The 144,179-nt window shown below is 39.7% G+C and overlaps 1 pseudogene; it reads right to left on the reverse strand.

Annotated features, from left to right (window-relative positions):
* Window positions 1-136,450: 136,450 nt before the first annotated feature.
* On the reverse strand, window positions 136,451-137,757 carry LOC138393184 (keratin, type I cytoskeletal 18 pseudogene; annotated as a pseudogene).
* Between the last annotated feature and the right edge of the window lie 6,422 nt (window positions 137,758-144,179).

Below are 144,179 nucleotides of genomic sequence, written 5' to 3' on the forward strand. Positions count from 1 at the left end.
ATTGATCACCAAATCACCTCTATGTATTAAAGACAAGACCTTTGCTTCCAACATTGCCTGTCTGCTAGGTTGAAGACACAAACTCAAAGAAAACAAAAAAATGTAGTATTAATAGCACTTCTAAGGGATTCTATGAGAAAACTGTTTCTCAAAAGATGAGGACTTTGATTAAAGCTTGACCTTTCAAAGAGCAGTGCTAAGAAATGCATAAAGGAGCACTGGCCCCTAAACATGACCCGGGGACTAGAAAACTCAACTGATGTTGCCTATTCTCACAGCCATGGTGCTTAGACATTCGGGTGTTGCAACGCAATAACTGCTCAAATAACGACAACATTCCTTCAGTTAGAAGTTAGAAGATCCCGCTAACTGAAATCAATGCATGTCACAATTTTGTGACTGTAATTCTACATTTTAAAATATAGTTCAGGGAAGGGAAAGGCTAACACTGTTTTGATCAGTTATAATTATACATGATCGCGACATTCCTGAGCAAAATGTTGAGGTTGCAAGAGTGTCATTGGCACAACTTACCTTCCCTTCCAAAACCCTTCTACTCATTTCCCGTGGAGACTGAGAGCTTCGTGTTTTCTATGGACATAATCCAGTTCTACAGAAACTTCTCTCCCCAGAACCTTGAGAAAAAGTGTGTGGTGGTGAAACACATGGATGCTCAGTCTTCCTGGGTTCAAATTCTGGCTCTGCCACTGATGAGCTATGTCCCCTTAAAGAAGTAATTATGTCTCTGTGCCTCAGCATCCTCATCTGTGAAGTGGGGATTATAATATAGCAGTACCAACTTCCTAAGGTCATCATAAGAATTACGTAATTTAATACATGTGAAAGTACATGGCAAGTGTAGTGTGTTTGTAGTATTATTATTATTATTCTCTGCTGTCCATAGTCACTTTTCACATGACACATTCCTACTCCTCCAGCTATAAAGTGAGACAGAGGTTGATATAATTAAATCTTGCTGAACTCACCACAGCCCAGTGATTTGGCATATTACCCTTGGGTTATTTTCATTTGGGAAGAGAACTACTGATGATTTAAAAGCTGAAGGAAAAAAAGAAATGAATTTCTCGAGATAGAATTTCAGGCTCATGAGGAAGTTGTATATATTTTAAGAAAACGGATCTTTAATGTATCTCAAAATACATGTGGGATTTTAGCATGTTCAAACCGGAAGACACTTTGAAAATACCCAGTCCATTCGTCTCAGTTGACATGCGGGGAAGCTGAGCCCCAGAGAGATGGATTTGCTCACCCCAAATATAACCCGATATGCTGTGACGACAGTCCACTTGCGTGACTCTCGGTCTAGTTCTCTTTCCACTAAAACACGTTTTCCTTTCTCATGTCTACACACAATTTACAGAACATTCTTGAAAAAACATTGCGTGAGGATGGACGATGTAAAAAAAAAAAAAGGAAAAAAGAAAAATTCACTACCTCTAAGTTCACGTCAAAACAAAACATCGAAAGTGTAGTAAAGTTAGCTTTAATTTTGTCGTTCTTCTTCTTAAATATCTCCAATCCCAAAGCAAGGAGTCTGAAATTCCCAAGCTACACTGCTCAGGCCTGCCTCTCTCTGCCCTCCTACAACTGTTTCAGCCTCGCCCCTCTCGCCTGAGGAGCCTACAGCTGAATCTGAACTCTGTCCATTCCTTCCACCTCCCCTCCTCACACCTGTTGCTATGACCTGCCCCTTGCTGTCCTTTCTCATTGGAATAGCCTCTTCCCACTCCCGGATTCTGCCTACTGGAATCCTGTCAATATTTTGAGATGAGCCCTGCTTGCCCCTCAAACCAACAAAGTAATTCTCTTTCTCTTCTGTATGTAAATAAAATGTACTTATTCTCTAGTTAGAGAATTTTCTCACAGTGTCATTATCGTGTTGCTATTTGTACACGTAGCATATCTCACGTCCTGTATTGAAAGCTTGCTAAATAATCTAGTTCATTTAGTATTCCTCCCAGCAATCAATATGTTGTTTTTATAAAGTGTTTACTGAACTGAATATGGAATAAATATATTCTGCATGTTGATTCTTTAAAAAAAATCCACAGTGAAATTTTCTTTATAGTGTCTATATTCTAGAACAGTTTTGCTTTATTGCAATTTATGATTTGAACATCAGCTATAGACTATTTTTCCGAGCATGCTTTCCTCCTGCTGCAAAACAATGTTAATGTTCGTTCTGCCGAGGTGCTTCAGCATCCAGGAGAGTGAGGAGTCCAGGTAAGTGGACCCCCTACCTGCCATGTCAACCAGACACAGCAGCAGCACATTTACTTACTTTTATGTATTAAGATGTGCTTAGTCTTCATATGGGAAGAACAAAAAAGTTCTCCCCGTTTGTTCCTGAGCAAGTACTTCCCTTTGGTCCAATATATAATCTCATGTCCCTTAAATAATTCTTATTATTTGGAAAAGAAAGGCGTTTTCATTACTTAAAAAAGCTAAATGCGAGTAACATAAATTTACATGAGTGGAAATACCAACAATAAGGAAATTAAGAAAACAATCATCTGTACAAGAAAGAGACAAATGCTAATTAAATCAATATTACAGTAGCACTTTAAGCTTCTAATATCAACAAAAACATTTCTGATGATTACACCTATTGTTGGCACACATACAAGAAAAATAGCTCCCATATACATCGCTGGTGGCAGAGTAAAATTGGCAGCATCCTAAAATCAGAATGGCAAAACAGCAAGAACTATAAAAACGTTCTAATCCTTAGATCCAATAAATCCACTTTTGTGACAATGTACTCTAAAAATAACTGGATGGAAGGTAAAAAATAGTGTATGTACAGCAGTATCGATTGCAGTATTACCAAGAATAAAATAAAACCAGGATGTAATCTAAAGAAGCAACAATAAGGCAATGATTTAGTAAATTGGACTAGATCAGCATGATGGAATTTTATATTGCTAAAGTTATTGTAACTGTAGAGAAATGCGAAAAATGTTTATGATGTACACAGTTAAATGAAAAATGCAAACTACAAAATGGTACACACACTATGACTGCAGCAATGTAGAATATACATATGTAGTGAAGTCTTGGAGAGCCATATAAAAATGAAAACAGTTGTACAGTAGTTGTGTTTAGGCATCAGGCCAATAAGGGACTTACTTTTTAAATGTGTAATATCCTCAAAACATCTTGAAAATTAGTAATTTTTATTCTCCAAGCTATTTTATAGCAGCTATTTATTCACCAGCCCACATAATTTCTAATTGTTTCTCCACTATGACTTTATCGGCTTAGCTAATATGCTTACTGGGACCTGTACAGGACTTACTTATTCCATTCAGAGTAAGTTCAAGCCCACTGCTCTCACATTTTCAACATTTTTCTTAAAACTCATCTTCTCTAGAAAGCTCTCCTACAGTGACTCTAACAGACTCATTTATTTACTGTCTGCTCCGAAACTCACAGTTGACCCTTGAACGACACGATCTGCACGGCACAGGCCCACTCATATGTGGATGACCTTTCACCTCTGCCACCCCTGAGACAGCAAGACCAGCCCCTCCTCTTCCTCAGCCTACTCAACGTGAAGGCAAGCAGGGTGAAGACCTTTATGATGATCCACTTTCATTTAATGAGCAGTAAATTATATTTTCTCTTCCTTATGATTTCCTTAACATTTTCTTTTCTCTAGATTATTTTTTTGTAAGAATACAGTATATCATACATATAACATAGGAAATATGTGTTAATCAACTTTACCTTATCAGTAAGGCTTCTGGTCAGCAGTAGGCTATTGGTAGTGAAGGTTTTGGAGAGTCAAAAGTTATATACAGATTGTCGACAGGGAGGGGGTCAGTGCCCCTAATCCATGAGTTGTTCCAGGGTCAACCATAATTCATTTATTGCTATTAGTTGATACATCACATCCAAGCATCCTTCAGTTGTTAGATAATGTGTGTTCTGGTCTTTCTGAACAAATTTCAAATTCTCAAAAGACCAAGTTATCTTCTTTGTTTGTTTTTTCACTATTTCCAATTGAGAGCCCAGTACAAAGGTTTTCACGTAGGGTATGCCCAGTAAAATTGCTCAATGGACTGAACCCTAAATGTTCTAACTTCAGAATATCTAGTCAGTTTGCTTATGAATACAACCACCAATAAATGTTTTCCAATGTGCTAAACCTATGTACATTTGGCTTTTTTTTTTTTTTTTTTTTTTTTGCTGTTTGGTCTTTACACTTTCCTACCAATTTTTGTTAACAACTGTGATAACCTAGGGTAAGGATCAAATAAATTTGATTATATTAAGCATCATGAATATGCTTTCATACATTTTCCAACTAGTATTCTAGAGACATCCTTTGGATTCTAACTTCATGTAGAGAGTGGTAATTAGTCCAACTTCAGAGATTTAGATTATAATTTTCCTTAAGGACATATAACAAACTGGCAAATTGGCAAAGAACAAAAATGACTAAGAGGATTATCAATTTAAAGAGTGAGAGAATATGGAAGCCTAAAATGTCTAGTCTGGTTAGAATATGATTTGAGCTGGCATACAGTAAAACATGTTTGAAGTAAATAAAAAAATGAGATAAAACAACTTAAAGCAGGCACACTAATATAAAGCTAAGACTAAATGAAACAAATAATCATGTTAGTCTTTAAGAAATGTGTTGAAGCTATGAAACAGTAATATTAAATAGTAATATTTAGTATAAAAGAATGTTTAGTTGGTATCAGAAAGGATTAGGTTATTAAGTATGAAATGTCCAATTTCCTTTATTACTAAATTTGACAACTGATATCTCTGACGTTTCACTTTGACATTTTTTTTTTATTGTGAAGGTCTATCCTCGTTCTTTCAACCACATGGTTTAGCTTGTGATTATCTTTCAAGTATTTTTAGAGCAATTTTTGTGAAACCATGGATAAGTAAAAAATTTGTGTTATTTTTCAATATGAGTTCTGCCATGAAACCAATGCTGTGTAGAAAGCTGGAAATACTTACAAAGTGTTTGGGAAAGATGTGGCTAAGGAATGCACAGGACACTGATGGTGTGAGAAGTCCCATTCTGGTGATTTTAATGTTGAAAATGAGCCACATGGGCGACCTGAGACCAAGGCAGATAATGATGAGCTGAAAGCTGTAGGGGAAGGGACTCCATCTCAACCTATGCGTGAATTAGCAGCAAGGCTTGACATTACTAATCCAACAATACTGGACCATTGGAAACAAAGAGACAAGGTAAAGAAGCTGGATAGATGGGTTCTGCATGAATTAAACGAGCATTAGAAAAGGAATCCTCCTGAAACTTGCCTTTCTTTTCTTTGCTATCATGACATAAAGGCGAACCACTTCTAAGCTGTATTGTTACATATGATGAAAAATGGATTCTTTTTGACAATCACAAGTGTTCAGCACAATGGTTGGATAAAGATGAAGTACTGAAACACGTCTAAATATTCATCACAAAAAGCTAATGGTGTGTGTTTTGTTTGGTGGTCCAGTGCTGGTCTTATCCACTACAGCTTCATGAAACCTGGTCAGTCGATTACAGCAGATTTCTACTGCAACCAGTTGGACAAAATGATGAGGATGCTTGCGATGAAGTAGCAGAGACTGGTCAATAGAGATAGGCCAACCCTCTTGCAAGAAGACAATCCTAAACCACATGTCATTCAAACTACAGAGGCTGGACTTGGAAACTCTCTGTCATCCACCGTACTCACCAGACTTTGCACCAACTGACTACCACTTCTTCTAGGCTTTGGACCACTTCTTGCAAGGAAAAATATTGAATTCTCAACAAACTGTAGAAAACGCCTTTCAGGATTTCATCACCACTCCCTCCCCAGGCTTCTTTACTGCCGGCATAAACAAACTACCACTAAGATGGCAAAACTGTATCAATAATTTAGGCGCATACTTTAATTAATTGTACTGCTTCTTGTTTGAGATAGATATAATAAACTAAACTTTTGATTCAAAATCAGACATTTCATATGTAATGACCTCATATAGAAACTGACCAAACATGAGACATAACCATTGATTGTTTTGTTGATTCTCTAGAAAAATGACCATTAATTGAAAAACGTGTTGGTTATTTTATTAATTTATAATTAAGATTTACATTCAAAACCATTTTGTTTTGAATTTTGTTGAAACTCTTTCTAAAATAGTAGTAACTTTTACCATCATAATAAATATAGTCAATAGGGTTTAGTTTGTCGTTGATGGTTTAGGATCTTGAAGAGATACAGTACATTGTTTTGTGTACTAAGTAGATGTTAGGTTTAAAGTATTGGTATCAGGCGTTTTCTCTGATCCTTTAAAATTGACTTTGGTGTGCTCCTCCGGTGTCCTCATGCATATTCAATTGTTGCACTTCCACCTTATATTTATTCATGTAAATATCCAGAAAAATGTGCACTAAGTGCCACTTATGGGCTGGGCAGCGTGTTGAGGTTATCACAGTGAATGACTCAGCCACTCTCCCTACTCCCACGAAGCTTAGAGTCTAGAATTGGAAATAGATATGAAGCAACAATTATAAAAATAATCAATTCTTTTGCTGATAAGTGCCACGAAGGGGAAACACAGGGAGCAATGAGAATATATAACAAGAGATGAAAATCTAGTCTTGCAGGACAAAGAAGGCATCCTTGGAGAAGTAACAGTTTAAGGTAAATTCTGAAGGCTGAGTGGAGGCTAGCCAGACAAAGGGGAGGTAGGAGAACATTCCTGAATGCAGAAAAGGCAAAGAAGAAAACTGCAATGGAGAGGACCTTGGTATGTGCAAGGTGCTGTAGAAACAAAAGTGATGTGGCTGGCATGTCTAACATCAAGAGAACAGAACAAAATGTGACTGGAAACTACAGAGGGGCTAGAAGGCATGGCACCCTAAGGCCAGATGAGGATTTGTGATTTTATCCTAAGAGCAATAATAACCAATAATTAGCCATGGAGATGCCTGTCTCTCTGACTTTGACAGTTAAAATTTCTTTTCTTTTCTTTTTTTTTTTAGTTTAGAACAGAGAAAGTATAGTATTTTAATATTGAAGGTATATTTTCCATATAAAGTAAAAAGTAACGCTTATTGTTTATTTTGTAAAGAAGGTATTTGAAAAAGCAATGCATATAAATTCTTTGCCAATTCAATCCTTTTCCCACAAAAGAGGGTAGATATATCTTTTGTATACATATCTCTTTTTTTTTTTATTTCAGCTCATTATGGGGGTACAAAAGTTCAGGTTATATATATTGCCCGTGCCTCCCCATCCCCCCCGAGTCTGAGCTTCAAGTGTGTCCATTCCTTAGACAGTGCACAATCGCACTCATCATGTAGGTATGCACCCATCCCCTCCCCCCACCCCCATCCCCCTCAGTCAGAACTATGCAAGAAAGTTTCTTGTTTCATAATCCCACTGTCCCAGCCTCTCAGAGAGTGGGCATTCATTGTTTGTTGGATGACTGAAAGAATGAATGAATTGTCCATCATCTCTCCACCAAATGACGACATTCTGAGTTACTGAGGTCTCTGATTTAATGATGGTAGGAAAGGGAAGGTTTCAGTCACTATCATTTTATTATCTATCCTTTTATGATGGCACTATATTGTAACCAATGTCCAAAGGGACGCATTAAGAGGCTACCACACAAATAGACTCCTATAATCAAAGCAAAAGTCTGGCCAAGGCAGGATCCCAGCATAGCCTCCTTGAAAAACTATCAAATCCCAAGCAAATGTTCTGAGGTTACAGAGGCAACCAACATAAACCTTCAGAAGAATCTGAAGCAGGATGCAAGCTCAATTCAAAAAGCATCTAGAAGAAAAGTGTGGTGCTCCAGCAGTGATCTGGAAGTGTGATGAGAAGTCGTAACATTCAGGGCTTTGATTAAGGCCTGCTCACAGGGTGTTTTTCTGATCAGCGGGCGTTTTGTTTTTATTCTCTAACTAGCAACTAGCCCTTTGCTCTCCCTTGAATTCAGGCATGCACAGGCCTTTTCTTTTCATGCACGCAAACCAAAATCTCTTGCAGCTTCAAACATATTGCCCTCTCCACTGTAGTCCACTTGATAGTTTGCCTGGCTTTCTTTAGTTTTTGAAGACCAGCTTTTATCTTTTGACTCCCCTACTCTGCCTTCAGTGGCTTACCATTGCCAACAAAATAAAATAAAAACTTCTAAGCTTGCCACATAACAACCTATACCTCCCAATTACCCGATGTGCTTGTCTAACATCCTCACATTCCCCTCCACATACTCACTGTGATCCAGCATTGTTTTGATTATTATAGATGCAATGACAAAGACAACTAGCTTCATGTATTCCTTTCTATTTCCTTCCTTTCTTCTTTTTTTGTTTTCATCCTATCATCAGACAATTAGCACTACAACCAAAAACAAGATGCTTGAAGACAGAGGAAATACAAGAATCTAAAACAAACATTCCAGGTGTCCCATTTAAAGCATTACTTTCCTGCATCAAGCGCAACCGTGACAATGGCTGGTTTGTTTCCAGAATGGCTGCCCAGATAAAACCACAGTAACAGCACTCCCTGGGGGTGGTTACTTAACTTCATGTGGTTGAGGACCTCCTGAAAGAACCAGGTAAAAATGTAGATTTCTAAGCATGCTCCCACATACTGTGTGTAAACAGGCCTAGAAATGTACATTTGCAATTAGCATCCTACATGGCTCTGATTTAAATGGCCCATAAATGATACTTGGAGAAACACTGATCTCCAGTTTTGAGGTGAACTTCTGATGTTCCAAACAGCTTGTCCTTCTAATTTATTATATTTCTCTATTGACAGGTTGAAGGAAGAATTTAGCTGTATAACTGTTTTGGTTTTTTTTGGTTTTTTTTTGTGATCAGAATTTTTTTGAGGAAATTAAGAACTGGCAATAACTTTTGAGTATGAATGTATGGTGGTTTATTAGGTTTTTCATGGTCTAAAGATGCTTGTTCTCAGCTTAATGTCTTTTATATAAAATGAGCACGGTGAGATCAGACTCACATTGGCTTGGAGCACTGCTATGAACAAAAGACTATGTTATTAGTGCTTATTTTTTGGCCAAATTTATTCTGTAAGGAGCATGTCTCTTCCTAAGAATCCAGATTTATTCTACAAACAACCTTTAAAGTGTCTGCCAATTTCCAGGCATGGAAATAGGTGCTAGTTTTAAAACCCCTGCATTTTTTTGGTTTTTGGCTCTGTGGAATAAACATTGTATGCACATATGATTATTATACCCAGCATCAGTAAAGTGATAAACTAAGAAAGAACATTTTTGGAAAACATAATGATTGACCGGTAGTTCCCTGGGACCTGCAATCTAGCACTGAATGGAGTTTATCAGTTAAAAGCAGACACTAAAGGAAGATTACTCAGAGAAAATCTCTCTGCCCCACAAAATCACAATTGATATTTTTGAACCAAGGCTTTTTAATCTACTCTTAACTGTAAAAGTTTTCAAATATCTACTTTTCAGCAAGTGAATGTTTTCTCATAACTGATTTTTGATGGGTTTTATCAATATAGATCTCTTAATTTTATTTTTAATTTAGGAAGGTTAATTGTAACTATGTTAAAGGCAACTAACATAAATGATGTAAACACAAGAAGATATCTATCCAATTATGAAATAAATATATAAATACATAAAAATGGTAATAACTGCAAACTCTTAAAATGTTCTAGAAAATAGATTTGACATTAGCAGCAAGGGTAAAAGCAATACTGAAATAATATACACAACCTTCTAGAAGCAAAATATCTTGTGAACCTTCTGCTTTATTTTAAAAGAGCAGGAAAGAAGCCCAAATTATTTAACGGTATGTTGATTTCTGCATAGAAATAAATGAACATGAGGAAGACCGAATGACAAAGAAAATGAAGAAAAGTACGTAAACACATAGTTTAGTTAAAACAACATTAAAGTTTATAATGGCTTATTTTATTGGAGATTGAACAACCTTGCAATTAATATTAATTGAAATTAAAGATATTATTTTATCTTTAGTGAAAATAAAAATATCAATGCATATGTATCCTTTGCTAATTATACCTAATTAACACAATAACCCTGCATCAATTATTGTCACAGCAATAAATGACCAACCTGTAAATCAATAGGAAGGAAACATACGAGAAGAGAGTTTTAGCATTAATAAAGGACTTTACTGTACCTCAAAAATGAAATAATGATCAGTAAACCAATTTGATGGTGAGTACATGTGGTGCTTATTTTTCCATTCTTGGGATACTTCACTTAGTAGAATGGGTTCCAACTCTTTCCAGGAAAATACAAGAGGTGCTATATCTCCATTGTTTCTCGTAGCTGAGTAGTACTCCATGGTAACATTGATCAGTTGTCGGGCAGATGTGGGTGGGGGAGGGGATGGGGGTATACAGACATAATGAGTGCGATGCGCACTGTCTAGGTGATGGACTACTGGGGGGGGGGATGTAGGGGCAAGGGCAATATACGTAGCCTAAACTTTTGTACCCCCACAATATGCTGAAATAAGAACAAAAAAATAAATTAATTAAAATAAAAATGAAGATTCCTGAGATCCAAAAAAAAAAAAATATGAAATGAGACAACCAAGGCCCAATGACAGCCACTGACTTGCCAGGATCACCCATTCCAGAATGTCTTCCATCAGATGACTATTTATAGAGTTATGTCTTCATTTATTAAGTCTTTATGTATAAAGTCAACACTTTTATGAAGTAACATAAATACCTGTTGCCAGGTTTATGCATACATGATGTTCATCCCGGGCCCAAGATTTTCACTCACTTTGTTAAACATTTTGTTTATTCTCCACAAGACACTTATCTCTTCTATGTGTATTGGGCCCTTTTCTGTACCCTCCTCCCTCCTCTTTTTCTCTTCACTTTTCTTCTCCCTGTCTCCCCTTCTCTATTCCTGCCCACTCCTCATGTATTCTGTTCTTTCTTTCTTTCTCCCTGTTTGTCGGTCTAGAACTCACGATCTCACATTCAGGCATGAGTGTTAGGGTTGATTTCTGAGAGGTGTTTCTGTCCGGTTCTTTGTCTCCTTGCTTGGGAAACTCACGAGCAGGGCCGGTGCAACGGAGAGATGACAGACACTAAGCACTTCCACACAAACAATTTTTATTGCAGGCTTCAGGCATACAAAGCCAAAGTGCCTTTCCGGAGGGGAAATGGGTCTGTCTCTGCGAGTGCAGAAGCCCCTGGGGTCTTACCACACTTCCATTTTTATGTCTACACCTTATGATATGCTAAATGGTGGGCAGAATATTCATTATTTTTCTGGGAAAAGGATAGAGAGTTCTTGGAGCTAAGGGCCCGCCCCAATTTTATCCTTATGGGGTAATTTCCAGGGGTTGCCATGACATTTGTAAACTGTCATGGCACTGGTGGGTGTGATTTTTGCCATGCTTATGTCTTTTAATGAGGGAAAGGTTACCTTTGGTCATGAGCTCCTAGTTTCTGTGCATGTTTCTGGCTGGGAAAAGTCCCTAACCTCAAGTTCTGCTGTTGCAGGTTTAGCTTTAGATGTTCATTGCCTTCCTCACATTCACTCCCCACTCCTCTTTCCCTGTGGTTAGCACTGCCAACCCGCACCTGTCCCTAACATTAGAAAGGTGAGAAAGTCAGTAATATTGTTCACTTATTCCAAGAATCAGTAATATAACACCCTTGTTGAAAAAAGCTGGTGACATTAACTTCAAAGTTCATCCAGCTGTTATCTCCAGACTAGTTTCCTTATTGACCAACCACACTGATCATTTCTTGGTTCATCGCAATGACTTTAAACACACAACCAGGATCGGCCCTTTCCTCACCCTGTTAGAGTTAACAATGATATGGAGAAAAATGCTTCAATGTGTTTTCTCTTTTATTTCCCACTGTGACCACGCAAATCCCAAAATGCATCGTATCCTTTCCTGTGCCAGTCTGCGAGCTTCTTGAGTGGCCAGAAACCATGCACCTTTCACTCCTAACACAGCGCCTGGGGCTTCTCCAGATCAAGCTGGCTCTCAGAAACAGTTCAGAGAGTTGAGCGTAATTGGCCAATTATCAGCTAGTCTCTGTGTCCACAGCTGGGTAGCTGAGTTCTCTTACAATGTACTTAATAGATGTTCACCTCACACAAGGCATCTGATTGGCAGTAGCTAATGCAGGAAAAACATGTAATAACCCAGTATATAAAGAAGTCTAGAAACAGAGGGTTTTGGGATTGGTGAAGGTGGCTTTCTCATGTCATGAAGAACCCAGATCTGTCTCTTGATAACTAGGTAACCAGCACATACACCACTTCTCAGAGTGAACAGTGACAGCCTTGGAAAGCACTCAGTGAATTTTTCGATCATTATCACTATTGTTTTAAGCATTACTATTTTATGAAAGATTTCACTTGCTCAAGAGCTCTACTAAAATCAGAATAACTCATTTGCTAGATAAAGTTTCTTTCCTTTTTAAATAGATGGGTCTGGTTTTTTGTTTGTTTGTTTGTTTGTTTTGATTTTTTGTTTTCGTCTATGTCTCACAGATGAGACAGTTTGCCTCAATGCCATGCAATCTCTACTGGATTTTCCTGAACAGGGAAAAAGTACGGAACAGAGAAGTCACTACAGAGACTACAGATCCTTCACAACAGCAGAGAGTGCTGGTGTCTCTGCCTCTCACTGCGGCTCCTCCTCTCCCCCTCTGCCAACAGGGGTGGGTGCAAAATTTTAATGAGAATAAAATGCAACCAGATTGATTTACTGTCCAGCACCTGCTGACGCTACACAAGCACCTCTTAAAATAGCAGACTGGTGGGTGTTGCTTTTCAATGGTCAGAAATAATAGAATTTGGAAACAAAGATTTTTAAAATGCCAAAAGCAAAGCAAAAAAAAAAAAAGATAAATCACAAAATCAAGATGCCAACTGTTAGTGCTCACTCTGAGTGGAAACAACGAGGCCCATAGGACATAAGGCCTGCCTGTAAACAAGTCAGGGAGACCAAATTATAATGGCAGGAGAACAGGACCCTCAGATCTCCTACAGGGGTCTCCAGTGCCAAAGGCAGGTTCATTTCATCTGAAGCTGATTTTTTCATCAGGTTGCTGACATAGCAATTTCAGTTACTATATATCCAAAGAGCCAACTTACTACTACTATAAGGTAGTAGTTTTGCCTCTAACGATAAATGCAGCTTACTTTCCTAATTATTTATCTTTGGAGCATATCATCCTCCTTCACCATATCCCCAAGAAAAGCTGAAGAGAGAGAAGAGAAAACAATGCTCTCTCCATAAAAAGGGTCTTTCTGGAGTGGCATGTGGTATTCCAAAGGTTCTAAAATACTTCTTCCTCTATAAGCAAACAAACACATAAATAGACATGCACCAATTTCCCATCAGAATACACCAAATGCTTTGTGTCATAAAACAATGAAAATTCTTTTGAACAAAAATATCTGAAATGACCAAGAAATATTTTATGGACTGTACTTGGCAAACTAATCTAAGAAAGCTTCGAGGGAGTGTTTTATGGGATTTATGGACTTAAGCAATGGATCATAGTTCTATCATAAGAAACATAATTCACTGCCAGTTTGCCATTTGGGGTTTGTTTTAATTTTTAAACACACAACCTACTGGCTGGCCCAATACTCAGACATATTAACCACAAGTTGGAGCATCAGAGGAATTAAAATACAAGTGAATACCAATTATTTTTCTAGAAAGTTCACAGAAGAAACCACTGGAGATGGCTCAAGGAGCTTCCTTATTGTAGAAGCAAAAACCAACTAAAGGAAATAATGATCCCAAACACAGTGTCTTATGTGCCATTACACACAGTACATAGTTTACTCTTACAAGGACTTAAATAGACAAGAGAGAATAAAATTAAAAGCTAAACCACCGGGACCAGTGGGCAAGTGATGGAAATTCAGTCAGGGGAAGTTATTCCTCATTCCAATAAGCCTTCGAGTATCAAAAAGAAAAACAAATCCTCAGGGATATTTTTTGTATGCTTAAAGTTAGCTCAGAAAACAAATAATTTGCAATTTTGGGGGGAGACAGGGTCTTGCCGCAGGCTGGTCTTGAACCCTTGGCCTCAAGAGATCCTCCCACCTCAGCCTCTCAAAGTGCTGGGATTACTGGTGCAAGGCACCACACCCAGCTAACAAACCATTTTTATTTGTGTATATAATGCATGCATCTACCTATTATGCACATGTGTTATCTGTCTGTCCATTTGCTCATTCACAGCAATGGTCTCAACGGTGACATAGTCTGTGCCCTAGAGGTCAAACTAGTCCTGAATATTCAGAACCTCAATTTATAAACTCTTCTGTGCTGATTATTTTATGTTCTGAATCCTAGTAGTTTGTTTTAATGAACTAATCACATGATTTACAAGTGAAATTAATATAACAGCAAAATGTTTTCTCAAAGAAGCAATGGCCTAAAAACCATAGAATTTCTATTACTTTATTGCTGTCTTTGCTGATTCAAGGTATTTATAACAAGTAAGTAAAATGATTGCTCCCTAATACTCATACTGTTCATGAAAATAGCCAACATCTTCCTTACTTTTCCTAAATACAATAACATATAAATACAGGTATATTACATATATATTCAATTTCATCATGAGGATCTATGATAAATGAAAATGAAAATCACATTCTCACCTTTTCTGTCCCAGGATAGCATTAAACATTAACTAGGAAAAGAATACTGACACTGTTAATCCAACAAATTAATGCAGGGTTTATAAAAAAGATCACATGAATGACCTCAAAGTCTAGCATTCCAAGAATGTCAGTCTGTACACAGTCAAGACATCAGTGGAAAGACCCAATTTATTTAAATGTTGTTGGCTAGCCATGATGACCGCCTCCCCATCTTGACTGCACTGCCTTTCATCAACCCCTGGCTAGCTGGCACGGTCCAGGGCACCAGCCCCGATATAATCTGCTTCCAGTTGCTCCCCAGCTGGATTTATTTCCCACTTGATGCAACATGCTAGAAAACATCCACTCTAGGCTTGCCTTCCAAAGTAACAAAATGAATCTCGTCCTTGTCCTACTGTAAAAATCTCTACCAACTTTCTGTTGTTCACAGGATCATTTACACACCATAGATGCTTGAAGCTCTTTGGTATCTGGCCCTACGCTTACCTATCTGCTCTTTGCTGGCTCCAACCTCCCTACTGTGCCTCCACCAGAAGTGCTTCACTCTCCCATAAATCACACCTGTGGCTTTCACGTAGCATTTCCTCTACCTTAGAGGTTCTCAACCAGAGGCTCTTATGTTCTGCAGAGACTATTTTGCAACGAGCGGAGATATTTTTGGTTGTCACAAATGGAGGGGGTGATACTATTGGCATCTAGTGGTTAGAGGCCAGGGATGCTGCTGAGCATTCTTCAATGCATAGGACAGATCCCCACCGCAAAGATTTATACAGCCCCAAATACCCATCTCTTATTAAAATATTCTCTAGCCCAAAATAGTCCCCAGATTGAGAAACCTGGCTTACCAGGAATGCTGTCTCTCCACCTAGCCAATTCCTCCTCTTCTCAAGGTCCAAATCAAAAGTCCCCTCTTCCTTGAAACTGTCCCTGGTTTTCCAGGCTGTGGGTCACTACCTCACTTTCTACCTACCACATTCACTTGAGATTATTTATTTGTGGACTCCCTAGACTATGGACTCCAATATGAGAAGTCTTACTCCTCTTTCTGTCCCTCGATTGGCCCACTGCAGACACTCCATAAATGTTAAATAAAAAATTACGATCCTTTACCATAATTTTCTCTTTTTTTCCTCTAGATCCACACTGTCCAATATAGTAGCTACTAATCATGTATGGTATTTAAATTTAAATTAATTAAAATTAAATGACATTTCAAATTCAGTTCTTCAGTTGCTCTAGCCACACTGCCAGAGCTCAAGAGCCCCATGTGGCTATTGGTGACTATATTGGACAGTGCAGAAAGTTCCAGGTAGGTAACACAGCATCTAGAGTTCAGATTCCACCACAGTGGCAGGCCACATCTATGTGCATACACGTATCTGGTACGTAGTTCGTTTTTAATAAATATTTGTGTGGACAAATGAAATTATAGTAATCCTGAGTGTGCCAATTTCCATTTACTCTATTTGTGTGAGGAATAAAAGCCCAACTATATAGATACTTTCTGAAATTCCCATTTTACTGTTGGTCAGCTTAGAGCGCACTTGGTCATGAGTGGGAAGATAAGGTCAGGGTGAGTAGTGAATAAACTAAAGGGTATTAGGAACAATGGAGATTGAAAACCTAGAGACGGAGGGATATAGACACTGGAATAGGGAAGCCTCAGAGCATTCTAACTAAAGCCACAGTTTAAGAGATAATTTGAGTTCAAGTTCTTCCTCTATCATTTTCTAATAGGGTCATTAGGGCAAGTCAGTTTGCCCCTTTCAACTTCCATTTCCTTATCTGCAAAATGTGGCTAACAGTTACAATCCTCTTCACTGCTGTATTGTGGGAAATGAATGAGATAATGTGTATATGCATTGAACACAGAGACTGTTACACAACAGGTACTGAAAAAATAATATTGCTTCATGATTATCAAAAGTATTATTATAAAATCTTTAGAGTGGAAGAAACTGCAGAGGTCAATCCAACTCCAATCTCACAATCCAATCTTCTGTCCACACTACCTGAGTTCTTAATCTTCTCTACAATACCTCTGCCAAAGCTGGTCCAGTCTCTACTGTAAATCCTTAAATGACCACGAACTTACTGGTTTTGGAGGCATCTCAGATGACTGTGTACCATAATATCACCACCATGTTTCTCAATGGGTCACTAGTGGCATTTGGACACAGCAGTTCTTTATTGTGCCAGGCTGCCCTGTGCATTATATTAATAGAACATTAACACGAGGATCCCATCCTCCACAACCCAATATCACACATCACCCCTAGTCACTGATGGAACAAAAAAATATGCTTTTATATAGTTCCCATGTCCACTAGAAACATAGTACCACCACCACAGGTGGTACCACCATTGCTCAAGCCAAAATCTACCTCCGGTATTCAACCTTGAGAAAGTATTATAAGAGCACTCAGAAATAACTGAGATTTCAAGAGTCACATGAAGTATATGGTAGAATTTGCCTGTTTGCTCTCAGATCCATCCCCCACCCTCCCTCTGCTCTGCTTTGCATCTTAGGGAATTACATCTCCCAGGCTCCTTTGGCCATTGCACCTAGGTAGGCTCAGTTATCAAGAGGCACTGAAGTGCAGGAGAAGAGGGAAGTCAGAGTATTTATTCCTCCGAGGCTCTGTCTTGCGTAGTGTCTGTTCTCTAGCAGAAGCAGCATCTCCTTCTTGGTCCGGCTCCATATCAAGAGCCCCCCTCTCTGCAGGCTCAACTCCCACCAGGGCAGCCCTGACCATATCCTCGGCCCTGTCTGATGACTCCAGCATCTTGGCTTTGATGTTGTCTCTCCAAGCTTCCTATTAATTCCTTGGTGGCCTCATGCCTCTGGCTGACTGCTCTTTTGACTTTTCAATCACCTATGTAATAAATTCTCTGTATCATTGAATTCCCTCTGCTGAAATACATATAGTGGTTTATGTTTTCCTGACTGGACAGTGATAGACACAAACTGAGAGATGATGTTTTTTCCCTATCTTTATCGTAAATGAATGCCTGAACAGAGTAGCTAGAGAAAGGGATCATATCTGGATTCTCTTCATTGCTTTTGGGGCCCTGAAGTAGTGACTTTTAAGAAAACATAAATTTTGTGGTGTTTTCTTTCCTAAGGATATAGGTTTAGAAGAAACTGTCAAAGCAACAACTACTCTTCTCCCTATGGACAAGCCTTCCTTTATGGAAAAAGACACCATTCTTCCAAAGGGAACTGATTCCTCAGACAAAAAATATCTATGAGGAGTAGAAGATGGAAGATAAACTTCAAAGGGCCAGCATATTGACTGATTTCATTTCTCCATCTCTCCCCTAACTCTAAAAATACAGGAGAAAGAGAAAGCAGTTTAATTCTAAAATCTGACCAATATCCAATGAACACAATTAGTTGCTAAAAACAAAAAGTTCTCAAACGTCTAAGTGGAATGTCTTAGATATAAGACTAACAGCCTGGTTTAAAGTATAGAAGCTGTTCAAATAAGCACATAGAACACACCCAAATTATAGATACACAAGCGTATGATTTTGCCATCAAAGCAACAAGAAGTGGTATCTGTATGGTTCTATTTTATTTTCTAGGACAGTTTTTCTATTCCCATTTTCTATAACACATTCACTTTGCCAGTTACAAAAATAAGTGTCTTAGGAATCCTCCAATTTCAAACAACAGAAACTCAACTAAAGTAAGTGCAAAGAATATATGCAGAATTTATTACTATCTAGAAGCAAGCTCTTGAATCTCAAGGAGAGAAAATTCAGTCCAGCATCTGGAGAAAGAGTGGAGCCAGGGACAGAAAAAACACCAGGAACCAAGGAAATTCTTTTGCTATGTCACCCTCTCTCAGTCTGGGGTTTACCTGCCCTCATCTCTCTGCCGGTGGGCTCTGTGGCTTCTCTCTGGATATGGCTGAGATGAACAGCGGCTTCACGATAGTATCCTTAGCGTCCATGTTGGCCTGCCCCCAGTTCAGCTGCTGGTTCTCTAAATTCCCCATTTTGGGGAAAACACTTCCACCTGACTCAACTTGGGTTGAGCATCTACTCCTGATCCTATCAGCTGTAGCTGAGGAAATAAGATCATATAGAACAAGCATGACTGAATAGACCACCCTGGTGGCAAAGCAATCCTAAAAGATGAGATTGGGGAAATGGGAAGAGAGTCATTAGTGAGATAGATTCCTCTAAAGTACCAGAACTCCAACAAGGAATTAGCCAATTACCCTGATTTTCCAGACAAGTAACAGGCACAAAGGGGTTAAATCACCTGTCCAATATTGTATAGTTGATTAATGTGACTCACTGCTTGAATCCAGTCTCCAGAATTCTTTCTCCTCAATTCCAAGTCACCACCTATGCAAAGGAATCTGTGACAGGCAGGATGTGGTAACTTACAACCTATCAATTATTATTTGTCCTCCCTCCCTGGCTCAGCCTTCTGCCTCTCTAAGGACAGCAGCTGCTATCAGGTGTCCAATAGGGCTCAGAATCTACTGAAAGTCTCTGAGAGAACTTGAAACAAATTCTGCACAAGGGCCGGAGAGAACATCAGAGCCCTATATAAAGCATGATAATTGCAGATCTATAAAACCCAGCAGAGTAGGGTAAGAGGAGTTCAACATCACCCCTTTTGAAAATGCTGTCTTCTTGAGCTCTAAACAGCCAAGAGGGAGCTAAATAAATGAGATGTCTTCTCTACTCCTGTGGCTTGGAGAGTGGAGGGGGACCAGATTGTAAAGTGACTTCCTACTATTGATGTAGGAGAGGCTTAACAGCCTGTCCCTAAGTCTTATACCCAAAAGGCAAGAAATCTCTCTGTTTTTCCCCAGATATAGGATTTCCACAATTAAAGATATTCCACCAACTAAATGTGACTCAATAGAAAGAAACCCCTGCCCTTCTTGGGAGACTGAGCAGCCAGAGATGTAGACCAGGAAAACCCACACTGTGAAATACTCCAGGAAGAGAGATGAACACCAGAATGACAAGATAATAAAGGCACTTATTATAAAGGTGATTCAAATGCAAAAGACATCCTGGAACTTAAAATTATGATTCTTGAACCATGAAATTCAATGAAAGAACTAAAGACGAGAATGACTTAACTATTGCAATGACAATTTGCAGCCTGGAAGATCAATGCAGGAAATATCTCAAAGCACAAAACAAAAAGAAAAAAAAATAGGGAAATCACAAAGGAAAACATTAAGAGACTAAAAGCTGTCCTTAGATTTAAGATAATACACAAGGAAAAAAGGGAACAGATGGAGAAAGGCAGCAGTAAGAATTATTACCAATACTAGGGAAAGCAAAAACAAAAAGCAAAACAAAAAATCTGTAAACAACAAAGATCTGAACCTAGAAATTGAAGGGGCTGTGAGTTCCAAACAGGATTAATGAAAACAGACACAATACTAGGCACATTCTGGTAAAATCTCTGTCGCCTTAGGATGAAAAATAAAAAATGTCATAAGTATTCAGGCAAAAGAGCAAGGTTATCTTCAAAGAAAACAAAAATCAGGTAGACATCAGGCTTCTCACCTGCAACACTGGTAGCCACAGCACCTTCAAACTAAGTACAGAAAAAGTCTGCAGTTCAAGGCCCTTCTACCAGCCAAGACATAATTCACCAATCAGGATGAGGGAAAGACAATCTAGGGCTTGCTGTAACTGAGAGAGTATATCATACACATGCCTAATTTGAAGAAGATACTTGAAAAAAATACTCCAAATCAAAAACAAATGTGCCCAAACTGGGTGTTGGGTTTTTTGGGTTTTTTTTTTTTGTTTTTTTTTTGTAGGGAGAGATGAATAAAAGGGCATACGGCACTGAGCAAGGAAACAACACAAAGGCTCCCAGAGAATGAATATATAATGTGAGTGGTAAGTGAAGACTTAGGAAGTACAATGGGCGACTGTAAAGGAGATGCATTTTATTAAACTATAACAGAAAAAAATAGGAATAGGAGCTAGAAATAACAAGAAGATAAAAGCATTTGAAAAGGGTTATGTTGTCGGTATGGAAGACAAAAGGAAATGGAGGAATAAAAGTAGCCTAAAGTCATTGTCCTTTGTGAGAAGTAACAGGAGGAAACAGTGTATCTTGGCTGTGGTTCTATTTTACTACCATGTAACAGTAACTGTATTTTATTGAAATAGCAGAAAAAGGATTAGTAGTCACTACTGGGATAAAAGAAATAAAGTAAAACTTCTATATTAACAAGACAATTGTTCATATCTCAATTTTAATCCTCTTTGTTTAAAAATACATATTCAACAGATATGTGAATCATGTGTTGTTTATTTAATATATAAGAAAAACACATAGACCAACAGATATTTGGGCAAAAAGAGAAGCTTTTGGACAATAAGGAAGTATAAACTGCAATGAGGACTTGTCTGCCAAATGAATGTAAGAAATGCCTTAGTTATAACAGGTAAAGAGACAGCATCTAAAAATCACTCAGGAAATTACCTAGAAAAGGAAAGAAAAAAATAAACTAATATTTAAATACTTCTATGAAATTCTTTCCTAAGTTTCCTCTCCAAATAGCTTATGAATAATATGCATCTGAAATGAGCATATATAACATTGCAATAGTTTATAAACCATGGTGAAACACTCTGTTTTTCCCTAGAAATGCCAAGTGAGGGTCACAGGAGGCAGACAGGACACAGCCAGACTGTTTTACCAAAATCCTCTCATTTCTTTTGCTTTAAATGTATTCCTTCAAAAGCAGTTTTACACAGCTGTTTTTTGGTATTCCCATATCTATCACCTCCACAGAGGCTGAGATCACTGATTAAAAACAGTGCTGTTAACACGTGGCATTAGAAAAGAAAATTTGCCTAAGGAGGACACTTAGTAAGGTGTATTCTCATTATGGAAGAGTCCCTAGTGTAACCTGGTAAGAAGAGTTACAATACAAACCATGCAGTTACTACTGTTTCAGAAGACTAACATTAAAATTCATGCAAATTTTTACATAGAAATAGTGTGATGGATGGTGTTCATCAGAAGGTAAATCTATTGTACTGAAGCTGGATATAGTCTCTCAAATCTTTCTGTTTAGAAGTTTCATAAAGGAAAACATATAGCCACACGGTTATGATGTTTGGAAACATTTGGGGTCACTTTATTCAAAACAGAATACCCTAACTCTGTAGAATTGGGTGAACATTAGTCAGGGACATGTGTCTGGCAGCAAGTGACTTGGAGACATCAGCATAATAAAAAGGAAGAGACTCAATAGTTTTGACATTCTTGTGACAAGAAGAAACAAGAAAAAACTCTGTGAAATATGGGAGCTGTATGGGCAGGAAAAAATGACATAGAACATATGGAGAAAGTTTAAGTCAAAAGGAGGTATCTTGAGATTGTGACCTAGACAATGTGTTCTTTTTGATGCCAGCCTGCTTTCCTAGTGGCTTAGGAACAACTGAGTATATCAGGAGTTTGTGAATTCGTATTTTTTCTCCAGGCCACCTGTCAGCATCACTGGCTGGAGGAAGTTATCAGCAATCTCACCTACATCATGGCTTTTTGAGTTCTCTTGGGTTGCTAACTGGTAAAACTCAATACCTGCATTAATCTCTCTAAATCTTGCCACTTGCAAAGGTGGTTTATCCTTTCTCAGGGAGGGAGAATGGAAAGACAACAGAATTTCATCAGATTTATCAGGGTTCTTAAAGATTTTCTAACCCAAACCCCTTATTTCACAGAAGAGGAAACAAATGCTCTGAGATATATAGGTTACACGCCTAAGGTCACAGATAGTTTGAGCCAAAATAGAACCAGGGTCTTCGTAACCTCAAACTAATGCACTTTCCATTAATTACACATTGATCATCAAAGGATCTTTAGTGGAATTCAATTGAAATACAGCTCTCTGTGCTTCTGTTCACTTACATAAAAATTTACTGTAATCCAGTAACAATTCTATTGGCCTTTTTCCCTACAAATCAATCTTGAATACTATGGTATGTATTTAAAATGTGTATAATGAAATATTAATAGTTTTCATTATTCTAATAACTATTGTTGGAAGGATTAAAACTCCTTTTGAATTATTTTATAACACAGCATAATACTTAGATTCCTAACTTTATTAAAGTTATTATGGTCTTTGTGTCTAAGAATCAATAAATAAGGTAGAAATTATTCCCTTTGCCTGTATCTAGAAAAAACTGTGAAGGTTTGTTATTTCTATCTTAAATCTTTGAAAGAAATCATTGGTGAAGTCATCTAGGCCTAGAATTTTCTACATGGGAAAACTTTAAATTAACAGATTCTGATTTTCTATTACTCCTGCTAGTTTTTGTAGGTTCTGTTTTTCAAGGAATTTGCAAATTTCAGTTTTGATTTTCAAATTGATCCAACATCATTTTATCTTTTTCTATTTAGTATATGTAATGTTGTCCTTTTATTACTAATACTGGTAATTTACTTTTTCCTTGATCAGTCTTGCTATTAAAACTATTCATCTTTGTGAAGAACCAACTTTTGGTCTTACTGATATTTTTCTATCATATATTTGTTTTCTCTTCAATTATTTCCAGCTCTTTAGTATGTCCTTCTGTCTACTTTTTGTGGTTTGTTATTCTTTTTCTAGTTTCTTGAGATGGAAACTTGAATCATTGTTTTTTACATGGTTATTCCTTCCTTAGATATGAATTTAAGGCTATAAATTATCCCCTATTCACTGTTTTAGCTGCATCCCACAAGTTTTGATAAGTCATACCTTCATCAAAATTTAGATCAAAGATTTTAAATTATCAGTGTGATATCTTCTTTGACACAAAGGTTATTTAGAGTATAATATTTAATTTTCAAGCAATTTGTGGTTTTTCTAGTTATCTTTTGGTTTTTTATTGTCCTTTAATTCTTTGTAATCAGATAACATAATATGAATAATCTATATCTTTTGGTATTTGATAACGTTGGTTTATAAACTAGCATATGGTCAGTTTTGGTAATGATTTATATGCACTTGGAAAGGTATAATTTGTGTGTATAATTTCTGTCATGATTGGAAGCAGTGCCCCATATCAGTTAATTACGTCAGTTTTCTTAAATATGTTGTTCAGATCATCAATATCCTTATTGATTTGAGGATGTCCGTTCTATCAGTTATAGAGAGTCACTTGTTATGATTATGTTTTTGTCTATACTACAGTTTTTTGCCATTTATTGCTTTAAATGTCTTCATGGCACTGAGTGCTTTCAAATTTAGAACTATGATACCTTCTTTATAATTATGTATTATTCCTCTTTACCTAAGTTTGTTTCTTGCTTTAGATTCTATTTTTCTCATATTAAAAAACTCTAGCACCTGTCTTTTGCTTATTATGAATGACATCTTTTTACTCTTTTAGTTGTGATATTTCTGTGTCTGTATATTTAAAGTGGATTTCTCATAAACAATATACACTTGGTATTATTTTTAATACATTCTGGCAATTTCAGTCTTTTAATTATTCTTTAATTGAAAGAAATGATGCATTTTAAGATCCTTGACCTATAACTGTTTATATATACTATTTTATCATCCATGTTCTATTGTACCCCACTGTTCATATTTCTTCTTCTCTCCTTTAGATTACTAAAGTTTTTTCTAATACTTTTTCTCCTCTAGTAAGTTCCTAATAATAAATTATTTACTAATCCTTTAATGGTTACCCATAAGTATACATCCTTCAATAATTACAGTCAAAAATATTACTTTTACTACTTCCTAATAATGCTAGAACATATAACATTTTGATTTGATTTATACTCCTCCAAGAATATGTCTGCATTATTGTCACTATTGCATTATTGATTTTAGATCTACATACACTCCTAATCTATTTAACTCCAAAAGACATTATTATCATTGATTTGTGTGGTCAATGTTTAATCATGTTGAGCCGCGTATTTCTCATTCTGTTTTTCTTTATTTCTTCCTGCATCTCTATGCTGCCTTCTCCTTGAGGAAGTGCTTATACTCTATTATAGCGCAGGTGTCACTGATACATTTCTTCAGTTTCTGTCTTAAATGTCTTTACTTTACCTCCACTTTCACTGAGTAAAGGATTATTGGGCTTGCAGTTATTTTCCTTCATCACTTTTAAGATGTAATTCTATTATCTTCTGGCTTCCATTGTTCTTGTTAGGGTGTCAGCTGTTGGTATTACTGTTGCTATTTTGAAAATAATAAGTCTTGTTTTTCTCTGGCTGCTTTACCCTACCCCATCTCCTGGCTGCTTTTAAGATTTTCTTGTTTTTAGTTGTCACCAGTTTTACTATGATGTACTAAGTTTCATTTTCTTTGTATTTTTCTACTCAAGATTCACAGAGCTTCAAGAATTTGTGGGTTAATATCTTTTATCATATTTGGAACATACATAGCCATTATTTCTTTGAATACTGATTCTGCCACAAATGCTGTTTTTCTCCCAGTACTCCAGTTACTTGTATGTTAGACATTTACATTATATTTCATATCTCTTTTTACATTCTTTTATTTCCTCTCTGGGCTTCAATTAGATAGGTTCGATTAAACTGTCTACCACTTTTTTTTTTTTTTTACTGTTCCTATCTTCTGCTGTGCCTAATCTTCTGTTGAATCCCATTTACTGAGTAATTAATTTATTATATTGTTTGGTTCTACAACTTTCACTTGATTCTTTTTATAGATTTTACTTCTCTGAAGAAATTATGAATGTTTCTATCCATTGTCACTCAGTTCCTTCATTTTCTTGAATACATAAAATCATAGCCATTTTTAAATCTTTGTCACATAAGGCCAATTTCTAGATCACCTGTGAATACACTGTATTGATAGTTTTTTTTTTTTTTCTCTTGATTTTTTTGTCAGTAGTATTTAATTTAATGTCAGACAGTGTGAAAAGTTGTAAAGGCTTCAGATTATATTATTTTCTACCAGAGAGATTTTTCTGTTTTTCTGCTAAGCATAAAGAATCAGACGTTATCACCTTAATCCAACCAGGGACTAGTCTCTGAGGCTGGACTGCTCACCTCTAGAAGTCTATACCTCTTAAGGTGTAGTCCTGTACAGCTTTCTACTGAACATCTACTATGTTCACCATGCTCATTATCCCAGCATGCCTTGAATACTAATCTCTGTTTCTTTAACACTACCTCCCAAAAGATTTTTAGTTTTCTTTCCTTCCTTCCTCCTTTCCTTCTTTCTTTCCTTCCTTCCTTTCTCCCTCTCTTTCTTTCTTTCTTTCCTTTTTTTCTTTTTGTGTCCCAACTTATTCAATTTCAGAATTCAGCAAATGTATTGAGTGGAAAACAGGCAAACAGGCTGTGTTTTGAGGTTCCTTAAGTCATTTTTTCCCCACTCCACTCCATGATATCACCATAAGGTCTTCAGGCTTTTCTTTCCCTAAACAGTAGCTCTTTGCCTGGGTACAGCCCCTATTCTCAGCTTTCTACATCCAGAAGTAGTAAATGTCCCCAGAGCAAAAGTAGAGACCAATCATGAGCTCAACTTTCCTTGGGTTTCCCATCTCTGAAATTTTAGCCATTCCAATCATCATTATTTCAAAACCTCTCTAATGCATTTAAGCAGATTTTTAATAAATGGTTAGCTATATTTTCTAGTTCATTTCAAGTGAAGCATTATTCTACCATGAGTCACTCTATTCTATCGAGAACCCTCATTATATTTTTGTTTATTGTAGCATGTAACAAATCCCATCAGTTCCTTCAAAGGTTGTCATGAAAGGCAGACAGACTTATATTAAGTACCTGAGAAAAGCTTTGCACAGTGCAAAAGAATTTACAATACTACTTAGAATATTGTAAAATCATTGTATTGCAGCCTAAGATTAATGCTGCACTGAGTATGCATGTCACAGGCTTTTCTATAAAAGACACAGAGGAACAATGAAGCATACCTGTTGTTTCCAGCAATAAATCTTGATGCACAGACCTGAAGGAAGAGGTCTTTTACACCAATTCTATAATATAATGGGGAAATGATACAGTGAAGTTCCATGTTGCTCATATTTTAAGGGTTTAGAGTTGCTTTTGTATCTATATGTTTAGAGGAGAGACACTCATCTTTTTACTAAAACATGTAAAATCATTTCAATATAAATGTCATATTTATAAAATTCATAAAAACAAATCATTTTTAGAGGCCTGTTTGTATACCTTATTACTTAATCTTATAATAATGGATCTGGTCATAGTTTCCATGCTATTATCTAAATGAAAATCCAAAAATTATTATAATCCTCTGAAAGTTTAACTTTTCCTCATTCATTCACACAGGCAGACAAGGAAGAGTAAGAATGTAATGTCTCTTTTTTTCTGGGGTATTTTTTTTTCCAGCATATTACAAGGATACAAATGTTTAGGTTACGTATATTGCCTTTTCCCCACCCAAGTCAGAGCTTCAAGTGTGTCCATCCCCCAGATGGTGCACACTGTACCCATTAGGTGTATATATACCCATCCCCTCCTTCCCCCTCCCACCTGCCCAACACCCGAGAAATGTTATTACTATATGTTCACTTAAGCGTTGGTCAGTTAACTCAGTTAATACCAACTGGATGGTGAGTACATGTGGTGCTTGTTTTTCCATTCTTGTGATACTTCACTTAGTCGAATGGGCTCTAGCTTGGGGTATATTCTTAACAAACATATGCTATCTTGGGTGACTTTCCAACTTCTTTAAACCTATGGTTTTCTTTTTGTAATAAAGTGTTACTTTCTTATCTTCTAAAACTGGAAAATTTCACCTTAATCCTAAAAACATAAGAGTGGAGTTTTGTTTTCAGCATTTGGATTTTATGGCTTTGTTTCACTTTGTTGAGGCAATTATCAGGTAAACATCATATCATACATGTTGTTTTCAGATAATATATCAAGCTTCCTTGACCCTTATTGCTCTTGGAGTTTATGTTAAGTCCAAAACGGGGTGCTAAAGGTCATCTATACTCTAACTAATGAGAAAAAGAAGCAATACTAAGAAAACTAACAGTACAAACAGGGATATAGAACAATATGTTAATAATCAAGGGACCTAAATTCTAGGCCTGGTTTCATCAATTATTAATTTGTGACATGTGGCAAATCATTTAACCCCTGTGTACCTCTGACTTTTTATCTATAAAATGGACCTAAAAACTCCTAACATACTCGTGAGGTCATTGTGAGGACCAAATGGAAAAACACCTTCAAATAAGTAAGAAATCACTATATAAATGCAAGAATCAGTATTTGTATAACTTTAAGAGGCATTTTTATCCTATTTCACAAAACAAACCATCTTCAGGCACTTGAAAAGCTTGTCAACTTTCATTTGCATAAAATTATTATTCTAATTACAAATTATTTTCATGTATTCATTAAAACAGGTTCATCAGGGCATCTATTAGGCAATTCTTTACTAGCTTAATTCAAATTATGTATATGAAAGTAATAAAGCTGTGTTTCTCTTTCAATAATAATTTCAGAGGGTCTCTATTAATCCAACTAACTGAAGTTATACTTTAAATTTTGTGCTATCTGAATGTGAGAGAAAAGAGCCTGAAATTGCAAAGTGGGTTTAATGCAAACAATTAATAACACTCCCTTTGATGACAATATCTAAATATTATGCACGTGGCCAATGTTTGATTCTGCAATTGCCATTTCACACTTGAGAGAGAGAGCCTACATTCAAAAAAGAAACATTTAAAGACATGACCACATATCATTAAGTAACTTGAAGAGATGGACTCATAACTCCCTGGTCTCTGGCTAATTTGTACAATCTTGATAATTGCTAGTTGCCTACCTAAATCATCAACACCAGCAGAAATAGGAAAAATATATTTATCTCTTTATATTTATAAGACAAATAAAAGAAGCATGTCTCCCTGTATAGTCTGTCATCTCTTATTTCTTTTTGTCCTTCCACACTCCCTTTCTCCAACCCCACTAGCATTCCTTGAGCATGCCGGGTATTTTGACTATTTTGTGTCTTTGCTGTTCTCTCGGCCTGGACTATCCTTCTCTCTACCTGTTAAAAACCTTCTTGGTCTTCAGGCTATGGAACATGGACTTCCTATGATCCCACATGTTCTGCCTAGGAATGGGTAAGTTGTTCACTTATCTGCCTTTTCAACTAAAGTATAAATTCCTCGAAGGCAAAGACCATGTCATATTCATCTTTCTATTGTCCGCACACCATGATGCTTGGCATATGCTTAAAAGACCAGAATTTAATTGCACATTGAAATGAAAGGACGGATGAATGAATGGATGGATGGTTGCTACAGAAGACTAGTGAAGGACACAGCATCTTAAAGTGATGCAGACTGACATCCATAAGCTAGCATACATGTCCGAGGAAAGCAAATTCAAATTACAAGAAATCGACTTAACTTACAAATTTATCCTGATGTAAAAATAATATTATCCAACCTTATCCGGTATGAAAAGTGTGGATATTATCACATAAAACTTGATTTAATTGTTCCCATAAAACTACCCTGGACATAAAACATTAGAAAGATTTATATTCCATCAATATTCTGTCATTTTTCATGTCTATCCTAGTCACTTTTTACTTTTAAGAGTCGTCAGTAGCTGGACTCAGGGAAAAAAGGGATTGGCAATAAAACAATACCAGAATAATGAAATTATGAAAAAGCCATATAATTTTGAAGTAGCAAAATTATTAAAAATCATGCTTCTAAGAAAGCGTTTCATCATGTGAACAAATCTTTCCAATAAATGGATTACTGGAATAAAACAGAATGTTCTTTATTTTTCAGGGTAAATAGTTATGTTTCTTCATCTATGTAGATAAACAGCTGGAGGGAAATACAGCATGATGTTAAGAGTGGTTATCTTTAGTTGGTAAGGCTGTGGATGAATTTTTAAAAATGTACTTAAAAATATTTTTGGGATTTTCTAAATGTTGTAAAAGAGATTTTTTTTTTTTTTTTTTTTTTTTTTTTTTTTTTTTTGCTGTTTTTATCCTGGACAAAATACCTCTACAATATTTCAATTTTAACAGGAAAAAATAAAAACTGGGCATGATTATCCCTGAAGGAGAATTCAATGTGCCCCTAAATCACTATGTGCATCTAAGCAACCCACTTACTGCTTACAACCTCAGCTTCTTTGTTTTTAAAAGAGCTGCTGCAGTAGATGAGTATTACAACACCATGGAGCAATAAAACCCTGGGATTCTAAGCAAAAAGCAGAGGGCTTTCAAAGAGCCTGGGAAATCTCTTCCATCCTTTACAACAGACAGGACATAAACATGAACCAAGCAAACAAGGAAACTAACGTCTAACTGCGAGAACCACAGAACTCCCCCAAAAGACCAAATACTATCAGGTCGCAACACTGTCGCCCAAATTCCGTTCATTCGCAGAGTGGCCCAGTGTCTCCTGAGCTGAGTCCCTCGAAGGCTAATTAATCGTATGCTGCGTGGGGTATCCTCTCGGTGCTAAGGAGTCATTTGGAAAGGGAACATAAAAGTTATACCAAACAATAATATGCAATTTATCGTCTGGATGTGGCATATACTGTACTGGCTTACTTTTATTTCACAGTTAATCTCCCAGCTCACAAAAGTTTTATCGGATTGGAGGCATGTGCAGTATTCCCTTTATAAAATTTTATAGTCCCTTGCTATTTTCAGGGGTTTGTTTTATAGGCACAATTTGCTGCTTTAATCTCACCCAATTGTCATGTTCTAAATCATGGTGAATAAAAATGTCCTAAAAGAAGAGATGTGCTGAGGGTAGTACTTAATTACACTTAGTTTCTGATTTAAGTGTGATGTGAGCGTCGCCAAGTGCGGGGCACAGAATAACCAGCAGCGCGAATCTGCATGAACCGACACAAGTCATTACTGAGCTTTTAACAGCAAAGCCCACTCGCACTCGGATCGCACTCTGCTGGCATTCTGATGAAGGTGTGTCCTCCTGTCTTCCATCAGTATCTGTGCAAATTAAGGCAGCTAATGAACTAGCTCGGGACGCTAATGTTCTCCAAGTGGGAAAGCAAGGGTTTTGTCTTTAAGCCCATCATTGAACAAGGCAATTTCTGGGACATCTCTTAGAGGAGCTTCCCTAATTCTCATTCAGCCAAATGCTACTGATGATGAATATTACAGTGGAAAAGCAGAGATTCACCTGGGAAAAGGCCATTCATTTCTAGAAGTCAATTATGCTTTAACGAAATCCAGGAATGTTTAAAATATGCATAGCTGATTTATTACACTCCCTTTACGTGTGTGGAGGAGAAAGATGACAGGAAGAGAAGCAATGGTGGTTCACGATAGCTATAGTTTTTGTGTTGCCGCTGTATTTTCTCTTGACCTGGCTTTAGACAAGCGCACATCAATTCCCTTTTATAAAATGCTCTTCCCTTGTTCATCCTGATCGGAGTCTCAAACCTCCTTTACCTGACCAATTATAAATATCCCAACCAATCTCTATACCACCATGATCGGTTCAGGAATGGGCTTGTGACCCAAGATAAGCTAATCCCAAGTCTCCCCAAGACTTTTCTGCAGAAGAGATGGCCTCTGGCCGCTTGGGTAGCTAAGCTGGGAGTATGTGAGCCACAGATTATTTCTGCCTGGAAGAGGTGCCAAACAGGAAGACAGACCTTACAACAGAGTATAAGCATCTGGATCTACCATGCCTAACATGTTGCCCAAGTTACATGAGTGAATAAATCTTCATTTTGTCTTACACTTGTGGGACTTTGGTTTCCATCACTTGCAACAGAAATGAGTCTTGACTAAAAAAAGACATTATTGCAAATGGAGCACTGCATTTTGTTCTAAAAAGCAACACTTTGCACTCCTTTTTCTTTATTGAACATTTCCTAAGTAGCACAGTTAGAAAATATGATCACATATTCCAAACAGATGTTGTCATCAATGATAAACACTGCTTTCACATACCCCAAGGAAACATTAGCTAAATCCCTAAGGGCCAGTCCAGCACATAAATGGGAAAAGTATACGCTAAGCACCAAATAACTGGAAACTAGCAGCAGTCAATAATAGTAATAATATCAGGACCACACAAGTTATTCATACTGAAAGAGGCTCCATTTACAGCTCTATTGATCTTCTGGTGAAACTTAGCTTGCTATTTATACATAAATATACTAAAGTGCTACCAAGATATTTTTGAAGATACTGGTGACAAAGTTGGCCTGAGTGATTCTCACACGTTTGTACTTTTACCACATGTATGCATGCATATGTAATAAAGTACATTGGTTTGTATGTTTTAAAATTTACCTTCGTCATATATTCTTCTGTGACTTCACTTTTTTGCTTGAATTTATGTTTTTTAAAATTTTTCCATGTGTATAATCTCATCCATTTCATACTGCTCTCCTATTAGTAGCTGGTATTTACACATATCTTTGTAACTTTTGAAACACTTTCAACGTATACCCTTTGTATAGGTGCTTGGAAACAAGGATTCAGGAAAGAGGATACAAAAACATTGTTTTTAAAAGGGTTCTTATTTCTAATTATACAGCCAGAACCAACACAACCTCACAAAAACACTTCCACTTTCCACGTCATGCGCCTCACCTACCCGCCCACAATCACCTTCTAACTGGTCTCTCCCAGCTACAGCCCACGTGATCCTTCCAAAACAGCTTGATAATGACTCTCCCCTGCTAAAACACCTCCCCACTCAAATCCAAAACTGTTTAGCATTGCCAACACTCTCAGCCCACCATGCTTCCCTTCCTAGCTCCAACTCCTGCCTCTCACCCTGAAATCCTCAATGCTCCAACATTATTCACTGGTTTTTAGTTCTGCCCTCTCTGTTTTCTACCCCCGGTCTCAGAAATGACAGGAAATTCATCTTCCTGTTCATTTCCAACCCCTCAATTGCTCCGGGCTAACTCCTTCTTGAGGTAATAGAGTAGATGTGACTCGAGGAAACACTGCAAACCCCAAAGCATGCAGAGCACCCCGGGGCTTTTGGCAGCATGACACCCAGCCCCTGTGTGGCACACAGCCTCATCTTTGTTTGTTTCTCCCTACCAGGCCAGCAGGTTCTTTCAGAGCAGGGATCAGCTTGGTTTGCCTACTACTGTGGCTCATACTCATATCAGCAAACATCCTGATAATCTAAACTGTGTAATGGCACAGTCTGTAGCCACAGGGTGGACATCATGAGCAGCTAAGATCAAAACATGATGCTCAAATCTAGTCTTTAAGTTCCACTTCTCGTTTCCTCTATCCTACATATAGCTGTAGATTATCCCTGTAGCTTTGTTACTACCACACATTGTGTTCAAAATATATACTCTTCATTTCCACACAGGAGAGAGAATGCTTTAGCCTAGCTTCCACTTGCCTGGAACTTGAGGTTTGGAGAGGGAAATGTTTGATATTCCTGCAATGCTGTTTTCAGCATGAATTCATTCTAGAGTGAACAAGTGTTATTATTATTATCCTGGGACAATTAATCTCTCTTCTTCTAGGTTGCATAGTTTCATTATGTTTCACTAGTTCCCATTATAACAAATACAGAATATTTTCAGTGACTATACTTTTAAGATCTGTAAAAAAATAAAAATCCTTTGTAGATCCTAACTTTTAAGGATATAGGAATCCCGTGCTAGGCCAAATCAGTTGCCATCAGCCAGAGCAGCTCCATGGGCCTCAGAATCTCAAAAGTTTAGGAATACGACTCTAGTTGCAATTAATAGCTCAATATCGGGGAGTCACCTCTGAATTCAAGTAAACCGCCCTTCAAATTACTTATACTTTAGGTCTATATCACTCCACATTTTTAAGTCCTTTACATGCTGTTGAAATTTCTTTTATTTGTCCTTCTTTGCCTCTTCCAAGCTTTACTAGGGTCCAGAGTGGAAAGCTGAATTTCCCACCAACAGCACTCACAATGATGGAGTTCTCTGTATATACAGGCACATACGTCCATGATTTACATATCCTGTGTCATTTGATCTTCACAATGCCTCAGAGAAATACTCACTTCCCAGTTTTCAGATGACAGAAATGAAGCTCAGGGGTAACAAGCTCTCCCTTCACCCCATAGCTTACCCACCCCCAGCTCATTCTAGCTCACCGTATGAATCCTTCAATTGTAGACAATTCTTACTTGAATGGAGATGAAATCTATTTCGTTCAACATTATTTTTTCCAAAAAGTAAGACTTAAATTCTTCATTATATCCCTTAGAATGTTAAGGTAAAAGACTTCTCTTCAGTATAAGAGCTCTTTGTGATGAGGCACAGTAATCAGTATAGCTCTGTGAGCCACAGTGAGGCCATCTTGTATACAGGCTAGTGCAGCCATCTTGTGTACGGACTCACTGTTGTGTAAAGTTAAAAAAATTTATACAGTGATTAATTTGTAAGTGATTGTTTAAAATCATTAGGTGTATAGTTACATTGTACTACACTTGGCAGTTCCTTGGGAACATGTTCCTTGGATGTTCCACAAGGAAATGTTCCTTGATTTGATGGATGCTCTTTGCTTCTGTAAGTCTGCTTGCTTATGAATTATTGTAATCAACATGTTTTTTTAGCCATATGTGTATTGTTAGTGTTGTTAATGGTGAAGGTATATAACCCCTGCTCACTTTAAGCTCGGGGCCATTCTCTGTCTCTGGACTTTCCCAGAACAGGGGGTGGTCGCTGGCCAGCTAATAAAGACTCCTAATTTGGCTCAATTCGGTCTTTAGGTGGTCATTTCTCGCATCTTAGGCTACAACACTCTTGCCAGCTAAGAGGTCTGCTCTCACCACCCTGGGACAGTTGCTGAAACCTCTCCTAATAGTGAACTAGTCTGTACTTCTTCAACCTTATCTTCTCCCTAAATGGGCTTCAGAGTGGTATTTCAAACTTTTGTGAGCAGGCAAATTTCTTTTTAAAATGGAATCTTTTATGAATGCCAAATGCACGTTAAGAAAAATACACATGATAAGGCGTGGCTCTGATTGAAATGGATGCGCAGAACCTGCAGTGACTCACTGAGACCCCGACCTCTCCATCCACTCTGCCCTTCCTCTCCACAGGACTCCCACTGCAAGGTGACCCAGAAGGAATCTCCGAGCTTCACGGTATGCAAGGATAAGCCACTAACTGTATTTCCTCTTAGTCCCTCTTTTTCTAGGATGATGTGCTGGACCGACCTTAATGATCAAGTAGTCTGAGTAATACAGAGATTTAGAGCAATTAATTGAAAATTAGATTATAACGGGGTTTGTAACATATCAGGACACAGACTAGGAATCACACCCTAGAGCCCCTTCTTCCCAAATCCCTTCATTTGATGGCTTGCTGGGCTGTGTCAGGGACAGGGACTCACCCAATGACCTGAGGTAAGTCACCCATGTGACTCCATGATCTGTTTACCAGCGATATCGCCAACACAATTAGAGCAAAGAGATGTTTCTCTTGTGAGAGTTTCCTAAGATGTAAGAAAAAATATAACTGATTGTTGACTTTTAGGAATCCGGACTTCTCTAGGCCTCAGTTTATTTATGTCTAATAAGACCAGGCTAGATGTCTAGAGTTATTTCTAAGCCTAAAATTCTATCACTTTAACTGAACTGAAAGTTTCACTTTACTTCTCAAGGAAACTGAATATATAGTCAAAGCTTAAATATATAACAAACAGGAGGACAAGCCAACACAGGGAACCTTAATACGCAAACTAGAGCTCCGTGCTGGAAAATGACCAAGTCAGTAGTGTGATAATTACGTGCTCTTTTACTAAGTCTGAGGGACATTTTGATAATGTCAAACTGATTATATTATATGATGTTACCTTCAGAGTCTTTGGGGGTCTTTTATTCCCTTCAAATGAGAGGTCAAAAAAATTTCTTTCTTCCAAAGTGTGCTGTGAACGCGAAAAGTTTGAGAATCGCTGCTAGAAATCAACGTTAATTGAGTAAAACATTCATACTGAACGGTGAATTTCTAGAAATCATGTCTGTGCCTCTGCACCTAATGAAACCACATTGCACCTCCCATCATTATGGAATGCCACCTCATCTGAGGTGCCAGTGCTTTCATCAATTCAAATGCCACTGCACCTCGTTTCCAAAGAGCAGCAAGACGAGTAATTCTCAGCAACTGTTGCAAAGGCACCAGATGGAAATTTCAAGGGATAAATAAGTAAACGTATACTGCAGTGGGGGATTTCAAAATTTCTTTTCAAATAGAGCCAATTAAGATACAGGAACTCTGACAGGAGTTCCACTACAGAGGAAGAAATAGAATACACCATTCGTGTCACTATTTTAATTGGCTCCAACAAAGAGAGTGTTGTCTAACCACTTGACACCAAATCCTGCTAGAATGCATAAAATTTACTCAGATATGTAGACAACATAATATGGCTCTGAAGACCACAAAGTTTCCCCAGTATCTTTTAAAAAAGCAGCAATGTCAAGTATGTCGTGCGTGAGCTAATCTTCCATGCTGTGATCAGATGGAGAAATAGGGAGTTCAGAACTTGTCTACATTGTACATATAGAAAAAATTAACATAATGATCCAAACCTACTAAGAGATTATCTAGGTTTATTGTAGTGTCTTAATTCCTGCAAGTAAGTCTAAGAGTGGAACTATTTTTCAGCGATTTACCATGTATCCTTTTAGAATTCTTAAAAATTGCCCAAAAGTATATGAACAGGCAAATCACAAAAAGGGAAACCTGAGTGCCCAGTAAATATGAGAAAGTACTCAGATTTAATCAGAAAAGTGCCAATTAAAATAATAATCACATCCCATAACATCCACCAAAAAGCCAAATATGAAAACTTATATTAAACCAAGTGTTGGCAAGAATGCAAGAGGACAAGAGTTGATGAGGGGAGTGTCAATTGGAACAGCTATTCTGAAGGTCAATATAGCCATTTTTGGGTAAATTAGGCATAAACATGTGCTATGAGCCTAGAGTCTCACATTTGATTATCTATCTATGGAGTCTCTCAAGAGGTTTATAAAGGAACACATACAGGATGGTCAACACAGAAAGCATGAAAATGGCAAGATGACAATGGTAAGAGAATGGATAAGCAAAATGTGGGATACTTATTATAGAGTACAATATGGAAACAATATACTAGGTTTACAACCACAACACAGACTGCAAAAACAGTGCTGAATAAAAGACAAGAATGAAAAAATATAAATAGCACTTACTGCTTAAGTAAATTAAAACCCCAGACCCTGAAAGTATCACTACATATTTCACAAAATCCCATGCAAATTTAAGGACACATAGCATGCATTTTAGAGTGAATGTCTTTATGGGGAGTGAAATGAGTCTGGGGTTTCGTGAAATAACACACTAAAGAGAAATAAACTAAAACAAGAGACAAAAGTTGCTGAGACCCATAATGGATATTTGCTATGTGCTGAGGTGTGTAGTAAGATCACATTTCTGTAACTGACATCCAAAACAAAACAAAAAATTTCTCTTATATATAAACCTCTAGAAATACACCTCTAGAGATACATATAGCTGGTGGATCCAGCTAACTGGGTATTTCCAGTATACGTATCTAGAGTGACACTTGCCAAAGACACAAAGTAACAACTTCCATTAGTGTAATTCTGTAAGTTTTATAAAGTATGTTTGCAAACTCTAGCTCTTTTGGTTAAGTGTTTCTGAATTAGGTAGAGTAAGGAGAAAAAAGTAATGATCAAGGAAACTTGTTACAGATATGATAATAAAATAGTGAAAATGATTTTTTAATATGCCACAAAATGGGTCTGAAGGTGAAGGCAAAACCAAAACTGTTCCAAATGCATTTTAAACAATGGTTACAATAGCCTAAAAATAGATGTGTCACTTATAACCTCCCAAGGTAACAAAATTAGATGCTTAGGCTCTGATATTTGTGTAGTTAAGAAGACATTTTATTATACCTTAAACACTGAGCATTCACATAGCTGCTAGCCCTATGAACACTGCTGTGTAGAGGAAAAAGTGACTAGGGCAGAAATCCTGAGTTTTATTCTCTTTTCTTCCAATTACAGTCAATTCTTCTGGATCTCTTCTGTTGAAAAGAAAAATGTGTTGTAATGCAATTGATATATTAGGACATGATTTGAGTACAACACAGAATTTTTCATTTGTACAGCTCAATTTTGTCTGCTAAAATTGCTACAGTAGGGGAACACAATAAACTGCACTTAGCTAAACCAAGGCATGCAGGAAGACACAAAACACATATACCTCAAACATCCACCAGCAACTAGTTCACCATGTGTGTTGTCCTGCAATATTGTGTTTTGCTATTCTTTGACATTTGTGAAGTTGTCTATATGAAAAAATACTTTTTCAACATCCCATTCATGTCTAAGTATCTGGGTTAAAAAAAAAATGCCAAGAAGTGCACACAAAGGTAAAGTTTTAAGTCTTGAGGAGAAACTTGAAATCAGCATTTTGAAAAAACCAAAAGAACACATTGTTCTCTTGAGCAACAGGCATAAAGAAATCTACATTGCAAAGCATCAGAGACAATGTTAGAAAATTAGAGAAATGTCTAAGGCTAGAACAACTCTAAGTGTTGTGAATTCAATAAGAACAAGACCTGTAGAAGAAATGGAAAGATTGTTGAGCATATGGATTGAATAGCAAACAACAACAAAAAAATCAGAAGCAACCTTTCTCACAAAGAGAAAGCACCATCTACATAAGAAGACCATAAGAAGAAATTTCCAAATTCTGCATCAGTGGCTCTTTTCAGTGCGAGAAGCAGTGGGTTTGGTGGTTTCAAAACCTCTAAGAATTTCCAAAGCCTACAACTATTGGGCAAAGCCACAAGTGCTGATGAGAAAGCTATAAAAGAACTTCTAGCAGCAATACAGAAATTAATTGAAGAAGGTTTCCAACTTTGGTGAAATAAGTATCAATTATAAATGCATGTCATGGAAGACCTATTCTCAAAGGCAAAAAAACATGCTCAATAATTTAAGGCTGTAAAAGATCATCAATTTTGATAACCCTCCTTCTATATCATTTCACAACAAATCACAAGCAGGAATCCTTCCCTTGTCCATCTCCAAAAGCACACTTCAGATCTTTTTCAATGTAAATGGCTATATTTATTAAAGTATCTACGGATAAAGCTATGGTACTGTTTTTATTAGGTTCCTGTCTTTTGCTTTATGTTTCACTGATGAAGTTTGATCCAAATCCCATTTTCCCCATAAGCCCTGTGGCTTTTATTACCTGACTTTGCAGAATGCTGATTTTTAACAACACATAGTTTATGTTAGCAAAACTGACTACTACATTATGTGACCCTGTAGGCAATATACGTTAATTTTGTCTCAGAAAATTAACAGATATTTTGCCAGAAAAATCTCAAAAAAGCTTAGAAAATTTGCCTTTCAGAAAACTATTGCTCCCCAATGTCAAGCACGGGGCCCTGCTTCCTCTACAGTGGGGGTGCGTGGGGAAAGCACGGGACCTAGTCTAGCCAAAGGACTCAGAACCCCTGAACCCCACAGTGATATTTGGACATGTGGTTCAAAGAAGTCCCAACTGAGCCCTTCTACAAAACTATGTTTCTTGGAGTTAGCAAGAAAGAATTGTCCTCTCGTTTTCCTGAGTCTCTATCAGTGAGAAAAATCAAAGCATATCACTGCCCAATAGCCATCTTTGAACCAAGGGGGACAAGCTATGAAGACTAAATCCTACACACAGTTGCAATAACATCATATACACTTTTGGATCCAGTCCGAAGCTAGTTAACATCTCAGATTATTTTTCAGCAATGTGAGCCAATGCATACCCAAAAGTTTTAGCTATTTTGAATAGAGTTTCTGCTACTGGAAACCAAAAGTGTATTGATTAATATCCCCTAACCAAGAAATTCTTTTGTGATGCCCCAGATCAGACGGTCCCCTATTGTCTGTTTCTACAAAACACTCTACTTCTTTGCAGCAGACATGGCACAGGTAATGCTGTGCTCCCCTCAGCACCATAAGCTCCTTGAGGGAACAAACTTTTCCTCCTGTCCACCGCTGTTTCCCAAGATGTGCCCCAGGCATGACACCTCATAGACACTCAGTGCATGATGAATGAAGCCCGAATGAGTGAACAAATGGACACACTTGACCATTCAGAGCCTGTTGGCTCATCTCTGAAATAAAGAAGCAAGTGATAGTTGCCTGCCTTTTTTTTAATGGGCATCTAATGAGATAATGTATGTAAAAGTGCTGTGCGAGCTATAAAGCAATAATTATTATTCATTCGGCACATACTGCAGTAGTAAAAAGGAGCATAATAGAGTTGATAAAAGCATGGGCGCAGGAGTCAGAGTGTGTTTGAGTATCAGCACTGTATCTTATTAGCTGTCTCATTTGGGGGAAGTTATATATCCTCTCTGAGCCTTTGTCTTACAGGTTTTTGTAAGCATTTAAAAAGTTAATGCAGGCAAAGCATCTAATTACATTTCAGGTATGTAATGTCCTCTATCCAATAGATGGTTATATCAGAAAAGAGCTCTGTCCCCAAGAAGCTTACAGTCTAACAAGAAGATAAATCACGTATACAAACAACTTGAATATAAGGCAGAGAAGGTAGGCTAAAAGAACAATAAAGACATCACAGGAAATCATAGATCAATCACTCTAGTTCTTCAAAAATAAATGTTTTCTTTTTTTAAAGTTACTACTGCAACTTCATGCTAAGTGTTATGTTCTAAACAAGCAAGTATTGAGAAATTCTTACAAACAAGGATGTTAAATTTAGATCACTGAATCCCTTGTTTGCATTGCTGTGTATGGTAAATTCAAAAGTATTTAGATGCAAATTAGAAAAAAAATGTACACGAAACTTCAACTACAGAAATGCGCACGGCATCAATGTGGTCAAGGAGGTATCAGAACTGCTGCCACCAAAATTTATGGATTTATAAGCTGGTAGGGGGCTGTGGTAGGCTGAATAACAGCCTCCAGGAATGTCCTTGACCTAATCCCTGGACCTTTGAGTCTTACTTCATATGGCAAAAGGGACTCTGCAGATGTGATCAGGACCTTGCAATGGGGCGGGGGACGGTTATCCTGGATTATCACCAGGGTGGGCCCAATGTAATCAGAAGGGTCCTTCTCAGAGGGGCCAGGGGGAGTCTGTGAAGGAAAAGGTGCTGTCGTAACAGAAACAGACTGCAGCCACGTGTCTTAACAACAGAGGAAGGGGCTACGAGCCATGGAATGCAGGCAGCCACTAAACATCCACAAAGACAAGGAAACAGATTTTCCCTAAGAGTGCCCAGAAGGAAGCAGCCCTGCCAACACCGTTGACTTTACCCCAGTGAAATAGATTTTGAACTTCTGACCTCCAGAACCGGTAGAAAGTAAATTGGTGTCATTTAAGTAAGTTTGTAGTGATCTGTTACAATAGCAACAGGAAACTAAAACAGAGACAAAGTAAAAATGGCCCCTATTCTTCAGTTTCTGTTCTGACTTCTAGTTGGAGACAATGTTACCAAAGCAACTCAGTAGACCTCCAATTCAGAGTTCACTGTCAAATGGGTAGAAATTGCCTGAAAATTGTGGGAGAAGATGTCTACAACAGTCCTGAAATTAAGCTAACAGGCTAACCTTCCAAAAGCACAGAACATCTTGAAGTGACTCAAGATTTCAAGCCAAGGTAAAACCCAGCACTGTGGAGTCTAAAGAAAGGTTCCTCACTGTCTCCATTCTTACCTGTTAAATTGGCCTCCAGAAATGTCCTTGACCTAATCTCTGGATCTGTGAACATTATTTTCATATGGCAGAAGGGACTCTGCAGATGTGACCAAGTTAAGGACCTTGAGATAGGAAGATTATTCTGGAAAATGACTTCCAAACAGAAGTCGAGGTCTTGAGAAGTAAAGTATAATTGTAAAGAACTGGGTCTAAGTTTTATTAAGCATTCTAGAACTCAAATATCCACATGCATGTGGTAATTTTTAAAACAGAATTTGGGGTGAGGAGACAGCTACACGCTCACCCCACAACATTGCCGCACCACCATCTCCTCTCCACCCACACCCTGTGCTGGTCACACTGTGGTGTTTGCTTCTGTTTGCCTTTGCACATGCTTGCTAGCAGCATCCTTCTATCTACCAATCCAAAGGCCTAGGAAAGGCATTAAATTTTAAATATTCTTCAAGACTGAATCCAAATGTTGCCTCCTTCAGAAAGTTTCCTTCGACTTACCCCTAGACACTTTCCCTGCCTTTTGTCCATCCTGCCTGCTTGGGACAGAGTTTCCTTAGTAATAACCCCACTGTGATAATCATCTCTTTACACATCTGTCTCTCCAGCTACCCGGAGCTCTCTCCTGGGCAATGACTATGCCTTTTTAATCCTCAAATTCTGCATGCTCAGTAGCAGGCCTGAAACATCATAGGCATAAAAAAAAAATATGTTAAAGAAATCAATACATAAATGCAGCCACTTTAGAAAAACAGTTTTAATAACTTGAGACCTATCTTGGTTATCTACTGCATCTGGAAGACCTGGCTCCAAAACAAACATTAGATTATTTCTAAAAATCCAATACACACTTGAAGTAAAGGAGTTGTTACAACAGAGAACCTATAAAACACTATGTGGCAAAAGCATAGATTCTGGACCCAGGCAGACCTTTGCTCTAATCCACCTCTGCCTCTGCGTGCATCATCCGGCTCTCCCAATGTCCCTCGGACCTGGTTCCTGTGACTTTTTGCCTTATTCACTTGTCTCCACCCAAATGGTTCCTCCTGGGAAGCCAATGGATTTTTGTGATGATGAAAGCACTTTGAAAATATCAAAGTGTTACACAAATATCTGCCGTTATGATTACTATTCTAAATAGCTGGTTTTCCTAAAGTCTGGGCAATACTTGTTGCTTTGTCTGTCAGTTGTCCCTTCCTTCCCCTGGAAGTAGCACCCTCCTCATCATCTATGGCAGTGGATTGCTCCCCCCTTCCCTCTATCCATTGCTCCAAACAGACAGGAACTGCTGCCTTCTCCCAGGAAGAGGCCCCAGCCAGAGGGTGCAGGTTCCTACGTGCTGGTGACCCTGTGGTAGCTGCAGGCAGCCCTGCCTCCCACGGTTTAACTATGGAAGCAAACAACATATTCCCCATTTTGAATTTGGTTTCTGTCACTTGTAACAAAGAGATTCCTGACTACTATATGTTGCTCACCAAATAATAAACAGGAACAAACTTCTCAATTATGTCTTCCTAAAAATCAAAGGAATAGCTTTTATTAAAAGAGGATAATGCAAATATTTATTAGGCAGTCTGTTTATTAACATTATAGTGCATTAGATAACAATCTAGAAAAAGTACAATGAGAGTAGCAACCCAGCAGGGCATGGTGGAGGCCCAAGAAATTTGAGATTTAACTAGCAGGATGGCTTCGGATAAGGGACTTGGGCTCTCTGAGTCTCACTTTTCTCATCTACAAGTTGCCAAGGTCCATTTATGTTCTAAAGCCACTAAAAAATATGTATTTCGTGGTACAGATGACAGCAGCACTTGCATGTTTTTTGATGTCAAAACTTCAGACTTCTTTTGGTAAATAAAAAAATTAAAAACTTCTCGGTGGGATTTAAATGAAAGTTCAAATATCCAGAATACTTAAGAGAGATCGTATCTCAGTTTTTTAAAGCAAAACCAGAGCCACCATTCGGTATGTGATTAATGAACTGAAAAAGGAGATTACCAGGAAAGTTACCTTTTTATGAACTTATCTAGCTTGCTGGATAAAAACTGATAAAGAGGACTAAATTCATCCCCTGCTGACATGTGGCTAATTCTATAATCAATCACAGCCTCAGCATTCAATAATGCAACAAGTACTTACCGGGTGACAATTATATGCAGGACATAGTGACAGGAGCTGAAGGGGAGGCAGAAAGAGATAAAGCTGGATTTATAATCTCACCTCCCTGCTTAAAACCTTCCAACAGCACGCCATGGCCCTTAGAATAAAATCCAAATTCATGACATGACTTTCCCAACATCATCTTCTGCCACTGTGCCCCTCAATCATCTTGCTCCAGCCAAACTCCTCTTTCAGATCCTTACACAGCTAAGCATTCTCGTGCTTCATGGTCTCTGAATATATATTCCTATGCTATATTCCATGTGCCTGGAATGTTCTTCCCCCATGCACCCCAAAGCTGGCTCTTTGTGCTCTTTAGGCCCACCTCAAGGGCCACTACTCAGCCAGACTTTTCCTCAACCCACCCTCCTTCCTGTGCCCCTCCCCCCATGTCACCATTATTCTTCTCCTCTCATGTTTGGTGTCTACCCAGTGCCTCTCCCAAGTTGTAAAATACGACATGTTTGTCTCCTTGGGCTTTTCTTGGGTCTGGGGAAGGAGCAGGGGTGTGGTGATCTGTTTTGTTCATTGTTGTATCTTTAGCACCTAGCACAATATCAGGTACCCAGAAGTCACAGGAAGGAAAGGAGGGAGGGAGGGAGGGAGAGAGGGAGGGAGAGAGGGAGGGAGAAAGGGGGGGGGTAGTACCACTACTACTAAAACATAAATTAACATATGTTAAGTGTTTGCATAGAAAAAAAAAAAAAAACAGAGAAGCGGTGTTATAAACAAAGAAATGAAAGAGAAAAGGTGCAAAGCATGGCCTGAGGAGTGAAAGAAACCTTGTATAGGATGTAGGAGTGGGCATATTTGGTGAGACTACATCCTGTAGGGTCTTGAGAGCTAAACAAGGGAATGTGCATTTATTCCACAAGCAATGGGGATTCATTTAAAGGTTCTAACCAAGAGAGCATAACTATTCATCTCTGTGTCTTAGGAGGATCACTCTGCTACCAGTACAATTGTAGAATCGATGGAGCCTGGGAAGAAAGCCATGCCAATAGCGCAGACCAATGCACTGCAAAAGAATAAAAAAGAAAAAGGAAGGGATGGTAATGCATAAAAGACCCTTCATAACAAATTGGATGTGGAAATCCAACAAATAAGAAAAAGAGGAGTCTTCCAAGACTATGCCAAGGTTGAAAACTGGGCAATAGGGGAAGAGAGAGGGTTTTAGATTAGAGAAGGAAGATGATGAGTTTGATCCTGGCTACCGTCCAGCCATCTAGGAGCAAAATAGAAGAACTAGACTCCGTGAACTTACACCCTGGGGCATGTTCTCCTTCCGCTATGTAAGTCTCCCTTTCAAATTTTCCTTTCTTTCGTTTCCATAATTGAACACTCCTTTAGTTTTTTGGCTGTTTATAAAAATAATTTAAAATGCATGAAATACAGATGTGCTTAAAAAAGAAAATGCAATTTCCTTTCAGGCACTTCACATTCTGCCTCCTCCACAATAGCCTCTTCACAGCTTGGAACACATCCCAGCAGACTTTTTGTGTATATACTGTATTAACTCACACCTTTTTACACAAACAGTATAATATCATAAGTGTGGTTCCATAATCTGCTTTTTATTTTTGTTTTTTACTTTCTGTTTCGGGAATATTTTCTTACTTAATACACACAGATCCCAGTCATCTTTTCAAAGGACAATGTGGTATTATATTGTGGCATGCTCTATAATGTACTCAATCAATCCCCTATTGATGGCCATATAGGACACTGTCAGTTGTTGTTGTTATAGGCAAGACTGCAATGAACATCCTTGAATATATATCTTTGTGCAGTTCTTTCGTTATTTCTTTAAGCATATGGCAAAAGTATTAAACGGCCAAACTTTTCCAGAGAGCACTACAGAAGGGTGCGTGGATCTGAAAAGGGCATCGGGGACGTGTCCTCTGGCTGAGCTGCTCTTCATAAAAGGACAACATCCAAATGGAGAGGCATGTCTGAGGTGATTCACTTCAAGGTCAAACAAGTCCTTCTGGATGAAAGATATAACATTCATCCCCCCAGCCCCCAAGGAGACAAATGATTTTCTATGAAATAAAGGCAGAACTCTGTTTTTTTTTTCTGATTTAGACCCAGCACCATGACTAACACAGCCTGACATTCCTGAACATTATCTGTTACCTACTTTTGGGTGCCCTCACAGATTTTGGTTCACACCTCGATTTAGCACTTTTTCCACCAGAGTGTGACAATCGATTTATTTACCCATTTCAGAGTCAGGATTCTGAGCTCCCCAAGAACGAGGAACTCCTCTTACCCATTATTATATCTCGTGTTTGTATTTGTTGCATTAATGAATACATGGATAAATGCATAAATGAGTGAATAAATGGGAGACCGTACAACAAAACTATTTCCAGTACTATTAGAAAGTGTTTTCAGAGAGAAAGAATTTTTTTTAATGTTCTGCCACTATCAAATTCTTACCACACATAATAAAATGTAAGGAACATACTGAAGGTCTATACAGAATATTCCTAATATAAATTTCATTCCCTTCCACCCATCTCCAGCTTTCCCTCACCTATTTTTCTTCCAAAAAATGGAAGTCAGAGAAATCATTTGATTTCTCTGATTTTTCAGTGCTACTGAAAAAGTACCACTGGAGAACCCAAGGATGAAGAGAATATGGATATATGGGTCCATACTCTTAAATATATATTCTATTTCACATGTCTCTCTATATAAATAATTCTATATAGAATACATATATGACTGACACATCACACCCATTTAGGCTATTATTTCTTAATAAGTAAAAATCGGCTAAAGGAAAATATTAAATAAATAATCGTACAACTGGTATAGCAAAATAGCACTAATTGAGAAGATGGAATTTAAATGGCTGCTGTTTGGGAAACAACTCCACGTGGATAAGTAGGACTGCCTTGAAGTAGGACTGCCTTGGAGTAGGACCCAAGCTAACGGAAGTTAATAATTAGAACAGCAGATGCAGAATGGATGCAATTTGTAAGAACAGCCTCATACCCTGTCATCAGCCTTCCTGTATGTGTGTTGTCCTTGTGTTTAGCAGCTCATTTTCAAAATCGCACTTGCTCACTATAATTCCTGCCAAATAAAAAAACGCAACTCCTCCTGTCCATTCCTTTATGAAAACAATCTTTGAAACTGTTGTTCCTGGGGACCGGGCATGATAGCTCACACCTGTAATCCTAGCACTCTGGGAGGCTAAGGTGGGAGGATCGTTTGAGCTTAGGAGTTTCCAGCCTGAGCAAGAGTGAGACCTCATCTCTATTAAAAATAGAAAGAAATTAGCTGGACAACTAAATATATATATATGTATATATGTATTAAAAAAATTAGCTGGGCATGGTGGCACATGCCTGTAGTCCCTGCTACTCAGGAGGCTGAGGCAGGAGGATGGCTTGAGCCCACAAGCTTGAGGTTGCTCTGAGCTAGGCTGACGCCATGGCACTGTGGCCCTGGCAACAGAGACTCTGTCTCAAAAAAAAAAAAAAAAAAACTGAAACTACAGTTCCTGAAAAACAGGATTCAAATCAGGGTAAACCTACCAAGAACTCTCCCTAGACCTTATCTTCAGCAAAGTGTATTATCAGGAAGCAGAAATGTAGTTTGTCTCGCATTATCTGTAATACAAAAGACAGTCCTTCATTTTAACAAGGTGCCACTGCCAATATGGGCCCCACGGGGTGAGAAGCAGATGCAATGATTTCTCTATTTGTACGAGCAGAATGGATCCTAGAGGGGTTGGGGAGAGTAGAGGCGACTGACAAGCCCTCCTCAGGCTGCCACTGGGAGGGTCCTCCTCAGCATCCCTGGTGCAAATCACAGCGACACGAGATCCTGTGGAAAATGCATCCAGCAGGCCCTGACCTACTTCCATGGAACTGCTGACAGGTATTGCAACACCTGCTAAGTCACACATGTATGTGGTGAGATGCAATTTTTCACATTCACACATGCACAGGGGGCCACACATGACTAAGAGGTACAAGGTCAGGAGAGTGACCTGGATGGGGACAGACTGCAACCCTGCCATGTAAGGGGTGGCTGGAGAAGCTGGGCCCATCTGGCCTGGAGATTGGAGGGGGAGCTGGGGACAGCATGGGTAGTCACTCTCTACACACACTGGAGGGGCTACGCTGAGAAGAAGAAATCAGATCCACTAAGAGCGTAGACTCTGGAGTAGAGGAAATGGAGTTGGTTTGAATCCAAGTTTCTACATGCACCATGCTGTGACCCCGGACAATCACTTAGCCTCCTTTGGTTTCAATTTGCTCATCTGTAAAATGGGGATAATTGTAATTACCTTATAGAGTTCTTCTTAATGAGATAATATCCACAGAACCCTTAACACAATGCATCAATGGCCATGCTCCAGCAAATGTAATGGGTAGGCTATACAAGATTCGAGGGGTGTAACCACAAAAGCAAATTTATTTATTTATTTATTTATTTTTGAGACAGAGTCTCACTTTGTTGCCCAGGCTAGAGTGAGTGCCGTGGCATCAGCCTAGCTCACAGCAACCTCAAACTCCTCAGCTTCAGCGATTCTACTGCCTCAGCCTCTCGAGTAGCTGGGACTACAGGCATGTGCCACTATGCCTGGCTAATTTTTTCTATATAGATCTGTAGTTGGCCATATAATTTCTTTCTATTTTTAGTAGAGACGGGGTCTCGCGCTTGCTCAGACTGGTCTCAAACTCCTGATCTCGAGCGATCCACCCGCCTCGGCCTCCCAGAGTGCTAGGATTACAGGCGTGAGCCACCGCGCCCGGCCCAAATTTACTTTTGATTACCACTCTCCCTAAGATCTGCGTTGTGATTTAGCAGGAGCCCCAAATAAAAATGCAGTCTGTCCAATGGCATTCCTGATCACTCTGAGAAAGCTTCATCATCACTCTCACTCAATATCAGTACTGACTGAGAAATCAGAATGTCTAGTCTATCGGATAAACACATTATTCATTCTTTGCTACAGCCAGCTATGGACGGCTGCCACTGAAGAAGGGGTGTGGGGGGCTTTGGCTTTTTCTCTTTGCTTACGCCCTTCCCCTCCAGGTAGCTGCTGTGTGTGAGCTGTACAAGTCCACGTGGGGGAGGCTGGAGAGGTAAGAGGGATGAAACCTCTTCTATGGATCGCACTGGCCTTTGATGGATTCCCGTTCCTTGAGACTAGCAGATTTTTAATGCACACTCTCTCCCTCGTGAGTACGGGTATGGGTTCTCCCTGCTAGGTGCCTCATTGCAGCTACCTCTGGCTGGCTGAAAATTCCTCTCACAGCTTCTACTCCTAGAGGAACATCCCCAGCCTCTTCCAATTTGGAGGTCCCTCACCCTGGCATGCCGCCCTTCTTAGGCAGGGTCCCTTTAAAACAACCCAAGGCCAACAGGTATATCACAAGTTCCGTATCTGCCCCTAGGACTTGGGGTGCCCTTCTGATCCCACCAGAAGGGAGTGCAGCCACAGCCAGGAGCAGCCCCCTTCTCCACAGGCTGCTGGAGTTTTCTCAGGTGTGACTTCAGCTTTGACAACCACAGCCTCAGTTTCTCTCCAGGTGCTGGTGGGGAAGAGCTGGGAATCTCAGCACAGCTTTTTCATGAAAATCCTTACCAAACCATCTTTTCATTGTTTTTTTTAAAATTAATCCTCCATAAGAGTAGGTTTAATAGTCATCCAATTGATTTTTGGTTATCCACTTTGCAATACTTCATATGGGCCAGCGCCTCCTTTGGCATTCAGCATCTGTTGCATCCTGGTACCTCAGAAGAATTGTTGAATTTTGTGTCTGTTACATTCATGATCACAATTGTTCTTCTATGTAGAAAATTATACTAAATTGCCTATAGGGCTCCATATTGGCTCAATGTTTCTTAGACGTTTTTAACCCATGTCACTCCCTTTTGAAAGAATATCTATTAGGGTTTATTTTTATAGAAAATTTTAAAGAAAAAATGGTCTACAATCCAATCAACCAATTGTAGTTGACAATTTAGATAATACTTCTGGGAACTTACTGTTTTCTTTGCCTGGAATGTTTCCCCCACCCTCACCCAACATCTGAGCATGGTCTTAGCACGGCTGGCTTGCTGTTGTCCAGTTTCCAGCTCAACTATCAAAGACACCTTGATGATAGTGACAATTATTTTGTAGCTAATATTCACTTCCATGTGCTGTCCTCAGGAGTGGAGCATAATTCCCCACCCTCCTGACGCTGGGCTTGGCCATGGGACTTGCTTTGTCCAATGGGACATCAGCCAACATGGGACAAGCAAAGGCCTTTGAGGCCTTGAGCAGTTTGGCTTCGCTCTTTGCACTCTGATGATCTGTCATGACAGGGGTCTCCCTGAGTAGCTGCTCACCTTTCAGCCTGGTCCCCAGAAGGAACAAGTGTAGAGCAGATCTGAGCTCAACTTGCAACCTAAAAGCACAGACCCCCCACAGCTTAAAACAGAACTGCTCAGCTAAACTCATCCTGAACTATCGGAGCCACAGTCGACCTGCAGAATTGAGCCTGGGAGTAAATGCCTGATGTGAGGCACTGCATTTAGGGATGGGTTTTGTTGTTATTGTTGTTTATGGAGCATTTAAGGGGCAGTAGGTGACTGTTACGCTATCTAAAGTGGTCTTCCCCTATTAATGTTTAACTAATGACCCCTAAATTCTTAACTCTTAGAACTTTCTGACATTACCTTTCCTATGTTTCCTTATTACTGTTTGTTTCCTCACTAGACTTAACTTTCTGAGAGTTGGGATCTTGCCAATCTTACAGAGAGTGTTACGTTGCCTGGTACACAGTAGCCTTTCAACAAATATGTGTTGAATAAATGGTGGGATGATTGGTTTGACAATTTTAAAAAAGTAATAAAGTACAAAGTGAAAGTTGAGTCCTTCTCTGCCGGTCTCTCCCTGCAAAGTTGAGCCTACAGAAGAATTCTTGCTTACTCTTCCAGAAGAGAAAAAGTCTATATATGTACATGTACAGCACAAGAGAGAGAGAAAGAGATGATCAAAGTTTTTATAGGGTTTGGGGAGGGCTGTTGTTATTCATTGTGCCCTTCACATTGTTGCTGTTGTTTCAACCATAAATGTATAACAGAGAAACTCCAATATCAACACTTATGTTCATTCGCTTCAATGGCTCAGTTATACCTTACTCTGCAATATAATACTTTATTCAGCCACTTCCCTTTGATGGCTCTTTTGTTTCTTCTAGTTCTGCCTGGTTTTGCTATTACAAATGATGCATCTGAGAACACGCTCGGTTATCTCTCTTGAACATGGCCCATCACATCCCAGACATTCTGCAACTCTGACCTTGAGACAGGAACACTCGTCTTGTTGGGAGCATTTAACTTTTATGCCCTACCAGTAAGGAGAGTTTATAAAGCTTAACTCTCTCTATAGCTTAGTTAGCAAAACAACATTCATTATTTTTCATTTCTGTTATAGTATTAGTTTAGAATACTGAATATGGTTTTATTTTCTTCAGTGGGTAGCCCCTCTGCCCTCTCGTCTTCTGCCTCCAAAATTCTGATAATTATGCTCTCGAAGGGGCCAGTCGCCCTGGTCGAGATTCACTGTCCTGACATGTCAGCCTTCATTAGAATTCCTACAGACAGCCCCGAGATTAGAAAATTCAACACTATCATGTCTTCAAAGAGCAAGATGAGCAAAAACTGGGGCAAGTTACAATGGTTTTAATCCCAGTAACAAAAGAGTTTAATTGAAGAATTCAATTAAAACAAAACAAAAGAAATAACTGTATGACTCTGAAGCAAAAGTGAAGCATCATCCAGTTACAGGAGTTTCTGCCCTCAGCACATTGTCTTTATCTAAGCAGCTATCCAAGGCCGGTGTGCCAATTCAGGGTTAGAGAAAGGTGACACCATATATTAGTAACGTCCCTTCCCCTTTAATGTGTTCTTGAACATGTGCCATCCGACTCACCTACCAAAGGTACTCCCCACTCCTAGGTAATACATGCTGCTGCTGTAAGGTTGGAAATACAAGAAATAAAGAACTAAGTATTAGAAGAATCGCCACACTACAATGAATTGCATTATGGTACACAGGTATGTTTCAATAAAGCAAAATAGGACACTACTAGAGGCAGCCTTGTTTAATGGAAATCGTGTGGGCTCCAGATTGAAAGAACTGGGTCCAAGTCCCAGCTTTGTCAGCTGCTGGCTGATCTTCGGTGAGTCACTTATATGTAGATTAGGTGCAGCGATACATGTATTCAGTCCCTCACAAGCTTGTGGTGAAGCATAAAACTTTGGAGCTGCCATGAAGATTAAATGAGTGCCTGGCACACAGAAAGTGTTAAATAAGTGATAACCATTACCACTACAATTAGTAAAATATGCAAAGGTACACTGCAAACTGAAAAGCAACAGAGATGTTATTATCAGGGAGCAATCTGAGGAAAAATCAAAGATGTTATTGCTGTGTTTTCCATAGTGGTTAGCAGACAGATCAGAGAATTACAGGAATTTTCACCGTAAAGAGACATTATACTTTTTTTTTTTTTTTTTTTGTCAGATAAGCAACCTAAAGTCTAGATGTGATCTGTCCAACATCACCAGCTGGTTAAGTGCTTAAGCTACTCAGCATTCATTCACAACTGTCAGGCTCTGTGTTTGTTTTGCCTCTCCTCAACTAGCCTGAGTGAGCCTTGGAAAGGGCGGGTGGGCAGTCAGGAGGAGAATGAATAATATAATTGTATAATGACTCTCGGCATGGATTTCAGAATCAAACAGAAAATGCATCCCATTCCAGCACAGCCACTTAGTGACTGTTTGGACTTTTTTGAGTAATTTCACATTCCTGAGATTCAAGTGTCTATCTGTAAAGAAGAGGCAATAGTACTTGCCTTACAGAATAACATGAAATACTTAGGAAAGTTACCGAGCACAATTTCTGGCATACAGTAAGTGCTCAATCATCGGCAGACATGATGGTGATGGTGAGGACAAGAGTGAGGATGATGGTGATGATGATGGAGACAGTGATGGGGACAATGACGATGAGGACAATAGTGAAGATGATGGTAAGGATGCTGGTCAGGATAACGGAAACTGCTTGTAGATCAGTTCCTGGAAGTTGCTTTGACATAAGCTCGCCTGATACAATTTATGTGCAGAGATATGGCAGGAGTTACCTCACGGAAAAGTTCTCCTATATCCTGGCAGCAGAGCTAATGGCTCAGAGGCTGCTCGACCTAATGAATTTGCTAACAGCTGGGGAGAAAGTGATGGCAACTAAGATTCGGAGGTCAGCACAGAGCTAAGAATTGAAAGCAGATGATCTGTCTACTGGGTGGAGAACAAGAAAAGAAAGATGCGTTAAAATATAAAACTTTACTAATCAATAATAAATTTACTCATTTAAGTCCTGGTGATGAACACCTCACCATGGTTACTCTTGTCAGTGCAATATGCATACTGCTGACTCAGGGATGCGAAGAAGATGATGCGTCCTTGTCCATGTGCCGTCCCGCGCACCGGCCCTGCACGGCAGAACGTGCGTGTTTAAGATGTTTCTGGGATCACAGCACTACGACACTGTGGATTTCACATAAAAAGTCTTAAATAATTAATAAATATAAATGGTGATTCTGTATCGATATAATCTATCCAGAATGTATTACATTCTAGAAGGAAGAGGAGAAAATAAAAATAGGAATGCAATGAATCAGCAAGAGAAAAAGAGACATGAGAGAGAGAAAGGGGCTGTGGAGAAGATCCACTTGTAACACAGTGATGTTAATGTGTTTTACATAACTAAAATATTAATTTCAGCCCCTCGGCTATGATACTGAAAATATTTGCTCAACCAAGGCTAATGTCTAAATATTATAATGCAAATTTAGTACAACAGAGTTTTGGACAAATTGGAAGCTTCATCGAATCTTGAAAAGTTTTTCAGTGACAGGATAACACAGCAGCCCCATAACCAAATACCACAGTAAACTGATCACTAACTTCCCTGAACACACAAAAAAAGACATAAAATAGAAGGCAATTAGCCTTCCAGAATCATTATATCCATAAAGAAGGGGGAAAAAAAGCCACAATCAGTCTAGGCCATATGCAATATGAAACTACACTTGCAAATTATCTTTTTGCAAATTTCATTCATGTAACATTATAAAACTCTTGATGACTTCAATCATCAACAATTTGGACATAGAGACTGTCCTTCCCTTCCCAGTAGTTTAGTAACAGCGATGGTTAGGAGACATCTGTAGAGCTGATTAGCAATCAGGGAAATCATTTTGTCATAGTTGTTATATCCTGGCTCTGCTCATAACTCTGAATAAAACTAAACATTATGGGGAACTTCAGTGAAAGTTTCCTACTTAGGAGACTGACTCACAATACCAGACTAGAACTGGACAGACTCTGGAGGCCATGCACGTCCGCACAGCAAGGTTGAGAGCATCGAAAGAACGCTGATGCTGAAGAAAACCCACCCAACGCCCTACACAACCTAGGGCATGTTCCTTTCCATCCTTAGCTTCAACCACAATAAGCAAAAGATGAGAAGAGAGAGTGCAGTAGCTGGGTGTTTATGTTTTGCTGTCAGGGACCCTTGGGTTGACCATCCTGCTTTGTCACTTAGTAACTGTTTATGGCTGAACAAATCCTTTATATTCTCCAAGGTTCGGCCTTTCCATTTCCAAAGATAATATCAACAGCTCCAAAAGCTTAAACAGGGTGATAGAGGCAAAACGTTTAACACATACCTGGTGCATACAAGGAAGGGTAAATATGGCTTAATTTGCAAGGCTATTGCAAGAAGTAAATGAGTTATAATATACGAAAATCACTTAGTACAGTGCCTGCCACATAGTATCTATTCACTAAATACTAGTTCATTGTTATTACAGATTAGGCCCTGGGGTCCCTTCCAGCTCTAGGCTGCCTAGGATTTTATAACCTCTGTTTCTTATAACTTAAACTAAACATGGGTTTCCTCTTTCCCAGCCCACAGTGTTTACTATCATCCTGCTCAAAACTGAGTCAGAATACACAATGCCAAGGCAGAAGCTCCAGCAAGGAGCCACGCAGCACTTCCAGCTTCTCCCAGCAGACAGCAGGCCGCCCCAGCCTGCGGTCCAAGGCTGACGTACAAACCTGGTGTCGCCCATCACTTACTATGGTGAATGACTGACACAGACACACACCCAATCTTGGCATTTGCCCTGGAAACCTGAGACATAATCGAGGTCTCAGATGCTTTGAGAAGGGGTCAGTTTGATGCTAAAGCCGTGTCACATCTGCAGTTGACATCTCCCGTACACCAGCGTGTACAATTCATACTGATTTCAGACTAAGCTTTCAGACTCACCATTTGCGGTGCAAGTGAATGCCATTCCTTGGACAGCTTCTCGGGGAAGTGGTTAATATTAATGAGCCATACCTGCAAAATGCCTTGGCATTTCTCGGAAACCAGTAATGTTTTTATTTCAATTCTAGTCACACGCAGTTGCAACCCTGGCCGGGCAACAATGATAAAAACAACAGCTAATGCTTATTGAATGGTTCATTATGTGCCAGGGATGGTACTGAGCACTTTGCAAACATAATCATACTCAATCCTTACAACAACCCTAGGGATGGTCCTTGAAGGGAACCCAGCTTTTGCATAACATTCAGAACACATCTCTTTTATTGGCCTAGATAGCAAAAATTTAGGGGGAGAGTGTGGGAAGAGGAGGAAAGATCAACTTATGCAATAAAAAACTGTCTGCCCTCCACCAACAAGGAAGACAGCTTTTTACAAGGAAAATAAATCTCATGAAAGATACAGCTTAAATTTTTTCCCCTCTTCGGGATTTCCAAGTAACTTTCACGTGTGTCTAAAACAGCACCCTGTGGTTAATTCCCTACATTTCTCAGAAAAGTTCCTCAATCCGCTCACACTTCTGCATGCGGATCTAAGATTGACCAGGGTTGCTATACGTAAGTGACAGCAGCTTTCTCTGTTGTTGCTACCCCCATTTTGCAGATGAGAAAACTGAGGCAGTTAAGTTCACAAGGTCCCACAGCTGGTATTAGAGGGAGCTCCCAAAGCCAGGTCTGGCTAATTCCACAGCACAAGCTCTTACCCATTATATACACACTTTGTAATTTAACAAACATCAAGATACCAATACCAGCCATGTGATGAAAGTTATTCCTAACTTTAAATCACCAAATTGTAATCTCTTGATTTTTTTCCCCTATACCTTTGAAAAGGAAAATGACAAAAGACAAAAACCATTCATGTATTTAACCACCAGCAATCGCGCACCTACTACATAACCAACACTCTGCTCATTACAGGATGATAAACATTAACAAACTGAAGGGCAAGCTCCTGAGTAACTCAGTTTGGAGAAGGAGAAATTTCTGAAAAATAAAAGTTACATAAAATAGAGTAAGTGTGTTCTCAGAAACATTGTCAGAGTTACACGAACACAGAAGGACCTGGCCTATCCCATGGGCAAGCCCGGGAATCCATGAGGAAAGAAGAGGACGGCACAATTCTTACCATAAAAGACTCCTAAGAAACAGTCCTTTTTAATTTACCCATCACTATGCACTGGATAGAAAAACCCTTAGCTATGACAACATGCTGGATGATATCCTGATTTACAGGGAAGGACCAAGTATATGTTTTTCCCCACAAAGCAAATGACTCCAAGACAAATTGTTTTACGATGTTAGATTTGAGAGGTCTGATAGTTCTATTAGTCTCATAGCATAGGTCTCAGAACAGTACAAACAGAAATAAAATAAAACACTGAGTCCCAGGTTATGAAAATATTATTTTCATGGTTTATGTGAATCAGCTCAGGTAGGGCACAGTAAGTTACTAATCTTTCTGCTTTAATAAATGTGTTTACCAGCTAGGAGAAAGCAGCTTGATTCAATGTTTCATAGAGCACTCAATTCTGGTAAATTAAAGTTAATAACATTTCTCCATGAGCTATGATAACATCTCATGGTGAATCACAAAGAAAATGCACCAAGTTCTATGGAAATGTAGCAACAGGGGCCTCCTACACCTTGGCAGTCTTTTGACTTGCAGCAGCAAGGGTTAATATCTATCATCATCAAGGTGCAGAGGTGGGCAGGCAGAGGAGGGCAGCTGGCTGATGTGTACGTCACCTACTCTTTTGGATTCTCTCCAGCCTTCATGACTGCAAAACTGGGCTGACTTTAAGCTGGCATTTGTTATCTGGAAAGGCATCAAATATAGAAAGTTGAGGGAGAATTATAAGTAGAGGTTAGAAATAATTACAAATGCATAAACTGTCACCAGGCAACTCTGCAACTACTACTGAGCATGAAATTAAGCCTTATGAAGTGAAATGCCTTATCGATAAATTTTCAGTTATAAATTAAGGCTCGAAAAACTACATTTCCTCCCTCATGTCTTTTGAAAAAAAAATAGAATTCACTATTGAACGAAGTTTTTTTTTTAAAAAAACACTATTAAGTGATTTAAAAATAGGGTGTTTAATGTTCCACTTTATAATTGATGCCATAACATATTGCTGCAGACCAGTGCAATACAATGTAATGTAATTATTTGTGTAATTGCTGTATAGCTCTCTGTGACTCAGTTCCAACTAACGTTATCTCATTTCTCCTACTCTTCCATGCTGGGGATCGGAAGCAGGGAACCTTCTGTGTGTCCTGACTCCATAACTCTTGCCCTTTTAATTAGTCCTCTCTTCCCGTGGCAGGTGTCAGCAATCACAGGGCAGGTTCTCTATGGCCAGCCTGCTCACTGTCTACGGCCAAACTCACTCTTAATTATAGTCCCTTGTAAAAAATGTTCTCCTGCCCATTATTTCATTTGATTTTCACAATATCCCTGGGAGGGAGACAAGGCAGGGATTAGTATTCTCAGGGTACAGATGAGAAAACAAAAGATCAGAGAAGCAGTCAAGGTCACAGGTCCCTGCCAGGTCAAAAGCAAACTCAGGACGCCAAATGCTAGTTCCGTTCTCTTTCCACAGTAGGTTGCTGACTTCCCGATTCCTAAATCAACGAGTATTTCCTCCTGGTATTCAAAGGCTACAGGGGCCAGACAAGTAATATCAGTGAGTGAATCACACTAGTGCAAGACAATAGGAAATGACGGGGGACTATGACAAAGTGGTAAGGTGGGAAACTCTGCCTAAAAGTATGTTAATTCAAAACAATTTTAAACGTGACATGGGTCAAAAACCGTACATATTTGGGGTGGGAGCTGGAGGAGCTGATGTTTCCTGCATTATATATACATGTCAACACACAGCTAGGGAGTAATAGAACCTCTGCACACAGAGGCACACCTCTACATGACTGAGACCGGAGTTCACAAGGGAAACTGGGTTCCTGGTCTTGAGAGCCTCACAGCCTACTGGAAAATGGCAGACATTCCTATGCAAACATCACAGCTCTAGGAAGCCTCTCATCAACTCCCCCTCCAGATCAGAGTTAGGCAGGCTTTCTCATAAGTGCACATTGCAATGAGAAAGACTTGCATGTGCAAGGCAAGGGAAATTATTTGTGTAGCGATTTTGCTAATAAACATTGACTTCCTTACAATAGCATGGTGTCTGACCCTTCTCAGCACTCAATAAATGTTTGACAATGAACTATAGAAGGTTTCCATAAAAGCCACGTACGTTGTTGATGGTAAACAAATAAAACGAATAGAACCAGCTGAGCTCAGACAGTTTCTAATTGTACCGAGAGCAATTGCATTTTGAGCACTTACACTTGGTTCTTCAGAAGACAGCAAAGGCAAAGGCCAATGGTGAAGGGCACAGATTGCAGCGCACAGCAACCTGCATGCAAATCACAACACCACTACCTATGTGCTGTGTAATGTTAAACAAAACTCTTTTAAAATGCTCTGAGCCTCATTTTCCTCTTCTATAAGACAGGGATTGTAATACCTACCTCACAATGTCATTATAGGGTTTCAGTATAAAAAGCTTAAGGGGTCCCGACATTCACAAATTAATTTAGCCAACAAATATTGATGGAGGGTCATCTACCAGGCATCAGAAATACCTGGCCCTTGACTTCATGGCATTTTTATTCTGGCAGATAAGATAAATATGGATTAAATCATCACACACATAAATATAAAATAGTAACTGTGCTAAGTGTTTTGAAGGAGATATATATGGTACTACGGGGCTAGGGAATGGGAGATCAGGAAAAAAGGGAAGTAACTGGAGAGGTGACTGAGGAGCAGAGATCTGAAATAAGAGTAGGTACTGACCAGCTAGGAAGAGCCGAAAGGCCTCTGAGCAGAAAGACTAGCTTGAGTAAGGAAGGATCCCAGGGGGAAGGGGACAGTGTGGCATGGCAGGGCACATGCAAGAAAGGTGGGATGCCTTCAGTGAGGAGCACCATGGGGAACATGACTGTGACGAGGCTGAAGTAGCAGTAGGAGCCACACCATGCAGAAACCTCTAGACCATATTCGAAGAGCAATGGAAAGGCCTGGAAGGGTATTAGCATGGAGTGATCAGAGCATATGTGCTTTTTAAATATATTGCTCTAGGAGCATGCCATATGGAGAACAAGACAATGGGGGCAAGAGGCAGGGGAGAGATAGTTAAGTGAACATTACACTTGTCCAGAGGAGACACAAATGGTCACTGGGGCCATGTCATCAGCAATGAGATGGAGGAAATGGAAGGATAGTGCTTAGGAAATGTTATATAAACAACACCTTGGTTCTTATTACAGATATTGCACACATCGTCTCATTTAATCCTCAAAAAATCTCAGTATGGAAGGTTACTGGTCTTGTGTAACATATAGAAAACAAAGTCCCAGAGAAGTCACATGATTTGCCCAGGGCCACACGGTGGGCCATAGGTTTGACTTCAAAGAACTTTGTTCTATCCCAGACTGCCTTTGGACAATCAGACTACTCCATAAAAGTAGTAATGCCTTAAAAGATGGCATCATATGAGTCAAAATGTAGCAACGAAAGAGTTGAACCTTGACTCTTGTGTGAGCAAAAGATGTGATTTTATTTTTTTTATTTTAGAGCCTTGACATGAAATCTATGCCACAAATACACAGGATCATTTCAGAGTCACACGGGAACTTTGAGACTGAGGCTGAGTGCTCAGGTACATAGATCAAAATATATAAAAACATGTGCACCCATATCCATCAATAATTTTTTTTTTAATTTGTCAAACTCAAGAATGTAGAACTGCTGATGGCAAATATTTTTACCATCCACTTTTCTAAAACTATGTTCTTTAACAGTCTCTGATTATCATTATTGAAAATAAATGTATCCACTTCTTAATTGTGTGTATATTCAATCAAAACACTTTGTAGTTCTTTTTAAACACATAGGTGTTGAGCAGATATAAAATAATCAAAGAATCACTTTTTGTTTAAAAATTTTAAAAAGTAAATCCTAAATACCTAAGGGGTTTTGCAGCAATTCCAAGGAGGAATAATCATCTCATCTAAATTTCTTCTGCCATCCCCAAGACTGTGCTTCTTCCTTTTGTCCCGGGGCTTACAAATCCAAATGCTTTCAGAAGTCAGTCAGGTATGGCAAATGTATACAGCACCCTGGAAGCGCAAAGGATGCTATGAACTAGTAAATGGCAATGGAGTTTGATTAAAATACACCTACACCCATACAGACATGAGGACTTACACATAACTTTGGCCAAATGGCCAAAATCAACACACTAGACCCTGTTTGCTACTCCACAGAGAGAAGTCTCTAACTGTTCACAAATTATGACATGCAATACAATTTGAAAAAAAAATCTGTTTTATGATATACAGTATGGCACATTTAAAAATTCTCGTTCTTTTAGAAACTGCCATTTTAAGATGCTGTTCTATAAATATAGACTAGAAAGGGAATCCCTAGGGAAATCTTGTTCTTCCTAATAGTAATTAAAAGGGACAAATACAGGTTATTTTTTTCCTCCCAAATTAAATGCATCCTTTCATGCATCTCTCCAGGGTGGTTTCCTTTATCTATTAGATAAGGGAAAATTACATATGGAAAATGCAGGCTCTGGTCTCTGTTTAAATAAACTCTCTCCCCTATGGAGGGACAAGATGCAAAGGAATGAGTACTGCATTAACTTTCGGTACATTCTTAGAACAATCCTCCTACATCAAAACTATTATTTATCTAAATCATGTAAAAATATCTTCTCTATCTGCAGCACATCTGTACATTCATTTCGAAGGCATTTGATTATGCAAAATTATTACAAGCTCCCAGATTCTAATTATAACAATGATGGTTGCTTTATAACTTGCTTTTTATTAATAGGTTCCTAGGACTCTTCTCCCCAAAGCTAGTTTAAAAGTTGAAATCATTTTAGAACTTTTAAATGAAAGAAATGTTACTTCTTCCAGACCAACGATAAGAATGATTCAATTATCAGAAGGCAGTGATAACTAAAGTCATTATGGGTTCAACAAAAACAATGCATGTAAAAATCACCTAAATTTTAACCAAACTTGCAAATCTTGCAGATTGATAAAATTCCCTAACTGTGGAATATGCAGCTAAAAAATGTGTCAAAAATATTTCTTGAATAAGATAGAAAAAATATGAGATAGATTATGATAAGATGACGATAGTAAATGTATACCAGGTTGACCCATTATGTAGTGTATACAAAGAACTTCTATGCATGATTAATTTAAAATTGGGAAGATTAAAGGAATGAAGGCATCTTCCAGAATGTGCCACAGGCTCTGTTTGTGTTGCTGCCTCCCCATTTTTGGCTGTTTTCTTTAAATATCTTTTAATAAAAAACTACGAAAAAGTCCAAAGTCAGGCATGCTTGTCAAGTGTGTGCATCTCACAAGTTTAATACACTGAATGAAATTCTTGAGTTTCAAATAGATCTAAATAGACAAGATTATAGGGACAATAACAATAAATATTTGACAAGGATAAACATGTGTTTCTGCATCTAAACTCAAAATTTAATCCACTACATAATCATAAGACAGAGAAATAATTTGACAATTCTTCAGAAGGAACTAAGAGTCATATACCTTGATGTCAAACTCCTCCTAGATTGCAAAGGAGTAGATAGCATGAAATAGAGAGCGTAGCATGTGTCTTAGCACTTGATAAGTCTCCAGGCTTGCAAGCTGTGTGATCCTAGAACTTAATGTCCCTAAGTCTTAGTTTTCCCCTCTACGATATGTCAATAATAATTACCTCTTAAGAAGTAATAAGGACTAAATAACATATAATGTAATAATATTGACAATAATGATAGTAACATTTATCACTTACTTGAATCATTAACTTCTAGATACAGTGTAAGTACTTGACACAGCATCTACATGCAATATCACATGTGTTTGTGCCCTATCACAGTGTCTGGCACATAGTAGGTTTCAAATAAACTATGCTTCTCATCATGAACTGGTTGGCCTCCCAGCATTATCTGGGAAAATCATTCACACTCATTTAATGAAAATTTCCCCGTAGCTCTTTACCCTAGACTCTAGATTGCAGAGTCCAGAATCTCAAGTATGCTCCAGAGAGTTCTGCCCTTGTAAGGACCAGTTTGATCACAAGTCATGCCTACAATTCACAGATCTTTTAAAGGGGCTTTCCTTTAGAACTACTGTTAGTTTTCTAGGTTCATTCATGAAGTCTCAAGAAGTATGCAAATCTTTCTCCACGGACGGTCACAAGAGCCTCCTGATCTTCATCAGCTTGGGCCACCTTGGAGAATGGCTGTCAGTCTCCTATGGTGTCTGTCTCCCAAAGCTAATTTAATGGACATGTGACAGAGACTACATGCCATGTCACATCATTCCAAGCAGAACCACAAAACATATTGAAAAACTGCCCCGATATTGAGTGGTGCTGTAATCAATGATGTAAATCAATATGCCAGCCCTCCCCTAGACTTACTGAGTGGGAACTCTAAAGGTGAGGCTTGACCCTTGGTGATTTAAAATGCCCTCCAGGTGATTCTGATGCGTGCTAAAATGTGAGAACCATAAGCCTCAGGTATGTCTCGGGTAGTCGTTGGATTAGGTAGGATAGAGAACATGATCATTGAAGGAAGAGAATTCAAGAAAATGACCAGGATATTAGAGAAATTATCTACATAAACATTGAAAACATCAGGAAATATGGCCAGAGTAATTTTGAGGAAAGAGCATTAACCAGGAGCTAAAATTCCAAAAAATTTAGGAGGCATGACCTGGGGGTTTGTGGATGACCATAACAAGGAGGGCTGCAGGTAATAAGGTCTGGTGGTTTGACTTTCAAATCAAACAGCACGTGGAAAGGCCCTGCGGCAGGAAAGAGCAAAATAACAAAGATCAGCAGGATGGCTCTCCACAGACCAGCTGGAGAGTGGTGTCAGAAAAGATGGGAACGTGGGGAAAGCATTAGATTCATATCCTAAGACTAACTGAAAATAACAGGATAATTTTAAGGTGACCCAAACTGACAGGATCAGATACGCCTTTTGTTAAAATGTTCTTCTGGCAACGCTGCGTAGATAGAGATAAATCATCAGGCTATGAAGTTGTTTAGGGATTTAGGATTCTGGCTGACTAGAAGAGCTAGGGTGAAATACTGAGAAGTGTCAAGAATAATCCCAGGTTTCTGGTTTGCACAACTGGTGCCATTTTGCCAAGATAGATAAGTAGGAAGGAGCATCAGTAAGTCAGGGATAAAACTCTGACTTCCCATAATACTATCTTATTAATATAATCTTTTAACTTAGAATATGGTAGGTGCTATAATTCAGCCGTAACTACCTTACGTTGACGGAAGACTATAGAGACAGAATGTCGAGGTGCAAATCCCAGCTCTACCACTTTGCAGCTGGCAACTCCTAAGCAAGTGAGATAACCATGTCATCTTTAAAATGGAAATAATAAGACTTGCTTCATAAGTGGGAACAAAAGGTTCCCATCCTCAAGGAACAGGCTGATTGTTCTGTAGCCATTGTCACAAAAAACTGGCTTTCAACCCATACAAATGGATCGATGGCAGCTTTGTACCACTACACAAGCTTCTAAAAGCCAGCTAATCAGTGAGAGTCCCTCCTTCTAACAGTCAGCCAGTCAATTGCAGAAACCACACTCCCACAGTTAAAGAGCAACCAAATGCCTAAACCTGCTGCTTCTGAAGGTAACTGACGGCTCCTTTCCTGTTCCACCCCTCTGCCTCCCCCTCCAGTAGCCACTACTAGCTCTACCTTAAATTGTGTTTACATTTCTTTCCTTTCAAATTTATATTCTATTATAATGCATATATATAATATAAACCAAAAAACAGTGTTTGGTGTTGCTTGTTTTTTATCAAAATGAAAAATGTTATTATAACATAAATAGTATCATACCATAAATACTATTATCCTACATTTCAATTCTGATATTCATCTCTAGGTTAGGATACATAGCTGTAATCCACTAATTTTCTTTGTCATATAATCCATGGCATAAATATTCTACAACTTATTGATTCACTCTCCTAAAGATGGACATTTTGGTTATTTCCATTTTCTTGCTATTATAAACAATGCTTTTATGAATATTCTGATAGGTGTCTACATGTGCAAGAATACCTAGAGGAGGAATTGCTGAGTCATAGGGGAGGCCAACGTTTACTTCACAAGAAAATGCCAAAGTACACTCCTAAATGATCACAAATTTACACTCCCCACAGCAATATATTAAAGTTCACTCCAACACTTGGCATCATCAAACTTCTTAATTTGTTCTATTCTAGCAAGCATAAAAGATAGCTCACTGATGTCTCATTTCCCCAATTATTAATGAGGCTATACAACTTTTCATGTTTTTCCTTTTCAGAGTAACTTTTGTTGAAGCTCTTTGCCCATTTTCCATTAGGTTGTTTATCTTTTCTTATTCTTTTGTAGTAGCTTTTTATGTATTCTAGTCACTACTTCATCATCATTTGTATGTGCTGTCAAAAAAACTTTTCAGTTTGTTGTAACTATCTCTCACTTTATGTGTCTTTTAAAGGACAAAATACAAAATACAAGACCTATAAAGTCAATGGTTTTCTTTGAAATATCTAATAAAATTAACAATCCTCTAATGAGAATGATGAAAAAAAGAGAGAGAAATAGAGAAGGGGAGGGAGAGGAAGAAGGATAGCAAATGGCCCTATTAGAAAGTAGTTTGGGAGTTTAGGATTCTGTGGTTGATAAAAAACGTGCTCTTATTGTCTAGCGTTCTGCTTTTCTGCACAAAAATACACAAGTGAGAACATTATCATTATATCATATTACACAATGTTTAAACTCCTTCACATTTTTACCAATTTATTTTATGCACTATTCCGTCTTTTGTATCAGATCTTCCTTCTGGGATTACTTTTCTAAGTGCATTCTCTAAAACTTTCCTTAGTGAAGGTCTGTTTAGGTGGAATGTGTTTATTTTGTTCTTCTTATTAAAAGGAAAACAATTCTAGTTTGATAGTTATTTTCTCCCTGAACTTTGAAGATGCTGTCCCAGGTCTACTGTCTCCCATTGTTGTCACTGAACAACCAGCTGTCAGTATCACCTGTGGTTCCTTGGTAGGTGATGCCTCTTTGCTCTCTGGATGCTCCAAGATCTTCTCCTTACGATTTGTATTTACAGTTTCACTACAATGTGTCTAAGTGTGGGTTTACTTTTTATTTATCTTGTCTGTTCTTCCTATATCTCTAGATTAACATCATTCACCAGTTTTAGAAAATTCTTAGCTATTCTCTCTTCAAATGTTACATCTCCTTTACCTGTGCTTTTTCTGAGACTCTGATTAAACACCAAACTAACTTTACATTTATCCTATCTCTAAACTTCTCCTCCACACTGTCCATTTCCTTTTCTCTCTGTGCAGAATTCTGGGGGTACTGTCTCCCTATCTATCTTCCTCTAACTTCAGCTGTGTCTACAATGCTATGCCATTCACATTGTTTATTCTACCAACTCTTTTTCAAGACTTCTAATTAGTTCTTTGTAAAATCTTCCTAATAATTTCCTATAGTCTTTTGTTGCATGCTCATATCTTAAATAATTGCCTTTTATTCCTTTAGATATTCATACATAGTAATTTTATATTTTATATCTGATAATTCCAATGCCTGAAAATCTCAGGGGTATAAGTCTGTTTTCTGCTTTGTTTTCTTTCTGATATTTCTGACTGATATTGGCTGGTTTTCTAGTGTGTTTTTGTCATCTTTAATTGTAGTATCATTTTTTTATCTTCACCTATGGGGTTTCCTGTAGGCCTAAACAGGGTATGCTTTCCTCCAGAGAGAATTTGTGATTGCTTTTGCTAGAAGCCAAAGGAAGCTACCAACCAAGGGCCATTTGGTTCCCCTTCTAGATCCTGAGTTCATGCAGAAGTCTTGGGTATAGATTTCTTACTTTCTGGCTTACAACTGGCTTGCTCAAGATTGATTCTTAGATGCAGAACTACGTGAGTATTTTCAGTCAGAACAATTTTGGTCTTTCTCCTCACTCTGCACTTCCCACTTTGGTTTCAGTTCAAAGTTTGCTTTTGTTTTCATTTAAGGTGGTATTTGCATACAAAGAGGGCTGGAGAGTTCCCATCCTTGTTCCAAGCCTGGCAATGCATTGAAACCTAGGGTTACCTATGATCTAGGTGCTCTGTATCACCTGGGCATTTTGAGGTAGTCTGCAAGTATAAAAAAAAAAAAAATTTTTTTTTTTTTTGAGACAGAGCCTTGCTCTGTTGCCCTGTTTAGAGTGCAGTGGTGTCATCATTGCTCACTGCAACCTCAAACTTCTGGGCTCAAGCTATCCTCTTGCCTCAGCCTCCTGAGTAGCTGGGACTACAGATGCATGCCACCCTGCTGGGCTATTTTTTTCTATTTTTGGTAGAGATGGGGTCTTTCTCTTGCTCAGGCTGTTCTCAAACTCCAGATCTCAAGCGATCCTCCCACCTTAGCCTCCCAGAGTGCTAGGATCACAAGTGTGAGTCACCATGCTCGGCCCAATTATTTTTAATTTATTGTTGTAAGAGTTCAGTTGATGCAATCAGGATCATACAAAATTTTTCACTATCCTATTGTAGCGTGGTTCTCTGAAGACATGTTGGAAATGTCACCCAAATACATTGCTCTCACCTTGTGATACTGTAACACAATAAATACATATTTGGTCTCTGCCACAGTTCCCTGAGACAGAACTCCTAAAACCCTTCTGGATCAAGGTGCAAGGAGAATCTTTGTTCTAATATTGGTCTTTGACCTTGGTTCCTGATACAGAGCTCCTAAGATTTCTGTAATCTCCTAGGTGATAGGAGCATCTTTTGTTCTAATGAGGCCACTCGTGTTGCGCTCCTGGATAGCCTCAGCATGGGGGTTGGTTGCCAAGGAAAGCGACCCTGTGATTAAAGGGTTGGAATTTTATAATTGCACAGAGGAGAGGTGAGAGGGGCTGAAGGTGGAGTTGATCACCAATGAGCAATGCTATAATCAATCATGACTACCTAATAAAGCTTCCATAAAAATCCAGGACTGGGTTCAGAGAACTTCTGAATTGCTGAACATGTGGAGGCTGGCTGGAGGGTGGCACGCTCAGAGATGACATAAAAGCATGCCCTATGCCGCCACACCTTGTCCCATGCATCTCTTTCATCTGGCTGTTCCCCTGTATCCTTTGTAATATCCTTTATAATAAACTGGTAAACATAAGTGTTTCCCTGAGTTCTGCAAGCTTCTCCAACAAATTAATGAAATCTGAGGAGGGGGTCAGGGGAACCACGATTTATAGCCAGTCCATCAGAAGCACAAGCCACAGCCAGGGGCTTGGAACTGGCATCTGAAGTGGGGCCAGTCTTGTGGGACTGAGTCCTTAACGTGAATGATCCAACACTATTTCCAGGTAGCCAGCATGAGTACTGAATTATAGGATACCCAGTTGGTGTCTGCTGTAGAATTGCTTACTTGGTGAGTGGGAGAAAAACCCCACACATTCTGGTGACCAGAGGTAAAGTAGTCTGTGCTGAGTGTTGTAATGTCTGAATGTAGAAGGAAAATGGTTTGGTTTCTTCCTGTCTCGAACACAGATGTTCATGCTTCATTCTCTGAACCATAGTGTATGCACTGTCTCTAGCATCCAGTTTAAGTCTTAATTACATATAACAGTTTATCATCCTCGGTGCGCACTGGTTAAGAACATACTGTGTCTGGATTCTCCAGGTACAGAGAGCATTGTCTTTACTTGTCTTCTATCCTCCCAGGAACCCAAGGACAAAAGGTCCTTGATCAAATGATGATTATTGATAATTTCATTGTGTGAAAAGAAGTTCATACGGTTGCATCAAAAATAGAATTCTTCAAAACAAGCAACAAACGAGGTACAATTATAGATCTTCTCTTTTCCAAAAATAATTTACCTATTTATCATAAGTAGAATCAACAATGAGAAATATAAATAAAGCATCCTTCCTAAAACCACAATTTAAGCTGTTTCAGCAAAGCTTCCAGGGGAAGCGGGAGGGGAAATATTATCATCCCTGCCTTGAAGGAAAATGAAACTCTTAATTTAGCATATAATAAATTACGCTTGTTTCTGGACAAATCTTTCTCTCTATTACATTCTGAAAGAAGAGACAGGAACCAGGGATATATTTCCTCCTTCAGGTTTCAAATCCAAAACAGACCTAATGATACAAGCACAGTCCTCAGTGAATAAAATTACAAAGAGTCTAGCTGCTCAAGACCAATTTGTAATCAGAGCATCAAGCCATACTGTACGAAAATGTCAGTTCTGGCACAGCCTTGATGAACTAAGATTGAACGCATGGGCCAGTTTATCATATTACCCAGACTGCCCTCTTTTAAGGCTGGCAGGCCCAATTTGAGTACAAAAAGGATTTCGGGTTGAGTGATTTTTGCATCTGAAAAAGAACCACCCAGAATGAGAATGTTTTCTTCTTGCTATTTTTTTCCTTAACAGAAATAAATGCAGAGAAAAACTCCAAGATAAATATTTTCTCCACATCAAGTGGTCCTAGATATATTTCTTCAACACTTTGATGTACAAAAATGAAAATCTTGCTAGGAGTTAAGAGGTACGTTTGTTGTTAAAATCGTGTGTCATTCAATAAAAACGTACTAATGCACTTCAAGCATTTGGAAGCAGTCTTCCTTCACTTCTCTGAGCTGGTGGAGAGAACACCGGGCAAATCCCATCAGAAGTGTCTTTTAGGTAGGGTAAGGAAGGCAGAATTGTCTGGTAGTAATTCTCTATGCTATTTAATTTCATTCTTCTACTTCCACCAAAACAACTGATTTTAAAACAATGAAAACCTGTATGTTTGAGTATAAAGTAAAATGTCCTCCCTACTTTGGCCGGCATGGAAATTCCCAGCTGATGATTTAAAACTTGCTGCTTTCTTCAGTCTCACCGAGTTTTCAGCCCACCAGGCAAGATGGTGCTGCCTCAGTCCGTCCCGTCATTTTTACACTAACCAAACGAGTGGGTTCACTTCCTCATTCATTCCTGTATTCAAGCATATGTTCCTTCATCAAACGAATGTTCACTGACTTCGTTTCTATGCTTCTTTCAAACTCACCAAGACTATGGGTAAAAGAGTTTCACTAAAATATCCTGAATTCTGTAAAGGAAAAGCTATTTTCTTATAATTTAGCAATAGCCATACTACAGCCTTCTTTGAGTGTATTACAGAGCCCTTAGCTGAGGCATGTTAGATGGAATATTTCATTTTTATTATTTGGCTACATATTGGCCTCAAAGCCGCTCTCTCCTAGAAATCAACATGCTCTCCTGTATTCCTCTGCTGACTTCCTTGCTGGTTCTCAAATGTGAAACTCACAGTCCCACGTCAAAGACTCTGTACTTGTCCTTCCTTCTGCAGGGAATGATCTCTCAGCAGATACCTGCCGGACGACATTCAGTTTAAATCGCAGTTGCACACAGTTATTTATCATTCTCAGCCTGCTCTGGGTAAGTCAATGCTGTCTCCATATTCTCCAATGGCAGGAAACACGGTCCTGCTTACCCCCATCTTCCCAGGATCCCAAACACAAAAGATTCTGGACAAATCATTGTTGGTGGCTTCATGGAGTGAAAAAAAGCTCATATAATAGTAAAAGCTGAATTCTTGAAATGTGCACCAGTGAGGTACAATTCAGCTCTTGTTTCTCCCGCTGTAAAAGTCTACAGCATCAGACTAGGTAAGTGCTTTTCACATTGTGGTTTCCAACCCATTAGAGTCATGAAATCAATTTTGCAGGCCAGAGCATGATTTTAAGAATGAACCGGACTAGAATGGAAATTATCAGATATCACCCATCCTAAGGCCAACTATTATTTTTCTAAAACTTTTGCTTCAATTTTATGTGTGAGGCCTTCTCTGACCCCATGTTTTCTAATAATGCAGTCTCCCTCCTCGCTACACACACACACACACACACACACACTCATAGAGGCAGGTCAGCTCCAGAATCTAAGTTCTTAATCACTACACTTGACCAGAGATAAATAAATCTCAATGTGTTTATATACATAATATATAATGGCACATCATGAAGCTCAGAAAAATAATGAGGCATCTCAATATAAACTTACGTTAACCATCCCCAAGATGTGTCATTTACATTGAAAAACAACAACGTATATTGTGTGCTGTCATCTGTGTGAAAGGGGAAAAAACACATGCATTTTGTCCACATATGTCTACGGGAGGAGGCGGTAGACACTGGCCACATGCTTGTGCCAGGAAAGGGGGAAGTGGTGTCAGTTGTGAATGAGGGTGTGTACTAGAGAATGACGCAAAATATGTTTCTTAAGGTACCTCATAGTCATTGAAAGCCCTGGGAGAAGATATTCTCTAAGCTCCTTTCCAGCTCGGAGTTTTATAAGTCAAGTGGAGACAGTATTACCCAATGAAGTTAGAAAATAAGAAAAATCTGGAGTCAAAGCCCCACTCCGCCACTCAGAGAAGTGAGGATTAGGTGCAAGTTAACCTTCCCAAGCCTCAGGGTCCTTTGCATTCTCTGTAGATCCCGCTTGGAGATGTGGATGTTTGGGAACTGGAAAAAGGAAAGAGATGCTGCCTTTCCTCCTGCTGTCCTACATTGCTTCTCAGTGTTTTCCTACCCAGACTATCACTTTTATTCTATTCTGGTTAATCCTCCTCTCACTATTTTTGTCATCTCCGTGGTAATTTCTTAATTCTCCTACCCGTAACTACAACACTGGGTTACTGGGAATATGAGATGAGAAAAATACATGTATATAACTTAGAGAACCACACTGGCACATAGTAGCTACTCAGTAAACAGCAATAGTAACAGTAGGTGTTGGGGGGTGGCAGTGGTGTCGGTAGTATTTATCCTCAATGCCTGTCAAAAGGCCTCCTTAAGATAAAAAGAAACGGTGAGATTTTAGGTCTAGACAGCTATGATATCCTACTCAGGAAATTTTGCATTTCAATAGAGAACCACAGAAAAGTCTAAAATACTTGAAGTCCAAAGAATTAGCCTTTAATGGAGGAATTTAAGGAACCTAGACAAGTAAGAAAGGGACATTCTGGGGGTACAAAGAGAGGTACCTCTCCCTTGCACCTGATCCTTGGATACCAAATAAAAAATACCACCAATAATCTCAGACTAACTATGATAGAGAGGCAAAGAGAATCATCATCTGTGCTTTCTCTCCTTGAATAATCACAGCCTCGTTACTTTGGGTTGGTTTGCAAGCCTTTCAGGATTCAGAGAAGGTGCTAGGTTGATATGTTTCTGCCTCCTTGTCAGAGCTGATTATAATGTTTCCAAAGGACCATGCACAATATATCGCACCAATGATCTGTGTCTTACTGTCTCCATAATACTGATGCCATGTGACAAAGATCTGTGTGTTAACAACGTCAAAGTACACTGCACATATTTCTGTGTCTGAGGATGTATTTAGGCTGATTCCTTTAGTCATACTCCAAAGCATCCCAGAGGTAGAGGAAGGGTCCCAAGGTGACTGCTTCCCATGTAAAAAAGTGTTAAGAAGAAAAGGGAGCAGGATCTGATCCACTACTTTGCCAATGACCCTGTGCTAGGGGCTTAACAGTGAACATCCATACATCTCTAATTCTTGAAATATCATACATGATAATATCGAAGGAATATCCTGGTTAAGCCACATTTCCTTGTTTGAAAAGTAGATATAAATCCCAGAAGTCCACAAGGCCTTAGTAACATAGGACCTGCCAAGATGCTCTCCCACAAACTTCTTTGACACTCGGAGTTTGCCCCATCAACAAATCATCTCAGGCCTGTTTCACTCCTTTTCATTTTCAGCAAGAGCTTTATCTTGGGATTTTGCAGGGTAGGGGGTGTGTGTGGAGGGTGTGGGGAGCAAGCTGTGTATGTGCATATGCAGAAGGCTTTCAAGCATACCTTGGAACCAAACAAGTGGCTCACCATGCATGTGCTGATCACTCTCAGCAGTGCAGCAAGAGTCCTAGGCTAGAAGCCATAAACCACTGGCTCTCACACTGGCTCTGTCACTACCTTGCTGGGTAACCTCAGGCATGTCCCTTTCCTTCTCTGAATCTCAGTTTACTCATCCCTACTTCAAGCCAATAGGATTACATTATCTTTAACTTTGGTTCTCACTCCAGAAGTCTATTAATTTTTAAAACTTTCAGGCTGAGAAACAAATGTGTCTTTCTGAGCAACTAATTAAACATACAGATAAAATCACATTAACTTATAAATCAGAATGTCCCTTCTAATTACATCACAATGGAACTTGCCCAAAGCTACTAACATAGTTAATCAACAACTACCGATACCATTACATCCCTATGTGAAGAACTGTTGCCGCTGGGGACACATTATACCTCACGGTTTTCAATTCTGAATGTTTGGATGGTTTTTCTTTTAGCATTTAAGGACAATGGCCACTTTTTCTGGTCCATACAGAATTAGTTCAAAGTTTCAAGTACTAATTCAAAACTGTTTTTGTGACCAAGAATATCTATAACCAAGTCATCCATCCAGAACCTAGATTGCCATCAAGCACCAACAAGCAAAGCCAAAGGTTCTACCCAACATACACTATAAACACACCCATACAAGTGAGGGGAGCAGAAAAAGCACTATCTAAACAATAACAACAACAACAACAAAAAAAAAAAAATAAGAAACAACAGCTGCTCCAGATGAGAAAGAATCACCGAAAGAACTCCAGAAGTACGAAGAATCATAGTGAAAGGTCACCCCCTAAAGAGAATACTGGCTCTCTAGCAATGGATACCAACCAAAATCACAACATCAAAATGTCAAATAAAGAATTTCAAATATGGATTATAAGTAAGCTCAATGAAATGCAAGAGAAAAAGGAAAACCAACACAAAGAAACCACAAAAAAAAAATTCAGGAAATGAAAGACAAATTTACTAAAAAAAACAGACTTTTTTAAAAAAATCAAATGGAACTTCTGGAAATGAAAAATTCATTCAAGGAAATAAAAAACACAGTGGAAAGTCTTCAGAATAGACAAGACCAGGCAGAAGAAAGAATCTCAGAGCTTGAAGACAGCACCTTCAAATTAAATCAGTCAAAGATAAAGAATGGAGAAATAAGAGGAAGGAACAAAGCCTACAAGAAATACGGGATTATATAAACAGGCCAAACATAAGAATTACAGGCATCCCTGAGGGTGAAGAAGAAAACACACAAGGGTTGCAAAACCTATTTGAGGGAATAATTGAGGAAAACTTCCCTGGTCTTGCTAGAAATTTAGATATCCAGGTGCAAGAAGTTCAACAAACACCTGGGAGATTCATCACAAAGCAGCAATCACCACGACATATAATCATCAGACTGGCCAAAGTTAACATGCAGGAGGAATTCCTATGAGTTGTAAATTGAGAACATCAAGTAACTTACAAAGGAAAACCCATCAGGCTAACAGCAGAATTCTCAACTGTGACCTTACAAACCAGAAAGGATTGGGCCCCATCTTCAGTCTTCTTAAACAGAATAATGGCCAGCCTAGAATTTTGTATCCTGTAAAACTAAGTTTCTTATATGAGAAAAAATAAAGACTTTTTCAGATAAGCAATCACTGAGGTAATGTATCAAGACCAGGCAGTCCTGTAGGAAGTACTCAGATCTGCATTATACATTGATCAACACAATAGACACCCACCAGTGTAAAATCACCTAAAATCTAAATTTCAGAGTCCATATAAAATAATGGATCAAGAGGGAAAACAAAGCAATAAGGTTCTACCCAACGGGATGAACAGAAATGCATCCCACTTATCAATCCTTTCAATAAGTGTGAATGGCTTGAATTCCCCACTCAAGAGACACAGGCTGGCTGAACGGATAAAAAAATACAAACCAAGTATCTGCTATCTCCAGGAAACACATCTAACCTGCAAGTATTCATTCAGACTAAAGGTGAAGGAATGGAATACAATATTCCATGCATATGGAAATCAAAAGAAAGCAGATACAGCCATTATAATATCAGGTAACATAAACTTCAAATAAACAATAGTAAAGAAAGACAAAGATGGTCATTATATAATGGTAAAGGGAGCAATTCATCAAGAACATATAAAAATCCTAAATATTTATGCACCTAACAAAGGTGAGCCCAGATTCATAAAGCAAACCCTATAATGGATCTAAACAAAGTGATAAACAGCAGCATCATAATAGCCAGGGAGTTCAACACCCCACTGACAGAACTGGATAAATCTTCCAAGCAGGAAATACATAGAAAAAAACTCTGAACTTAAAGTAGACTCGAAAACAAATAAGCCTAACAGACATTTACAGAACATTCCACCCAAAAACTGCTAAATATACACTCTTATCATCAGCACATGGAATATTCTCTAAGATAGATCACATCTTAGGTCACAAAATGTGTTCCAACAAATTCAAAAAAATAGAAATTATACTATGTATCTTCTCATATCATAGTGGAATAAAATTAGAAATCAACTCCAACAGAAACACTCAATTCTACACAAAGTCATGGAAATTAAACAACCTACTTCTGAACGATTATTGGGTCAGGGGGAAATTAAAATGAAAAACAAAAGATTCCTTGAATATAATGATAGAGGGGACACAAGTTAGCAAAATCTGTGGGAATCAGCAAAAGCAATCACAGGGGAAAATTCATAGCCTTAAATGCCAACATCAAAAAGACAGAAAGAAGACAAATCAACAATCTAATGAATCATCTCACAGAACTAGAAAAGGGAGAGCAAACCAAACCTAAACCCAGCAGAAGAAAAGAAATAACTAAAGTCAGAGCAAAACTAAATGCAATCAAAAATAAAAAAAAAATACAAAAGATAAATGAAACAAAAAGTTGGTTCTTTGAAAAGATAAACAAAATTGACAGACCTCTCACTAGATTAACCAGAAATAGAAAAGAAAGGACCTGAATAAACTCAATCAGGAATGAAAAAGGAGATATTACAACTGATACTACAGAAATACTGAATATCATCTCTGAGTACTATGAAAATCTTTATGCACATGAACTTGAAAACATTGAAGAAATGCCCAAATTACTGGAAACGTACAACCTCCCAAGGCTCAATCAGGAAGAAATAGAACCGCACAGACCAATTACAAGCAACAAAACTGCAGCAATAAAAAATCTTTCAAAAAAAAAAAAAAAAAGTCCTGGACCAGACAGTTTCACATAAGAATTTTCTCAGAACTACAAAGAATAATTGGGACTCATGCTGCAGTAATTATTTCATAACATCTAAAAGGAAGGAATCCTCCCCAACTCATACTACAAAGCCAGTATCACCTTGATACAAAAGTCAGAAAAGGACACAACAAAAAAGAAAACTATAGAACAATATCCCTTATGAATATAGATGCAAAAATAGTCAATAAAATTCTAGCAAACCAAATTCAGCAGCACATCAAAAAAACAATACACCACGACTAGGTGGGCTTCATCCCAGGGATGCAACGAAGGTTTAACATATGTAAATCTATAGTTGTGATTTACCACATAAACAGAAGCAAAAACAAAGATCATGCGATCATCTCAATAGATGCAAAACAAACATTTGACAAAATTCAGCACCCTTTTATGATAAAAAAAAAACCTCTTGAGAAAATAGGCATAGATGGAAGATATCTCCAAATTATAAAAGCCATATACAACAAACCCAAAACCAACATCATACTGAATAGGAAAAGTTGAAAGCATTTCCACTCATAACTGAAACAAGACAAGGATATTCACTGTCACCACTTCTATTCAACATAGCGCTGGAAGTCCTACCCAGAGCAATCAGACAAAAGAATGAAATTAAGGGTAATCAAATGGGGAAAGAGGAGGTCAAACTATCATTCTTTGCTGACGATATGATCTTATATCTAGAAAACCATAACGACACCACCAAGAGACTCCTGGAATTTATAAATAAATTCATCAAGTTTCAGGTTACAAAATCAATGTACACAAATCAGTAGCATTCCTATGCACCAACAACAGTCAAGCTGAGAATCAAATCAAAGACTCAATGCCTTTCATAATAGCTACAAAGAAAATAAAATACCTAGGAACATATTTAACCAAGGAAAAGAAAGATCGCTACAAAGAGAATTACAAATCACTGACAAAGCAAATTGTAGAGGATGTAAACAAATGGAAAAACATATCATACTCATGGATCAGCAAAATCAACATTGTTAAAATGTCCATGCTACCCAAAGTGATTTACAGATTCAATGCAATCCCCATCAAAACACCAAGGTCATTTTTTCACAGATCTAGAAAAAATAATTCTACACTCTGTTTGGAACCAGAAAAGAGCCCAAATACCCAAAGCAACCTTAAGTAAAAGGAACAAATCTGGAGGCATCACTTTACCAGACTTTAAACTATACCACAAGGCTATAGTAACCAAACCAGCATGGTACTGGCACAAAAATAGAAACACAGACCAATGGAACAGAACAGAGAACCCAGATTAAAACCATCCACATACTGTTATCTGATCTTTGAGAAAGTAGACAACACTATATACTGGGGAAAAGAATCCCTATTCAATAAATGGTGCTGGAAAAATCGGATAGCCACATGTAGAAGACTGAAACAGGATCCATATCTGTCACCACTCCCAAAAATGAATTCAAGATGGATAATAGACTTAAACCTAAGAGACATGAAACCATAAGAATTCTTTTTTTTTTTTTTTTTTTTTTTTGAGAAAGAGTCTCACTCTGTTGCTGGGGCTAGAGTGCCATGGCATCAGCCTAGCTCACAGCAACATCAAACTCCTGGGCTCAAGCAATCCTCCTGCCTCAGCCTCCAGAGTACCTGGAACTACAGGCATGTGCCACCATGCTCAGCTAATTTTTTCTACATGTTTTTAGTTGTCCAGCTAATTTCTTTCCATTTTTAGTAGAGATGAGGTCTCGCTCTTGCTCAGGCTGGTCTTGAACTCCTGAGCTCAAATGATCCTCCCACCTCAGCCTCCCAGAGTGCTAGGATTACAGGTGTGAGCCACCATGCCTGGCTAAAACCATAAGAATTCTTAAGGAAAATGTTAGACAAACTCTTATAGATATTTGCCTAGGCAAAGAATTTATGAAGACAACTCCAAAGGCAATCACAGCAACAACAAAAACTAATCAATGGGACCTGATCAAATTGAAAAGCTTCTACACAGCCAAGGAAACAATCTACAGAGTGAACAGATAACCTACAGAAGGGGAGAAAATATTCACATGCTATATATCTGATAAAGGGCTAATAACCAAATCTACAAAGAACTTAAGCAAATCAGCAAGGAAAAATCAAACGACCCCATTAAAAAGTGGGCAAAAGACATGAACAGAAGCTTTTCAAAAGAGCATAGACTAATTGCCAATAAACATATGAAAAAATGCTCAACATCACTAATTATTAGAGAAATGAAAATCAAAACCACAATGAAATAACACCTACTCCCAGTGAGAATGGCCTTTATCAAAAAGTCCCAAAACAATAAATGCTGGCATGAATGTGGAGAGAAAACGAACACTTATATACTCTTGGTGGTTCTGCAAACTATTGCAACCTTTATGGAAAATAGTATAGAGATTCCTCAAAGAACCAAAAGCAGACCTACCATTTGATCCAGCCATCCTACTACTGGATATTTACCCAAAGGAAAAAAAGTATTTTTAGCAAAAAGACACTTTCACTCAAATGTTTATAGTAGCATAATTCATAATCATAAAGATGTGAAGTTAACCCAAGTGCCCATAAATTCATGAGTGTATTAATAAAATGTGATATATGTATACTATGAAGTACTACTCTGTCATAAAAAATGAATTAATATCTTTTGCAACAATCTGGATGGAACTGGAGACCATTCTCCTAAGTGAAGTATCGCAAGAATGGAAAAACAAACACCACATGTACTATTAAATTGGAACTAACCTATCAGCACTTACGTGTACAGATGGAATTGAAACTCAATGAAAATCATGCAGGTGGGAGGAGGGAGGAGGGGATGTGTAAAATCATACTAATGGATACAAAGTACATTATCTGGGTGATGGGCACACTTATAACTTTGACTCAAGAAGTGCAAAACCAATCCACGTAAGCAAAACATTTGTACCCCTATTATATTCATAAATTTAAAAAAAAAAACTGTTCTTGTGAGCTTTCTATATGTCAGGCACTGTTCTGAACACTGTAGATACAACTTCCAATAAGAACTATCCCCTCATCCCTAGAAGCTTATATAGACTAAGCAGCAGATATAGAGAAATAAATGGACAAGCATAAATTATAAGGACAGCTAACACAGGCCTTGAGGACTCAAAAGATATTTTCCCAAAGAAGCAATATCTGCGCTTAAAAACAGGTGGTTGCCAGTCAAGCAATTGCAGTAGGAGATGGATCTATGACAACTCTTCCCAACTGCTGGAAAAGTAAAAGCAAATATTTGGAGATGATTTAACCACCTAGAAGTTATCATCCAAAGCTCAAAAGATCCCTACTGTTCTATTCAACATTCTATGCAATGGGTTTAGTTAAAATATAAATATGTTTCATATGCAACACTTATAACAGTGACTCGTTCTAATGTAACAGTAAGGGTAGCCAGGAGTTTAAAAGGAAAGATCTGGATTTTGAGTTACTGTTACTTAGGGTCTGTGTGAGGTGGGAAAGTTGCTTAACTGCTTCAATGTCAGTTTCACGTTCAGTTAAAGGGAGCCTGGCACATGGCAAATGTTTAGTAAAGAGCAGTAAAAATACTAGCTAACAGGTGTGCTGTGCCAGACACTGTGCTAAGCACTTCAATCACTCCTGAAAGTCAATTCTTGCAATATACACAGACAACCTTTTACTGTCTTCAACTTCCAAATGAAGAAAAGGAGACCTGGGGAAGTGAAATAACCAGACCAAGGTAATAAAAGCAGGCCAGGTGGGGGTAGGCTTTGACCTCTAGTTGTCTGTGCTCCGTGCCCAAGTCTTAAGCACTAAGTATTTCTTTTTACCTTTTACTTCTCCAGCCATGCCAGAAAAACAGGTTTTCACCACTGAAATGGCAAAAAAAAAAAAAAATGTCCAGCATATTTAAGATGCAGACATTGTAAATGTAAGGTATTCCTTGGTTCTATTCACAAATGACTGCGGTTATTTAAAATACATGTATCATGAGAGTTGCTTATCAAAGCTACCTAAGGCTCAATTACCATTCTTGAATAAGAGGTCAGGGTTAAAAGCAACAGATTCAAAAGATAAATTTGGATCTGAAAAGGGAAAGATGACAAAACAGTTTGCTGGACAAGATGTCTGGCACCTTTGGCCACTTTTCAATGAAATAGAAGGGAAAAGATGTTGAGGTCACCGAGAAAACAATTTAAGTGGGCCAGAAAGAGACAGTGTGTGTGATAGCTCCTTTTACCTGCAGAATGAGGCACTGATCTATTCTGAGGAAGTCAAAAGCATAAAAATGAAGGGGAGGAAGGGGGTCTTTCTTACACCACAGCTAGATCCACTAAATTGGGAGACTGAGCTTGACACTTTTGACACTGTCACATTGGCCTGGCTCATGGTGTCATTTTGTGTCAAGTATTAATACAGACACTGACACCAATGCACTGAAGGAGCATTTGATGTTTCCTTAAATGCTTTCCTACTTGGCACAGGAAAAAAAATGAGTACAACAAACATCAATGTGATCGCTACACTTCTCAAAGAGCTTTGAAAGTTGCCTCTAGGTTGCCCAGCTTGTTTCCTTACCCATGGCTCACCAGTGGGCTGCATGGAGTCTACTATAATACTTTTTGTGTGTCTATTTTTCTGAAAGCAGGAGGGACACCGAGTTCTCCTCTGGAAGCTGTCCGGAAGGGATCCGCAGTGTCAGAATCCAGGACCTATGGAATAACTAGGGCAAATGGTAATGTACAGATGCAGCTTGGGGTGTGAAAAATACAGATCTCTGGGCTCTCTGTTTCAAGGTTTTGATTCAGTAAGCCTCTAGTGGGGCCCAGGAACTTGTGTTTTGACTAAGATATATGTGACCTTGATGATTAGCCAGATATGGTAACTATTGGTGTGGTGGGGAGAGAGCTGGACAGAGACTCCAGTCACCAGGGTGCCGGTCCCAGTTCTGGCACCTACTGGTTGTCTCTGGCAAGTCACTTCTCAGTTTCTTTGACAACTCTCATTGTCCTGAAATGGTAAACTGGGCAGGGAGAGTGCATGGGAAAGATCTCCAAGAATCTTTTGGTTCCATCAGTCTGGAATGGGGTATTAGGGTTAGGAGCTAGCATGGTGCATAATCAGGACCTTAGACTCTGGAGTTAACCAAACCTGAGCTCAAATTTTAACACTGCTGCTTTCTAGTTGCTGGACCACTGTCAACTAATGTTTCTGGGACAAGCTATGTAATTTCGCTAAGTCTTGGTCTCATCAACTATAAAATGCAGATGATTATAACAGTGCCTATGGGATAGTTTTTTGTGAGTGTTAAATGGGCAGAGAGTGTACAAAGAATGCCCAAGACTATGGCCTGCCGAGCTCTCAATACCTGTTAGTGTGAACACCCCTGACAAGGTCAACCAGAGGAGCCGTCTGCCTTCCCCTGGAGCTACCGTGATTAATGAGGTTCATGGAAAGGTAACCCTGGCTGAGCAACTTCCTTGGGCTTGTCCTTTTGTCAAGAGGAATTTGCAAGAAATGAGATTTTCTGGGAAGAATGGGATACCAGAGGGAGGTGTTACACTGCATCTCTCAGGAAAAAATACAGGTACACAACAGAAAATAGCGTTATACCATCTACACCAGGTTTACCAAAACGTGGTTCAGGGATATCCAGCTTTAGAACCAACTGGGGCACTCAAAGAAGTATGTTCCTATCTCTATTGAATCAGACTCCTGGTAGGGTGGGTCTAGTAATTCGGGTTTCTCAGAAGCCACCCAGGAGATTCTTCTATAAACAAGGTTAGAGAATCACTGGCAAATATGGCTAGCGAAACAATCCTTCAACTCAATTCTCCAGCCCTGTGTTTACCCAGAAACAAAAACAAACAAACAAACAAACAAACAGTGAAGGCAAATGTGCATCTGTGTATTTACCAAGAGCCTGAACTTCTTACACTCTTGTTATCTCTAATGCAGCTGGGTTCCAAGCGGGTGTCCAATTTCTGCATAATTCATGACTCCCCAGAGAAACAAACACTAACCAAAGGCTGGCTACTTAAGGATGTGGATTATGTCGACTTCCTTAGAATGGCAGTGTGGTTTATAAAAATTAAATACAAAAGCATGTGACTCAGGCTTCCTCTGTTCTCTCACCCTTTCTCTCCTCCCCACCTGACTTTTCCACCCCTGTTACCATTCCTTTCCCTTTTTGTTCTCTTCTCCTACAATCTTCTGCACATTTCTCTTCCCTTCTACTTCTCTCTCCCATTCTTCTCTCCTCTTACTCTTTGCCCTGTCTACTCTGTAGCTTTCCTGTCTCTTGGCTCTCCCTCTCTCTTTCTGCCTCTGTGTGTGTTTGTCTCTCTCTTCCTCTCTTTATGCCTCTTTCTCCCTCTCATTTTTCTGCTTTCTTTAGCCCTGCACTTCTGTCTGTCTCTGTCTGTCTCTGTCTGTCTTTCCATCATACACAATAGCTTGTTGCCCATTCATTCTCTGGGCCCCCAGATCCTGGCTCCCCTTCCAATACCGAGCCTCCAGGGGGCACTTTTCCAGAAAGGCATGTGCCCATGCTAAATCAGCTAGTGTGCTGCATGTCCAGGGGCTCACTCTACTTAGATGTTCTTGGCAATCTGCTGCCAGAGGCCGGTAATGAGGAGGACTCTCATCTGCAGGGAAAGTAAACCGGGGCTAGAAGGATGCAGCAAGAATTCCAGAGTAGAAGCAGCAAGACCAAACAGCTCTAGTACCCAGAGCCTCCTCTGGAGGGGAAGCCACTGGGGCCAGCACTAACAAAGGGGGTTCTTTTGCGTTTTGGAGTGTTCGTCACTTTGTTTCAGGAGTAGAAACATCTCACTGCGCGGTGAGCAGGCAGTGGGGTGGCATCGCAACGTAAGTGTTGGGAAAACTTTAGCTTCCCCAAATCTCCATCAGCTGTCTCAAAGACAACCAACCCCCTCAAAACACAAAATCTAAATAAAATCTCTGAGCCTGCTACGCATGCAGGCTCCAGACCACTCCTTTCTCCTGGCGCCCTCTCCCCACCACACACATCCAGCTGCTCCTCTATCTTCCAACCCCCCCCCACCCCCACCACCTCTAAGTACCTCCTTTATAGACATCCTAGCGCTTCTCCCATAAGCAAGGATAATTGTCCCCCACCTACAAATGGACAAACCGAGGGATGGAGAAGTTACGCAGCAATTTTGGAAAATTCTACTTTGGAGTGTCCACAGCTTTCAGGGCCCAGAGCATTTTGCACTTGGCACACCCAAAGTCACCTAAGTCACTGAAGGATGAAGGATGGTGAGTTCCGAAGAAACTTAGTCAAAGTGCAGCCATGCCCTCTCCTAATTCAAGCCTCCCTGGGCAAGCGCAGGATTCTCTCATTTCTTCCATCCAGCTCTCAAACTCGACCTGTCCGCACACTCACCCGCACACACCGCGTTTACACCCACACCTGCCCGTGTGTCTAAGTTTCACGATACAAGTACTGGATGCAGGTAAAGAAGAATAAACTCAGGCGGGGCTCCTGGTGCTCCCGCAACTCCCCCGCCCCTCAGGGAGGATAGAGGACCCAAACTCCGAGGTTTGGCTTGCCGCCCAGCCCGGGGAGCTGGCATCCCCGCCGCCAGGACCGCGGGGAAGGCCAGGGCTCAAGTCTGAGGACCAGCCAAGTCCGCGCGGCCCGGCTGAATGGCCCCTCAGTTGCCTGCAAGTTGAAACCTCAGTCAGGCACACAATGAGGTCGCTGTTTTCCGACAGGAGGCATTTGGATGCCTCACACACTCACCCCAAATCGGGCCTGAGAGCAGAGAGTGCATTTCCTTACCCATGTTCAAATGCGCCCCTACAAGCGGCGGAGGCAGCCTGGGCCCGGGGGAAGGAGCGGTTCCCCTCCCCCGCTCCCAGCCACGGGAAGCCCGCGCAGGCCACCTGTTGGACTCTGTCTGGCCGCCCTGTATCGTGCGCCCCCAAACCCGCACAGCGGAGCGAGGCACCTTGGGTGCCTGATCTATCAGCAACAGACAATTTCACTCACGCCTCGCCTCCTGCTCGGGCTACCTTCCCTGACCACCGCCCCTTTTTTCCTCTTTCTCACACACCCCCCCCCCCCTTCCATAGCACCCCAGCAGTCTCTTTAACGAAGCGCGCGCAGCCTCCCCTAGGGGCTAGGGCTGCCCACGATCTCCTAGCGCGCCCAGGCGGCTGCGGATCTCCAAGCGCTCACGCTGGAGCTTGCTTATTGCGCGGGCGGCTGAAAAGCCCCAAATGGCACGGGTAATTGGTGGGTAATAGTCAGTGACCTGCTCTGCTCTAGGGAGCCCCCTTTCTCCCTGGGAAGCGGAACGGGGCTCCCTCCTTGGCTTAGAGATGAAGGCAATCGGGGGAAGCCCAAAATGCGATTGGGTTGGGAGAGCCAGTGTGGCGTTCCGCTGTCAATCCCAGGATAGGTGCAAGGAGACCCAACTTTCTCTTCTCTCCTTGCCACCCCTGCAAGGGAGTAAAGGGCGCCGCCACTCGGGAACTACTCACCCCTGGGTATGGACGCTGCCCCCGCCGGGCACCCAAGCAGACCCTTGCGCACTGGGTCCGCGAAACGCCTTGATGTCTCGCTCCGCTCCTGGGCCACGCGGCGAAGGCTACGCGCTCCAAGCCCGGCAGCTGAGGGCAGTCGATCCCATGGGTGGCGAGTTGGCAGAGGGCGCGCCGCCCGGCTGGGGGCGCATCGCTCCCAGGTCTGGCGCAGGCTGCGGCGGGGAGAGGGGCTCTCGGGGAAGTTGGTGGCGCTGGGGGCAGACTTCGGACTTGGCGCTCGCTCCGGCTCGGGCGGCCGGGTGCGTCCTCTGGGGTAGTCAAGGGACTCACCCGCGGAATGGGGGCCGGCGCGGGCCAAGCGGCTCCGGGAAGCCTCGGCCGGCCGCCGCCTAGAAGGAGTGCAGCGGCATCGCGCTGCCTGGAGCCCCCAGTAGCGGCTGGGGCAGAGGAAGAGCGAGGGAGCCCGGCTGCTTCCTCCCGGTTGCGGGCGCCCCTTGCTCACAGCCCAGCTCGCTCCAGCCCTCCGAGCCCCTCCTCCTGTCCGTGGCCTCCTCCCCTCCGCTGCTTCGCCGGCTCGCGAGGCTCGCCTGGGACCAGAGGCTGAGCGGAAGGCGGCCGCAGCGGCCGCAGCATGGAGGGCGACCTCGCCGGCTCCGGCTCGGGCTCGGACTCCGGCAGCGGCAGCAGCGGCCGCCGCCTCCCGCGCGCCCACGTGCCGGAGCCCGGGTGTGCGCGCTCCGGCTGGCGGGGCTGGAGGGAGGGAGCGAGGGCGAGCCGCGGGTGGGGGCGGCGGGGAGAGCCCGCACACCCGTGCGGCAGAGGAGAAGCCGCCGAGAGGCTCCCGAGGGCGCGGGGCTCCTCGTCTGCGGCTCCGGGAAGACTGGCGAGCAGGGCTCCCCAGCTCTCCCTCCCCGTGCAGAGCGCAGGGAAGCCTGAGCGGAAGGCGGGCGGGGTGGGGTGGGGGGAGCTCCACTCCGCAGGATCAGCGCGAGCAGCGGCCGGAGGCGGCTACGTGTGTCCGCCAAGGGGACAGGTTCCAAGTATCCTTGAACCCCAACTCCAAGAATGGGGTTCAGGAACACCGCGTGAAGGAGTATGCGGGTTCCGGCTTGCCCCGCCTTCCTCCCAGAGTAAGCACTTTCCCCGTTAACCAACAGACTCCAAGCGTTCCTCCTTCCAGGGAGAAGGCAGTTGCCTTGCAAGATGGGCCTGCCAACCTCCAATCAATTGGCAAATAATTAGTGAGCACCCACTTTGAGCGACGCGACGCGGCAGCGTCCTGGAGCACAGGGCCCAGTTGGGAGCGATGTTGTGTTCTCTGCTCTGTGTGCCCTTAGGCAGGCTCTCCCTGGGTCTCATTGCCCCAACCGTAAAATAAGGTTCCTTCCTGATATGATGAGTAAGAAAGACAAAACAAATACATGTGAGAATTTTAAAATTAGAAGACAATTCAAAAGATGGGTAATAGTTCAATACTAACAAGAAACATGATGAAAGTAACAATTGCAGTGATAGAAAATGAGAACTCTAAGGAAACATAAGATTTGCAAAAATGCACATATTACCGGGCACTCTGTGCAGTCACTTTGAGAGCACTGTCTCAGCCCTCTGTTAATGGGGAGACTGAGGCTCAGAGAGGACAAATGGCTTGCCCACTGTCACACACCATCCAGGTCGGTCAGACCCCAGTCTGGCCTCTCTGCCTGTCAATCCTGTGCTTTTTCTGCCGCATGGCAGTACACAAATGATGCTCACCGTTACTGAGATGAGACATCAGCAAAAGAGGAGAGAGGTTCATTCCCTCTGGGGTTTCCAAAAAAAAAAAAAAAAAGCTTCATGAAAGAAGTGGAATTTAAGCGAAATCCTAAAGAGTAGGCAGGATTCGAATAGCTGGAAACGTGAAAACATTCAAGAGAAGAAGTGAGAGGTCATGAAGGATGAAGACGATGCATTGGAGCAGCAGCAAACAAGTTTGGCAGGAGCAGAGCGCTTGCCTAGGCAATGGGGAGCCACTGAAGGGCTCTAAGCAGTAAAAGAAAATAATGAAAGTTTCATTTTAGGTGGATCAATATATTCCTGTACAGAATGGATTAGAAGAGGAAGAGATGGGGGCAGGGAGGAAAGGAATTACAGGCAGAGAAAACCATTAGGAAGTCAAGGCAGCTATCTGGGCACGGGTGATGGAAGTCTGATGAGATGTGGTAGCAGATGGAAGTGGAAATAAGTGAAACTCTTCCTGCTCCTGTTCTTAAAAGCCTGCGTTATAGGAAGTACCCACTGTTAATTGCAGGGGACACCCTATGAAAAGACACTGGTGTTCAAGACACCCTGGGAAACTGGGGGCTAACCCTCAGGGACAATACTGGAGCTTTTCGCAGTACATGGTCTGAAGTGTATCTGGTCTCTTGGTTTCAACATTGAGCACCTGGAAGCTGGACAACAACAGCCCTTGATGAAGAATAGGGTAGGTTAGGATTTCTATCAATCAGCCAAAAGTGAAAACCAGAAAAGGAAGGACATTCTTATTTTCTTTTATTCCTTGCAGGCACTTGAAGTCACAAATGAATGGCTTCAGGGACTTCCTCAGGTTTTTCTTCTGAAAATAGTCTCTCCATCTGGCATTCTGTCTCCTTGTGCCTACCAGCAGCAACAGCAGCACCTGGGAGTTTATCAGAAACAGAACTTAGGCCTCACCACACAGCAATTGAATTAGAAGCTTCTTAACAGGATTCCTGGCTGATTCATAGGCACGTTACGTTTGATAAGCATTTCTCTATCTGTTCCTCTCCTAAACCAGTGTCTTCAAACTTTTGAGCATGATGCATAGTAAAAACAGACCGTATTACACCATGGTCCTACACACACACACACACAGAGGAATATAATTTAAGTAAAATTTTCACAAAACAATATGTATCCTTAATGTGTGACTCACTCAAATATTTTTTATCCAATTTGTTTTAGTTTAGCTGGTCATGACCTACTAATTGATTCTATAGCCTATGAATGGGCTGCCATTTGTGGTTTGAAAAATATTGAGCTGTGCTATTAATTCTTTCTTCCTTGGGTTTTGATTGCCTATGTAAGTGTAACTTATCTAGCCTGTGAGTTCCTTGAGGGCAAGTTCAGATACTTTTTATCTTTGAAATGTAAGTCAGAAATTAACAGAGGGTTTTATATGTAGTAGCAACTTAATATATATTCAAGGGGTGAATCCATCAATGAATGCATGAGTGGATTAAAGCTACGGATTGAAATCAGGCTGAGGGAAGGTGGAGGTGAAACTTAAAGTGTAGAAGAGGGCTAAGCCAAGAAAATATTTAGCCCAAACTGCAGTTCACTGAAGCATTCTCAATGGACTATTAGTAGAAAAAGTCATTTTGAAAATAATCATGCATTCCAAATGTTCCACTGTCAGCCAGAATCTTATTTTCCAATAAAGTTCACCTTTGTCACTTCACAAAATTCCAAACTTTGGGGATGTGAGTACGAAGGAAAGCAGCTGAATAGCTAACTCACATTACTAGAAGAGTAAAAGAAATGGGGAAGTGACAAAGATAAGTTAGGGCACACCTGACATGAAAAAAGGACAGCCTACTATAATCGTATCATTCTAGGACCAGAGCTATTCACCAAAGAAAGGGAAGAACTGAGACTAATTACTTGGATTGAGGCAGATTTTGTCTGACTCCACAGACATACTTGACAACTAGATCTTTTCAACATTCAGAATAACTTTTTTTTGAAGGCGGTAATTTCCCTGCCACAGAAAATATATCACGGAAAAGTACTTATTGTTTACCAAGCAATAGAATTTTAGAGTGAAGAGTTTTATGACTTATTCAGTATAAATAAAATAATAACCTAACAGGTGAATATTACAGTCACAGTATTTCACATTGTAAAGAGATCTCAAGTGTATACTAGTCCAGTTCCTCATTTTAAAGGAATCTGTGAAAGTCATCACAGATTCTCTTATTACAGGTCCTACAAGAAAGCTACAGGTGTAGGATTTGAGCTCAGGTTTTCTGACTCAGTCATCATGACTGTTATATCCTACAAGGAGATGCTACAGACTACACAGTTAGGAGTCCCTGTTTCAGCATAAAGAAGAATGATTGATGCATTTCCTTAAAAAGCTGGGAGTGGATAACATGTATTGAGTATTTGCTATGGAGTAGGCACTGTAGCAAGTGTTTTGCATATTTAATTTCATTAAAATCCCCATTTTAAAAATCAATTAAATAGGATTTTAAAATCCCCATTTGCAAATGAAGAAGTGTCATAGAGGTTAAATAATTTGGATTTTAAGGCTAGAAAGTTTCAGAGCAAGTTTTGAACAAAGGCTTGTATTATTCCTACATTCATATACTCTCCTATGCTTTGCTTCCCAAGCCATGGGAGATTTTAAGCAAAATCTGGCTAGAAGACAGAAAGACGGAATTCTGACTGGGGAAGAGGATTGAAATAGCAAACCTAAGAAGTACCCCCTCTTGCTGGGATTCTGGGATGCTTGGAAGGGTTTTTTGCATCAGGGTAGAAATATGATTAAATAATTTGAGTACATCTTGGTGTGCAGAATCCACAAACTGGCTAAGTGGTGGCTCATCACATGTAAATGTTAGCACTGCTGTTGAAAGCTGCATTTGGCTGCGGCTCAACAGTCAGTTTTGCATTAAGGAGAATTTTACTTCCTGTGTAAATTAGGATTCTTTTGTTTGTCAAAATAACAGATACCAACTTAAGCTAGTTTAAGGGGGTGGGGAATTAATTTTTAAAGAATCAGCTTAAAAAACACATGGAAAGTAATGAAGCAAGTCTTCTGGAGGGAACTGAATGGGGGAATGAACTCCTCATTATCATACAGTGTCTCTCTCTCTCTCTCTCTATATATATATATATATGTATGTCTTCTTTTCATCTCATTGTCTTGCTATGCTTACACTTTCTTTTCTTGTTACAAAAGAACCCTCTGCATCTATGTTCCTATGTGGCAGAAAATGTCTATCCCATGAATTTCACAAATATTTCTTAGCTTGCTATCTCTGGACCCCAAGTCTTACCAGGAGAGGGTATCCTATTAGTCCATCTTGTGTCAAATGTCCACCTCTGGACAATCATACAAAACCAGGAGTGTAGACTCATGGTGCTAACAAAGCTGCTAGAAGCTTAGCTTTTAAAATCAGATATAAAGTGGGAGAGGTGTTTGGGATAAGTCCCAGAAAGAATACAAAACGGTGGCGTTGGGGACTTCATTCTACACACACTAGATTGTGTGTAGGATATCAAGCCAGGGAGACATGAAGATTGGTGATGTTACAGCTGATTTGCAGCCCTGAAGTACAAATGGATCCCCTTCTAGAGATCCCTGCCACCCATGAACCCGAGCACATGGACCAGAATTAATGAGAAGTAATGAATGTCCCAAGCAGCTCAGATCTGCCATTTCACATGAAGATTCACCCTATGCCTGATTTCCTAGAAAGAACACTGAATTGGGATTCAGAAAACCTGTGTTCAAACTCTGTCCTCACCTGTTATGCAATTTTGGGTAAATTACCTCCCCTCGTCAAAATCAAAGGCTGCTAAGCCCTGCCTACCTCAGAAAGCTGTTCCGAGAAGCAAATGAGATAATATAATATCTGTGAAGCTGGCACTATGTAAAATCTAAAATGCTGAGCAAATTTAAGGGATTATTAGTAATACAAGAAATAACAGGAAGCCAATGAGTTGTAACACTGAGGTTACCTTTGCAAACATCTGTTTCACCATGCTCTTTGGAGGAGAAAAAAATCATACTGCAAGAAATGTAATGAATGTGAAGTGTGTTTATTCTATTTTTATGAGGCATGGTTTGGTGAAAAGGATCAGTGCAGCTCGAAAGTGAAGGCTTGAAAAGTGTACCGTTTTCAAGAAAAAACTAAAGCCTTCTGCAGTATCAGTAACATTAGCAGTAGTAATAGTAATACAGTAACAGCAATACTAACCAAATGGTTGCCATGTTCAGGCATTGTGCTAAATGATCTCCAGGCAGTAGCTTATTAAATTCATATAATCTTCTCAGCTGGGCTCCATTATTGTCTCTGTTTTAAAGATGAGGAAACTGAAGCAGGGCAACTTAATCTACCCACAGTGTCAAAGATGACAAGTGGTAGAAGGCAGATTCAGCCCCAGTTGACTTCAATCCAAAATTAAAGTATAATAGCCAATACACTATTCTGTATTTTATATCCTTAGAAGAAATAGATGAAAATACCAAGTTTTGGTGGTGAAAAACAGTATTATGTAAAGGAAAGTATCTAACAATCAAAACTATTCAGTCATGAATCCACATATGTTTTTGATGTGTATTATTCCATTGGATATGAATGATCACTAAGCAAAACTGAATTAATTTAATCACTACACACCTATTAAAATGGCTAAAAATGACAATACCAATTATTGATGAGATGCTGAGCAGCAAGAACACTCATTCATTGCTCATGAAAATGCAAAATGGGACAGCCACTTGGAAAACAGTTTGACAGTTTCTTAGAAAGCTAAACTGTCTTAACATGACATTAAGAAATTGAATTCTTATGTATTTAACCGATTTATTAATATTTGAAAATATCACACAGAAACCTGCATGCAAATGTTTGTTGAAGTTTTATTCTTAGACACCAAGAACTAGAAGGAACAAAGATGTTCTTCAATAGGTAAATGGATAAACAAACTGTAGTACATCCATGTAATATGTAGAATAAAATAGTATTTAGTGATCAAAAGGAATAAACTATCAAGCCATAAAGGATATGGATGAATTCTAAAAACATACTGATCAGTGAAAGAAGCCAGTCTGAACGGGCTACATACCATATGACTTTATATATGTGACATTCCGGAAAAGGCAAGGCCATAAAGATGGTAAGAAGGCAATTAATGTTGCCAGGGATCTTGTGGGAAGATCAAATAGCAAAGAATAGGTGATTTTTTAGGTTGGTAAAACTATTCTGTATGTACAGTAATGGTGAATAAATGACACTATGCATTTGTCAAAATACATATAATTTTACAGCATAAGAGTGAACATTAATGTATGCAAATTTTAACAAGTAATTTAGGAAGTTGGGGGATTCCAGGAAGGAATGCAGACTTTGACAAGAAAATCTAACTGTATTATAAATGTATGAAACACCCTTAATGAAGGAAGTGGAGAAAAAAAGACTGACCTAGTATTTGGAAATGAGTGGAATCTGTAAGATCAAAGGTCAAAGAATCTTTTCATAATCACTGTACTCTAGTCGATAAAGTTATTTCTTATGTGGGTACAGGTTAAGAATTATGAAACCATTATGTATATATATATATATACATACTGAAATGGAAAAATCATGTAGATGAATGGTAAATGGTGAGAGCCAGGTTTCTCACTGTTGGAGTGAGAGGTTACAGATCAGCACTGACAGAGGCTAGAATGATCCAAGTGGTAATGGATTAGAGTTAGAGACATCAGTATTAACTCAGGTTTAGCTTAATATAGATACAGATGGATTCATATAGAAATAATGACAGATATGTGAACATACATGGCCCTCATACATAGCCCATCATCTGAGAAGGCCTAAAAGCAATGGCCCCCAGTAACTACACACACCTAGCACCCAGATCTTAGTTTCTAATACCATTCTCCAACAAAAGGAACCAAAGCTTCTTGAAGGAATGGCTAATTCTAGAACCAGGGAAAGAAATGTTCAAAATAATTCTGAAGCATCTTGTAGTGCCAGGAAGTAAAGAAGTGCCCAAAATACACACACGCGCACACACACACAAACACACTCGCACACAATAATGCAGTGTGTCAAATGGACAAAGGAGCTAACTGAAAGAGCTCACAATGGCCAAAGCTGGAATAATTTGACCAAGAAATAAAGTAGTATTTTGCTATAACCCAAAGTATAAAATAAATATACATGTGTCCACACTGGTAGAAATGAATGAATGAATGAATACATAAATGGGGGAGAAGAGACAAATCTCCCATGTAGAAGAATTCCAAATAATTCACGTAGATACTTCCCCCTCAATGAAGTGGAGCATAACTCTCCATCCTCTAAGTATGGGCTGGGCACAGTGACTTCCTTCAAAAGAGCACATCATGTAAAGACGGAAGAAGAGGAAATTTACATTGGAGAAACCTAAAAAAGCCTGTCTTAGCCAGGTGATCAAGGTTAACATCAACAGTGATAAGTCCAGTTGATAGCCGGTACTCTTGATAGGTTGAGAATGACATTTTACCTCTGTGGTCTTCCTCTCAGAACCCATAACCACAGTTTAATCATGAAAAAAGCATAGAAAAAGCATATATGATATCCCAGTTCAGGGATATCATATAAAATACCTGACTAAAATACCAGTTTCCTCAAAATTGTCAAAATCATCAAAAACAAGGAAACTCTGAGAAACTGGCACAGCCAAGAGACACCTAAGGAGACATGATAACTAAATGTAATTTGGTATTGTAATGAGATCTTAAACAGAAAAAGGACATTTGATTAAAAACCAAGATATAGGAATACAATGTACTTTAGTTAATAACAGTGTATCAATATTGGTTAATTTGTCAAATGTACCATACTAATATAAGAAGTTAATAATAGGAGAAATCAGGTATGAGGTATGTGAGAGTCTTTGTACTGGCTTGGTAATTTTTCTGTAAATCTAAAACCATTCTAAAATAAAAAGTTTATTTTTAATGTAAAATAATAATAATAGTAACAATTAATTATAAAGCCCAGGATATATGCTACAGGAACTACACAGTATTCTTTGAATAATAAAACATTTAGAGCAAGAATATCCAAAACAAACCAAAAATGAAAACAGAACTTAACTAATTTAGACTCATCAATGAGAAAAAAGTAACAGTTAATTTTTCAAACAGGTCAACGTCCCCATTCAAAATCATTAGAAGCCTCATGTTGTAGTCAAGAACAATTCTCCTCATTTTTCTGCTTGCTAGGCCTGTTCTGTTCATATTTAATGGCCATTTAGACATCTCAAAGATAATATTGATCTGTGCCTTAAAGCGGAATTGATTATTCAGCATGCGTGCCACTATTAAAATGTCCCTTCATTACATAGCCGTTTGCCTCAGCACACAGGAATGCTATTTTGTCAACAGCATGTATTCGGTGGCTATAAGCTTCAATCTCCACTAAGCAGATAAAGTCAAGCTTCATGAAGAGAGTTTGATTTAGGTGTAAAAACCAATAACGAAATGCAAGTGTGGATGTAGAAGACCATTTGCAAATTTATTTCTGGAAAGAAAAATAGAGGGAATCCTTTCAAAAGATGACCATTTTATATCATCCGGAGATCACTTAGTGGAGAAAAATGTGTGTATGGTAACTACGGCCATTTGAACTGAGTAAAACAATTAGGAAGTGATTCAAATCCGAATTTCTATCCATTTTTCTCATCTTTTCATTGGCTTGTTGGAGGGCAGAAGAGCAAAATGAAGATTGCCAGCCAGTTCAGAATTACAAAAGGAAAAGATTTTACATTTTATTTTTCGTACCCTACAGTAAACCAGGCAGAATTGAACTATTCTTTTGGACTTCAAAAGCTGTGTAATTTTTTTCACCAATGCTTTGTAGGTACAGTAGTCTCTTTGGAAAGCATGTTTTATGTGAATTCCTTTTGTTATTGTAGTTTTGAGCAACACAGATATTACTTCAATGCAGGATATTTCTTCTCCCAGAAAATGTTTCCAGAATAACAATTTGAGATCTAGCAGAACAATATAACCAAACTTTTTTGTTTTTTAGCACTCTGGAATATCATGACATTACATTACATATGTAGGATCTTAATTTTGTGAATTTAGCAAACCTAATTAATGATTAGAAAATACTTAAGTCAGATATCATGGAACATGATCCAGCAATTCTATTCCTAGGTATGTACCCAAAACTGGTGTTCAAACAAAAACTTATACATGAATGTTCATAGCAGCACTATTCACAATAGCCACAAGATGGAAACAACTCAAATGTCCATCAACAATGAATGTATAAACAAAATGTGGTATATCTATACAATGGAATATTATTCATCCATGAAAAGAAATGATATGTGCTATAACATGGATGAACCTTGAAAACCTTATGCTTACTGAAAGAAGCCAGACTCAGAAGGTCACATATTGTAGGATTCCTTTTACATGAAATATCCAGAATAAGCAAATTCATCGTGACACAAAGCATAGTTGCCAGGGACTGGGAGAAGTAAGGAGTAGGAAGTGACTGCTTCCTTTTGGGGGGTTATGAAAATGTTCTGAAACTAGAGAGTGGTGATGGTTGCACAACACTGTGAGTGTATTAAAAGCCACTGAAATTGTATACTTTAAAGTGGTTATAATGGTATATTTTATATTATGTGAAATTTACTCAATAGAAAAAAGTGTGTGTGTGTGTAGCATGAGGACACACTTTGGATAGCACCTGTAGACTGAACCCTAGCCTTGTATAATTGTAACTGCCTGCAGTGTTCATGTGGAAAGTAGAGGAATTAGCAAACAGAAGTGTAGATCCTGCCTAGCCAAAACAGCATGGGGAAAAGGGCTCCCAGGGGAATCAACTTCCTTTGGACACTCTGCCTAGCTGTTCTATTCTACCTAAAACATCAGAAGTAGAAATTTTAAAAAACAAAACAACTTCCTATCGGGCGGAGGAGCAGATGGACACGGAGATGATCTGTCAGGCCAGGAGCAGGCTGTGGTGGGTAGGCGCTAGTCATGGACCACGACTAGATACATCTGCGAAATGCATCCAGTGTGTCCATGATGGTCCACAAAGCCAATGGCAGACGTGGCCAGACTGTAAATGCGGATGCGTAGCAGACCTGTGGGGATGAAACCGGACTGGAGTTGCCGCAGACCAGTAGCTGATCAACGGAGAAGCATAAACTTGAGAAAGGACGCAGGGTGTGAGCAGGAAATCATGAAGGAGGCCAAGTTAAAGGAGCACCTGCCAAATGCATTTGGTCTCAGGTTTCTTTGGGGGACATGGTAGATTTTGTTTGTTATTTCTCAAGGCACTAGCATTTCATGAGCCACACTTTTAAAAATGCCCCCCAAAAGCAATGCCCGGATGAGAGGAAGCCAGTGATTATTCAGCATTATAACATTATAGCTGACTGTAAAAGCAGTTTCCATTTGCTTTGTGTTAGAAGCATCATGTGGACTACTTCCTTGAACACTCACAATTACTTCTTGGGGCAGGTGTTGTACCCATCTGATGAGACTGAGGCCTGGAGAGGTCAGAGAACTCTCCCAAAGTCTCCTAACTAGTGGCTGAACTGGGGTTCGGAACGTAGGACCCTGATGACACCGCCTGATCTTATCATCACAGAGGCACCTTCGGTAACAGAAATACTTGCAGAAAAAGTGTCCAGGTTAAACCTAGTGGGCCCCGACCTGTAATAATGAGGAAATATGCGAAGGCCCAGCAGCTAACCACTGAAGGCAGCACGAAAACCAGGATGTTAGTAAGTGGGAAGCAGGAGAGAAAGAGATACCAATAATATACTTTATTGCAATTACCTAGTTATACAACCATAACCCCCAGTAAACTGAAAGCTGCTATCTTTCAGGCAGGAACTGAGTTTTTCAGTACTTAATGTAGTGTCTGGTGTATAGTAAGCCTTTAATAAATATTTTTAAATAAATGAATGAATAAATAAAACTGTGCCTCTGGTATAGTGACTGATAATAATAATAATAATTGCTACTATATATCAAGCATTTAGCTAGGAAACATATGTTTTATAAAGTTTATGTCTTATTTCTACCTTCCAACAAATAAGTACTATTATCCCGTATTACAAAAAGCCTGAGGCTTAACTAACTTGCCCAGATTTAATCATCAAAAAGTGAACTGGGTTTTCAACCCTAATCTCTATGACCCTAAGTACCAGGTGCTTATACCTCTTCTATTTGCTAGAATAGATTATCAGTCCTTTAGTGAGGAGGGATGGATGATTATGCACTTTTTGGAAAAGGGAAAATGAAAATTATAATGTTAAGTGTTTTAAAAAATGCAAAGTTATATACATGTTTTGATTACAACTGTGTACAAATTCACGTATATACAAAGGAACCAGCAGGACGCTTAGAAAATAGTTTTATAAGAATGGTGAGACTATGGATAATCTTTTTTAACATTTTGTTAAATTTTCTTGAGATCCTATTTTAAGACTAAATAAGAATTGAAGAAAATGCAAGTGTAATAAAACAAATTGTTATGTGTCTACAAACTGATTGCTTTAGGCAGAATCATTGCTTTTGAGCCCTGGGTTGTAGATCCAGGATAATTATATGACATTTCGGGTACCATATTTTCCTGAATATATGGCATATCTCTATGAAACAGGAATTTTGAGTCTTTCTGAATTCTCCAGTTAATATTAAAATACTGAAAATATGATCTGTTCTCCTCAGTGGAACATTCAAAAATAGCACTTGCTGTAAATGTAACTTCAAACCAGTTTCTTTTTTCATATAATCTATGAAATATTCTGTCTCCATATATATTAAGTTTTATTACTCCTAAAAACGTCAACTCTGCCATCAGTCTTTTGTCCTTGGGGCCAGTGATCTTTTTAAAAGCCAGGTCAGTGTACGATACGTCCCTTCTCAAAAACTTTCTAGCCCTCCCCATGAAATTAAGAGTCAGAATCCCAGCCCTAGTCCCTCCCACTACCCTCTGTGGCCAACATCACATGTTCTACTCACATTCTGCCACTTACATTCATGATTTCATGCCTTTCTGCTGATACTGATTTGGTCTCAAATGCTCTTCCTCACTTACCAAGTCCCTACTCATTCCTCAACAGAACTGCAACTTCGACGACGCCCCAGATCCTGGTTTAAATGACTTATGTTGTGATCCCAATGCATCACATTTGTATCTCTATGGCTTATTACATTCTGCCTTTGGTGATATAAACATAGTAGATAACATTTATCAACTATATTGGTTATGCATTTTATTATATATGCATTAGCTCATTTAATACAATACCACTAGGAGCTAAGTACTATTAGTCCCATTTTAGAAAAAAAAAAATGGAGGCCCAGGTTGATGAAGGGCCTGGGCCTGACCCAAGAGTATAGAGCATGAGCAGCAGCAGAAATGACCTTTGAACTCAGGTATGCCTGGGCCTGAAACCTGTGCTCACTCTTAACTACCGTATTTTTAAAACGCTCTCCAAATTTCCAGTTGTCTCCCTGGGAAATTAATTGGAGGCAAATGGTCTGGATGGCAGGAACACATGCATTTGATGTGTATGTCAAATGCTGCAGAGCCATGCTGAGCCCGAGGCAAAAGAAAAAATCAGTAATACTGATCCCGTGTTTATTTAAAATTTGGTATTTTTCATTGTAGACAGGCTTGCAGCATTTATTTGATTTTAAAAAAAACATTACATAAAACAGTTATCTTGAAAACTGTGATTTTTTTTGTCATCCCCTTAACTTTTGCACCCAAGTGAGTTCCTAACCTGCTTCCCCCTAATCCTGCCCTGCTTAGCACGGTATCTACTCACAGAGGGCAAGCACACAGCATCGGCCCATATATTACGTTTCAGTTACGCCAGTCTTTTGTATGCGACTTCAAACTCCTTAAGGCAGTCGCTATAATTGATCCCTTTTTGTAATCCTGATAATTTCCATCCTCTATCCTTTCATAGAACCTCAAAAAAAATGTTTTGAGTGAAAAATATTCCCTCTCAGATAGAGTTATGTTCCACAATGAGAAGGACACCCTTTATGAAAAGCTTGGTATCTGGTGATTGTTTTAATTTTTCACCAGCTTCTAAATCAAATGGTACATGACCAAAAAAGCCAAAATAAGAATTAAAAGTCAACTTTGTCTCCTCTAAATTCTGCCCCGAAGTTCTTCATCTAAAGTCTTGAAGAGCTACTTTTAGCTTCTTTCAAGGATGCCTTACACAACCATAACTAATCTTCCAAAAACAACATCAGGACTCCTGCTGGGAATGAGTCATGATACTTTGTGCAACTAGAAAATATAGGCTAAGGAGTCATTTCAAACTTTTGAAAGATAATTATCTTTCTGCAGTCTTTGTGTTGGCACAGCCTCTTGGCCAACTAAAGATACTCTGCAGTGTTTGTAGTTGTTAATTCAGACAGCCTCAGTTTATCTTCTGGCTCCATCACTTACTAGTTGTGTGCTGTTAGCAAGACACAATTTCTCCAAGCCACATCTGAAAAAATGGAAATAATAATAACACCTCAAAGGATTGTTATAAGTTTTAAATGAGAAAATGCAGTGTCTAGCACACAGTAATTACTCAATAAATATTAACCCTTATTTTCATTTAATGCATATACATTGAGAACTGCATGTCAGACCTTGGTAGGCCTATTCTAGCCTGTGTTTCCAATGAATGGTTGTTAAATTAAGCATCTTCAATACAAGGTGCTCTACTAGACACTGTAGGAGAACAATGAGGAATGAAGCAAATTCCCATGCTTCAGCGGTAACATTAGCCTAGAAATGTTATTCATTTAAAATAAAGAAGAAAAGGCTACTAATAATTAAAGTAAAGAAAATGATAAATAAATGTGAGTTTGTTAAGAAAGAACTAAAACATACAATGTTATTGCCAATTCGGTATAAGAAGGCCTGGAGGGAAATTTTTACATCTTTGCTCGATTACCTGAAACAAATAGTTGATTCCAGGAAAATGCAGAAATGATTGCATTCCATTGAGAGAAGATAGAGATTCTGGTCACATTGTGCACTATTAATAGCAATGGTAGCTTGGTGGAGTCATTTCACCTTTCACTTGTAAAATGGGGTTGTTAAGAGGATTAGGTGAAATAATCCTTGTGCATTTGTCAGTTCAGGTCCTCTGGGAAGAAGATGCATGACAGAATGAGAAGCACATGGATTTACTGGGGAAATGCCTGTGAATGTGTTATGGGCTGAATTATGCCACCACCCCCAAATTCATATGTTGAAGTCCTAACCCTCAGTACCTCAGGATGTAACTATATTTGGAGAAGGGTCTTCAAAGAGGTAATTAAGTTAAAATGAGGTTATATGGTGGACCCTAATCTGATCTGACTGGTATCCTTGTAAGAAGAGGAGATTTAGACTCAGAGGTACACAGAGGGAAGACCAGGTAAACACACAGGGAGGAAAGAATCATCTACAAGCCAAGGCAAGAGGCCTCAAAAGAAACCAACTCTGCTGATGCCTTGGTCTTGGACTTGTAGCCTTCAGCAGTGAAAGCAAATTGTTCTTGTGTGATCTACCCAGGCTGTGGTACTTTGTTATGCCAGCCCGAGCAGACTAAGACAGAAGGATGCAGGGGAGAGGGAGCAGGAAGAGTCAAGGAGAACCTGCAGACGGCACTGCAGGTCTAACACCTGTAAAGGGACAGAGAGAAGGAAGGAGACTTGGGTAGAAAGAGCTTATCCTGCTGTGCAGCTCTGAGAAAGTCTCAGCCTAGCTGCCAGGGAGCCCAGAGTGCAGACTGCCTTTAAAGAAGGTCTCCACGGGGCAGGCATGGCCTGGCTCCAGTGCTATGTGTGGACCTCATCAGGATCCACCAGGTCACTGTACTCCTTGCCGCAGGTTCTTTCCTGAAGGGTGGCCTGATCTTCATGCCTCCATGGCAGTCCCAGTGAACATATTCTGAAAATGCTAAAGAAAGTGGTTATGATGGTTCTCATCTTTCCGCTCGATGCTGCTGCTGCTGCTGCTACTGTTCCTAAGTCCAAATTTGCTCTTTCACTAAATGGAGAAAAAGATGGAGGAGGAAGCATAGAGAAGAAAAATAAAAAGGACTTACCTTTCTGACCAAATGCTTACAAAGAAGAAACTTTCACTGAGTGTTCAACAAAAGCTAGTTACTGGAATACATATACTTAATCTGTATTGTCTTATGTTTTCTCTATTGCAACCTATGGATATAGGCACTGGCTTTATCCCCATTTAGAAAATTAGGGAACTGAGACTCAGAAGGATTAAATAACTTACTCCAGAACACAAAGGCAGGAGGAGAGTCAGGATTGTCCCTCACCCTCCATGGGGCCACTGGAACATAGCCCTCTGCTACATAAAAATATTAGCTGAGGGGTCTTGTTCATCCAAAATACTTCCGTAACTGGCCTACCATAATGCCCAACACCTCACCATTGGTGGCGATAGGAATACAGACGGTGGCCACAAAACAGGGAAGAAAAAAGGAAAGCAAGGTACAAAAAGGGCAAAGCTCTCAGGTGAGTCAATACCTTTCAAGGCACCTTCTCAGAAGCACCGCTCCATAAACCCCACTTGCTTTGTCTACCTCTAGCTACAAAGGAGGCTGGGCCCTTTGCTGCCAGAATCAAAGTGGAGGAAGGAAGGGAAGATGGATATTGTGTGGGCAACTAACAGTCTGCCCTAGATGCAAAGCCCATGCCATGCCTCTTCCCCAACTGAGAATTGTGAAGGTGTGTTTCTTACAGGAATAAATTATAATCTTTAGTTGTCTTGGTGAAGAGACAAAATATATCTGATCTGAAATTCAAGTAACCCTGATGTGTGAAATTGAGCTGCAATTCAAATAAACTTAGTATGTGAAAAAAAGTAACCTAAAACTTAAATTCCTTGAACCATCTCCAAATCCTTTCATTGAATAGGTAGCCAAGAAGGTTTTGGGAATATGTCTATGAAAATAATTGAGACTAGAATTGTTTCACTTTATACATTAAAATGTTTAAATAATTTTATTTGCAGAACCCAAGTTTCCTCTTATTCTTAGAAGTAGGAAGTTAGATGATTTATTTTTTTAGCTTGAAAATCAGATAATCCAAGCTAGTTATATAAATGTATATATGTAGAGTGTGTGTGTGTGTGTGTGTGTGTGTGTGTACATATGCATTTTGGTACTATACAGAATTAGTCATATTTGCAAAATCATGGCAAAGAGTTTTGCAAATGTCTTAATTTGATGTTATGTTTCTATGCGCTTTAAGTGCAAATATTCTTGTTAAGATCATAAAAGCAGAGAACGTCAGAGCTGGGAGGGTGCTTAGAGACCATCTGGAATTCCTACTCTGAGCATTGGGCCTCTACTGTTCATAGCTCTCTTTCTCTAGTATACTTTTGTCTTCCGTGTGGCCACTTGGCAGCATTTAAACAGTCTTGCTATGCTTGGGAGATTTTTCACTTTACAAATGTTGCCTTCCCAAGGTAGAAAACAGTATCATTTTTTCCAGACTTCCTGGCAACTAGGACATAGGAATTTGATCCAGGCTTCCTTAATCAAACTCACTCACTGGGGACTTCTATTCAGAAGGGAGGAATGTGTGAGAAGAGGCATACTGTGGAATCCACTTTCTGGCATGCATGAAGAAGAAACAGACAAGTCCCAGAAGTGGAAGAAACAGTGGTCCATGGGTAGCACCACACATATCCATGATGCTAGATGTAATGTCTGTGTCCAGCAAGTGTGGCAACAGAAAGGTCTCTACCGTGAGAGACAGTATGATTAGGGCATTTTCTCAGGGGGATAGCCTCCAAGAGCCTCTGCTCTTGCTCCCTATATTCTATCTTTTAATAAATTCCCTTTTCTGCCAAAAGTATAGAGAGTTAATGCTATTTACAAATAAATATCATGGAGGATGTACCTTATTTTATATATAGGAAAGCTGAGACTCTGAAAGAATACAGGAATTATAACTTCTGGTGATTTAATACACAACAGGGTGAAATGGGCATGACTTAAAGGACCATAACCAACACACTAGCCAACATGGACCAGCAGGAGCAAGGGGAATGTGTGTGGAGATGGATCCTGGGGTTGCTAATAAGGGAGGGTAGAACATAAAGTTGGATAAATGGGAGTTTATTGTCATAGACTCCCTGTCCTGTGAGTTAAGACTTCATATGCTGGCAAAGGGCCAACCAGACAATGATAACACAGGCTAGGATGGCTCTTAGAAGTTTGGAGAAAGCATGGCTCACACTAAGTGAAGTAGAAATGACAGAACTGTGATGGCAGATGGTGGAAGGAGAGATCAAAAGGCTCAGGAGAGCAGGCACGCAAGGCTGTACAGACTATGTAAGGCTGAAAACCCAATGGCCAGCTATGTTCTGCGGCAGGACATAGGCAGCATGGAGATCCTAGGTTTTACAATACAAGGGGGAATACTCTGGTGAGTAGGGCACCAGGATCATTCAGAAGCTCTGTGATGACTGTCCTTTGTAGACCATGGCTAATAAATGCTATTACAGTCTGGTTTCCCGAAGAGCAGTGGGGATGATATAATATTGACAATAAATCCAAGTGGTGGTGCTTAACTATTACAAGGCACAATTATCTTTTTGCTATTATAGTCTTAGTGGCAGCTGGGGAGGCTGGCCTGCAGAGAGCTATAGAAACAGTTCAAAAAACACAGCATGCCTAGGAACAAGATAAATGAGAAGCCCACAAGGGCTTAAATTAGGGGTCAACAATCTATAACCTCCAAGCCAAATCTAGCCCATCACCATGCATTTTTTGCATAGCTCATGTGCTAAGAATTGTTCTTACATGTTTTATAACTAAAAAAAAATCCAAAAAAGAATATTTCATGACCTGTGAAAATTATATGATTCAAATTCAGTATCTACAAATAAAGTTTTATTGGAACATAGCCATGCTTATTCATTGACATACTGTCTATGGCTGGTTTTGTGCTACAGTGGAAGAGCTGAATAGTTCTGAAAGAGACATTGTTTCCCAGAAAGCCTAAAACACTTATTATCTGGCCCTTTACAGAGTAAGTTTGCCAACCCCTGGCTTATACTATGCAATCAAAATAATATCAAGGAGACCTGGGCCCATTGAGACTTGTTATCCCAGTATAAACTAAATTGTCTCCTGCCTAGTTTCCAGACCCAAACCAGCTTTCAGAAAGGAATCTGTTGCTGGGCAGAGCCTAGTACCCAGGAGGAAGGACAAGGCAACACAAGTGCCTTGATGGTGAGAAAAAGTTTCAAGGGTTTCCACTTGGCCCCTTTAGCCATAATGGATCACATTTGATATGTCAGAGAGACATGTGGATATTTCCACCTATTGCTCAGTATATCTTTTAGTATTACACATTCAAAAACTGGACAAATAACCATGGAATGAGTGAGCCTGGGGGTGAACTGTACATACTATGATTAAAACTTGCACTAAGACTTCACTTATTTGATTGCCATCATCCCCTTACTTTGTGTCCCCCAGAATTAGCATCAATTCAAAGCCAGTGTATAGTAATCCTTTGCAGCCGTGTGCATATCCTTTTCCTCCACTGCACAGTCACTCTAGTATGGCCCCAGGTTCCTTGCAGAAGGTGTGGAGGAAGATTTATAGCAAGTATTTGTAGCAATGTTACAGGGTCCTTCTTCAAGGGGACCCAGACTTCCCTTCAATCAAGGAACTATGAATCTGTGAATTGGCATATGTCTGGAAATGAGGCTGTAACTCACCAGTATGATGACACAGTCAGATTTTCTGCTACTAGAGCTAGAGAGGTTTTCTAGTTATATAGGTCAAGCAATATTCTAGTAGGTTGTTCATAAATTTTGTTATTAGCGACAACACAATCAATTAACCACTGCCAAAGGTCTCTGCAGGCCAAGGAATTCTGATTACCAGAATGTCCTTGCTGCATTTTATGGTAGCAAGATGTGCTCACCTTATTTATAGAAGTTAAGTGCTGCCACTTGGCCTCTGCTACTCCATAACATCATCCCCATTGAAATCAAGGAGAGCATTGGATGTCTCACATGCCAGCTGTGAACCACAGGAGCAAGAAGCAAGGAGAGCACACAAGAACTAGTAAAGAATCCCCTCCCAGCTCCCTCTACTGGAAAAACTTCACTCCCTACAAGCTGGCAAAAGAAAAACATTTATGAAATATAGCTCCAATATCACCAGCAGGGATGTGAAGGGTAGATGTGGAGATGGGAGTAAGGAAGTGATCACTGTCACGTTTATGAATGTTGCTTTGAACCATTTGTCACATAACATGGAAGGATGCCTCCTCAGAGTGGGGCCCAGAGCTGGAAAGGGCACAAGAGCACATCCAGGATGCAATGCAAACAGCCCTCATGCACGGGCTATATATCCTGGCATCGTTAGCGTTTTAAAGATATTTGGGTGGAAAGTGACACAGTGTTATTATAAACCCCCAAGAAGAACACATCATTGACACCAGGGCTGTAGAGCAAGGCTATGCCATTTGCCCCAGACAACTACGCACCATTAGAAAGCTTCTCCTGGCATACCATGGGACTCTGAGATAGCAAGTGACTATGTGGACAAACTCGCCCATCATGAGCTAAATTCTTTCAGACCCACCAGTCATAAGTTCAGAAAGGTCCTGAAATAATCCATCATAAGATGGAAGAGGTATATATGGGAACAAGCATGAACAGGGCTAGAGAACATATTTAAAAAGTATAAGCTGGTAACCCAGAGGGTGCTTCACCCTCTACTCTCATGTATGACCAAATTGCAGCAAGGTCCCTTGTGATCAGCTAGCAGAGAAGAAAAAGAGAAAGATTAGTTCATGGGCTAAATAGTTTAATACATGGATACAAACTAAAAATGGACTGAAGTTTCACTGTAGCCGCACTCAGAAATGTCCCAGAGAGGCAGTGGTAGGAAGAAAGACTCTCAATGGGCAGAGCTTTACGTGACGTGTGTAGTCATCTACTTTGTGTGAGAAGAAAGTGGCCTGGAAAGAGAAATATTGGAAGCTCAAACAAAAAAGTTCTTAGCAAGAGGTATGTGGATAAACTATTGGAGTAGGAAAAAATAGAAAAGATCTTTGATTCACATGTTAGTGACCACCAGAGAACATCAACAACAGAAGAGGCATTATCAACCAAATAGACATGATGACTTTTTAAGTTGACATCATCCAACCACTATCATTAGCCACATCAATGCTGGCAAAACATGACCACAAATGGAGTAGCCATAGTGGCTGGGATGGAGGTTAGGCATGAGCCCAAGTAGTGAGGGCAGCCACTCAGGAAGGCTAACTCAGCTACTGCCAATACCAAATGTACAACCTCTCAGCAAAAGAGACCATAGTGAGCCCCCAATCCAGCCATCATTCAAAAAGATCAGCCAACTATTTGGTGGTATGTGGATTAAATTGGATTCCTTCTACCATGGAAGTATTAGCAAGTCATCTTGATGTAAATTCAAAAAAATCCTTGGTGTAGATTTGCCTTACCTTCCTGTAGGTCCTCAACTGGCACCACTATATGAGGACTCAAAGAGTGTTTGGTCCACCAACAAGGGGTCCCATGTAACACTACCGTAGACCAAGAGAGTAAAGCAGTGGGCAAATGACCATGGCCCTATTACATACTGTACTCTTAGAAGCCAATGGCCTGACAGAGTGATAAAATGGCTCTTTAAAGGTATGCCTGAGGGACCTCATGACTTAATCACCTCCAAAAGGCCTCACCTCTTAATACTGTTGCATTGGGGATTAAGTTTCAACATGAATTTTAGAGGGGACATCATCATTTAAACCACATCATACTTTAAATTAATGATCATTTATGGTGCTATGTCTACATAGGTAGAATACATGGGTCCAGGAACTAAGAAATGGAATAGGAGTTGTCTTGCTTACTATTGCTACCAGAGACCAGCTTGGGGAATTTGTGCTGGCCATTTTTAAAACTCTGCAAATCTTAAAGTCCTGGTTCCAAGGGGGCAATGCTTCCACCAGAAGACACACAGCAACAGTTCTATCAATCTTTAAGTTATGACTGCCACACTGTCACTTTAGGCCTCTTGTACTAACACAGCAGCAGGCAAGGAAAAAATATCACCCTTCTGGAAGTAGCAATCAGTAGGACATATATTTGGCAACCAGATAATTCCCTGGAGACTTTCCTGGTACTCCCTCAAAAATTTTGACAGCAAATGGAAGACTAGAGCTGGAACAGCCTGAAAATGGTGACCAGAGGCTCAGACTAATCAGAGAACAGGTTCTGAGCCATCTCACTGGATAGTTACCTAAAGCAAAACAGGTACTATCTGAGGGTAATGGGAGGGAGAGAAGAAATGAGTGTCCATATAGATTTGAGATTAGCTATACTACCAGGGGCTTTGGTCCACTCTACTAATCTTTCTTTTGTAAATTTCTCCAGGAAAGAGAGCAACAAATCCTGGAGAAACTGGTGCCAGATTTGATGAACTTATATGAAGCTAGCAGGTTTGAATAGTGCATGTAATTGACTACGGTGGATGCCGTGGTGTACCACCAAGCCCTCCATTCCATCAGCAGTCACGTGTGTTGTCTGCTGATGGCTCAGAGCTGTGTCCCTGCCCAGGAATGGTCCTCAACCAAAGGGAATTTTCTTCCTCAAGTAAATGACCTGTTCCTTGGGGACAACCTGGTAGATATAGGATCCTGGGGTCGGGTACCCTTACCCTAGTTTGCAACATCTTTGAGGGGTCATCCCAGCTGTATGATTTCTTTCTAATGTAAGTTACATTTAACAATATAAAAGTAGTTAAATATAAACAGTGAAAGTATGAAAACTATAGGCATTAGAAAAACAAGAAAGAAAGCTTGGATAGCCATATTAATAGTAGACAAAATAAGCTTTAGGTAAAAAGTATCAATGCAGATAAAGGGGGCCACTACATATTGATAAGTGGTTCAACTCACCAGAAAGTCATACCAATTCTAAACTGATATAAGCCTAATTAATAGCTTCAAAATGTATTAAGCAAAAATGAGTAGATCAAGCATACAAAAAAATAGCATACAGAAGATTTAAACAATACAATTAAAAAGCAAGTCTCAAATTACAGAGGATTAGTATGTCACAAAAAAATTCTCTCACCCTAGGCAACTAAGTTATAATTCAAAATATTTCAAAAAATATAAAATTTCTATACATTCAAAAATTCAAAAGCACATAAAAAATAATGGCACAAAAGAAATCATGATAGAAATTAGAAAATATTAAAAACTAAATGTCAATTAAAATACTACATATCAAAACCCATGAGATACAGTGAGAACAACAGTCTCAGGAAAATATATAACTAGCCTTAAATACATATTTTATAATTAAATGATAAAAGTAAATAAATTAGACATCCAGTTTAATTAGAAACCCTGACTAGGTTGGGATGTCCCCAGGAATTCAAAGTTAACATTAGAACTTTGATTAACGTAGTTGATTATATTAACCAATTAAAAGTGAAAAATCATGTGACCCATCTTAATAGATGCAGGGGAAAAAAAAGATCAGATAAAATTTAACATCCTCTCATGTTAGACACTCTTAGCATACAGGAATAGAAGGAACTTCCTTACCTGATAACAAACATTAAAAAATAAACAAGCAAAAAGCCTCACAACAAAGATTAGATTAGGCAGATTTAGATACCGATAAATTGTTAAAGTATTTCATTTAAGATTAGATCTTGAATACCATGACTGCTATTCAATATGGTATTAGAGATCCTACCCTGTGTACAAAAGTAATTGTCTTGGTCCATTTGTGCTACTATAACAAAATATCTGAAATTGGATAACATATAAAAAACAGAAATTTATTTCCCACAGTTATGAAAGCTGCATAGTTCAAATCAAGGTGCTGGCAGATTTGGTATCTGGTGAGAGCCTGCTCTCTGCTTCCAAGATGATGCTTTGAACACATTGTCTTCCAGAGGGGACAATAGTGGCTGTGTCCTTACATGGCAGAAGAGACAGAAGGACAAAAAAGGACCCAAGCTAGGTTTTTCCAGTCCTTTTATAAGATACTAATCCATTCATGAGGGAGGAGCTCTCATGACTTAATCACTTCCCCCAAAGGCCCCACCTCCTAATACCACCAGAGTGGGGATTAAGTTTCAACATGACCTTTGGAGGGGATGCATTCAAACCACAGCAGTGATTAAAAAAAAGAAAAAAATCATAGAAGCTATACAAAGATAGGAAAGTTGAAAAAGAAAACAAAACACTTGTCATTTGGAGATAAGACCATTGTCTACAGAGAAAATCCTAAATAATCTACAGATAATTTTTTTAATTAACTAGGAAATAATAAATTTCATCCAAATCTTATCATGGCAAGCCAATTCTCTTTCAGTCAACCAGCTAAAAAAGAAAGCCTAAATATTGAAAATTTCATTTTGAATAATTCAGCCAAAGATGTTCACATAATGTCGATGGGTCGAGAAAGTATCCATGCCCTCACCCTGAACACAAGTCATGCCAGCGCAGAAAGTGGTAGTTTCAGAGCCCTGAAACTGTAACTTTTATTCAATAAAATCTAATTCTATCTTTCAATGGCCATTTTCTCAGTATGGAGCCATGAGTGGGACCAAGGTAGGGCCAAGGGCACCAAGGCTTTGTAGGTGGGACAGAACCTAGTACATTTGAACTCAGGAATTTGTTCTTTCCCTCTTTTGTGCCTGTGGAGCTCTTTGCTGCATAGTCTTTGTAGAGCAGAATTCAGGAGGAAATGATTCCTTTGGAATAGCTATGATTTTAGGATTATATAGGAGTCACGGAGGTCACAGGAAAATAAAACTGCGCTGAAATGATGTCAAGGTTCTGATTTAACCCCACTAAACCCAGAGATTTCCGAGTGCTTAAACAGCTTTATGTGTAAAGAACGATCCATTTAACTTGGTGTAAATTCTCTTGCAGAGAGAGACTATAGTTTTTACAGCCATCTGTGATTTGTCATTATTTTTCTCCCAGGGGTAAAAAGCAGGCTATCAGCAGCCTAGGAACACAGACTGGAAGGAGGGAAAATATATAATTTAGGCTTTTTGTTGTTGTTCTTATGTCATTTGGTCAATTCTAAATCAATCTTTGAGTTAGCATCGCTATGGAACTCTAGATGTTTAAAGATGAATGGATACTTAAGACGTCCGGCTTGTAACACTCAATCCAAAGTCTCTGTTTTACAGGTGAGGAAACTGATCACAAAGCAGACAACTTAAATGAGCAAAATGAACAGGTGAATTCTGTAGCAAATTGGAGAGTGTATGCCTTCTCCAAAAGGGAGCAGGAGTCACCAGTTACTGTTGACTGTTGTAATTAGAAAATGTGGACACAATGGAGCCACATCTTCTGATTTTTTTCATTAAAAGCCAGAAATCCAGATTTTGATATGAAATCCCTTGATTTTTAAATGTTGGCTCTTTTTTTTTTTCTTAACAGATACTACACAGGTTAGAACAAAGACACCTGTCATCTATTCGTTAGACTTGGTGTGTAAGCGGCCATTTTATGGCTCCCGACTTCCAGATAAAATGGTTGGCCCACCTAGGGACAGGACTAGAAAAAGAATCCAGCCTCTCACATTCCAGGTCAGGGTTCCTTTCGCCCCAGCTTGCCTCCCTAGAACATACCAGATTTAAGATTCATCATTATTTCCTTCAACATATTTTCTAAGTGAGATATGCCTTTCTTAAGCATATACATTAAAATGGAAAATCTATAACTGGGCAGGAAAGGAAAAATGTTGAGGAGAAGAAAAGGAGTGATACTGCATTGAATTACTATTAGCACAGAAGTGTCTGACTTAATTTCCTATGTATTTAGAAATATAGAGATTATATTTCCAGAGAATGTTTTATATTTACAGCATGTCTGTCTAGTTATATGGCTGCAATATAATTGTTTTCCTGCTGAGAATTATGGCAGGGAAGTTACTCTGGGTCCTATTACAGCTAATTATAGTCTTGCTCTGGAATTTAAGAGCCCCCTACAAAGCACCCTCCTCTCCAGCTATACACAATGGACCTGGAGAGCATTCTGATTCTACATGTGACTGTCGATTTCAGGTTCCTGCTAAAAATGTGACATTTGGGTGTTGAGGAGTATAAATTACCAGAAATGAGCCCAAGCTGATTGGAGTAATTCTGACTTTCAATTATATAAAAATGGGACACTATTGTATAAAAGAATGTGTGTGTGTGTGTGTGTGTGTGTGTGTGTTTAAAACTAGGTCCAGAGAACTTAAATAGATGCAAATTCTCCTTGGTCTGAGCGCTAAAAAGAATGGAAGGGTGTGAGCTGGGTACACAGCTTCTCTAGATTTATCAAGCAAGCTCATCATGACAAAGGTAAAAACATCCCTCTAATTGATAAACTTCCTTTGGGCTCAGAATTGAAAGACTGGAGCTTTTTCCAACAATGTCACTTACTACCCACTACCCTTGGGATCTTAACAAATCTTTCTTCTCATTTACACTTTGATTTTCACATCCGTAAAATGGAGAAACTAATATCTACACTGTATTCATTCCAACGTTGCTGTGAGGATCAAATCAGATAAACGCAACTTCCTTAATCAGACTAAGGAAGTTTGCCTCTTTGGGCTACAGTACTCCCACAGGAACTGGGAGGCTACACAGCATTTGGAAGAGTAAGGGGTGAGATATTAGACACCCAATAGCCTTGGGCAGCCCTTATCTTTAAAATGAGGATGACAACTGTATCCATCCACCTGCTGGAGTTGTTGTAGGGTTAAGGGAAATGATATGTGGAAAGGGCTTGCCTCTGTCTTCCTCACAGAAAGACCTTATGCCTTTCTCGTCTGCATTCATATTGTATTGAATTACTGAATCATTTTTTATTGCATTACCAAAATGTTATTTTCATAAACAGGATATTGTGTGAGAGATCAGCACTTCTATTTTTATGATTGCGATCATTGATTTTTACCAAAAACTAAAAGATTTTTCTTCAAAAAAAAATCAAACAGTGCACAAAAAGTTTCATGGGTTTTAGAAACAAAGGGAAAAAGCTAAATTCGGAACTTCTGATCTTGAAAGTGTCTGTTTTACTGTCTTTCCCAGAGCACATCAGAAGATAAATGGAGGAGATGAGGAAGTTGGGAAATTTTACCTCGAAAAATCCTTTATGGCAGAGAAGCATACTTTTCTTCTCATTTTTCTAATCCATGCCTTTTAAACCATTTATTTTTAATTTTTATCAAAGTAGTATTCAATATGGTTTACAAAGTAAAAAAAAAAAAAAAATACACGGCTAATACATGGAAAAAAGCCATCCTTTGTTCTACTCTTTCCCTCCCCCAATTCCAGCTCCTTGTAAGTAGCCACTTTCAAATTACTTGGATGTTTCTTCTGTGTTTATCTCCCCTATTTCTAAGTAACATGCTTATACTGCCATTTCTTGATTTATTTCCCATTTCTGATATTATTTATTGATTTCCCACTAGGGAAGATGATGATTTAGCTTTCATATCCCCTCTTTCTTCCCACACCAATTTCCCCTACCCTCGTCCTCCCAATAGTATCATGTAATACTTTTTAGGCTAATCAATAGTAGTGTTCACATCATTATTACTCTTGTCATTTGCTAACAGCTGCACCACACAGTGTTTTATAGTTTTAATTTTGGAGACAAAATTTGTGTTTCCAGAAGTGAATAATTGCCTTTTGATTTGTTTGCTTAGTTTTGCATATATGTATTTCCAATACTTCCAACAAATTTAGAATCCTCAGTAAGGTACACCACAGCATGAAATTTATTCACTTTTTTTTCTCTTCAGGAGGTAACCCTCCTGAAAATTTTCATGCTCAGCAAGCTACATAAGTGTTATCCTGAAATTTTACTTTCTCATCATCTGGGAAGTCCTCACTCCTATGTTGGATTCCCTGCTTTATTTTCCCTTTTTCTTAATTTATTCTCTCATTTGGAGGAGCACACTCCCACAGCTTCCTGGCAAAGGAGGCTTGGTTTGTAAATTTTTTGAGGAATTGCTTCACCAAAAATATTGTTAGTTTACACCCTCATTTGTAGTCTCATTGGGTATATGATTCTAGGTTGTTAATCATTTTTTCTCAGATTTATAAGCATATTATTCCATTGTTATCTAGCTTCCACTTGTGTTAGTGTGCAGCCTTATAGTCAAATAATTCCCAACTTCTCTCTGAAAGTTGTAAAAAGTCTTCTCTTCACCCCAGGTGTTCTAGAAGCTTTATGTGTTTCTTGCATTATTATGCTTGGCACTCAGGGGCCCTTCCAATCTGGAATGTCATGTTTGCTGCTTTTCTGGAAAATCATTCTCTATTTCTTTTCTAAGGTGTTCTCCCCAATTTATTTATTCTCTCATTCTGAATTCATTGAGGCCAGCCAGATGCTAGTCCTCTTACATAAGTTCTCTAATTTATAAATCTTTTCTCATATTTTTAAACCTTTTTATTCTATTTTACAGAAAATCCCATAGCTTTATCTTCAAACTGTTCTATTGAAATAATAATTTTCATTATTGTATTTTTAATTTCCAACAGCTCTTTCTTTTTCTCTCAGTGTTTTAAAAAGTTTTTAAATTTTTGTTTCATGGATGCAATTCTTTCTCTTAGCTAAGAAGTTTAGTTATGACTGTTTTTATTTAAGTTCTATTTTATTCCCTAACATGTCTCTTTTTTTTTTTTTTTCTGTTCTTTTGTTTCATGTTTTCATATCTGGTTAACCTTGGTTGTTCAGCCAAATGCTGGTGGAAAACTCTGTGTGACTGAGCAGGGCCTATAACATGAATAAGCAATGCCTCAAATTTCCTTGGGGGGACCTCTTGATGCCAGCAGCATTTTATTTTCTTCATGAACAAGTTTTCCCAAGAGAAAGCCTCCAAACTCCTGCCTGGATTTTATAAGCCTGGTGCCAGCATTCTGGCAACCTAATGGGAAGAGAGTGGTTGAAAATCTCATGATCTCAACTACGCAGGCATCCTATTTTGTCTTAGCTGTGCCTGATGCCCCAGGGGTAGACAGCCTCTCTGCTTTACCCTCTCCAGAGGCTAAACGTTTTTTCTTCCCAGTTGAAATGGAAGGATCTTGGAATCCATGATAATTGTTCCTTATTCACACTTTCTATCAGTCTCCTGATTTTAGCCCCATTCTGAATCATAAGCATAAGAGAGAGATACATGGTATTTCCAATTCCATGGACTTTCTGGAGTTCTTCAGGTTGAATCTCATGCTTCCCACTCCAACCTCTGTGGCAGAGCGGTTATAGCTTTCTCCACTATGTTAAATCAGTTACCACTCACTTATCTACTTTCTGTCCCCCAAACTATGATTGAAGTCTTCTGGAATTTTCTCTTCTATTCTGGTTGTTCTCAATGATTTAAAGCTTGTTTATACGTTGTATCAATTCAGGTTCTCTGAAAAGCAGATGAGAAGATGAAATTGACATACAAGATATTGAGAAAAAAGTCTGAAAAGGATAAGGGGTAAAGAAGACTAGGCAGGGAGATCCTTTATGCTGTAATTGGGTTTCTGATACCTGTGAAAGGAGAGGAGTAGTGAAGGACAACTGGGTAAAAAGAGCACCAGACTACAGTACAATTCTAACAAAGCCGTGGCCAGGACAATAGGGAGTCACCAACCAAAGAAAGCCCAGCAAAGAAGTCCTGCATTGGGCATAAATGGCCTGGCTCCAGTTTCCTGCCACACTCAGTCAATGCCAGGTGCACCCCAGCTGAAGCACAGTCTCAGTGTGAATGACACAGCACATCTGAAAATACAATAGCTGGTGCCTATCAGCCAATTACACTCCTCACACCAGCTCTACTTGAAGGGGAATCTGAGTGGTACACCTCCATTGCCATTACATTTGGTTATGTTTATATTTATTTACCTTATTTAGTCATTTCAGTGTGATGTATTATTTTGGAAAGAGCAGAGATAAGTCTCTGTGTTCAATCCAACGTATTTTGTGGAAAATACTCAATTTTCTAAAAAGCTATTAAAATTGCCTAGGCACACATTACTCAGTTGAAATCACAATGTGGTTCTAGGAACAGTATAATTACCACATCCCAGCTAACCTAACATGCCTTCAAACAAGTTCCTCAAAATCATACGCAAAGGTCTCAAGAAAGAGTTTACCATTTAAAATTAAAAAAAAAAAACAATTTTATCATAAAACTGAGACATTAGCAAAATGGCTGACTAAAGGCACCTAACACTCATCCCCCTCACAAGAAAGGACTTAGGCAACAAATAAACAATTAAAATTTGACTGGAGTGTCAGGGAGAGAGTGCTGGAGTGTAGCAAGGAGATGTTAAGTTTCCAGTAGTGCTCAGAAACCCAAGATAATAGCATAGAGAGGAAAATAAAGTATCCTGCCTCCGCTGCCCCATCTTCCCCACCAAGATCAGCCTAGAGTCAGGAGGAACTTCCCCTTGTGGGGAAAATGTAAGCGGAAGACCCCCACCAGCTCCCACTGCCACAGCAGACACCTATGGTCCGTACCTGGAGGTCAATCCCACAGTCCTCACAAGCCCTGAGACCAGTTTGGGGAGCTGCCAGAAATTCACACGGCTGCATTGCTCCAGATTAAGAGCACACGCTGTGCACTCTCCATCCCAGCTTCTTTCTGCTGTGTTTTGAAATTCCCTAAATGACACTTTCATTGAAGTTCTATTATATCCTTCCTTATGTTGCCTGGTTCTTTAGTGACTTTTTCTTAATTTATTGACTTTTATTTTTTTTTTTTGGCTTTTGGTTTTCAACTTTCTCTTAAATTCCATTCATCTTAGTTGCCATCCATACACTGAATTCCATTCTGTCATTTCAACAATTTCCTTGTAGTTGGAGTTCACTATTGTAGCTCCATTGTGATCCCTTGTGGCTGTTGATCTTTTTTGGTTTTTCTTGTCACCGGGGTTCTTGTGTTGGTTTCTTCTCATCTGAAACCTATTTTCCCAAGTCAAGGCTAATAGGTTTGTAGGGCAACTGTTCCTTGGAACTCTCTTGCCTGATTAGAAGAAGGGGAGGTCCCTAGATGGTGTTGTTTTTGTTCCCTACTCTGGGATGTTGACACAGCAGAGGAGGGGTGTATGAACTAGAAGTCTATAACGCAGCTGTTCAGATTTATCTGTTCACCTGTGATTGCCTCTGCTCAAGCCTGTGCTGGACATTGTTGGTGCTGGGTGCTGGGTTGTTCACCAGATAGTCGTAGGATGTTCAAGTTGGGAGCTAGGTGGTACCCTCTTCACTGAGACTGGTGCTGTGGGGATTGCTTTACCCAGGGTCTCCCCACAGAGGTATCAGTAGCAGCTGGGTGAGGCTAACTAGGCAATTGTGGTTTCCTGATCTGTAGGTGTTTGCTTAAACCAGATCATAGTGTACTGGTGTCTCAAACCTGGGGTGGGGGTGGTCTCTGTGGGATATTGGACTTTGGAACACTTCCTTTGGTCCTGTGGTGGTGGTGGAGCCTCTGGGGTGGTGTCTTGGGATCCAAGTGCATCACTGGTGTCTTGGGGATGATCTCTGAGGCCTGGCAGGAGCTCTGGAGGCACAGAGCCTTGGGCTCCAGCATGAGAACCTCAGAGCTGGGACTGGGGAGGAGCCCCAAGTAGGCCTTCTGAGCAGGGCCTCTGAGCCAGAAGCAGGGCTGTGCAGGCCACAGGGCTGATATGACCTGAAGGGTAGGGTCAGGGCCAAGGAGGCAGGAGGCAGTTGGTACCTGGAGGGTGGAGGTGGAGCCCAGCAAGTGGCTGACTGTTTTGCAGCCTTGGGGACTGTGCAGATTCCAAGTCATGTGGGAGGAGGTTGGTTCCAGCGGCTCAGGGACCATGGAGTTCTCCCTGTCCCATCCAAGGCCTGCCAAAGCAGTTGCACAAAGCCTCCTAGGCTGCCCAAGGCCTCCCAGGTTGGAGTCTGCTGCATCCCAGTCAACACCCACGCTCAGATCCCGTTGTGCTGTAGGGGAGGGGCACTTGGCTTCCAGTCACAGGCTGCAGCTCAGGGAAGCCTCCAGTTAGCCCACTTCCTTTCCAGCTTGGTGCCAACCTGGCACTGTGTATCTGAGAGCTCAGGATGGCTTTAGCTTCTGCCTGATCCCCACTGCACCCGTTGTCTGGTGCAATGACTTCACACAGACTCCAGGCAGGTCCCTGGTCCGACCAGGTAGAGGACTGTGATGGTGGAAGGAGCCATCTTACAACTCTCACAGCACCAGCAGGGTGAGCACAGCACCCCAGCGCTCCATCCTCCTATTCTTCCCTGTGCATACTATGATCTTGTTGTATATACATCACCCCATCACTTTGTTTTTTCCACACTGAGTGTCCCAGCATTGCTTCTCTGTGATTTAACAATGTTGCTTCAGAGAAGAGCGATCCTACATAGGCAGCTGCTTGCAACATTCACTTCTTTTCTTGGGAGCAGTGTGCTGGCAGGCTGCTTCTAGTCTGCCATTTTTTTCTCTCCCTTGTATTTATTTTAACATAGATTATTTAACCACTCTCCTAATGAGAACATTTAGGTTGCTTTTTGCTATAATAAACAATGTTGCAAAGTATACTTTTTTACATGACTCTTTGTGCATACGTGCCAATATTTTTATGTGATAGACAGCAAGAAGTGAAATTTCTGGCTTCAAGAATTTCTGCATTCAAAACTCTAATGTACCTTAAAACTGTCCTCCAAAATGTACTCATTAATTTACATTGGATAATACCATTTTATCTTCATTTTCAAAATTATCACAGGTTTGTTAATCATTTTGTATACAATATTATAACCATTTCATTTTATTCTGTTAATAACACTTAACATAAAATCCACCCTAACAAATTTTTAAGTGTACAATGCATTATTGTTGGCTATTCAATGTTGTCCAACAGATCTCTAGAGTTTATTCATCTTGCTTGCCTGAAACTTTATGTTCATTGATTAGTAACTCCCTATTTCCCCCTCCTCTCAGTCCCCAGAAACCACCATTCCACTTTTTGATTATATGAATTTGACTATTTTAGATACATCATAAAAGTGGAATCTGCAGTATTTCTCTGTGACTGGATTATTTCACTTAATGTCTGTAAGGTTAATCCATGTTGTCAAGCTTTGCAGTATTTCCCTTTTTAAAAGGCTCAGTAATATTCCACTATATGTCCATACCACAGTTTTTTATCCACGTATCTGTCAACATACATTTAGGTTGTTTCCACATCTTGGCTATTGTGAATAGTGTTGCAATTATTAATAACATAGGAGTGCTAATATCTCTTCTAGATCCTGATTCAATTTTGGGGGTAAATACCCAAAAGTAGGGTAGCTGGATTATATGGTGGTTCTGTTTTTAATTTTGTGAGGACTCTTCATATTTTTTTCATAATGGTTGCACCATTTTGCATTCTCTTCAGCAGTGTGCAAGGGTTCCAATTTCTCCACATCCTCAACATTTGTCATCTCATTTTTTGATTATACCCATCCTGACAGATGTGAGGTGATATCTCATTGTGGTTTTGATTCTCATTTCCCTGATGATTAGTAACATTGTGCATTTTTCATATACCTGTTGGCCATTTATATGTCTTCTTTGGAGAAATGTCAAATTTTTAGCCCATTTTTTTATCAAGTTACTTGTTTTTTTTAATATTGAGTTGTAGGAAGTTCTCAGGTATTTTAGAGATTAACTCCTTATCAGATATATGGTTTCCACAGGGTGCTTTTCACTGTGTTAATTATTTCCTTTGCTGTGCAGAAGATTTTTAGCTTGATGCAGTCCCACTTACATATTTTTGTTTTTGTTGCCTGTACCTCTGGTATCATTTCCAATAAGTCATTGCCAAGACCAATGTCATGGTGCTTTTCTCCTATGTTTTCTTCTAGGAGTTTTATAGCTTCTGGTCTTACATTTAAGTCTTTAATACATTCTAAGTTAATTTTTGTGTGTGATGGAAGATAATGATCCACCTTCATTTTTTTTTTCTTTTTTTGCATATGGATATCCAGTTTTCCCAACACCATTTGTTAAAGAGACTATTCTTTCTCATTGTATATTCTTGACATCCTTTTTGCAGATCAGTTGACTGATGTGTGTAGATTTATTTCTGGGCTCTGCATGCTGTTACATTGATCTATATGCCTGTCATTATGCCAGTACCATACTGTTTTGATTAATATAGCTTTGTAATTCTACTATTTAGCAAAACATTTATTACATGATAGATGTTAAATAAATACTGCTGGAATGTATGAATGAATGGGTGGATAAATGAATGAATGAATACCAAGGATGTCACATACTATTCTGGAAAGAGAAACTACATTATTTTTGTCACTTGAGATGACATTTAATCTTCTAGCAATACCACTGGATTCATAAGCCAAATCTTTTGTTTTTATTCCCTGTCATGGGATGGGACAAAGTATCAGAGAAAGCTGTACATAATAGAATAAGCAAAAATTTTGTTGTCAAAAAACATCAGTTCAGATCCCAGATCTTCCAGGACCTGATGATATAAACATGGGCATGCAACATATCTTTCCTGTACACTAATTTGCACATCTGTAATGGTGATAATAAACTCCAAGGTCAAATGAAGAGGGTATGCAAAAACCTGTGTAAACTGTAACAACTTATGCAAATGTTAGCTTTTATTACTTCCTAAGGCATCGTATTTATAAATAAAGAGTTAAGTTCTGAAATACTGGATTCAGCCTACCTACAGCTGAATCCATGCTTTTTCCCCTACCTCTGATACTCTTAGCCCAATATTTCGACACATTCTAGTCTCTAAGAAGCCACATTGCGACACAGCGCTCCATGTATTTCCAACATAAAATGTCAATGAGTTTTCCAGATTAAAACATTAAAAATGTATGAAGAACCACTATCATGCAAAGAAGCTAATAATACTCATGGGTGTGTGTGTGTGTGTTTTTTTTATAAGCGAGGCTGTTCATTTCAATAGCAACATGTATTACTATAATCAGTAAAAATGATTCTAATATCTTCTATTGGTACACACAACAGGAAACAGGCATTTCAGTATCAATCTCAGTTTTTATGTGCTCAAGTATAACTGTGTTTATTCTACGAACATATTGCTCCAGTTTTTTAAAAGATGTGAAATATACAGCATCAGCTGTAAGCCAATTTATTACGTGGAAGTTGCAGTTATATAATTTTTCTTAAATGCCAACTAATGTTTGGTAGGAAAGGAAGGCATTTGCTCGGTGAAACCTTCAGAGGGTTTAACCTTCATTTTTTCTCTCCTTCTGCTTCATCGTTGCCCACCCTGCCAACTTGGGAGCAATATTCTATCATCCTGTCAGCCCCCCGCCAGGGTGAATCACATCTGTTACAAGGTGCTAACTTCCACCCAGAGCAGGCCAAATACAGGGATGCTTTTGGCTATAGATTTAAGCCCAAGAAGCATTCACCAATTCCACATTATGCAGCACTTTATAACAATGATAATCACTGACATTTTTCATTGTACTTTGCATGTACATGCAGAGTGGTTAAGAACTCAATTTTTGAAATCAGACTACATGGGTTCAAAATATTATTCTTGTTTGAACAACATACTAAACCTTGCTGTGCCCCAGTTTCCTTGCCTGTGAAACTGGGCAGGTAACTCTACCTACAATATAGGGTTTTGAGAGGTACTACTAGATAAGATCATCCAGATAAGGGGCTTAGCAAATTAGCTATGGCCGCTACTACTATTACTGTTATTTCTCCAGCCCCATGAAAAAATGGGAATTTCCCACCCCACATCTTCCAGGAAAAAAAAAATAGACTCTGAATGGCTAAATGATCTACCCAAGATTTCATAACTAGCTATTGGCAGAGACTACCAGGCTCAAAGCCAGATCTGTTCTTTCAAGATTTGTGCTCTTCCTGCTCAAATGTACACTTCCTCAAGAACAAAAGTGAACAAGTGATAAAGAAGAAAGGGAAAGAAACTAGGGATTATATTAAATTTGGGGCTACCATTCTGCCCAACTGCCTTTTTATCCAAGATGTTACTTAATCTTCTAGATCTCTATCCATTCATTTACTCAACAAATGCACTAGAAATGGTAAACAGGACAAAGCAAGGTAACTTTACCTACAGAGCATACGTGCTTGGTGAAGGGGGTGTAGATAACAAACAAGCAACAAACACACAAACAAATACTGCAGATTCAGATAGTGATGAGTGCCATGGAGAATGTAAAACAGCATAGTGTGATTTTTGATCTGAGGCCTGAATATCAGGGAGGAGAAACAGTGTGAGGTCTGAGTTAAGAACCTAAGCTCCAGAGCCAACTGTCTGGGTCCAAATCCTGGCTTTATCACTTACCAGCTGTGTGACCTTGGGCCAATGACTTAACCTCTCTGTGCCTCAATTTCCTCATATGATTGTGAGGATGAAATGAGTTAATATATGTAAAGAGCTTAGGATAGTGTACCTGGCACATAGTAAATGCTCTGTAAGTGACTGCCAAATGAAGGGTGGCCAAATTGGGAAGATATGAGGAAAGACCATTCTAGGTAGTACACGTAATGGCAAGTTCAAAGGCTGTAGGCAAGGAGTAAGCTTTGGATATTTCAGAAAGAGAAAGAAGGCCAATGTATTAAAGAGTAGTAAACAAAGGGGAAGCTAGTGGTTGATGAGATCTATAAATCATCCACAAGAGAACGTTAATAGTAGTTCACTTATCTGGAATGAAGGGGCTAGATAAGTCATGTCTTAATGTCCCTTTAGCTCTGAGATCATTTGAAGATAACATAACTCACCTAACAAGAGGAAGTTACATGGGCTTAGATTCATTTGTTCTCCAGTGAGCAAGGGTCAGTATGCACCAACCACCTGCTTCTGTCCACTGTGACCAATTTGGGAATTGACTAGAGGGGGCCAGGAGCAGAGTCTCTTAGCCCTCAGCAACCTGCTTCTCAGGGTGTTGTTGCTGGTTTGGCCACAAATGAAGTGAATGACCGACCTGAGCACCAAGAGCAGCACTTTGTCCAGGATCTGTGAAAATCAGCCCCTTAATATGAGCTAGATTAGACCGACAGGGTCTGAAGACAGCTGATTTGGCCGGGAACTCATGTTACCCCTATCCTAAAAAATCTGTCAGAACAGGACCCTGAGCTCAGTCTCAGTTTGGTATGAGCCAGCTAGGTGATCTTGGGCCTAATCTGTAAAATGAAGATAGATAATCCAAGAGTCCTCTTAAAGGCTAGGCTTGCCTCAATGTCACTTCCACCACACTCTACTGGTTGAAGTGCTCACCGGCCAGCCCAGATTCAAGGGAAGGGGAAACAGACCTCACCTCCTGGTAGGAAGAAAATCACAGAATTTGTGGCCATCTTTCATCTGCCACAGGAGCTAACATTAGGAATAGATAGAAATTTGTCAGTTGGACTGCAAAGCTGTTATCTCTGTGGAATGGCCATTCTCTAGCCTCATATTTCTTCTTCCCTATATCTATAGCTCTTCCTTGATTAGGACTCACCCAATATGCGGTGACAGGTGTAAGCCATCTTGCTAACTGACATGCAAAATGATAATATTTTGCACAGCACCTTGATTGCGTCATTCATCCAAGAATATCTAAGTCCTCTGCAAACAATAATTAAGCCTCTGCACCCCAGTGATGCTCCATTATCTTCTCTTTATAGATGGGGAAGGACTGAGCCCAGGAGAGTGAGTTTTCCAAGGTCACGGGAGGTGGAGACAGAGCCGAGAAGGAATCCACAGCATCAGCAGCTCAATCCAGGCATCCACATTTCCTACTGCCAGTGCCACCAGACCTGGAGATTCAAGGGAAGTCCAGCCTGCCCATTTTCCTGGTGGGTCACTTTCCCCTTGCCCTTCAATATCATTACTGTCCTTGATTACCATGGTATCTCTGAATCCAAACTTCTCTAGAGCCAGATGGAGACGATCCAGAGAGCTGGAGGATCTGCACATGCCTCACTTCATACCCCATGCCTTCTCCGATTACTCGGGAAGTCATGCACGATTAAACAGAGCAGTGAGCAAAGCAAGGTACCGGAGTTGTGTGTTCATTCTTCACTGGGCATAGCTCATTTGATTTGCTGTCAAATGGCAAGAAATCCCACAGAAAAGAGAGGGAAAATAATATGGGTGTTGGGGAAAAGGGAGTGAGAGAGTGAGTGACTGTAAATGATATGCCACATTCAGAATGTATCATTGAGCTTTTGGCAAACTATTGACTCCTGCCTGATCTTTGTCAAATCTTATAAAGCAAGTGCTATGCCAGCTGCTAACGCTTACTGGAGTCATTTAACTCATTGGATAAGTGGGAACAAGAACAGACACATCGCCTTTTCTTGGTGGAGTTTCTCCTCGCTGCTGGCTCTGTCCCCTGGCCATTGTGTCCCCAGACCTTGATCATTAATAATCATTTTGTAACTGATCTTTCTATATCAATCCCCACTCCCAACCACTCTATCCTACTCATGCCAGTTTAATTTTAGAATTGCAGATTCTTTTAAAATAGGAGTTAGAAGGGATTTAGAAGTTACTGAGCCCAACACCTTCATGTTACAGGTAGGGAAAATAAGATATCGCTACAACATGGCGATTTGAATATTGTGTAAATTGGACTCACCATTTAATCTCTCTGAGCATTAGTTTTCCCACCATCCAAAAAACGTGGATAACAAATAGTACCCATCCCCTCACCTGATTATGGTGAGGACTAAATAGAATCATACCGGTATAAGGTTCATAGCTCTGAACAATATTATAGAAGAAAACACTTGCTCAAGGTCACACAGCAAATCAATGACAGAGTCAGGTCTAAAACCCAAGACTTTTAACTTCTACTTCACTGATCCACTCAATAAATATTTACCGTGAGACTGCCATGTTTCGGGCACTATGTTGAGCACAGAAATTGAGTGATGAGCAAGATGGCGTTGGTCGCTGTTCTAACTGGAGCTTACAATTTAGGGAGGGAAATAGAATATATACTTTCTGCAATTGTGATCAATGTTAGGAAGGAGAAGTGGAGGGCACTATGGAATTGTACGAGCAGAAACTTAACCTGGGCCAGAGCAGCGAGGGGAGATTTCCCTCCTGCCGATGCCTGTTACTGAAGGGCCAGCAGGCAGGTGGGTGAGTGAGCGCAGAGACCTCAAGAAGAGTCATGCCCTTTCTGACTTGAAAATAGGCCGCTGAGGTTGGAGCACACTCATTCCACTAAGAGAGTCCTTTCCCTGTCTCCAGCATTCCTGTTGGACCTTGTTTCTGCCCCTGTGAAAAAAAGTTTACTCCCTCTTGATACCTCTTGGAAATATGTTGTTGGGGGCTGTGGAGGTGGGCTCAGAGTTCTCTGCTTCTGTCCAGAGCTCTGTAAGTATCTTTCAATTTAAGTGAGTTCCATGGGTGGATATGTGGACTTGCTTACACAATAAATTAGGTGACAGTGAAATAACCAGTATTTGCTCACACAAATATGTTATCCTCTGCTTGTCTTGTTTTACTGCTCTGATCTCTAGATTGCAAGTTGGAAAATCGGCAAGTTACTCAGGAAGAGAGATGAGAGAGAAGGAGACATATTCAACCAGGAGTCCACTGAACTTATACCAGCGCTTTAAAAAAAACGGGCACGCAGGATTGCAGCCTCTAAATGAACATCTCTCATGCTGTCTTCAGACCATTTATCTGTTCCCTTGGTGGCTTCCTCCACCAGTGGCCCCACACAGCCCTGTTTCTTATCAGGTTCAGCCTGTGCTTAACTTTCTACTCTGACCGTTTATTTTGCTATCTTCCCTATCTTAGCACAGAAAGGAGGAAAGCTATTCTCTGTAACTCAGGTACAGCCCCAGAGATGGATTTGTTCTAGAACAAGAATCAGTATATGGTAAGCTGGAAGACTTTATTCACTGACCTGGGCAAACAGGTTATTTTCTCAAAGGGAGATGGACTTTGTACTTCCAGAGTTTTGGAGTCCATCTTTTGGAAATATACCGAAGACTCACTCATGTCTCATCATTACCAAGAAAATTCTGGTTAAAAAAAAAACAAAAAAAAAAACTCTAGTTCATTTGGCCCTGTACATACAAGGAAGTATAAAGGATATAACTATGTAACTATAAGATATAATCACTGCTTCAAGGGTCCTACAAACCAGTTAAGGAAATTAAATGATGCTTATTGTGATAATAATCTTTATTAAGCCCTGTATCAGGCATTATGGTAAAGGATTACCATGTGCTAATTCATTTAATCCTCCCAACAATGTATGAGGTAGTGATTGCTATTTTTTCTGTTTTTTGATAAGGAAAAGGTGCCTAACATCACATGGATAGACAGAACTGAGAATGAAGCCCATGCTGCATAATTCTAAAACTTGTGCACATCATCACATGAGAATAGAAAGAAGGGAAAAAGGTGCTCTCTAAGGGCCACACAATTCAGAGAGAGGATCCTACAGGGTGGGCTAATGGGCTTGAAGGAGGCTGCACAAAAGGGGCCCTGGCTTTGAAAACTGGAGAAGCATTAGAGTAGGGTTTCTCAATCTCAGCACTATAGATGTGTTGGGCCAAATAATTCTTTGTTGTGGGGGGCTGTCCCGTGCATGGTTTTCAGCATCCCTGGCCTCTAGCCACTGGTCGTCAGCAGAAGCCCCCAGTTGTGACAACAAAAAAAAGTCTGGAGACATTGCCAAATGTGCCTTGGGGGCAAAACTACCCCTCTTTGAAACCACCACCTTAGAGGAAATCAGAGAGTCCCCAAGGCAGTCAAGGCCCAGAGGGAGACGGGCTGTGCAAAGTCAGGAGGCCAGCTTGACCTAAGCACGGTGTTAAAGAGAATACCCAAGAAAAGACTGAAGTGGAGATCGGAGCCACATTGTGAAGGGCTTTGGATGCCAGGTTATGACATTGAGAGCTGGGAGTTGGTGCAGACTGAGACCAAGCACGATGTGTGCTCTTTACTCCCCACGCATCAGCCCCCTGGCCTCTGTGCGGTTCTCCGAATGTACCGAGCACACTTTGGCCTCAGAGCTTTTGCATCTGCTATTCCCTCTGCCCTAATTATGTTTCCTCAGTTTCCTGTAGGGCCTCATCTCACTTCCATCATGTCTCCGTTAAAACATCACTTTATGGGGGAGGCCTAGCCCCATCTATAACTTTCTATCCCCTTCTCCTGCTTAATTTTCTGTCTTGTATCTGATTTCCTCCCTGCCACACCCAGTGTGTCATTCATTGATGTGTTTCTCACCTTACAGCTGATCTGCCCCTATGAGCATGTCAGCGCCATGAGGGCAAATACCTTGCCCGACTGCCCGCTGCTGCATCCTCAGTACCAGAAGAACTCCATGCCACACAGGGCACGCTCCATAACTGCTTGTTGAGTTAATGGATTAATTCTCAAGGGACTGTTTCAGGAAGAGTGTTGCCCTAGAAGCCAGGTGCTCCCATGTTCAGTCCGTAAAGGGAAGATCTTTGTAAGATCAGAGATTGCCAAAGTATGGTCTGGATACTACTTGAATAAGAATTAACTCGGGTGGGGTGTGTGTGTTAAAATGTAGCCACCTATACCCCAGTCTAGAGCCAACAAATCAGAGTCTCTGATGAATAGGACCCAGAAACTGGATTTGAATGCACTCCAAAGTTTATATAAGTTACCCGGCAACTCTAATATTTCATGAGGCAACTTTGTCTTTGTTCTTTCTGCTTAAGTTCACTTCTTAGGAAGACAGGATTAAGATTCTCAAGCGTTAATAAACATAGGATTATCGTACAGAACATCTTGAGACTCTACATGATGCCTATCAAAATATAAATGTCACATATTGATATAGATCTTAAATTCTTACAGCCCTTTTCAATAGACACAGAATTTCACATTCACCATTTTTTCCTGATCTTTACAACAGCCTTTCAGAAAGGCAGGGTGGGCATAATTGCCTCCATTTTGTTAGATGAGGTCCAAAGAGGGAAAGTGACTTGCCCAGGGCCACCAGAGCAGGGCACTACCCACACCTGTGCTATTTCTATGCCACCACTCAGCTGACCTATTATAATAACTAAATGCATTTTATTGATGCCTGATAGTTTACTAGATATGATCACACTATGAAATGAAGTACATTTATGTAGGTAGAATTATCTATATTTTTATATTAGCAAATTAAAAGATACCATGTAGCACCATAAATTCTAAAGCTCTGAACTAATTTGACCACTTCCTCCATGATTTTGAATAAATTACCTAACTTACGTGAGCCTCAGTTTTCATACCTGAAAAATAGAGATATTAATAACTATTTGGCAGATGTTATGAGGAATGTCATCATTCATGTAAAATGCATATGGCCTGACACACAGACCACGCACAACAAATGTCACCTATTGTCCTTAGTCATTAAGGTTCTGAGGTTAATAAAAGCAGGAAGAATGTCTCAGTGTAATCCTGGCACTTAGCCCAATGGATGGCAGAGCAAGGATTCAATATATATTTGCTCAACCAAATAATAAAGACATGAACAACAGAGGTTAAAATGACTGCTTTCAGGGTCACATAACTGGTAAATAACAAAGTCAAGACCCAACCTTCCTGTCTTCCAACAAGTCTGATATTCCGTATACTAACGACACTGGTCCTCTGGCCTTCCCAAGTGAGCAATGGGGTAAGGTCAAGGGTTTATGTCACTGCTGTGCCAGCGCTGTCTGAGAAGGGCCTATATTGATGAATGTGAAACTGCAAACCATTGGCTCTAGGAAAGAAAAAATGCACTGGACCCAGTTGGCCAACTTAGGCTTGTCCTTATCATCCTGTCTCTCCCTACTTGATGCCCTGGTGCTGGGACCTGTAGACTCAGGTATAATATTTGTATTCTCCTGAAACAACAGCAAGGCCACTCAGATGGTCTTTTCTCATTTAAAGATGCTGTCTTTGCATGTTTCTCTAAGGAATATGCTTGGTTTTTGTTTCTTTATAACTGACACATAATAATCATACAGTGTAATATTCAGTATAAATATACACAGTATAATGATCAAATCATGTTAGCTGGCTTATTCATCAAGTCAAACACTTATCATTTCTTGTGTGTCTGGAGTGCATTTGGAAGGTGAATAGCTAGCACGTTCTGGTCGGAACACAAAGGGAGAAGGGTTGTATAATTGTAATGTGCTGTCACACGAGGTTAGCAAATCCCCATCCTACTCTCCTAACCCCTCAATCACCACCTCTACCTCCTCCTCCTCCTCCACCTCCTAACAGAGAATACACATCTTTTAACTAACCTAATGCCTTTCAATCACTTCTCAAAAGAAAAATGCAGTTCTCCAAGCCCTTTAGTTCATGCTTTGTGTGAAATCTGCATTGAACAGTAGCCACTAATCAATGTTAATTTATTGATAGCTCAAGACCTAATTTTTTTGTAGCCATGCTGAATCATGCAACAAAGATTATATACTTCTAATTCCATTTAAATGTGATCATCATTTTGGGGGGAAAAAAAAGAAGAAAACGGAATCAATGTTTAGAATGCAAGAAACTTTAACACCAATAAAAAACCTTATTTGTGAATGAGAATCCTGAAATAGGAAAAATCCTAGGGACTTTAGAAATAACCTGATCCAACACCTTCACTTTACCATTGTGAAAACTGAGGCCAGAGAGAGACAAGAGACGTGTACAGGGTCGTGTATCTTCCTTCCCTATAGCTAGCCATTCCATCAGCCTGGCAGGCCCATCACAGATGTGTTTATAAGCAAATCCTAATCTATACACCAGGAAGCTCTATTTAATAAAATTCATGAGTGGCAAGTGGACAGGGATACTAGAATTGATTAGAAGATAGCAGGATGGTCCAGGAATTGCCTGCCCCTCTGCTGCCTCCCAGAGAGATCTTGTAGCCCAGGAAAGTGCAGGAAGAAGGGAATTTGCCAGGTCAGAGACTATGGGAAAAACAAGGCTGCAAGTCAGATGGCAAAGGCTGCAAGTCAGAGGCACATGATAAAGCCCCTCTATTAACTTAAGCGATTGGACATACTCAATCAGGGATCCCAGCTCTATCAGTTATAAATTATCGTGATATCAGGCACTTACATATGAAGCTGTCCTGGGTTCTCAATGCTAATCAGGGGAAGATAAGAACAGGAATTTCAAACATTTTAAAACCCAAGTTTCTGTGGCTGTGAGTTATTGGCATAGGGATTTAGGAGACTGCCATGCTTGCATGTGCACACACACACACACACACACACACACACAGTATCAATAGTAATCCACACTAGCTTTTGGAAACCATCCTCAGATGCATAGGACTTCTCAAAAGGCTTTCTCTTAATCTATTGTGTGGAACCTTCTTCCAAGGTTAACCAACAGGGGAACAGTAGGATCAGAGATTCTAGTTGGAGCTAAATTAGCCACAATGGGGTATTGTAGAACAGTGGCCTATGTTTGCTGAGGGCACTGATGCACAACCTGTGCTTGCCGAGCCCTGAGATGCAATTTTAGAATGAAGCATCACAGAGCTAACTCCATGTTGCTGCTTCTCAAAATGTCCTGATATTAATATTTTAGTGGTTAAAATACAAGACTAATTTTTTATGGGCTGTGTCTTCTTCAATACAGTAGATAATAGTATAGAGCGGTAGACAGAGCAGCAGAAAAAACAGCTGAATTTACTGAGCTCTTACCATGTGTCAAGCACTGTGCTAAGAGCCTAATTAAATGAGGTGCTATCTCATTTAATTTTTCCTACCATGTGACAGATACTGTTGTCCTCATTTTACCGATGAGAAGACTGAAGTACAGAGATAACCCTAAACTAACCCTGGTGATAGGTAGCAGAGCTAAATCAGATGCCAGGTGAATCTATCTCCAGAGCTCTCAGGATTCAAGAAAGCTATTTTACTTTTGTATTTTATTTTTTTTAAATTAATTTACAGTTGATTGACTTTTTGGTGCACAATTCTAGTAATTTTAACATATATATAAAATCTTGTAAACCCTACAACCAGAATACAGAACAGTTCCATCATCCCCCAAATTTCTTTATGCTATCACCTGTAGTTATATCTCATCCTAAGTCTTAACTACCGAAAACCATTGATCTGTTCTTCTTTACTATAGTTGTGTCTCTTTAAGAATGTCATGCGAATGAAATCCTACAGTATGGAACCCTTGAGATGGCTACTTTCACTCAGCTAATGCTTTTGAGATTTATCCAAACTGTTGCATTTATCAATAGTGTGTTTCTTTTATTGCTGAGTTGCATTCCATTGTATGGACGTACCATAGTGTGTTTACCCAGTCACTCACAGAAGGGCTTTGGGTTGTTTCCAGTTTGGGGTAATTATGAACAAAGCTGCCATATACATTCTTGGACAGGTAGTAGTGTGAGTCTACTTCTGGACTCTTTGCTCTAGACAAATTTCTATATCAGTTGGGAAGCCCAGAGGACCAGTGGAGTATAAAGATAAATCAATTCTAGATAAAGGTGTGGGTAGGAGAAAACGAAAGAGTTGGATACAATTTTATTATAATTATACTCAGCTTTATACCTTCTAGAAATAACTGAGATGTTTTTAGTACCATCAACTGATGGCTCCGATCAATTCACTGTGCATTTATTCAATTCCTACTGTGTGGAGACATTCTAGGTAGAAGGAACTAAAACATGAGATAAGAGCAAAGTCCTTCATCAGAAGTGTAAAATATATTAATAGCAGGGGAGACAAATAGCTATACAGGTCATTTCAGAGTAATGTGAAAAATATTACTGACACATGGGAATAAATGAGAGGAGTATTTACTTCAACCCAATGGTAACGAATGGGGTGACCAGATGACTCTGTACAAGCCACCACTATGTCCTACCTGGACAATAGCAAAAGCCTCCTAATCAAGTTACATGTTTGTAATTTTTCCCTGTTGACAATGAATCCTTTTTTAAAAAATCAGTTTCACTGAGATATAATTCACCCATTTGAAGTGCACAATTCAATGGCTTTATTATATTCCCAGAGTCATGTATCTATCCATCACCACAATCTGTTTTAGAACATTTTCATTAAGCCAGAAAAAAACCCTGCTCCTTTTAACCATAATCCCCCAAACTTTCACTCCCCCCAGCCCTAGGCAACCACTAATCTATTTTATGTCTCTAAAGATTTACCTATTCTGGACAGTTTATATCAATGTAATCATACAATATGTGGTCCTGTGTAAGTGGCTTCTTTCACTTAGATAATGGTTCATACATGCTCAAGCGTGTGACAGTACTTCATTTTTATTGCCATATAATAATCCGCTATATGCATATACCACATTTGATGTAACCATTCATTAGATGATGGACATTTGGGTTGTTTCCACATTTGGGTATCATGAATAATGATGTATGGATATTTGTGTGAACATATGTTTTCATAAAATCCAAGTCCCACCAGTTCTTTAGTGATTTGGCCCTGCCAATCTCTCCATGCTCATCTCCAGGCCTCTTCCCCCACTTTCTGGGATTTATCCACAAAGACCTCCTCTCACTTCCTTCGGACCCTGCACCAGCTGTTCCCAACGCCCATGATACTTCTTCCGTCAGCTTTTACCCAGGGCATCCACCTCCAACACTCAGGATTCAGCTCAAATGCCACTTTAAAGAGACATCACAACATATTCTAGCGCTTCACATAAATTATCACTCTCTGAAATTATTTTATTTACTTGCTTGTTGGTTTATTTGCTTATTGTCTGTCTCTCCAGTAGAATGCAAGTCCTGTAAGAGCTAGGACCTTGTTCAAGCATTTCCAACAGTGTCCAGCATAAACCAGGTGCTCAGTAAATACGAATTAAAGTTTATAAATACATGAATGAATGAATGAGTCACAGAAGTTATCCTGGAGTAGGTGGCATTGGAGATAATTCTAAAGGAAACATAAACAAGACTCATGGTTATCTCTATAATAATTATACTCTGAATGGGAAACATTTTAAAAATCCTGTAAGGACAGGGCCGTTGGTCAAAAGCAACATCAATAGAAGTTGATGTATACTTTATTTAATAACATGTTTAAAAACATGCATTACCAAACTGGAGATTCACAGCTAGGCACATCCCCTTTAATTATGGCAATAAAAATAATAAAGTGTCATTTCTCTTTTGCCTGCTTTGCCCTATTCTGAGCCCAACATCTCTCTGGTTGTAGTTTTTCAGCTGCATATTTGTGAATCAAGTCAAATGAATTCTGGGCTGAATTACGGTGCCAACTTCGAGGCATTCCTTGCTACCAAGACCAGCTGTCGTATGAGGAAAACGCAGCCCGCTTCCAACTGGCACACAGCAGTGCTTGCAGCTAGATTGGGTGACACTCCCACAGTGGTGGCTGGATCCTGGTGGAATTTGTGATACTTTTTCACCTCACTTGCCACAGCTTACAGGGAAACGACATGACATTTGTCCTCCTGCCTTAGATCCTATCAGGAATTGTATCCAGCGTGTCTATGCTGTTTGTCAACATTCATCATTAATAGGAAGACAGTAGCAAAAATGGCACAAAAGGGCATGAACTACAAAGTCATGGACTTGGATACAAATCCCAGCTCTGCTGCTTACTAAATGTGTGACCCTAGGAAATCACTCTCTCATTCAGATTCCTTATTTATGAAACAGGGAATATACCTAATATCTAACTAAGTTATTGGGAAAAATTATTCCTACATTCATTTGATTAATACTTATGGAGTGCCTGTTATAAAAATAACAGTTGCCATGTATGGAGGGCATAGCACAGGCCAATAATTGTCCTTTTATTTTCAAGCCACTTTAAGAGTTAGGCCCTATTATTATCATGCCCATTTTACAGATGAGGAAACAGATCCCAAGAGATATGAAATAACCACCCAAAGTCACATGGTTAAAGTGGCAACAACAGAATTTAAACTTAGGATTACCTGAGTCCAGTCTTCATTCTTAAGGACTGCTTTCCCTGAGGGCTGGGGCTTTGTGAACTACTAATTCCCTGGTACAAGGAATTAGCATCCAGTATCTGTTGGTCAGGTTGGTTCGGCGGCACAAAGTAGATGATGTTCCAGAAGTCTATGCTAAGTATTATAATTCACAGACATTCTGTGCTGCTATACACCAGCCACTGCGCTAGACACTAGGGATTCTGCAGCATATAGCAAAGGCTTAATCCCTGTACTCATGTAGTTTATAGTCTAGTGGGGATTAAATGAGATCACAGCTATAGATCACCTAGTGCAGTGCCTAGCACATAATAAACATATTTCTTAAACTGCTAGTGCTATAATTTTTACAAGACACTATTCTGGTTTTTTTTCCTCAACTCAAAGTCAAATACCTGTATTCTCAATGCACAAAGAGATAATTACTATTCTATAATTCATATTACCATAATCTTCACCTTTAGGAGCTGTTATTATATATTGTCATTCATTCTTCTAAAAGGTATTTCCTGAATATGTACTCTGGGTTAAATAATTCCAGTTCTATTAAAATCTGGAGAAATCTGTCAGAGAACTTGGTCTCATTCCCCTGACCATTTGCTTCCACAACTCCTGTAGCTCCAGCTGAAGGACAAGAATGAAAAGTACAATTTGGTCTCCAGCAGCCCAGCCCTCGCGTGTAGCGCCTATCAGGGAATCCAGGCGGATCCGACCTGCTCACAGTCATCTGGTTCTCATGCTAGAAGGTGACAGAGAAATAGGGATGTGGGTAAAACGAAGGAGCAGCATAGGACTGGGTGGCAGTGAGCATAAACAGGCTTGGATGGAAAGACAGCAAGCTGGACTCTAATGTAAGCAAAGTTTGTTTCAGCATCTCTCATTTCCGGTTTCCATGCTGTCAAGCATCCAAGGGCTGGAGAAGCAGGTTTAGACTTGCCGTGTGGGATTCCAAAGAGTAGAAGCAGGAGTTTCCATAGACAAGCAGAATTTTCCAATAACCATAAATGAACCCAAATGAGATGGTGACCAACAGACACAGGAGGATACTTCTCTGGGATATATTTGTAGGCGCTGTGGTATCTTGTCATTATCTGGTCTTTCTAGAAGACCTTTCTAGATCCTATTATTCTTTCTATCTCTTGGATATTTTTCCTCAAGAAGCTAATGTTCTCGTGACTTTCTTCATCTTCTTATTCCTATAAGTGTTGGTCATTCACCAGGTACCTCCTTGCCCTTCTTGTATACTCACATCAAAATGTTCCCAGCTCTGTGCCTGTCTCTTGGTGTCCCATTACAGAACTTTCAACATAATGGAAGCCCTGGTTAGCTGCCATGCGTGCTTTCTCTTTTTGGACAATATCCACATTTCAACAAGGTTTTTGCAGCTAAGGGGAAGCAAACTTTGTTGTTGTTGTTTTTTTTTTTTTTTTTCTTTACTGGAGATGGAAGCAGAGTATCAAGAAAGGAAAAGAAGCTGGAGCACCTTAGGTGTGTTCATTTACTTAACAACCTCGCCGCAGGCCAGCACTGCACAGAGGTAGGGAATAAACAGGCCCTGAGCCATTGACAGGAAAAGAGAAAGACAGTGAGAAAATCAGAAGCTCTTTCTTATTTGGTCAAATTATTTTCTGCCTAACTGTTTTTTGTGGACTTTTTAATCTTAGGGTAGTCCCATAAGATGATAATGCCATATTTTTACTGTATCTTTTCTATGTTTAGACACACAAATACTTGCCACGGTGTTACAACTGACTACAGTATTCAGTACACTAACATGCCGTACAGGTTTGTAGCCTAGGAGCAATAGGCTATAACATATAGCCTTGGTGTGTAGTAGGCTACGCCATCTAGGTTTGTGTAAATGCATTCTATGATGTTTGCACAATAGTGAAATTCCCTAACAATGCACTTCTCAGAACATATTCCCGTCATTAAGTGATGCACGACTGTATACTCTTATATTTTCTGATACTGACACTGCAAACCAAACTTCATGAAAAACTGTTATAAAACAGTATTACATTTAAATTTGCAACAGATTTTACAACAACCCTTTGAGACAATTATTATTATTCTTATTCTCCAGTCTTAAAGATAACTGAAACTCAAAGAAGGTAATTAACTTGCCCGAAGTCAATAGATCAATCAGAGGCAGATTCAAAACCAAGGAGTCTGTTCTTAAAGCTTAACCTAGTAAGACTTGCTTGCCATAAACAGAATTTTAAGATGGTCCCCAAGATTTCCAGCCCCTGGTAAACACACACCTTCTCTCAGTTATTCCAGCAAATACTAATCTAGGTGCTGCTATGAAGGGATTTTGTAGATGTAATTAAGTTCCCAAATCAGTTGAGCTTGAGATAGGGAGATTATCCATGCAAGCCTGACCAAATCACGTGAGTCCTGTAAAAACAGCGTTTTCTCCAGCTGAACGCAAAAGAGGCAATTCATGCACTCTTGCTGCACGGGAAGAAAGCAAACATGCAGGTTATGAACTGTCAGTGGGGTGAACTGGCAAGGAACTATAGCTGACAGTAAGAAAACAGTGACCTCAGTCCTGCAACCACAGGAACTGAATTCTTCAATGCACTTGAATGAGAACCCGGTGCTCCCCATGAGAATTCATCCCCGCTGACAGCTGTTTTCAGTCTTGTGAGACATAGCAGAAAATCCAGCTAATCCAACCTCAGACTTCTGAGCTGCAGATTCTGAGAGATAATGTGTCGTATTGTTTTAAGCTACTATGGGTATGGTAATTTGTTATGCAGCAATGGAAAACTCATTCTATATTCACTGTAGAGATTTAGGAAATACCAAAGAGTTAAGTAGAAGGAAATAAATATCACCCATAATCTTACCATTCAAAGGTAACTGTGTTGACATTTTTGGTGTATTTGTTCCTTGCATTTCAAAATCCATGTTCAAAATTCGGAACAAACGTAACCCATCCAGTGTGAAGAAAGGCTTCTCATCCGGTGATGGGGCACCTGTCCAAGAACTGGATGGAAAATGACTGTCACGAAGGCACAAACTGTACCTTGCTCAGGTCCTCCTCTGTTGTCCCCAACACAGACACACATACACTCAACGTGCAGCTGTATAAATGTATCTCAAATTGAGGTGGAGTGGCCTAATTCAAATGGAATGTCAGAAGCACCAATGCATCATTGACAGAAGATCCCAGGACCCTAATATTGATAAACATGCTTGGGTCTGATGGTATGTCCAGAGAAAGCTTACAGAATAGCAATGGGAGGAAACAGCTTTAAAAAAAAAAAAAGCATTTATTTCAGCTCTCCCAACTCAGTGGCAGATGCTTCTGGTTCCAGACCTCTTCCCTCCTGCCAAATTTGTCAGATGAATCTGCAGACACGAGGGTCTGTTGCCATTTCGGGATCAAAAGGCACACTTCCACCTGCTGTCAGATGTCTGATCCTAAACAGGCACCAGGTGATTGGATGTGACAGACATCATATCCAACACAAAAATCATTTCCAATCACCTGAGAGCTACACCCCCTTCACCTCATGTTCAAACTAGATAGAATCTAGAGCTTAACTCAGGCAGAATCTCTGCTCAAGTATATATTTTTTTTAGGTCACATATATTTCTAGCCAAATGTATCAGATGTCTAATGAGAAAGCACAGACAAACACTATTAGAAAGGGGAAAGCTATTGAAAATTTATTAACCAGTGGCCCGTAGGTAGTTCTTTTGTAATTTATTAGCCTAATTCAGACCTTGTAACTTCCTGAAAACCTATGTTCTTAGATAACATCGATCGAGGCTGGTCCTATTGCTGGAGAGAGGATGAATGCCGAATACACACCTTTTTAGGTAAAGTAAATCATCTCTGCATGGTAGAAAATAATCAAGCCACACTCTCTCCCTTGGTGAGTAATTCATACCCCTATCTTCAACTGTCTCAAAGATGTTCATAATGCTTCCTGCATGACAGTACTATCTTAGGTCAATGCTCTGGTTACCACCCAAAAATTTGGTGATGTAAAACAACGGTTGTATTATGCTCATGGGTTCTACGGGCCAGGAATTCAGTCACGGCACAGTGGATTCAACTTGTTTCTGCTCCATTATGGCTGGAAATTCAGCTGAGAAGACTGGAATGACTAGGGGTGACTGAAATCTTAGGGCCTAAAATCATCTGGAGGCTTCTTTGCTCAATGCCTTGTACCTGGGCTAGAATGACATGAATGGCTGGGGGCTCACGGGGCAATCCCCTCTCTCTATATGTGTGTGTATATATTTATGTGTGTGTGTGTGTGTGTGTGTGTGTGTACATAAACAGAGACTCAGAGGCTCAGAGCTCTCCAAGTGGCACCTCCAGCCATAGTTCATTTGGGTCATTTGGGTGTTGGTCTCAGGAAGCACTAGTAGGGGCAGGAGAAGTGTGGCAGGAAGGAAACAAAGCCAACTCAGGACGAATTACCAGCAGGTCTGTGCTGTGCTGTGCTATGGGTAACCAGGGCTCAATGTCATTGGCAGCTAAGTGATGCAGCGTAGAATATGTCCATTAGTTATCTCAGCTGAGATACAAGGTAGCTCAGCTATTTATCTACCAACTCTTCACAGTCACTGGTTGCGAGTTTCTTCGGGGGCTGGAGTGATAACTCCCTGACACTTTCCGAAGGTTCCCATTGCCAGAGGAAGCCTCCAAGAAAAAGCAAGTGCTTGAAGTTGGAAGCTGTGGGCTTGGCATGCATAGCAGTGTTGAGAGCTGAGCAGATGTGTTGGGGCACCAACAGGGTCTGCTACAGGACTTTCACCATACCTTAATTTTAGTACCAATCATCTAGACATGGAATTCAGGTAAGTTGGTGTAGCTTCTCCCCTAAACTATGAATTTCTTGAGGGCACAATTCCTGTGTCTTTTTCTTTTTACCTGTGAACTTTTTATTGGTATAAGGACACTCTGGTCCTACTGCCTCAATGCCTCAGAACTTTGGTGTCATTGGTCTCAGACACCACTTTGCCGTCCACTATCCTGCGAGTCATGGTCCTTTGGATGGTTTGCATGGAGTTGCTGCTGTCCAGGGCATCACCAAGATTGAAGTCTTCCCCGTCTTCCAGCAGGTGGCGGTAGGTGGCAATCTCAGCCTCCAGCTTGACCTTGATGTTCAGCAGGGCCTCGTACTCCTGGGCCTGGCGCTGCCCCTCTGTCCGGGTCTGTGCCAGCTCCAACTCCAGGTGCAGCATGACCCTGTTGAGCTGCTCCATCTGCATGGCGTAGCGGGCCTCCACCTCCCTCAGTCTGTTCCCTAAGTTGCCCTTCACATTTCTCATGGAGTCCGGGTGGATCTCCAAGGACTGGACTGTACGTCTCAGCTCTGTGAGTGTCATCTCAGCAGTGTCGACCTCGGTGGACTGTGAGGTGACCACTGTGGTTCTCTCCTCAATCTGCTGCGACCAGTACTTGTCCAGCTCCTCTCGGTTCTTCCGTGCCAGCTCGTCATACTGGGCCCAGATGGCTGCCATGATCTTGCTGAGGTCCTGGGATTTGGGAGTGTCTACCTCCACGGTCAACCCAGAGCTGGCAATCTGGGCTTGTAGGCCTTTTACTTCCTCCTCCTGGTTCTGCTTCATGAAGACCAGCTCTTCCTTGAGAGCCTCGATCTCTGTCTCCAGCTGCAGCTGAGTGATACTGGTGTCATCAGTGACCTTGCGGAGCCCATGGATGTCGCTCTCCACAGACTGGCGCATGGCCAGCTCTGTCTCATACTTGACTCTAAAGTCAGCAGCAGCAAGACGGGCATTGTCAATCTGCAGAACGATGCGGGCATTGTCCACAGAATTTGCAAAGATCTGAGCCCTCAGGTCCTCGATGATTTTGAAGTAATGCACCCAGTCTCTGACCTGGGGCCCCTCCTTCTCCAGGTGTTCCCGGATTTTGCTTTCCAGCCTCCGATTATCGATCTCCAGGCTCGTCACTCTGTCCAGGCAGGAGGCCAGGTGGTCGTTGAGCTCTTACTTGATCTCCTTCTTGGTCTGGATGCCCCCCATTCCTGCCAGACCCCCGGCCGTCCCCACGGCCAGGCCCCCGGACCCCCAGCCGCTCCACATGCTGGTGGAGCAGGACACGGAGATCCAGGAGCCCGAGCCCCCGGCGCCTGCATAGACTCTGGCTGCACTGCTGATGGGCCGGATGCTATGGCTGGGCACCTGGACGGAGCCCAGGGACAGAGAGTTAGTGGAGAAGGTGGTGGAGCGAGTGGTGAAACTCATGGTGTCCAAGGAAGAAAGCGAGAGGACATGATTCAAGGGTCGGTGGGGCCCCTGTGTCTTTTTCATCTTTGAATCTTTACCATCTAGACTGGAACCATGCATATAGGAAGTCCCCCCAAATTACAGATGATAGAATAAAATAAAAAATGCATTCATATCTTTAGTTCAAATCTCTCTCAAGAAATTTCCCATAAATTCTTACTGTCTAAATTTTTACCACCTTGGACACTTCAAAGCTTGTGTATATATAGCCCGTCTGTTTTTCATACCATGCTGCAAAACCTTAACGCTGCTTCCCTTCCCATATTTACTCTCTCCATATATGGTTCTATCATTTACTAGTCACCACGGTAGAAACTCTTGATCCATCTTTGACCTCTTTGTCCCCTAGAACCTCCCACATGCATATTTGGCTATGTATGTTTTGGGAAGTTCATTCTATTCCCCCTTTCACCATTTCTGTTACTGCCTCTAGATCCAATGCATATCATCTCTTGCTAGACTATTGCTAAAATTATCTGACTGGTCTTATTGCCTCAAATGACTCCTGAAAATCAAATGTGTGATAAGCATTCCCCAACTTAAAACCTTTCAGCTGTTTCAATATAAGATGAAAATAAATCTCTTTAGATTTCAATGTATAAAAAGACAACTAGGATTTCAAATTTATACTCCTTCCCATTTATAAAACCCACTTTCTTGGTCCAAACATTTTACAAAGCCTCGAGACCCTGAAACTCACCCACCATATTTGGGTCTTCTTCTCATGCTAGTCTCTTTTTCTGGAATATCTCTCTGTGGGAGACTCTATCTGGCAAATGTTCAACTATTCTGCAAAGTCCAGTAGAGGCCACTTTCTATATGAGAACGTCCTCCACCCCCACCACTAATCTAGTTAACTAATGACCCCAGCCCTAGTCAAAAGTACCCTATTTCCTCAATTACAGGACACCCTGAATTATATGATGCATCCCTGATTTATCACAACATTGTGACAGAAACATTAAATGTGAAAAAATATATACCTTAGAATGTTGGAAATACAGTCACTGCTTCCTCTTCTGTGTTCCCAGAATACTTTTATGACTGGCCGTACCTCCCACTAGAAAAGTCTTCTTCATGCTCCGAGAAGTCCAGACTTCTAAATGAAATGTCTTGAAATGTCTCTCCATACATTCACTATCACAGAATATTCTGGGTTAATAGTAAACACATACACAGCACATCCCTGGATTTACTGAGAACAAAGAAGGATTGTGGGTAAGCACTTGAAACCAGTCTGCAATTAAGACACAAATCAACTTGTTGGCTAGGGATTTCCAAGAAGCGGGCAGTCCAGGAAGACCCCTGAGAGAAAAGAACCCCGAGGAAGCATCGGGTAGAATGATGCAGACTGACAGCGGGTCCTCCATCTGAGAGTCTGGGCTTTCACCAAACTCCAACCTAGCCCTGGTTCTACCACTCAATTTTGCCACCTTGTGAAGCAAGAACTACAGTATAAATGAAAAAACTGGAGCACCAGCAATCCAGCAACTGTGACCACAATCCAGTAGTGGTCATAAAAAGGGGTAAAACTTTTCCTATTAGCGAAGAGGGACAAAAGTAGCTATTAGTGACCTGGAGAAATTAGAATGTTGCCAGGGGATGGTCTTTGGTGGCCGTGGGGGTCCACGAAACAACGGAAGCTGACAGTGGTGTAGACAGGGGAGGGACAGGAAAGGGTAAGAAGCTGAACAAATGATGATCAACAGGAAAAAAAATGTCAAAAGTGGAGCACCTCGTTCATTCTCCCCCTCTCTCCCTCTCGCTCCCCTTCCCTCTCTCTTCGCCCTCAAAGAAAAACCACTGTCACTCACTGGGTCAAATTCTGAGTCTCCATTCTTGTGGCACTCCTGACAATGAGCAAAAACCAGAATCCAGAGAGGTTCGGACAAAGAAGGAATGGGGACGAGAAAGGAGACAGGAAGAGACAAGGAGGATAAAGAAAAGCTTTTCAGGTGGTATCATGAACATTTTGGGAGACTGGAAGTTGAAAATAGGATAGAGAAGAGAAGAACATTTTAGGCGGCACTTGCCAACCACATGGAGAACCCTGAGAGTGAGATCAAAGAGGAGAGAAGAATGTAAAAATGTTTTCCGTCATTTAGGCATACTCATACTCATGTATTTTTTTACATATAAAGTAAACAAATTATATTACAGTAAAGGTTAGAATTATCCTTACTTATGTATTTTATTTCAGATATTGTACTATTTTCGTTCTAAAATTTTCATTTGGTTCTTACTAATATTGTCTATTTATCTGCTACAATTTTCTATCTTCTCATGCATGAACGTTTTTTCTTTTACCTCATTAATGATAGTTATTTAAAGTCCTTGTCTGCTAATTTTGACATCTATAATATTTTTGGGTTGGCCCCTGTTGACTGTCATTTCTCTTGAGAATGGGTCACATTTTTCTATTCTTTGTATGTCAAGTCATTTTGAATTATACTCTGGGCATTGTAATGTTACATAGCAGAGACTGGGTTCTGGTACCTTCCTCCAAAAATTGTTGACATTTTTGGTTTATTTGTTTCAGGAGACAATGAACTTGGTTGGAACCCAATTTCAAATCGACCCTGTTGGGCAGCAGCTCAAATCTGCTTAGATTTTTTACTCCTTAGCTGAGCAGTCTGCAGTCTGACAGGCTACAGGTGTGGTCCAGGGGTCACCTAGAGATTTGGAAGAGTTTACCCAGAATGTGGAGCTCCTCTCTCTGGTTCTCTTCTTTCCAGGATCCCAGTCTCACTCCCTGATGACTGTGGCTGCCCCTAGCTCTGCCTTCTGGTTCTTTAGGCTAGAAAGGCGTAAGATTCAATCAATGTTCTAGATGCCACATGTGGCACCAATTTAGCCTATACTCGGGCTAAAAGCCATATTAATGGGAAACTTACCCTGTGCTAGGTGTCCTTTTTTCTAAGTTTCTATCACTGTCTGAAATCTGCCTACTTTTGTTTATTTCCCATATTCTTCAGGTAGTTGGTCTTCTAACATTGTTCCAGAGTTTATATTTGTTATCAGCAGTAGGGTAGATCCAGTAGGAGCTTACTTTACCACATTGAATTTAATAGGCTTTTGAATATTGGATTATGTTTCTTTGTGAAACCACACTCTGCCTAGTGCTCATAAACTGGGATATTTTTATCTAGCAGGCACCCAGACGCACCCTTCAATTTAGTGTAAGAACTTAAACTCAGATTAAAATTGAGGTTCAAAAATATTTCTTGAAATATATTAGGTTTTCTAATTCAGAATATAAACATAATCCCAATTAATGAATTTATTGATAGAATTTATTAAGAGAAAATGAAAGCCATAATGTGAATAGAATTCTAAGTGTCAGAAATTACGCTAGACACCCCTAGCAAAGTATTTTCTTATGTCACTATGCTCATGAACACAATAGCTCATTTTGTCAGTGTGGACATACTCTGCAAACTGCCTCTAGAGTTGATGTTTTTCTAATAGAATGACTCTTGGTTTTTTAATACTGAAATTCATCGGACTTGTATATCTCTCAATACAATGTTTTTCACTACTGGTTACATGTGAAAATTTTATATTTAAAGTCTTAAATACTCAATACAATATTTTTAACAAAACAATATATGAAGAAAACTCTCAAGTTACATTCTAAACACACATAATGAAACAAGTGTGCTGATTCTCATCAAAGAGAACATTGCTAGTGCAAAGAGGCATCAGAATATCTGCCACTGAACACAAACCTACTATTTGCCAACAACCACGTGGATAATCTGGTTATCAGAAAGCAATGTTCTTAGCATTTTACATCCTAAATGATAAACTGTTACTTATATATAGATATTTTTGTATTTAAATTATATTTTAGGAAATTAGTCAGGGGGTAGGATTGATGAATAATGTATTATCATTTTTCCCCTTTAAAATAATTGGAAATATGATCTAGGTTAGTGTTTTTGTGTAGAACATCTAATTTTTCAAGAACAAATTACTGCTCTGATATTGAGCAGAAGATGCTTATAATTATGTTTTTACATGTATATTAGGGGCAATAAATATGACAGGACATTTTCCATTTTCCAAATGTATTCCATGAAACAAGTGTAAGATGTTAATAGGTATTCTAACCATCTCCCCATTGTTAGTGAAAAAGCCCTAAACTGAGGTACTATAGAATGAGGTCCATCTACAGCATAGACAGATGTTGGTGTAGATACATGAGTACATATATGTCCTATGTTACTCAGCTTGGTGCATATATACCAGAATGGCCCCCCAAAATTTTAGCCTGGATGTCAGCTTATTTAGTTTGTGCTATTAAACAGAATGCTTAGCATCTTTTTTGGAAACACTTGCATTTGTGTTACCTGTATATGGGCTGCATTCAGCCCGCAGACATGTTTTGCAAGGCCCGCTCAGTGGTTTAAAAGTGTCCTTCCAGTTTGCTCTGCATTTGTGCTATCTGCCTGGACCATGCAGACATATGCATTCGAGACCTTAGATGTAGGATTCCACAGCAGAGAAACGGGGCTGTGAACACCACCCCAGACTGAGTGGATGAGGGGGGCCTGGTTTCTCTTTAGGCTCTGCCATATTCTCCTGCTGTTTCATAACCTTCCTTTTCTCAGACGTTTCCTACCTACCATAAGGATGTTCTTCTCTTTTACTATTTGATAGAGTAACACATTTTTCAAATCAGAAAAAACATAAAAATGAAAAGATTAAACTGTATGCAAATTGCAAGTGAATAGGATTTTTAAAAAACAAGCTCTAACTAAAAAACAATATTCTTTCCCATCTTTCCCTGACCCTGTCAAATGTAAACAAACTTCCACAGAGCTTTCTGCTTAGAAATACAAAAAAAAGAGAAAAATGGAAGTTTTTCTCAAGGCATCAATTAAAGTATAAGATAATTTATTTTAATAGCACCTTCCTGGGGGACTCCTGATGAGACACCTGAAATCATGCTCCCTGGGACATTTGCCCGAAAATGACTCCCCTTACTCAGCTGGTGTTGATGCCCCATCACCTTTAATGAGATGGAGGAAGGAACCCCACTTAGCTTCCTCGAAGGACTTGGACACAGATCATAGCAAGAACAGCACTGCCACAGTACACCTTGGCCCAATAACATTTATAATAGTAAATTGCAGGATTGGGGAAGAGTTTGGTTAGAAGGTTAGACTTCAGCAATACTGTGAGGAAGTCCATTCATCCCTAAAATCAGTGCTGCAATGAATTGAATCTGAAGCTACAGTAAGTTATGTTGATCACAATAATGTATATGTAAGTACAGTAAGTGCTTTCATTCGTTATCTCATTTAAATGGCCTGCTCAATCTCCTAATTGCTACAAAGAGTCTTTCTAATCTAAAAATGCTAATAAATGTTTACCCACAGAGATGTTCCTTGCAGTGTGCTCTTTATAAAAGAAAATAACCTAATTATTCAACTTGAGGAAAATGGGTATGTTACAATATATCCATGTAATGCAACAAAGTTATGGTAGAGTCCCCACCTTCCCCAGTGGAATGGTAAAGTTCTTATGAGATAGTACTCTTAGAACTATAAAAAATGCATTAAAAACATACTTAAGCATACCAATATGCAGAACATCGTAAGCAAGAGGAAGGCATTTATATTTTCTTCTAAGTGTGAGTAGAAACCAACGACGTTTCAAGCAGCAGAGTGACCGGGATCCGATTTGCATTTTAAAACAATTACTTGGTTTCCTCTATAGGTTTTTGTTCCTTCCAAGTTTTCTATAGTAAAGATGTAATACTTTTAATTTTTAAAAGCTAAAAACAAAACAGGATGAAAAATAAGCCTGGACTCCTTGCTTCGCAATCTGTTTGACAACTCCCTAAAACAAGCCCAAGCCAGGGGGAAAAAACATTATGAGCAAACCTCAGGACCTATAAAGGAAGGCCCAGCAGGAAGTTTTGAACACCTCCTGGCTTGTGCCCTTCAGTACAGAGGGTAAAGTTATTTTTATGGGGCAGACAAATGAGCCAGCCAAAATATCTCTTGCATGCTTGTAGGTTGCTGTTTAGGAACATGCTGATAAACTCCTATCTATGCAAGTGCTGGCCTAATGAGAAGATGGGAAGAGACAGCTGACCTCCATCAACTCTGTTTCCTTTTTTGGAGCTACTGATGCCATGCAGTGACCCTGTCCTCCTAGGAGACAAAGCCTTAGTATCTGCCACATCCATTCAAATCTGAAAGCTCCGGGACATGATATATGGCAAGAAGCCCTTGGCAGCTCCTCCAGGAACACCCAATTCTGTATATGGAATTGGTAGGGGTTGCCTAGATGATGGGATTTGGGTACAAGGAAGGCCATGTACCCCCAAATCCCCTTGGCCTTCCTGCCACAATTATATGGCTTGTCCT

This window comes from Eulemur rufifrons, chromosome 10 (genome assembly GCF_041146395.1).
Source record: "Eulemur rufifrons isolate Redbay chromosome 10, OSU_ERuf_1, whole genome shotgun sequence".
NCBI lineage: Eukaryota > Metazoa > Chordata > Mammalia > Primates > Lemuridae > Eulemur > Eulemur rufifrons.